Source organism: Pholcus phalangioides, unplaced genomic scaffold (assembly GCF_987345545.1).
Source record: "Pholcus phalangioides strain wild (caught in Gottingen) unplaced genomic scaffold, Ppha-v1.0 ptg000001l_1, whole genome shotgun sequence".
NCBI classification, from domain to species: Eukaryota; Metazoa; Arthropoda; class Arachnida; order Araneae; family Pholcidae; genus Pholcus; species Pholcus phalangioides.
The window spans coordinates 19,216,157-19,360,335 of record NW_028301594.1 but is presented as its reverse complement, the minus strand read 5'-3'; the positions used below and the strand labels follow the sequence as shown (position 1 = coordinate 19,360,335).

The 144,179-nt window shown below is 36.4% G+C and overlaps 1 protein-coding gene across 2 annotated transcripts; it reads left to right on the top strand.

The window, feature by feature from the left end:
- The first annotated feature begins 74,307 nt into the window (after window positions 1–74,307).
- twz (BTB/POZ domain-containing protein twz) lies at window positions 74,308–140,222 on the top strand. 2 transcript variants are annotated; one of them, XM_089232006.1, is made up of 4 exons: window positions 74,323–74,701; window positions 92,239–92,400; window positions 124,958–125,113; window positions 136,065–140,222. In XM_089232006.1, the coding sequence occupies exons 2-4, from the start codon at window positions 92,339–92,341 to the stop codon at window positions 136,807–136,809; spliced, it is 963 nt and encodes a 320-aa protein (XP_089088132.1). In that variant the 5' UTR covers window positions 74,323–74,701; window positions 92,239–92,338; the 3' UTR covers window positions 136,810–140,222. The 2 variants fall into 2 exon arrangements, with proteins under 2 accessions (XP_089088131.1, XP_089088132.1); XM_089232005.1 differs by lacking the exon at window positions 92,239–92,400 and having other exon boundaries at window positions 74,308–74,701.
- The last annotated feature ends 3,957 nt before the right edge of the window (window positions 140,223–144,179 follow it).

The following is a 144,179-nucleotide window of genomic DNA, read 5'->3' as shown; positions in this document are numbered from 1 at the left end:
ACGCATTTGAATAAACATATTCATTAATGTTGTGGAGCTACCGGTTCCGAACGCCCATAGCATCCATCAAATTGGGGGAAAATCTAACATTGTTTAACCAGTAAAGAGAAATGAATGAATTTTCTGGGCGTTAGTATTCTGGTCACTTTAGTTTTTCTTTAGTTTTATTCTCTCCCCTTCCTTTTTATTATTATTTCTATTCTATTTAACCGTAACGCTGATTATAAGAAATTGACGTCGTGGGATGTTCGAACGGCTGATGGTCGAAAGATAGAAGCAGTAACAATCCTTTATGTACATTTACCCTTGAAAATGTTAACCGAAGTATCGGTGACTCTGTTTGTCGCCACACGTTTTCAATCCGACTTCTGGTATACGGGTCTTGATAATGAATAATAAGATCATGTCATGTCTCCGGCATTTTGTCTTTATTCATCGACTAAACCCGAAAGAGGTGAATCATGTCATGCTATAAAAACTTGTAATCCCTAACGCTGACTGGTACCGAGATGAATTTGTCACGCGTACCACGTTGGATTGGCTCATAAAAAAAGCTCTAAAATTTTTGCCCGCTACTGGTATCATACGTGAGGTAGGAAAGTGTACTTAAGGTTGATTTATCAACCACGTAATAGGTACTGGAATGGATATTTTTCCTGCAGGGTAAGGCTACTTTCTCATCATATCATGTTCGCTGAAGTTAGGCGTCTCAACCGTTTCCACAGCGAAGGCCAAATTTGACATTTTAATGAAGCCCTTCGGGCCATCAAACAAAACAACACGCGCGTTACAACGAATTTCAATGGTCCTCAAGTGTCCCGCGGGGCTCATGCGTTGAAGACCCCTGGCTTAAAGTGGTGGTTGGAACTGACCGTGACCGACTTTTAGAGGTCACTGAAATGAATGTTATTTTAGGTACATTTTGGACTTGAGTTATATTGAGTTATTGCAATGACAGCTGGAAAGCGCAATAACCTGTATTTCACCTAAAAGATCTCTGAGTTTTTATTCAGGCCCATCAATTGTAAATACAGTAATTAACTCAAAGATGATCATAATCATATACATTAATTTTCAAATGACTAAATCTTGTCAGGTGTGAAACCAAAGGTACAAAATACGGTACATTGAAGAGAAAATTATGAAACAAAAGTTAATATCCGTTTCGTGTAGTTTAATGTAGTGTTTATCAACGTGGAGGTCGTATGGCCACTCTTAATACCCACTAGTAATAACCACTATAGTAAGAGCTGTGGCGTCTCCATGCGGTCGTGGCATACTGGGAGCACGACGCTCTAAATCCCGTCCGACTAGTGGGTGCGATAGTAATAGTAAAAACTTCAAAGAACGATGCAAAAAAAGAATTGATATTAAAACGTGATAATATACGATCAGTTAATTATTAATAAATTATGATCATTAATCAAAAGTGTCATGAACTAATATGTTCATGTTGGTTAATTGATTTATTAAAAATGGGCTTTTATACTGAGCTCTTTGTCCATCTCCATAGAAACTACATAAATCACATCGGTCTGGATCACGCTTGCCCGGTGATTGGGATATCGATCACATGCTATGCGATCCAAACTGCGCTAAGTGTTTCTATGAAATTCATACCATCAATATTCTACTTGGCACATTTTTCTTATGAATTAGAAGACCTATGTTAACACCTTGGCTTCGATTACTGTAATTATTCTTCCTGCCGAAAATTCCAACTTCAATTCAGTATCACGTCTTTAAGAGTCGGATATATACTGTTGTGCCATAGTAAAATATGTCATGCCCTTTTTTTTTTAAGAAGTATGCTTTCTTCCGATTTTCAGCAGGTGCAAAATAAAGGGGATAGGAAAATGGGTTCCATTGAAAAATCAGCTTCACAAAATATCTGGGCTTGTCATTGCTAAACTACACATATGCTTTTAAGAAGGTGAGAGATATCTCGTCAATATCGATGAGAGGGTTAACCTACTTAGCCAGAAATAGGTGCTTTGAAAAGCCTAAGAAGACTGACATTTCTCAAATTAGAATATTGAAGCATCATCATGATTCCAACATCTGATTTTCGATGGGTTCAAGCTAAGAATTCTAGTGGGCTCTTTATAATGAACAAATTAAAAAAGAAATTACACTGACTTTTCCCAGGTCCTGAGGCCAGAGCACTGTTATTATCACCCTCTTATAAGTCTAACGGTGTTTCATTTTTTTGCTTTCTCTTGGCTCTTCGGGATGTCTTGGCTCAGCGCGGAGTAATCACCCTGTTATAGATCACACCTGAAATTGATGATTAGTATATTAGTCGATTGCTATACGATTTAAACTGGGTTATGGTCTTTGTATGAAATTCATACCATCAATCGTCCTTTTACCACATATTTCCCTGTGAATTAGAAGATGTATGTTATTTATAACACCTTGGTTTCGATTACTGTAATAATTCTTCCAGTCAAAAGTTCCAACTTCAATCCGGTATCACATCTCTGAAAGACGCATGCATACTGCAGAAGAAGAGTAAGGTTTCGTATATTTTAGTCGGTGAATGGTGAAGAGAACACAGGGTCATCTTTTTCCACGACCTTCCCCCCCCCCCCCCGCCAAAGAATCATCATCAAAGAGTTCCTTTCATTAAAACTTTGCTCTCGATTCCCGCCCTTCAAGCAAAGTCAGTCTCTCGCTGTTTGTTAAAGAAAGCTATTTATACAAAAAGAGTTGCTGCTGCAATGAATCTCCATCTCATGCACACACAGGCAGAGACTCCAGTGAATACGTTGTTCAATACTCACATACTGTCGGGCGTGAGAGGATTTTTGACGTATTCCTTCACCACGCCCGGGGAACATCACACGCAGACAAGACATTGGCGTTTCTCTTCAGAGAAGACCCTTGAGAGAGAGCAAACTTTTATTTTACTTTATTTTTTTCCATTTAATATTATTATTAAGAACACAAAAGGAGCAGCAGCGGCAGCAGTGGCTTTCTTGCATTAATTCGTGAATCAGTGCTTCATGAATAATGAATGATCGCCGAAGACGGTTCATATTGCGAAAGGGAACATAGAATAAAAGAAAACTACTATTTGGTAGAAATGAGTTCACTTATGAGTTCATAAGAAAAAAAATTATTCAAGAAAATTCTCATTCAATTGGATCTATTCTTCTTGTTTTCTTCAACTTCAAGGAATAAACGCGTTGTTGTTTACCGAAATCACGCTTGAACCTAGGCCCCCATAGGCTTAGGCCGTTTCTCACATACACGTTGAATTTAAAAAAAAAATTAGAAAGGGGAATAAAAAAATATCCCATGAGAAAATTCACACTGAAGAATGGAGGGTGTGGAAACTAGATTCAAAAATTATCTCCGAAGAAGAAGAGAGAGAGAGAGAGAGAAAAAGATATAATTTTGCATTGAGATAGTGGAAGAAGAAGAGGAGAAGTATAATAAAGTAGACTGGTTCTCTTGAACACAACAACAATAACAATAGTAATAAAGCACCGATGAGATGTGTTCTTCGTATACCTTAATCGAATTTTATGGCCAAAAAAATCAAGGAAAGTAAAATATTAAGGCCCCGAAGGGATGAAAAAATCATGTTTTCTCTTGTAATTAAAAAAAAATATTCCGAAGAGAGTTCAAGTTCAACTGAGAGAATCACATCCGGAACTGATTCCTTATGAGTGATACTGAAGAAATTGAAACAGAAAAATGAAAACCAAATTTGTGATGAGATCCCCTCAAGTACCAACATGTGGTAGATATGTAGTAATTGCAAAACTATCGACGCGGAACATAGATGTTGATCACGCGCGTTTCATAAGAATTTCATTAATTTGTATGATACATCAGGTTATTAGTGGTCAGTGAGTTGATTCCGGAATTAAGGTTCGTGGACCGACCACCACGAAGTCAATGATTTGTGTGTATGCACACGTTATACGCCAGTGTTGTTGTTTTTATTATTTTTTTTTTTTTGAGGGACGCACTTTCTAATTACGTCTTTCTTTCTCAGCAGATTTCGAAACGTTATTAATGAGGAAAAAACTCGAAGTTTCGAAAACGCAAAAAAAAAAGAAAGAAAAAACCAAATAGATTCCGAGGGATGTAACTATTACTGCCAAAGCTCGAAGATGGCCAGTTCGCGAACTGGCCGGTTCAGTTGGCCGAGCCAACGTTCGAAATTCGGGCATTCGAATTTCGAATTCGAATTCGAAATTCTATGTATAGCGATTCCTTTGATTAAGGGTCATCACCACGTTGGCGTATTTTTTTTTTTTTTTTTTGTAATTATGGCCATTTATAATTAACCATAGCTAACCATAATTATTATGCTTAGCTATGGCAACCCTAACGATCAAAGTAATCTGAATATCGATATCTTAATGATCCGTATGTAGGGATATATATATAGAGAGAGACCTACATATATATATATATAAGGGCCTAGCAAAGCCCAGCGAAAACCAAAATTTCGGACATTGGCCTTGTCAACTGGGCCGGCTAGTTTGCGAACTGGCCAACTTCGGGTTTTGGTAGTAACATACCTACATTCAAATCTCGATAAATCGAAAGTCTAGCGGCAAACAAATTTATCGATAAGGGGCCGTTCAAGTATTACGTAAGCAAATTTTTTAGCCATTTTTGACCCCCCCCCCCTCCCCCCTTGTTAGCAAATTAGCAAAAGTCAGCAAAACTCATGCGGGAATTTGCGTGTACATGCAGTGACACCTGACGTGAAGGTTTTTTTTGTTTCTCTGTAATGCTTGTTATGTGTAGTGCTGCCATCTGCCACCAGTTTTTCTAACTATGAGTGAAGTGTTATGATTGAATGATTTATCGTTGTAGGACTGTTGCTCTCTGTGGCGAGACTTTTTAACGGGGAGATCGGCTCGCATTTGCGCCTTGAAGTTGGGAACCACAGAAAACCAACTTCAGCCGACCACCACTGTGGGATTCGAACCCGGATCCTCGCATCGCGAGTCCGTCACTATAACCACTCGACCACCACAGCGGCTAAAGGGGATGATTACCAGTTTGTTTTCTTCCCGATGGAAGAAGTTTCCATTCTTTACCGCAAAAAAAGCCACTATAATCTCAACTCATTGTTAGATATCAAAAAGGTCCAAGACCTGAATTTTTTATTTCAATTTTTTGTAATTTGTAATAATAGTTTTTAACTTTTTACAAAAACTTACAATTTCTTAAATTATTATTTTTAATATTAATTTCTTCACTCACCGTATCGTCTCCAGATACAAGCCTTTAATATGAAGAACATTTTTTTATATCCTCAGAACTTTCGGAAATATGTCTGGTTCAGTCAAGAAGTCAATTTAAGAGATTAAATTGTCACGTTAAAAAACAAATCACTCGTATTTTTTTTTTATCATGGTGTTAATATAAAGGGCTTTCGAAACACAAAAGTTTAAACAAGTCCCGCAAGTTCATGGTAAATACTAACGAAATGAGTTTTGAACGTTTACACGATACATTTTTGGTATAACCTGAAATTATAAAATTCCATTCTCGGCTATGCATGTTTCGAAACATAAGGTTAGTGTGCCGAATCGAAATTATACGGAGAAGAAGAAAGACCGAATGTTGGGCTGTATGCCCACGCTTTGGTTAATGGGTTCGATTAAAACATTTTGTGATAGAAACGAAAACTGGCTTTTAACCAGCCGAAACCATGCAGTTAAAATGATACCTTAAAGATTTTTTTTCAATCATAATATCTACAGTCGAACTTGGTTAGTTCGAAGTCCAAAGTCATTGGGGAAAAGTTCGAATTATCTAATTAATCTATCCTGGATCTGTAAACTGACTACAAATTGCAACTTCATAATCAACGTTCTCATAGGATAGTAATTATCAGTTATTAAAATTTTATCACCAGTTACGAAACAGTTTTCCAAATTTTAATAATTTATAATTATAACAACTGATCTTAGCTCTGCTGCATTATTCTACTGTTCTGAAATCAGCATCACGACAGAATTTCTTGACCACGTTCAAAGCCTGATTTACGGAAACGGTTCATGATCACCCGTTACGAAACAGTTTTCCAAAATTTTGCTTATCATTGTTATGCTGCTATCAAGGAAATATACTTTCATTAACGTTTACAAAATTTTTTCTTCCCGATACTTTCCATACTTTGAATGACGATAAAAAGATTCAGATTTTGAATGGCACACCTTGACCCATAGGTTGAACAACATAATCGGTACCATGTGGTACACATTCCTGATGCACTCCAGATGAATAATGTTAAAATGAGCATTAAATCATCAAAGAAGGAGTGGAGAAAAAAAGAATATTATCAAACTTTTCTTTGTTTTTGAAAATTTGTTGTTTAACAACTTGCTCAAATAAAACAAAGTTTGATTTCCAAACTAAATTTGCTCACACAAAAAAATCATGATTTTTTTTCTCCTACAACTCGGAATTATCCAAAACATTCAAAAAAATTTCGAATTAATAAAAAACACTTAACATTAAATTAGATAGAAAACTCAAGGAAGTTCGTAAAAGTTCCAATTATCCAAAATTCGGATTAACAAAGTTCTACTGTACATGTGTTTTCCACGTACTCATTGATTGTGTAAAGTTCTAAAAGAAAAGTAAGTAGCTATAATGTAAAGTAGTTATGATTTTAATCTAAATATAACCTGAAAGACGTGCCTTTACCTATTACTAAAAGCATCCATAAGCATCCGATAATGAAGCGGCGATAGATCAATGCACCCATACATAAGTTCAACCTGAAAAAGAAAAAAAAATTAATAAAACTTAGGTTTACACCTCCTTACTCAGAAAAGTGCAAATTCCTTTAATAAGGTCCGATTATCTATAATTTACTTTAATAAACCAGAGCAAGGAGATTATAAGAACTTCTCCCCCCCCCCCCCCATATTTAATCACTTGCTTTTCATCAATTTTTTTTCGGGGGGCCGTCAGCAAAGTTAAATTTGTGTTTTCTTCTTGTTCAATCCTTGAGCTTAATATTCAATACCATTCGTCAAAACTTCATATTACTTGGAGGAAAAAAAATGCCGTCTAAGCTTTTCAATGTTTTCGCCATAGTGGAACTCTTAAAATAATAGCTGTGCTCTATCAAATCATTTTGAAACAGTATTCATATTCTATGACTAGGGAATCCTTGAAACAATATTAAGGCAAACCCCTTGGACGTTCTTGAAAAAATGTCAGAAAGGGTCAGTGAGATTGTATGAGTTAACTCATTCTCTTTACATTGCTACATACTGAATATTACTTTGTAAAGGGGCCCATGGCCATTATTTTATTGGCACAAAGGGTGCGGGGAACAGAAAAGGTCAAGAACCCCTGTTTTAAGGGATCCTCGAAGCGCTGTACAGGTTCTGAAGATTTCGTGAAATCATAAACATGTTTTAGGGAGCTTTTGAAACTATATCAATGTTGTATGCAGGGTCGCAACCAGGGTCGGCTTTTATGCAATGTTAAAAAAGTAGTTAAAAGATAAATTCAGCACAATCTGGTCAGGTACCTGGATCACCAGAGTCACTTATTCATCCCCTAGTTGAGACCACATTCTACGGAGGCTTTGAAATTGCATTTTATGGAACCCTTAAAGTTTCATCCCATAACATGTTCTAAGAATAATCGGGAATCCATGGTCTGGGGACCTATCGGGAAAATATTAATTTGCTTAGAATCACTTGGAAAAATTAAGTTCTTAGCGAATCCCATGGTAAATGTATCTGGGAATTACCTAGAAAATATCCAAGGTTCGGGAGTTGCCTGGAAAATATAAGGACCTAGAAAGTATTACAAGGTCTGGGAATCACGTTTAAAGTTTCCATGGTTCAAAAAATCAACTGGAAAATGTCATTGGTGCAAAATCACCTGAAAAATGTCAATTGGGGGGGGGGGATCACCTAGGAAATATATCCATGATCCAGGAATCTCCTGAAAAATATAAATTTCAAGGGATTCTTGAAACAATACACCATGTCTTTTACAACATTTTTTACGGAACAACTATGTATTTGCACAGCTAATCATTACTACCTCTATCGCGGAGCCCCTAACGACGTGTAGTGAAATTTCAATCCAGAAATGCTGATCAAATGACGCAGTATAAAATCTCTCATTATCAAATATTCACCTTGGGAAAATGGTCAAATGGGTGCTCATATTGATCTCCCAATCAGTTACCGGCATTCATATGAAATTTGTAGCGTCCATAGAGTTCAGTCCGATGTATAATGATAGACAGCCCCCGAAACTCATCAATTATCTTTTACACTTGCAAGAAGACAACCTATCCTGTTACGATAACCCTTGTTGAGTAACAACTACAACAGGGGCGTTGCTACAGACGGACATACTATGGGCCAATTTTCGCTCGATCCTGTGTCTTATGCCAGTCCCCCCCCCCTCCACCTTTATTTTATTTTTTCATAGAGATAGAAAGACGTGCAACAACATCACATACCAATTATCCGAACCATCTTTTGTATGATAAAATAAGGGGTTGATGTTTCATTTCATTAGAAGAGAGGATCTTCCTTCCCAATGTTCAGTAAATTGAGTGGGATGGTCCTGACGTATTTGAATTTTAAATGTCCTCTGACTCTACAATTTACGGAAAGTTTTCCAACCGAGCCAAATTACACCTCCTCTATTTTTTCCCCCTTAGACGACGTTAACGCTCTTCTAAAATAAAAACACAAAAGATTTTTTTCCCCCCTATGATAATGTGCAAGGAAAAAAATTGCTTACGAGATTATATCATAAGTATGATCTGATTATTCGTAAATTGAGACGCACAAAAAAAAAGCTTTTTCCAAAACCGCCCATTAATTCAGTAAAAAGTTTATGCAAGTACAGAATGGAGCTTTCACACGTGAATTGATATTGTTAAAAAAAATTAACATTGTAATAGTGAGATTTTAACGCTTGTTTCGCTTCGACGATCAATTTTTGCGTACAGGAGCAGACAAAGAGAGAGGTGTTACTAATATTCTGATGATTACAGTGCTAGGACCTGGAACTTGTGGGTTCTTTGCAATTTTTCTACTCCGTAAATAGTTGGTATTTCTTTAATCTTGCTTGATAGGATAACACTGTTCAACAGTGAAAATTTTACAGAGGTGAAAATATCCGTCCTTTATAAATAGACCAACTGTATCCGCCGGGTCATGAAGTGCACATTGTGTGATTTGATGTACGATACAGGAGGTACATATCGGTTGAAATGTTGGATCTGCCTCATTGGTGCTTGGAACACTTTCCAACACATTAAGTTCACTTCGATCATTTCCATATCACTGTCTGTCGGAATGTTAGCGGAGGGGAACGGGGACGCAATCCTTCTTCATGAGACCACTGGGCGAATGACAGATGGTATCACAGAGTATTCGATCTTTTTCTTCCTCTTTGCATTAACTCTTTCCTTCAAGCACGGTTTCATGCACGAATAGCAATCGGTGCTATGTGGTTTATGCCAAACGGCGGGCAAACCAAAACGCATGGAAACTTTTTCTCCTAAGCATCCAAGTATTCAGGGTGGATGAACAAGCCATACAACAAACGTGGGGAGCCAATGATTTATTCTGGTCTCCGACGTGACACCCAAAGTACAGTACATATGCCTTTCTAACTGCGGAAGTCAGGGATGGTAACCACGTCCAGCAAAATTTCCCCTTTTTCACTAAATTTATCCCACACATTCCGAAAAATTCACTGCCATCTACCGGGAGAAAAGCATAGTTAAGTATTTTACAATAGAAATGTATTGCACTGCATTAATTTTTTTTTTTTTGATGCAAGATTCTTCTGAAAAAATTCTTTTGTTTGATAAATTCTCAAAATTTCCCACAAATGCAAAGAAATTTCCCACTTGTACAAATTTTGACCAATTTTTCCCATGAATGTGGGAAATTTCACCAGTTACCATCACTGGCGGAAGTCAATGGCCGCTTCTTGAACCACAAGATAATTTTAAGGGTGATTTTCGCGTTCAGCGACCCACACAAAATTTATAGAAGGTGACTACTTTCATTTCGATAAAAAACAAAAAGTGAAAAATTGTTAAACAGTGTAATTGGTTGCGTTTTGTGATGCTTTAAGATTACGTTTAATTGCCAAACAGTTACGAAATGGTACCTCAGAGGTGGTTCTAGCTCACCTGCCGCCCCTAAAAACAACCCTGGGGGGAGGCTGAAAGGGCTTTATCCTAAAAAAACCAACCGCACTGAGCTGTAGGTTTCGTTCATGGAGTAATACTAGCACATATATAGTATAATAGTAGATATCTTTATGGTTTCGTTCTAGCTCAGCCAATCTAGGGATGAACCTGAATTTTTTTACTCGTCCGAAGCAGCACAAAATTTTTTTAACCGACAAAATGTTCATGACCACACGCCCCCTGCTTTTAAAGAAACTGTCCCAGAACCTTGTTCCCCCCCCCCCCGAATTATTTCACTGTCCTTAATTATGCCAGATTTCACATTGAGATTAATTCCACGCATAACAGCTCTTATTGATGTGCCATCATATTTTCTTTCTTTTTGGGATTTAATTTTTTAATTTATCTAAATTTTTTAATGCAGATGAACCTTATTAACACAAAAATACCTGCTCCAATGTACCTAGGGCAAAAACCTATAGGGTAGTGCGAGGGGTTTCTGGCGCTCCAGGACCTGGACAAAGGAGAACCGAAATTCTTTCTTTGCCTTTATTTAATCGCTCCCAAAAAATTACTGTTTGGGGGAACCAAAATGCACACTCGCCCCCGTTTGAACCCTTACTACGTGTGATAGTCTATTCTTGTTTCTGATATTACGGCCTCATGCCCTGTCTGTCTCCTCAAGTTTTGTCAACATTTTCAACATTTTCGTTTTCAAGGTATGGCTCAAAAAAGAGTGACAGCACGGATGGCGTATGAATTTAAAATTCTAGATGCGCTACTAATCTAAACAGAATTTTGTCTGAGTGTAAGAGAGTGGAGAGACAAGCCAAGCACGTCATGTTTTTGTATAAGGGCGAAAGTTAGATTAATATTGAGAATCAGATTTAACTCTTTGAGACAGTTCTGAATATAGTTCTCATTAAATTTTTTATATATTTTTTATCAGTGATGATTATAGGACTGCGTGACCTAAGTGGCCCCACTTGGAGCCAAATCAGGGGGTGGGGAAAGGAAATAATAACTGTAGAAAAGTTTATAAAAAAATGTTTCGTCTGTGAAATTTAAAATATGAATGTAATGGATGGAGCGATTGGGAGAGGAAAACTAATTTTTAAGGCATTTCATCTAGCTTGAAACTCAGTCGTGATCGTGAGTTTTCAGGTCATTCAACCCAGGGCCGTAACTAGAGAGGAGGGTAACTGCCCCGGGTGGCAAAATTTAGGGGACAAAAAACACCGTTACAAAATTAAAATTAAACCGTTATAATTAAAAGGTGGAGAGGCAAAATAATGATTGCTCCGGGCATGAAAAACCTAGTTACAGCACTGATTCAACCGGTCAGACTTATACGCGGGAGGGGCGCCAAAATGGCTACGTACGAGTTAAAATTTGGTCTTGAGCCGCGCCATCCTTTTTCAATAAGTAGCTTTTGGCGTAAGGCAAACTTAAGGAAGAGAAAAATGGGTTCTAATTAAAAATTTAAAAAAATTGAGGATGTCAAAAAAATTGAAAAGAAAAAGCATAATAAATGCAGAATGTACCATAAATTCGTAAATACTTAAAAATTTATTTAAAAAAATTGAAGGAATTAGTATATTTGAATGTGTGCGGTTCGCAAAAAAGTTATTTTCACAAAAAGGGATATTTCTTTGGTAAAGAAAAGGAAAATTAGTTCAAATTTTTGTCAATGCAGGGTGCTGGATGAGAGCAAATCACAGAATTAGTTTGTAGAACCCTTCTTCACTTCCTTCTGTGTCCGAAACGTTCATAAAGCTTCAGCCGTCACTAAATGTCTGACGTAAAACTTCACCAATAGCTCTTTATCCACCAACGTCATCACAATAAAACCTTTTGTGAGCGACAGTAACAGGAAAATTCAGAAATTGTCTGTGATTTTCTTTCGTGCAGTGTTTTCTATCGACAAAAATTTGAACTGAAATTTTTTTTGTAATAAAAAAAACTCCCTCCATGAGAGAGAGAGAGAGAGAGAGAGAGAATACATTTTCCATAAACTACATTCAAATACACCCCCCAATTCCTTTAATTTTTATGAATTTCAAACTACAGTGAAAGCTCGCTACAACGATAAGTTCTTCTATTAAGGTTTTTTTTTTAAATTTTTGTTAAATCTACACCTTGATGTTAAACTGCTGCCTCTCGTTATAACGACAATCCCTCGATAAGAGAACAATCTGAAAAAGTTATTTATCGTTTTATCGGCAGAAAATCTTTTGCAACGAGAATTGTATATCATACATTTCCACTAGTGAAAGTTAAAAGATAAGATGTCGAAATGTCTGTATAATTCATGATTTTTTAAGAATCGAAAAATTTTCAATTTTTATTATCATTTCGATTTTTCTAAATAATCAGTCTCAACATATTGTCGTTTTTTTCGATCTCGCAGCCCCGGTAAGAAGCACTGCTGTACAACGATATATTTTCTTGGTCTTCAGAGTACTGTTACAGGTTTCACTGTATTTTCGAATTTATGGGACAACCTGTATGATAATAGGGAAAATATTGTGATTTATTGCATTTTTATTACGATATATTTATGATATTATGTGAAAAAAAATTTTAAGCCCCCATTTTGATCTTACATGCATGATTTACAGGCTTGGATTTATATTTATTCGGTAGAAGTTATAAACTGGTAAGTGTTCCAGTTTTGCATAATTACCCGGTTTTCTTACATAATCGCCAACAGTTTTAGTAAATTTTTTAAATTTCACTGCAGTTATCACTTTTGCAGGTTATAATGCATAATTCCCTAATGAAGTTGATGAATTCAGAAGAAATCATACGTGGAAGTAAATAATACATTGTGTGTGCCTGGAATCAACATTTAACGTTCTATCGTCGAACATGCGGTTTGAGCCCCGTTAACATTTTTGCATGCTCTGAGCATTTCGTACAATAGATTTGTCCAACCCAACAAGAAGCACTCGATGACCATTCGATCCTCAAATGTTAGCTTAGTATGATCAGTGCTGCGTTCGTTTCAATGCTGGGGGCTGTTTCGGGTCCGGTGACTCCCCTCCCTCCCCCCCCCCCCCACCACCAAGTATACAATCAATACCATATCTCACTTATTACGAAGTTGTTATAAAGGGCACGGAACTCTCGCCATCTTTCTTATTACGCCTTCATTACAGAGCGAGAAGAAATATATATAAATGTGTATTATGGAAAGAAAAAAAGAACATCTTATGGCTCGGAACGGGAGAGGGGCAGGGCTCCACGATTTAGACCTCAACCCCTTCAGGCCCAAGTATTACACACATATAAGGATTTTTCTTCTACCCAAAAGAATATGAAATCGTGCTTCGGCCCGCTTATGGGTCGTGCTTTAGATACCATCGGTCCAGTAGATGAGGGTCCGTCCACCTTCCAGAAATAATAATAATATACACTAATATATATATATATATATATATATATAAAAGAACGAACTTTATGGATCAACGCCCTTGTTGTATATGTACTTGGTCATTTCTTTTTTATTCTATGATGTCTTGGAAATAGGATGTTGTGGTATATTCGGTCAAAAAAACTGATATTGTACCATCAACTTCATAATACATGCATGCAGAGTAAGATCTACCGATTATAATAGAAATAAGAAGAAACAAATGAAAAAAAAAAAATTACAACGAGAACATCATTAAAGTTTAATCGCAAAAAAAAATCTACTCTCTAGAGCTAATTTGATTCTAACTGCTGATGGAAGAAGAGGTATCCTGTCATGTATTTTTTTCCCATTTATGCGAGTAATATATAATATACCATCGCCGCCAGCGAAAGGAATTGCTAGATCTGAGTATAGTAAGCCTTCTTTCAAAAACACGTTTCATTTTTTACAAGTACCACCAGAGATAACCCTCGAGAAATATTTTTTTGTACTGAGAAAAAAAAGAGTAAAAAAAAAAGTTATTTATTATCCTTATATGGATTGTCGAAGTGGTCTATTGATCTCAATCACGATCATTCTGTTATCAGATGGGTGGTGATAAATTGTGGATTTAAAATTTGACTGGATTCTGCATTATTCAGGGCCCGATTTCTGTATAAGCAACATGGGCATTTTACTAAAGCCCCATGTTTTAAGGGGGCCCGAAATTTATGATAGTATATACTTTACTCAAATTTTTACAAATTTTATTTGGGAAAATTTTGGAAGACCAAAAGATTTTCCTAAATCACATCCTGCCCATCACATCCAAGGGGCTCATTATTAGCAAACAATATTAAATATCAATCAGTAATAGACTTTACTCAGCGCACACACACACCCAGGGCCGTAACTAGGCAGGTGCAACAGGTGTACCCACACAGGACCGACTTGGAAGGAGGGCCCAGAATGGGCCTAAATGGGCCTGAAGAGGCCTAAATGGGCCTGAAGAGGCCTAAATTCAATTGCACAGGACAGAGGAATTGCTAGCTACGGCCCTGCCCACACACACATGTCAAGAAAATGGGATCTTTATTTAACTTCGTTCATGTCATAGGCTGGTCTCATGAAGTGCATATTTTGAAATTGAAAAATATGTGCTAAAAAATGTGAAACTCATGTGTGTGTGTGTGTCTTTTAAATATAAATATCTCCACAAATAATTCACACCTCACCCATACCTCTCTATTGCAACACTAACTCCGAGACAAAAGTATTTTTCAATGTGTGACAGTCTTTTGTTCGATTCTTCGATTCCCCATCTTTTTGACCCTAAAATGAATTACAAAAAGATGACAATTTGTTAATGCAATAAGTTTGCATATTTGACCAACCTCAAATCTTCATGAAGATTCGGCATATTTGCAATTGCAAAAAATTATGCATCTGATTTTCCAAACAGTTTTTTAGACGAACTGCAACAATTTTCATCCTTGGTGCAGGCTGGTGACATAATGCCAAAAATGTTAAATAACGCTGGGGTTTAGGAGACACGTTTCCAAATATTAAGACAGCATTGAATCATCATTGACAACATAACCAGTATAAAACTGTTCTAGAGAGAGATCATTCTTCCTATTAAAAAGAATAAAATCATCAGTTCGCTGAGGTCTTTTACAAGAAAAACTGTCATCTCTTTAGCTCTATTGTGTATTGAAGTTGAGATAACTCAGAAAATTTGGATTTTGATGGCATTTTCAATGATTTTGTTCATATGAGAGTGCGAAAAAAGCATTTATAGTAAGCTATTTCAAGGAGAATTTTACATTGCATTTCTCATTTAAAATCAGTGCATATCCTTTCTTTGATGTGTTTACAAATAACTTACTGTTTATTTGCTGACATAAAAAACTTTTTCGACCACTGTCGATGCCCCAACCCAATACCTCTTTTGCCCAGGAACCCATCAAGTAAAAGTCGGGCCCTGGAGCTATTGGAAGTTAAACTTTGAAGTAAAGATTCAAAATTGACTTTTTAGGGCTGAGGATTTCGAAAAATAATGTATGAATTTAAATTGTTCAGAATAAACTGATAATTTAGAAACAAAATCTGTAATTTAATTTTGTTTCCCTTTAAAACTTTTATTTATTCACTAGCTACAATACCCGGCGCTGCCCGGGTATTCTTCAATGAGGCTTTTTGGATCATGCGATATCTCCCTCTTTCTTTGAGGGACATGCAAACCGTGTCTAAGTTAACCAATATGGCGACGTCCTGCGCGACTCATGAAAGAAACAAATCTAAATTTAAAGAAACGTAGAAATGAATAGTCCCCACCCCCTTTTTTTAATGGGTGTTAGGTATTTCGATTCCCTCCCCCTGAACTTCAAGTTATCAATTTCTGCCTGTTTCAGCTTCCAAAAATGCTTAATTAAAGCTGTGGAATTTTTTCGATGCACTTTACGGGGCACATAACTAATTTTAAAAACATCCTAAACTATATGAATTTATGCAAATAAATATCAAAAGACAATATGGAGACATTAATTTTCATGCTTGAGAAGATGTAAATAAAAAGTTGAAATCAATGTTATTGCATGGATATCAAACTCAAAAGTAGATCCGGCAAATTATTCATATTTTTAATTTTCTGGGCTCCGTATCTCCAAGCGAATTCAATATTTCAAAAATCGAGAATTCAATTTAATTTTTAAAATTATTGATGTGGCAGGGAACCCCCCCCCCCACTAAATTTCCGTATTTATGCAGTTAAATCGGCAATTTTAATAGTGATCTCTATGAGGATCACCCTTTTCCTGACCCTCAAAGCGATGATGGTGATGATTATGACGTCTATTCAAAAAGCCTCATTACTGAGAGTATTGAAAATGTGGCAAACCATTATAAAGGCATAAACTATTATACATAACTGGCAGCATTAAAGAAGTGACAAACCATTGTAAAGACATAAACACGTCTGAAACTCATCGCTAGGGAACCACGGTAACCAAAGTAAACGTTCGGAAAGTGATTGTTGAGGCCCAAAAACCATTGTTGCCGGACAGTTTTTTGCCCATTTGGGGCATTTGCCCTGGTCTGACGAAATTTTAAAGTAGCCTATCGTTCAAGTCGGGTTCCATTTGGTTTATATGCGAAATTTGGCGACGATCGATCTAAAATTGTAGATTTGTATAGAGAACATACACACACACACACAGACAGACAGACAGAAAATCAATTTTATATATATAGATAGATTGCTATTCACACTAATCCGTTTATACTTGGATGGCCAACAGACGGCACGAAAATCTATTAAAAGTGACTGCCATGAAAGTTTTCACAAACGGTGAAAGATATTTGAAGACAGGGAAATTTTCATACTCCGTTGTATCGGCTTATAAGAAAGAATTTCCGGGTGGAAATGAAAACACAGCCCAACTTGGTTAATTCGAAGTCTAAAGTCACTGGAAAAAAGTTTGAATTATCCAAAATTCGATTTATCCAATTAATCTGTCCTTGATCCATAAAATGACTACAAATCGCAACTTACATCAACATTTACATATGATCAGGGCCGGCACCAGGAATGAGGTGACGAGGCGGTAACCTTTTTTACTTTCAAACCGAGCACAACTCAGGTCTATCACCATCTATGGACGATTCACTACCTATTGGGTTGTGCCGGAAGTGTAACTGTATGACTGTGTGTGTACGTAGCAGTCTGAGTGCGTATATAGTGTTGTGTTTGATTTTTCAGTGCTGCCAAGAGGCACTGCCAAGGCGGCAGTGTACATGGAAGCATTCTCAGACCCTATACGGCCATATTTTGTAAATTTATTTACCATTTGCTGCTTTTCTTAGGCACTTTTGCCCATAACCAATGAACGGATAAAAATAAAATTTTATAAACAAAAATATGCCTTTTAGAAAATATTGAAAACAATTACACAGTACAGTATTATATTAAATGTGAGGAAAAACATCAATAAAGTAGAACCCCTTCCGGCACCTATCAAATAAAATTGTTACAATTCTTCCATTGAAATTAGCGACTGAATTTTGATTAATGTGCCGAATGAAAAAAAATGTAACATGATATTAAGTAATATTTATAAGCAATAGTATTATTTAAATCGTCAAGTTTGATATGAAATTGTAACAGTTGTTATTTGTATGTAGTAAATTAACATTAGTAAAATTCGCAATTCTATAATCACGATTTTAACAACTAGATAATAAAGAGAGCAATTCTTGGATTTTCAATAAATAAATCTTGTCTTTGGATTCAGAATAAATATTAATTAATAAATTTTCATGTTTTCTCTTAAAAATGCGCGAAAACACATTTGTAATTACTTGATTGAATACTTTTTTTTCAAATTATTTTCAGTAAATTTTATGTAGAATTTTAATGCGTTACATGATATACTATATGCACTAAATTGCTCATTTAATCCTTTAGAAGGGCAGACATTTTTCCAAAACCCATGGTAAAAATTCTAAATAGGTGCTACCAACATATATGGGATAACCCTCCCACTTCAAATAAGAGTTATTAAATTGATGTGATGTATTACTCTAATTTATGAGAGGCGTTTTTACGTTGGAAATTCTTTCACGATACCTTGAATCATCAACGTTACACTTCAAGGGGGTCGTGGCCAACACTTTGAGAACCACTATATCAAAGTAATAGAGGTGAATAAAGAAAATTATTTTCAGAAAGTCGTATCTTAAGGGCGGCAAAATTTCTAGGACCCCTGCATAGGACAATAATTATCAATTACTAAAATTTTATCATCCGTTACGAAACTTTTTCCGAAATTTTAATAATTTGTAATTACAATAATAAATCTTAGCTGCTACATTATTCAACTGTTCTGGAGAGAATCAGCATCACTGAAGAATTTCTTGACCATACTCACAGTCTGATTTAATGAAACGGTTCATGATCATCGTTATGAAACCGTTTCCAGAATTTTGCTAATCGTTGTTATGCTATGAAGGAAATATATATAATTTCATCAATATATTACGATCTAAACCTACTTTATACGTATACTCTTAATGACGAAAAAAAGATTCAAATTATGAATGGTACACCTTGATCTATAGGTTGAAAGACATAATAGAAATAGGTATTAACTGGTTCACAGTCTCGACGCACTCCAGCTGAACAATGTTAAAATGGACATTAAATTTAAAAAAAAGGAAGAGAGAAGAATAAAACAGAATTTTCAAACTTTTGTTTGTCTTTAAATATTTGTTTTTTTTAAAAAAAAACTTGATCGAGAAAAGCAAAGTCTGGCTTTTTCTATAATTTTCTCATACAAAAATCATGATTATTTTTCCCAACCTCGAATTATGCAAAAAAAAGGGAGGGGGGGGGGGGAGTTCGAATTACACAAGAAATTTTAAAATTAAATTAGATAGGAAAAACTCAAGGGGAGTTCGTATAGGCATACGAGAATTTTCTCGAGGGGGGTTTTCAGATTTTTTTCCTTCTGAGGGGGGGGGGGTTACTTTTTTTTCCTGCAAAATAACTCTATAATCTTGGCTCGCCCCCCCCCCCCATGCGTACGCCAATGGGAGTTTGAAAAAGTTAGAATTGTCAAAAACTCGAATTAACTAAGTTCTACGGTACATCTATGATGTCAATCCGGCTATAGCAAAATGTTTCACAACGAGTGTTCAAAAATAATAACAAATTTAAAACTGAAATGGAATACAAAAAACTATATTAACTCATTGACGCCGGTTGGTAAGAAAATTTGCCATTCGAAATTTTAATTTTTTTTCTTTGCTAATAAATGGTGGGAGTGGTAGCACACACTGTTTTTTTCTTTCGAAAAATCAAAGTCGTCTTTAATGGGTAAATAAAAACTACATTCTAAAAAATTTAAATTTTTAACTCTGAAAATTTAAAATTTCACAATATAAAAATTTAAGAGTAGTGTAAAATATGAAAAAAGAAGAAATAAGGAACAAAAAGAGGGACAGTGACGCCTCGTAAAATAACAATTGAAAATATAAAACTCAAAATTTATGTATGTTTTCCCTATCAATCGAAAACATTTTTATTCCGAATTTTTTTTATACCTAAAGAAATACCAGTTACTTTTGATGAAAATTCGCCCAGACATTCGGTGGTAGGAATTTGTGATTTTTGCTACTTTTTACAAGGCTAAAGCAACCAATTCTCGAACATTTTCAAAACTTGAGTGAGAAAATACCGTATCTGTAAAGAAATTTACAGGTATCTCATTGAATTTTTTTAGAATGTAACAGCATAAATTTCTTCTGGCATAATAAGGGGAGCCACGAATTATACTAATTGACATTTATTGGTTAAAAAGACCGTATGAAAATTTTCATTTACTTATTTTCCCTCAATTATCAGTCTATGGAGGTGCCACTTTCAGTGCTGAATTCCCATTTTTTTTCACGTATTACTTAAATTAAAATTAACCGTAAAATTCTCTCTTTTGTTGAACCATTTTCAAATAACTTTGAATAATATAAATTAAATTCGTAGTTGGACCAAGCTTAAATAAACTCACATATTTGCATGAATCAAAAGTCCTGTAAGTGCTAATGCGGCCTTTATCTCATCAACCGCTCGTTGTAGGGGTATAATTCCAATTTCAAAATGCTCAAAAGGCGTTGAAAGTTTTAAGAACGAAAATAGTGTAACTGAAAATGAAAAATCAAAATTTTCTCATACGGTTCCCATATCCTCTAACTTCCCGTTAGAAAGTTGTTGCCCTGTATCTCCTGAGGCCATCAGAAAAAAATCCATGTTTTCAAGTGCAATATTCACCAAAATATTTGAATTCAAAAATCTGAGAATAGTAATGAGAGAACAGCAAAAACTAACGGACAACGTTCCTTTCTATTGATGCTGCCCTTTTCCAACTTCCCTCCGATTTTTGAATTCGGAATATCTCAGCGAATATTGCACTTAGAAACTTGGAATTCTTTTTGTTGGCCTCAGGAGAGAGACAGGGCACCAACTTTCTAATTGGAAATTAGAGAACATAGGGACCGTATACAAACTTGGATTTTTTTTTTTTTTTGTTACACACTGTATTTTCACTCTCAAAACTGGAACAGGGTAATTTTTGAAAGCCTTTTGAGCAGTTTTTAAATCGGAATCATAAATCTACGACTGGCGGTTGATGAGATGAAGGCCGCATTAGCAGTTACAGGGCACCTTGTATTAACAACTAAATATAACTTATACTTACTGTATTAACAAATAAAGTAGTACTGATCTTGAAATTAAATTAACTAAATATTGATACCTTAAAATTTATTTTAACAAAATAACCTGTGAATTAAACAATCTTAATTAATAATTTTAAAATTTCAATACCGGCACAGTAAACATTTCTCTCGATATAAACGGAGATATCTCCCCCCTGATAAAATTAATTTCATAAGGAGAAATGAGTAATAATGATGTTATCATTGTTATCAAATATCATGGCATTTCACATACGAACCATTAGATCTCCATCGTCAGTTTCTCCTTATAGTTCACGAAGGGATTTTAATTAAAATTTTAATAACAGGATGTAATTTCGACTGACTTCATCTGTAATCGAAAGCCGATCTTCAATCAATCAACGTGATCTCGTACCGATACTCATGACAACGATAACAATGGAGATGTCCGGGGAACGACGTATAAGATCATTATTTCAAAACTGATTACCGTATCTCATTGGTTCAACATTATTCACTAACATTATACTGTATATTATGTAGATGATATTGATCAAATAATTTTTTCATCAAATTTCGACAGTTATAAAACGTAAGGTACACTGAGGTAAGTGGAGCAGCTTTTTTTTTTATAGTGCAAATTTAACCTAGCAAATCTACGTTGGAGAAGTCAACGAAACTTCTTGAAAAATTGGCAGCAGATTTTTGTTTTGAATCCTGATTTTTATTTTTTTTCACATGGCTAATGTTTTAAATTTATTTTCTTCAGTGTCCACTGGCCTCCTTGGGGGGTGGGGACAAGTGGAACCCACGGCTGATTGCGCTTTAAAATCATTCATAACATGATTCGTAAATGAAAAAAGTGTTAACAAATTGGAAAAATTAATTTCAATCACAAAATCCCAAATATTTCATTATTCTGGTATGCTTAGCTAATTAACAACCTTAGTGTGTAGGAAATTCACAATGTTAATTTGTTAATTAACAACTTCGGCATGTATATATATATATATATAACTCAAAATATATAATAATATCCTCTCCATTGGCGTACGCTGGGATGGGTATTTGGGGGATTCTAACTCTTTAGCCAGACTATAGTGTTATTTTGTAGGAAAAAACGTAACCCCCCCTCCCCCTTCCAGAATAAATAAAATTATAACCTCCCCCCCCCCCGAGAAAAAATCTTACATACGCCTATGCCCCTCTCCGTAAATATTAACCGACATCATATGAGGGAAATGTAAGAATTTTCCCACACATACTATTAAACCTGAGAGTTGAAGGAAATGAAAAAACTTCACTTCTAATCATACTTTTGGTCTTGAATGTTGGGCCATTAACAGGTAGACGTAGTACCGATTCTTCTTCCAAATTTTGCTTCTCGACGAGTCGTAACTTGAGTGAGTAGCCCAACAAACATTTTTACTTAAAAATTCACTGACTTTTTATTTGTGTGGGTGACAAGAACCCAACCAACCTTTGCTTCCAGGAGGGTTTTAACACTACATCTATGAAAAAAGATCCGTTTTCCACTACTTCTGATGCTCATCTTTTAGATCCGTAGAAGAAGATTGTTTTCTAAAAGGAGCTTTACATTTTTCTTCGGTTTCATACCACAGTTGATAAAGTCAATGCAAGTAGGTACGTGGTTAACGTATAATTTATTGGATTCACTTGTCCCAACACTGGGAAAACGGGGAGAGGGAGTTATAACCTTCTTAATTCCTACTCTCCCCTAAAGAAACATCATATTTATATTTAAATCAAGAAAGAACTTGACACCGAAATATCTATATTAGATCAATCCGAACTTTCAGAAATAGTCAAAAAGCAAAAGGGGCAGCAGGTAGCAACATGATCACAAACCTATCTCCTCCATGTGAAAGCTCTTTGTATCTTTATATGAGCAGCTAGCACACCAAGCACATTTTTACTGAAAAATAGAGTAATAAGAGAGATAAAATAGAGTAAGTACAAAAATAGAGAAAAATTCCGCAAGAGACCATTCTCAGAAGCTTACTGAATTTTAGAAATCATTATGGGTTCCACTTACCTCATTATACATTATATTGGTACGCGAGGCGTTAAGTGTGTGTATATATATATATATACACACACACTGCCCGGGTTTTCTTCAATTACTGGGAGGATTGAAAAAGTGACAAACCATTATAAAGGAATGAACTATTATACCTAGGCTGATACTACTACTTACTACTTCACCGCACACCAACTCCGGTTATATATCGCCGTACAGCAATTTCCAACCTGTGGAGTTGGGTGGGAAATGAAGGCTCCATCCTTCGGTGGTCGCCCTAGGTTCGGTAGGTAAAGAACTTACTTCTGATGTTCTATGCCCGGATTCGAACCCATGCCTAGGCTGATACTGGCAGCATTAAAGAAGTGACAAACCATTGTAAAGACATATGCATGTCCGAAACGCACTACTAAGAAACCAGATAACCAAAGCCACTCAGAAAGTGGTTGTTGAGGCCGAGAAACCATTGTTGCCCGACAGTTGATCATTTATTTTGGGCATTTGCCCAACCCTGACGTATTTTTAAGGTAGGCTATAAATATCCGGCGATGCCCGGGTTTTCTTCAATTACTGGGTGTATTGAAAAACTGACAGACTATTATAAAGGAATGAGCTATTATACAGAATACTTTCAGCATCAAAAAAGTGACAAACAATTGTAGAGCCACGTACATGTCTGAAAGGTATTGTTAGGGAACCACGTCAATCAAAATTAATATTCCAAAAATTATTGTTGAGGCCCAGGAATCATTGTTGCCCGACAGTTTTTTTTTCTTTTTCCCCATTTCGGGCATTTTCCCATATCTGATAAACTTTCAAAGTAGCCTATTGTTCAAATCGGATCCGATTAGGTATTTATGCAAAATTTGGCGTTGATAGATCTAAAATTGTAGATTTGTATACTGTACACACAGATACACACAAATCAAAGCAATTATATATATAGATATCCATGTATATGTATTTATAGATGTGTTTAGAAAAAAAACTGACATTTTTTCTAGAAAACGATGACAAACAAAACTCTTTTATTTCTTAAAATTTCATACGGGGAATATACGCCACTGTGGACACACGATGGCATTTATTTTTTTAAAAATAAAACTAGAAAAATTTTCATCTGCGGATTATACGAAGGAAAATACGGAAATAATTATTACGTAATTTTGACAGACTCGTGCTTTTATGCATAAGTGTCTCTTAAGCTTTATTTCGACATTTGTCTTCTTTTCAGTCATGCTTCCTTCCAGTGTCAAGACCCCACATCCAAGAGCGGGGCCTTACATTCTTATTACACTAATATTTCTGAGTAAATTTATTTTTATATAAAGCCTCCACCCGAGCTGTGTTAGTCTAACTTTTACCTCATGGTCTCATTGATTGAACGAACTTGAGTTTTCACCCGTGGACCCCTTTGATTATCCTAGAGCTCCCGGGGTGACTTACGACCGTAGGTTTGGAGCCACTGATGTGCGCTTATTCAGTAATAAAACATTAAATCTTTCTATTGAGATGATTTCTGAGAAATTTCATTTTCGTGATGCTCAAAACACGAGTTCGTATCGAAATATAAAAATAGATAAATAAATATTTCTCTCGCTATATAGCAACAGACAATTTCTGATTATCAATTCATTCATCACCGGTGACCACCCGCGCTATAACAAGACCTGCATTAATTCTGTTTGTTATCTTTTTTCCTTCGTAAAAACCGAATCTCGGACATGATTTAGTGGAATCATCTCAATAAAAATCAAAGTTCAAAGAAGATCACAAAGATCATATATGAAAAGAATAATATCATAGCGTTATATTATATATAAAGGGATGTTATCAGTCTCTTTCATTGTAGTTACGAGTATGTATGCACACACACACACATATGTGTATTTGTCCGGAGGGAGGGCCCCACTCGTGCAACAGGGCGGTGCCGAGGCCGAGAGCCGATATGGTCGTGAGCCGAAACCGGAAATATTCCTAACCAGTTGGATCTCGAATGGTCATCTAATTTATGACCCTTTTCTTGTTTTCTCTCTCTCTCTCTGATCAAAGAAACAGAACAACATGCGCCGAATGCACAGACTTGTTTTCTGGATGGCTATTAATATTATTATTGTTATTTGAAAAGCATTTTCCTTATTGATTTCAACTGCTGTTTTATATATACATGAGGATGAAGATACTTTTGTTTATCTGTTTTGAAGGGGATATGATTGATTCTATCAAAGTATTTTCCAAGGAGATATCTTATACGGACGACGTAATCTTTTGTTATTCCCCCCCCCCCCACTCTAAAAAACGAGATTTTTCGTGATCTTTCGAGACATTTGAAAAAAGAAAACACAGTATATGAAGTGTTGGTGGCAGGGCCAGAACTTGGGGGGGGGGGGCATGCGTTTCTGGTGCCCCTAACGCCGGGCTAGAAGGGGGCGCAAATTTATTCTTTCGCCCCTCTTTTGACATCACAAGTGGGTGCCAAAATGCATGCTTGTCCCGGCTGACCAAGCATGCAGTTGCAGCCCTGTTTTGTGGTTGTGGAATAGAAATATTTAAAACAAATTATGAAGTATAATTCAATCCACTACTAGTGGTAATCTTTAAAGGAAAAAAAATGGATATTTTTATTCTTTTACAATAAGGTGTCAAGGCTCATTCTGAGAAATATGAGATTCGTTTATCTGTCGGAAGGTGTGTGTGTGTATATGAGGAGTCACAAAAAAATTTCACGTAATTTAACATCAAAATGTTTTTCCCAGAAGTAGTAAATATCACTCAATAATATTATTATTACTTCGTATAGTGATTCCTAACTTTTAGTGTTTCAGGTTATATTTTACATCCATATTTTTATAAGCATTCATTTCTTTTTTTTCCCACTTCGTTGGGCATTTGCCTGTTGTGGCCCTTGGATTTATATTTGTATAATTAAGCGTTCATATTTTAAATCCCATAAAATAAATATAAATATGTGAGTGCTCTTGTGCCAAAGAAATCCACACAGCGCAGAATCTAGAATCCTGCGAACTACGCGACCGCAGAAGACGCCAACTGAAAGTGGTGATATTTCAGGGCACCAACTAAATGGGGGGGGGGCAATTTTTTAGGGTGGCGGAGAGGGATGATTTTTAATCAAAAAACTTTGTTTTCGCTCACACTTGAAAAATGTCTAAAACCGGCCCTGATCCCACAACGGTGCATTTGAAATTGACTTTTGAGCAGCTGTTCCAACTTGTTAATCATAAAAGACTGGAGCACTAGAGCTGTGTTTTCTGTACAAAAATTAAAAAAAATCCTCAGATATTAGGTTCGAGTTTAAAACGAGATGGCAAAGAGAAAGAGAGGAAGAACCTCCTTGTACTTATCTTCAGACTGTACAAGTTTGGATTAAAGTTCCAATGGATGTATGAATTTCACCATCCAACCATTCGTTCAACTCAATCCAAAATTTTTGAAAAAAAAATGGACCGAATGAATCAGCGGTTATTATAACTCCCATAATAATTTATGCATTTTTTCCGTTTACAACTACAAATACATATGCAAATCTCTATTGAAAGATATTCAATCCCAAAAATATTTAAAACAAGGAAAGTTTTCAGTTGATTGTTTTTTTTTCTCGTTGGTCACTAACTCAAATGGTCTCTCTCACGTTGGAATATTTTCTTCTTTTTTTTCTCAAGCCTTAAATCCCATTACTCCTTCCTCCAAACACCTCGAGGATATCCCAATGAACAACTTGAGTGCATCCCGAGGGCTAACGTAGATATTATGGGACGAGCCGAAGAATTTTACCTCTCTTAAAGTAAATGTCATGTGCATGTAAGTAGGTATGTATGTGTGTGTGTGTAATTAAGCCCAAACTTTTCTGCTGCCATCTTGTCCTGCCTTCAGGGGCAAATAAACATACGATAGAAGAAGTACAACCCGAAAAAAAGTAAAAACAAATAATAAGAAAAGTATAAGTAAAAAAAAAAGAATGATGAGGAAGTTTTCGTATGTTTTCGAGCTCATGGCACTCAGTTTTTGGACCCCGAAGGCTCAAAATTTTCTACTGTTTCTCTCTGTCTCTCTGTTCTTTGTGTTTTTTTGCTACGTTTTACTTCTTTTTTACTATTTGTTTCATCTAATAGTACCTAAGTCTGTATAGTATGGGTGACTGGAAAATTTTCCTTCGGTCAGAAATTTTTTTTCTATCTCATGGTATTGATTGAGTACACAAGACATTGGTGGAAAACAGGCATCGATCGCGGGGGATGGAAGGCAAAAATAAAGTAAAAAAAAAACTAAAGAAAGGTATGTGAAGAGCAGAAAGTTGATTAGCTCATCCAGTCAGTAATTCCAACTCATCAGATGTCTGTATCTACCACCCTTGTACCTCCATCTACTCTTCAAACTCTACTATCCTTTCATTCCCTCTGACCAGTCAGTACATGGACTCTATTGACTCCTCTTTTTCTTTTACCAATATTTTATAAGGACTTTTCTTGCTGTTTTATTTTTATTTTTTTGCTTGTACTGGAACCAAATAGAGCATGAAGTCATCAGTAAAAGTTTTATATGTATGGTGAAAATAGAGTGAAAAAAAAAATCTTACGAGATGAATTCAGCCTCTGGCTTCAGTTGTTCATTTGTCAAGAAACTCCGCACGTGGGAAGAGTTTAGCCACTGAGATTCAATCTAGAACTGCAATTACAACAGCTCTTTTTGTTGTGGATATATCTATACCGTGAGTATTCAAGGTATGGATAAGTAACAAAAGAAATTCCGATACGCCATAATCACGCAGAAAATTGAAAAAATGCATAGTCAAATCATAAATACCGTTATGAAATTCCAAAAGATACATTGAGCCTTCTGATTTGCAGTTGCAAAGAGAATACCGTCCAAGATTACCGTGGGTAAATGTATTTCTCTCTCGGGATCCTACACTAAAAATGAATGCGGAAATTTCCTGGGATTCCTGAAAAAAAAAACGAGTTAGAACGAAATGATGAATCTGCTCTATTCAAGACTTCCACAAGGGTGGGGCTGACAGGGCTCCAGTCATGGGGCTCAAGACAATTAGACCTTTCTAGCTACAACTGGTTAAATTTACCTAACACTTATCCATTACATCAGGTTTCGAAAGAGTCTACAATATAAAATATCGGTGTTTGGTTCAGGAGAAGTTCAACCTTTTGAATGCAATATAGGCCTATACATCACTAAAATCTGCGTTCGTCGAAATAATTTTACTAGGTTTTGGTGACAATTAGATTTTTCACTTCATCAATCTCTCAGATCTTGAAGCTCTGTATTAAATACAGATATCCTCTGTAAATCAGAGGTCTTCAACCTTTTTCTAGTCGTGAGCACCTGTACCCATCATCGAAAGAAGACCACCTTTTTTTATTTTTTTTTTTATTTGGGTCCTTCAGAAACAACTCCTCGTATTCCACAGAGTATGCCACGAGGCTTACAAAGTAACAACAAACAAATATATACGATTCAAGAATCTCTTAAAATTACAATACAGCGTAATACAAAAAGAAAAGATATATCAGATCAGCATGTACATTAGCAACATACGAATGCAATTCGAAAGCGCAATATAGCACCAGTGGATGCCACCATAGTATCAATGCAAATGTTAAAAAAAATATTATACAATACATACATGAATAGAAAAATATACGATTACACAAATATATACATTAAAATAGTAAGAAAAGATTAAATTCAAGAATAAAATAGAAATTAAAATGAAAATTTGATTAATTATTCAAGAATCAAAAACAGCACTTGCCAAGAAAATGAGACTGTACAAATGTACACACTGTATATACAAGTAATAAAATAGAAACCAATTATTTTTTCGCAAAGATATTTTGTACATATATTTTTAGAATGCGAAGTATTTTCTTTGATCTGACTAAATCAGACAATACAGGCGGGCCCAAAAAATAGACAGTTTCTTAAGTTCTCTTCTGAAATGAACCCTTTCCTTGGTCAGATTTTTGCATGACAGAAGAAGATACGTGGGATCTTCTTCATCGGTTCCACGTGTACACTGTTTCATTCTTGCGAGATAACTTCGAAAGTTCCCATGCCCAGTAATAAATTGAGTCAAAGAGCACTCTTACGGCAAGTTTTGCAAATGAATGAATGAAAAGGCAACGTTTTCAACCCTTGAATGCAATTCCGCCAAAGTGTTTAATTGGAACGTTGATCCAGGGCTCGCGAGCTCTCGAAATTGGACACGAGCATCGAGCACTCAGGGTACTCCCGGAAGCAGCACCGTGGTGCTTGCGAGTAACGGGTTAAAGATGCCTGCTGTAAATAGATGCTATGTCACCTTACAGGAATTTTTATTCAAAATCAAATTGTCACCAAAATCTGAATCCACTAATTCCGAATTTTCGTCGAATATCTACTTCGACAAACGCTGATTTCAGTGATGTATTGCAAATGAAAGGCTCAATTTCTCTAGAACTAGAACACCTATATGGTTTATTGTAGGCTGTTTTGGAAGCTGGTACAATGGACAAGATTTCGGTAAATCTTACCGATTGTAGTAAAACAAGGGTGTTTGTGGAATTGGCGATTAAAAATTTTGGTGACTATTCGATTTTAAACTTTACTAATCTTGCAGTGTTTGTAGCTCGGCATTATATTCAGATATTCTGATAGAAATGATGATCCCTTATAGGACTTTTCCTGCTCTTTACATATACGTGCTCGGTTTGCTTGTAGGTCTTTCAGGAACTTTACAAATCGGGGGTTAGACAAAATGGACTTCAAAACTTCATTTTCATTATTTTAAACTTCCCGCATTTTTTCCTCAAATAAATTATAATTCATAATTATCCACCATAACTCGAAAACTGTTCGAGATAGAACAAGGTTGATAGAGTGTTTCGTATTCCACTTGGGCTCGTCTATCACCCCCCACTTTCTTTCGTTTGGCAGAGCATGTCACGTTCACCCTTGTATACCACAAAAAATATTTTATAAATCATTCTCCGGTAGAAACAGTGTTCACGATAAGATTAGATATATTTATTTTCAGATTTTCATCCATATCATGATTGGATAAAAATTGCATCAAAATTTTATCAATTCGTTTCGCTTGATGCTACCAAAGTATCGATTCGTACCAATCGCAATGGCACAAAATGACAAATTGCATAAGATATGAATATCATATATCATGAGTCTATATCATCAGTAAGAATTCCATCGCATTCCCATGATCCCAAACTTGACCATAACATGATGGTAAAAAGCCATTGTACTTACATGACCAATGAAGCGAAAAACAAGATTTTTTTCTTCATATTTCTCAGTTGATTTCATACAAGAATTTCATTTTTCTTCCGACCATAGATCAAGGTTGAGGAAAAAACCATAACGTCGTCATCTACTTGATGCCCTCCCACAACAGGATCCATGAAACAATGGTTACGTAAGAAGACGGAGGAGCCATGACATTACAGAAATTTGCACCATAAAGAAAAGAGAGAGATGAAATTCTTTATGATGTATCCCAGAGTGACATTTCTCTTTTGTGGAGACATTCTGAAGTATGTATTTAAAAAAAAAATGAGGTACCTACATATAAATGGACGTTCAGTCTTCATAAATCACGGTTCCGAACATGAAACGTCATCGTTGCTTACTGAATTGAAGAATTTCATCTCAAAAATTCGCGAGGGTCGTCTATTCTTTTCTTTGACGTTTCTATGGTGGAGAAATCTTTCTTTTCGGTTCGTTCCTTCCGAGCTGACACAAGAGCGATGTCCTGATAAGATATGAAATAATACAAAATAAAGTTTTATTATTTTTAATACGAAAAAAATAACAAACGGTGATGATCTTGACATTCGGGTTTGGAACAATGAGGATAAACAATAGTCATTATCCATATTTCCATCGTATCTTTCCGTATCATCTCTGAATACTATGAGTGTAAGTATTCGCTTCTTTGTTCGGAAGCTTTCTCAAATATTTGTATCGGTGAGGAGTTCGTATCCCGTGTGAAACAATGCGTTGAGCAATCGCTTGAAACTGTAGCAGGGAAAAATATTATCCATTCAGATAAATCTTTCAAAAAAAGATGTCTGATCTTCTCCATCAGTGAATCAATATCATCGGATGCCGATCAATATCTGACAATAATTGTCAGTTTGTAAGTTTTTGAGAAATTGAAAAAACTGCATGTGTGAGTGGTACATTAATTTTTTAAACCTTACGCTTTTTCAAGGTCCCATACTTGCCTCTAGGGACTGGTTTTTGCTATTTTTCTTAGCATTCACGTGTAGAGCAAAGTTTAAGATACTTTTAAAGTATAAAAAGTAATTTTTATCATTTTTGATCTTTATTCCCTTTTTAAAATAGACGATCCCATCAGGACCAGAATGTCATAAAGAAGTAAATATTTTGAGTTTCATTCAATGAGAATGTCCCAATAACGATTCGAATATAATTTTCTTTGCTCACATGCAGTCGACACTCGTTTCTTGGAGATTCCAAGCGAATATATAAAAGGGAAAGACAAAGTCTAACACGAGAAAAAAATTGATGACGTATGGCAGCACACTAAATTTTAACAAACATTGCACAGAAACAAAGTTCACGCCAGGTTCACTACACGTACATGCATATTTCAGCAGTTCCGCAATATGATCGAGGTGCATGTTTGGTTTAATAGTAGCAGTAGTAGTCGACACTCTTTATAATGACCATGCGTGAATGCGGTTGTTCCATTAAAACGACCGGTACGATGAGTCCCATTCCTATCACCCCGTGAGTGTAAATCCGTTTTTTAACCATCCCGTGCGATTTTCATCCAGCATAACGATCTACAAAGACCATTCCATCCAATACAGCGTAGAAACTCGGTCCTACCCATCCTCTTTTTATGCAAAGCAAAATCAACAAAATCCGTTTTCAATAGTGTGACTTTTTATTGTTCTGCATATAAGAGCGCGAATGTAATTAATTAACGACATTTCTCTTTTTTTTAACCTATGGCATTTCTATTGCCAACTGCTTACATTATAACAGAATGAATAATATAATTTTTAATTCTGTCCAAACATGAGATTCTCTTAAGTAACGGCTCCGTAAAGTCAATTTTTCTGAAATGACTGAAAAATACTTCATTTTGACATAAATCAAATGCTAAAAACTTCGCATTAATCCGTTACACAAGCGTGTTTGTCTTTCAATATGTATACAAGGAAAATAAAAATTTTTAATGTGATTTCCGCAAATTACAGATTTTGAGCTTGTCCATGAAATTAAAAAAAAAAAATTCCATAGAAACTCATGAAATTTTGTAGGCATATTTATACAATACGTGTTAGTAAAATAAACTCCAAACGTGAATGTTTGACCATTAGTTAAAATTTTATGAATTTTCAAAGTTTGAAAAAAAAAAGGTAAATTTCAAGAATATGAATTTTTTAAAAAATAATTCTTTTATCAACTGCTAAATTGGATGTTCATTTTACTAACACATGTTGGATAAACATTCCTACAAAATTTCAGAATTTTTGGTGCTGTAGTTTTTTTTGTAATCTTGTGGATGAGCTGCAAAACCTTCAGGGCTGACAGGAATGACGTAGCTGCAAAAACTTTCATTTTCTTGGCCAAAAATTCCCTCAAATTTGCCACCCTGGGCGGTGCTAGCCCGCTAACCCTTTCCCCGTAAATACGCCTATGCATGTGGCGCCATTGGGGCCCTGGGATATTCTAAGGGGCCACGGGTGAAAATCACAAGAATATTTTTTTTTAAATTTATAATACTACGCGATCCTCACACGTATTACCAAGAAATCCGTAAGATCTGATAAATTCTATGCCCGAGAACCGGGATTCAAATCACCTGCGTTGTCAGTCTAGCTCCCTAACCATTCGACTGCCAGGCGGAAAAGTGTAACTTCAGAATGAATAAAAGTAAGTAAAGTTATATAAATGAAAAAAAAAAAAACAAGTAATATAAAATTTCCAGTTCAGAAATAATAAACGAGAAATAATTTAGGAATTCAATAATTCTTAAATTAAATTCAAATAATTCTTTATTTAAATTTGACATTACATTTATTTCTCAGAAACAATTTCAGAATGAAATTTTCTTCAGTTCAAAAATGAGAAACAATAGAAATTCGAAAATAAGAAAGGACTACTGAACAAAAATTCAGAACTACTGAAAGAAGTAATCTCGGAATCGCTGAATAGTCAGAATTTTTGAAAGAAATTATTTCAGAATTGATGAAATTTTTCGATAATTTTTGGACCCTTTTTTGACTTCTTGGCTCTCTCGTTAAAATGGGCATACTCCCCGAACCCCCGAACCTTATATAATACGATTTCTGGTTCATTTCCAGAGTCAAAACAACCATGAAATGTAGATGTTTTAAATAAATTTAAAGCTATCAAAAAGGCCAAAACAATACGGCTTCGAACCCCCACTAAAGAAAGTGTCCATCCAGCTTCGAATAATCGCAAGAACGATGAGATAAGTATGTTCGTAATGATTAAAAATATTTCGAGGAAAATCAGTTATTAAAGATTTTAACTGTGACTATACTGAGTATTAATTTAACTATTAACAATTTTTTAATCACTCTTGGTATACTATACTATTAATTAGCAGGAATCTTTTCTATATAAATAACTAATAATGTCCCAAAATCGTGAAACTGGTAATGAACTTCAATCTCTTTCCCTCTCGCTGATGTCAGTGTTTACCCAAAATAGACACGAATTGGTTCGTGTATCAACTTTGATATGAACTTGAAAAGGGAAAAAAAAATCAATTAAAATAAAACAAACAAATAAAATACAGAGAATCCCCCAGGTTAAATTGAAAGTTTTCCTTTAAAGTGACGGGTCACTAAAAACTCAACCTGTCAGTTCGAAAATCTTTAGGGGAAAAAAACTTCATAGCAATCGCATTGACACTGATGACTCTGAAAAAAAGAAAATTAGGAAAAAAAAAATTGACTTGACCATTAATTAGAATTTCCGGGACATTCGTAAATCGAAAATAACTAATTAATTCTGTCTTTATTTAATTTTTTATTTTTTCCTTCAACATTCACGTCATCTTATCTCATTACATTCCGAAGGCAGTTGATAAAAATTTTATTTTCATTTTTTTTCCCCCGTTCCTTAATTTTAAGGCTTAACTCTTGGGAATTTCCTCTTTTCCAATTTCACGATGGTGACCATCGATTAGAATTTCGACCATTAATTAGAAATTCGTTAAAATTTTTCTTGTGGAGCTGACATTACTTTTAAACAACCATTCGGATGGAATATTTAGACAAAATTTATGAACGTGAAACAAAATAGCCGCGTGAAAGAATTGATTTTGGAATTTTTTAATTGGTTTTGAGATTCATTGAAATTTCCATTTTTCTTCTCACTAGGAAAATATCTTATAAAAAAAACTTATATATCATCCATTAAATTATAAAAAATATCAATTGTTGCGCACCAATAAATATTTGGTTCATGTTTATCAAGAACTACTGAACTTTTGGAAAAATAAATAAAAATTAAGTAATTCAAAGTTTTTAAAATTTGAACTTTCTGATGAATAAATTATTTCTACAGTTCTGGTTTTTTAAATACTGCATTTTTGAATGATTTATTAACCCTCGCTTTTCCACGTTGGTCTTAATTTGACTCCACGGCAATATTTTTAAGAGTTGAAATGAGTAAATATTTTTAATTCAAATTTGTCGAACAAGATAATTTGGCATTCTTTTGTTCTGAATGTTATTACACTGCTTTTCATAATTTTGAAAATTCTACCACGTATTTCTTCTTCTTCTTTTTTCTAATTTCCAAAGAACGCGAACAAGGAATTTGCGTAAAAGTGATGAATATTATACTGTGAGATAATTTCTTACGTTTATCAGCAGCATTTTGATGAAAAAAATTTCCCATAAAGCAGCATATGGATTCATAAAGTTTTTCAAAAATGATCACAAATCAATTCTCATAGGTTTTTTGTGTTGTGGCGTATTTTTATAATTGATTTGAATGTAGTCCTAATCAATCATAAATATTCAAAATATTTTTTTTATATTTCTAATTGATGTAGATTATTTTTTCAGCATATTTATAATGAGTATTTAGACGAAAACTCATAATATATTGGAGTCATTATGATCTTATCGTGGGGATTTATGAAAGTTTCCTTATCTTATGAATGCGAGAATTTAAATGATCATCAAATTTAGTTTTGTTATCAGCGTCATTATAGACGCCAACTGAAAAATCAAATGAAAAGTCATTTAACACGGAATGGCTAGTCGGACTGAAAACCTAGAGTTCCTAGGATCGATTCCGGAATTCAGAATAAATTCATTTATGTCTTGTGACCATATTAAATTCCATTTTGGTTAGTCGTTAACTTCCTTTTCTCCTTAATTCTCGTAACTAGCAACGAGTTGTCACTTGACATTAGCTTAGTTGAGAGAGAATTAAACTTGAAAATCTATATGTAAAAATCACGGATTCCAGCAGTTTTTTCCACGTATTGAGACATTTTTTGCATTCGATTTTGTCGAAATTCCTTTTCTTTCCCAAAAATTTATTTTCCTTGAAATTTCCGTAATTTCTTTTGAAAAGGGAGATTAATTCGTCATTGGGAATCATCTGGCTCCCATAATAATAAATTTTTCTCATTATTAATTTCATATATGTATATATTTTTTTAAGAATAAGACATGTGTAACATGACTTGCCATTTATCATAACTCTGAAATCGCCAAAATCGCAAGCTTCCGCCAAGAAGTATGTCGTCTCTGTCTATCTCTTTTCGGAACTTATATGCATCTCTCGTGCTTTAAAAGCCCTCCGGGGCCACAGGAGGCTCAGGCATTCCTTCGGCTTGCATCTCATTACAAACTACAGAGGGGCTCCTGTTTTGATTAGAATCCTCTCCATCTTTCACCATCTCTATCTCTTCTTTTCTGGAGAGTAAGAGAGAGAGAGTGAGAGATATCTTTCTTATACATGGCAGCTTTTGCATTTCGTTTCTCAGAGAGAGAGAGAGAGTTTCACAAAGTTTGTTGTTATTCTACGACTAGGAATAGAAGACTCGCATACACACGAGCTGAGCATATACCAAACCACACACGAACATGGCTTCCTATTCATACATATACATATAACACACACATTTATTATTTTTTTTCACTATTTTCACTTATTTTTTCTGATGCTGTTCCATCTACATCTCTCTCTCTACAAAAAATGAAGAAACAAGCCAAGAAATTTTAAGTAACTGATATCTTTTATTATTATTATTTTTTTTTTTTAGTATAGATCTCTTGGTTATATATAAAACAAACTTCAGACGGTAAATTTGAAATTCCAGAATTTTTTATTTTGAAAGGTAAGAGAATACGCAGAGTAATGCAAGAAATATCTGAATTATTAAAGTGTTTTTAGAAGGATATTTTTAAATATTACATATCTATGGGAATCGATGAAAATTCATGTAATGTACCTGAGGGTAATATAGTCTCATGCATCGGCGATTTTTACTGATACCTGTTTGGGAAATTCTAAATAAATAAATAAACAGATGATGGTGAAAAATATCTTGGAATGTTGTAAAAAGACTTCAAAAATTATCTTCGGTTTCTATTGAAAAATATGATGAAGTATTTCATATATCGGTGTGTCCACATTTTGGTCATATTTGAAAGTCTTATGGCCAATATGACTCATTAAGTGGTCTTATTTTTTCTCTATTATACTTTCCCTCCTGCATTTGATTTTTGGGGGTTTTTTTAACAACCGCAGCATTTCATTTTTGGGGCTTTGGGGTTTCTGCGGGTTATTTCAATTAGTATTTATAAGCCATATTTGTTATGGGTATCTTTTACTCAGCCACCTCGTTGGTCATTTTCCCTTATATTTATATTTGTATTTTTTTGTAATTTATTTATGAGTTCCCTTAGCTTACTTGACTGCAAATCAACATGTTTGTTTTTACTAGAACTCTATAACTAATTCTAAAAACTTGGTAAAATCACATACAGTAAAATGTTTAATCCTTCGAGTGGTTTTTTAAATTTTCCTGATCCGTATTATAACTGCCACACTCGAAATCACTGAACCTTCTAGAAATTGTCAACCTATTTTCAAGAGGAAAATTTTTTTTTTTCTATTGCGTGAGCAGATAAATGGAAATGCCTGGAGTGCGTGACTACCTTGTCGTACCACGTCAAAGTACGAACTGAAGATCACTCCCAAAGTTGGAAGAAAGTAAAATAATCCCATCAACTGCAACAAAATACACGATATTATGACTTTTTTTGAAACAACACTACGACCTCCTCATCAGAAGGTAGAGGGACTCGCTTGAGGATTCCGAAGACCATCCCTACGACACCGAACCACGTCAGGTGAAATATTATACACGAATGCAGCAAAGAAAGGAAGTTGAAAATATGGCAGGCACCCACGGGGGACAGTGATATGTGCTGTGACTTTTCGCTCGCTTATGTACGTATGTTGATATACTGTGATATAACCCTCTCCTCTGGTGAATACTAGCTGGATTCTGATTCTACTGAGTCTGACAAGTTTTTCTTTCTTTTCTTTCTTTCTTCCCCCAACCTCGTTTTGTTTTATGAATATGTTGTAACGTGTGCAATATTATAATATATCTGTTTTGTAGCAATGGAAAGTGTATGCAAAATGTACAGGTAATATATGCATACAATGTACACAAATTGGAATATGGGATTTGTAGTATGCATTAGTATCAACATGTCAATATTTGAGAGTTTGTGTTGAGGTATGACAGGCTGGACTGAGTTGCGCTAGTATTTTTCAGCCAGTGAATGTAATATTGAAAAGTTGTAGAACACCGTATTGTTATTATTATTATTTATTAATTTTTATTTTATTATTTTATTTATTTTTATTTTATTATTTTATTTATTTTTATTTTATTATTTTATTTATTTTTATTTTATTATTTTATTTATTTTTATTTTATTATTTTATTTATTTTTATTTTATTATTTTATTTATTTTTATTTTATTATTTTATTTATTTTTATTTTATTATTTTATTTATTTTTATTTTATTCAAGAATGTCAACCTCAGGTGTTATATATAAACTATCTGCTCTTCTGTTATCAAACTTTGAAGAAAAGCTGACTCCGCCCACTGGCTGTTGATTGACAGGGCGGGAGGAAAACGCGTTATCAGGGGAATAAAACGTACACCGGTAGAGTGTAAGGTTTTGAGAGCGTTTCAAGAACCCGAGATACCTCGGGATTGCCGCTTTGGGAGACAACCAAATAAGAGTAAATACGTTTTCTTCAATATCCAATGACTTCAACTGAAGTTTATTTTTTTAGAGCCGCTGAAACTTGGTGGAATGTTTGCGTTTAATATATCCAATTTTTCCTTTTTTTTTTCAGGATCGATGTAGAAAGTTCAAAATTATGACGTTACTTATTTCTTCTGCGTTAATCGGCACAAATTCCAAAAACAGCATTCACAATATCTGAACTAATTCTGTTTCTAGATTTTCTATTAATCAGATTTAGCTGACTTGAAATTCTGATCATCTGCGTAGGACCAAACTAAAAAAGATCATGTCATTACAAACTGTGCACTTGAAGAAACTTAGAAACTTTGCTTTCCTAACTGTCAGTTTCATTTCGTTTCTCATATAACTCTCTATAGCTCGATCCCATAAAAATGTATTGAAAAATAATTTTTTGATGAAAACGGATGTACCTTATCTAAAGTGGACCAATATCATTAGCAGAGAAGCAGTCCCTCTTCCACTTTCGTTTTCGACAGTAAGAACCTATGATATTTAAATAATTATCTTATTATTTACCCAAAAACTACCTATAAGAACTTTTAGTACTTCATATGTGTATTATATATCACCAATTTGTAACTTGGATTGTTTCTCTAGTCAATGGGGAGATCGGCATAATTCTCCGTCTAATTGCACTTCTGTAATTAAGTACATAACAACGATTTTTTTCTCTCTCTCTCTTGGGAGACAGCCAAATAAGTCCATAATGTTCACGCTGCATACAATAGCAACACTACATACAGCTCCTCATAATACGAAACTCCGGAATCCGTTCGAAATAAGGTACTACACGAAATTTGTCACATCAAGCACCTTATTTCTGATGGTGTATAAACGATAAGATTTCTAAAGTTGGAATATTCACGCACACTCAATCTAACTCGATCTAGGATCGATCATTTAACTCAATCAGAGTTAGAGTTGTCCCTATCTTTCGTTAGAAATTTCACCATTTGTGGTTTTTGGAGATCGAAGGATCTTGATTGAGGAATGGGCTTTACGTCCGTTGATTGCATTAGATCCAAAGGGAAAAGAGATCCGATTGTAGAAAGAGATAGAGATAAGAGTAAGTGAGAGAGAGAGAGAGAGGGGTCCATGAGGAGGAAGGAATGGAAAATCTTCCGTTTTGTTCATTAAGAAGCACAGAAATATGCTCCCGTTGTGGCTTTTCCTTTTATATCGTTACCTGTAAGTTTTCATTGGTTCATTATCAAAGAGAAAATTTTTCAAAGAAGACGAACAAGAAAGCCAATGTTATTATTATTATTACTTTTACGGATGTCGAATTTGTTCTTGAAAAATGCAAAGTGTGTATATGAATGTATCCTTTAAGAAATTTGATTTTTTTTTTGGAGGGGGGATATATGATGCATTAACGAACCCAAACTCAAATCATCTACTTCAATACGGACAATTCTTACCAAGGTGGTGGGTAAGAAAGTAAAGAGTGAGGTTGAAAATAAAATTATATATTAAATGAAAATATACCCTAAAGACATTCAAATTCGGGAAAACTTGCGGTTTTTTTCCTCCTACTTTATCCGTGACGTATCAATGTTTTTTTTTATAGGAAGTGAAACAATAATTACGGCTTTCGATACCATGGCAATGAGAAATTACTTGAAACTTCTATTTTTTATTTTTATTTTTTTCTTATTTTTTTCCCTCTGTTTTTGATTTTCCGTTAAAAGGATTTATTTCTCAATGTATATATAAATATAAATTCTCTTCTTAGAGTTTTATTTAAAGATATCCAGAAAATTATGAGAAATGATATCGAGACGATTCGTATACTATGGAAAAAATTAGCTTTTTTGGATTAGGGTATGTTTTTTGTTTCCAATAGTGGAGTTAATCTTTGGATTTGTTAATTACCTGGTCGGTAGTTATTATTGGGTATATCTAGTGTTAAGCGAAATTGTCTCTGGTGTGTTTGAATTGTGGAAGTCGTGTTGCAAAAAAATATTGCAAATAGTATAAATTTAGCTTCATGCATTACTAGCTGTAATACTCGGCGCTGCCCGGGTTTTCTTCAATTGCTGGGAGGATTGAAAAAAGTGACAGACCATTATGAAGGAATGGCCTATAATACTGGCAGCATTAAAGAAGTGACAAAGCATTGTAAAGGCATGTGCATTGTGCATGTCTGAAACGCATTGTTAGGAAACCATGACAACCGAAGTAAGCATTTCGAAAGTGACTGTAGGGGCCAAAACCATTGTTGCCAGACGGTTTTTTTTGCCCATTTCGGGCATTTGCCCTGCTGTAACGAGCTTTTAAAGTAGCCTACGGTTCAATGGTTTTTTTCCCAAATTTTTTTGGGTGATCGGTCTAAAATTGTAGATTTTTATTAAAGTCAAACAAATACAAACAAACAATACATACTTTCACATTTATAAATAAGATAATTGACGTTGTCCGAGAATGATCCTCTTATACTTGCAGGTTGAAAATGATTGTTGGTCACCTTTAACCGTGAAAAAGAAAGCACTTTCTTGCCGAAACGTGTTGTTTAATAAGGCACCTTCTACCACTAAATGCAGCCACACCCATTGACCGCCGCTAGAGTGGCGCAGCGGTAAGATGCTCGTCTTCCACTATGAAGGTTATAGGAAAGGTCCATGGGTTCGAATCCGGGCAAAGAACATCGGAAGTAAGTTCTTTACCTACCGCGCCTGGGGTGACCACCGGTAGATGAAACCTTCATTTCCCACCCAACTCCACTGTTTTGAAATTGCCGTTTGGCGATATATGACGGGGAGTGGTCATATATCGCCACATATAAGTAGACATTGAGCGCCATATAAAACATAAGGTATCCATGCACTAACAGCAAGGATCTCTTTATAATCGTTTCGCGTTTCCTGACAGCAAATAATGTTTAGATACATTCCAATAATAAAAATGCTTTAAAGAATATTTTTACAAAGAAAGAATTCAAGGAGAAGCGTGCTAGATTGCCTTACCGTTAACAAGGGCGTACGAAGAGGTAAGGGCATAGAGGAATCTTGCACCTCTTCGGAGGCGATCAAAAATTAAAGATATTTTCGCAAAAAGAGATTGAAAACATTTTTTGCAAAAATATATATATATATTGAATGAAATAACTTCATATGTGAATAAGTTTCTTTTAATTTAAAATGCTTTTTCAGGATTAGTAACTCGAAATTTATCTGGAAGAGATACCCTGAGCTCTCTCCCAAAATCTTCAATCCACCAGTTTGCGGGGCCCGGGATCATTGCTCCAAGTCTCACGAAAAGCCCTCCCTCCCCCCACTCAAATTATTGATGACTTTATAAATTCTGAATTTATTTATTCCATATTAATTTTTAGTGTTGATTAATTTTTGTTTAGATTTCGTACATATTTTTTGCGTAATATTTTCGAGAAAATATTAGGAAAGAACAACAAAAACAATTTGACAGCGCTTCTTTACCAACTTTTCTCCGATTTTTGAATTCAGATAATTGGGTTTTGGGTGTTGTTATCTTGTCAGGAGAGACAGAGTAACAACTTTCTAATTGTGTTACGGGCACAGGGTCTCCATATAATTTTTTTTTTATTCCAATAACTATACAATCCCTTGCAACATAAATGATGTACTTGAAACTCCTGACTTTGCACATTTATATTCCGCAAGAATGACTTTAATATCTGTCACCGTTTTCTTGCTATCCCATTTTGAAAACCATCAGTCGATCGATTGTGAGACAATAAGTGCAACGTAAATGTGTCCGCAGTATTTCACCAAAAACACAGACGAAGCAAATCAAATAACGCATTGAATTTATCGACAAGAACATAAAATATCCACCTCATGTACAAACTATAAAAAGACAGATAAAAATTTATTAGAATTCACACTCTCGAAAGTTCAGCACAGTCATATCAAAATGGTCATAAAATATTTGAATCAGTTATGAGACGGGCATGCATTCATAAAAAGCATGTTTTATATGGAAATTGCAGTTCAAAGATCAATATTATTTCTGATCGTGAAAATATAGATTTCCTTTTTTTTTAATTCAATAACCATGAATGTTCTCAACATAACATTGGTGATTAATAATAGCTTCGAAATTTGTTCATAGAAGTTTAAAAAAGTAATGAAAATAAAGAGGGGATGACAGTGATAAAAAATCGAATTGGAATTCGATGGTAAATATAATATCGGTGTATTTGGTGAATGGAGATCTGTCAGTAAAAAGAAGTAAAACTTTCGAATTGAATTATACTTACGTAGAGGAAAAAGTGTAAGTTCAATTTCGATTTCTATATCTCTCGAAGGAAATTCAATGTCTTGTTGGGAAGCTACAAGTAGCTCGTATGTATATATATAGCTAAAAAGGATATATACTGTATTTGATAAAAAATAAATAAACATTTTCAAAACTGTAAAATCTTTGCAACCCCCCAGAGACGCCAAAAACACCAAAAATCTCTTTGGTATCTTCAGTGGAGGAATTTTTTCAAGATCAGCGAGTGACGTCATAAAATACACTATATATAAAAAGTTATTGGATGCTTTTTATTTTGTTTTCCATACCGCAATTGAATCGCTTTATGCGAAAAGGGAACACAAGTCCATTTTCCACAAAATTAACTTTTTCAATACAGTAGACTCTTGACTATCCCGCCTCTGTACTATTCTCTGCTTAGTTTAAAAACAATAATGCATTAAGGAATTACGAAATTGCCTTTTCCCATTTGTGTAGTAATTTATCAATGAACAGTAAAATAAGTTTAAATAATTTTTTTAAGAACATATTTATTTAAATATATATATATATTTTAAAAATATGATTTATAATTTATTTAAAAAAATATAAAAATTTTGATTTTTTTTAATTTTGTTACCCAATGTATTTTCACTCTCGGAACTGGTACAGGGTAATTTTTGAATCATACCTCTACGACTGAGGGTTTACGAGATGAAGGACGAATAGGCACTTACAGGATACCCTGTATATTTTAAATGATAGAAAATATTGTTTAATACATGCTATTATCCCTCAATACAAAAAGAATGCTTTGATTAAAAAATTTTGCATTGATCGAACATTGTTGCTTGCGTGAGATTTTCCAAAGACACTTGATGCGAATAAATGTCTTTCAAAAGCTCATTTATTTTCCGGATATTACGCTGAGGTGAGCTCGGAAAAAAAAGTCATCATGTCTCCACCGGGACTCGAACCCAGGCCCTCTTGCATACCGGGAAAGCATGCTACCATCTACACCACTGGAGACACACGAATCTGCCTTCCTAATTTCACGCACTGTGTCGTGAGGCGCTGAAGTAGAGGCATTAGTAGCCTCTCTTAACTTCAGGAAATGGCCCCCGGGTGGGACGGTTTAGAGAGATATAGATGGCTTTTTTCTCAGCCAGAGATATCAAGGAAACAGTTATTTTCCGGATATTACGCTGAGGTGAGCTCGGAAAGAAAAGTCATCACGTCTCCGCCGGGACGCGAACCCTGGCCCTCTTGCATACCGGGCAAGCATGCTGCCATCAGAGGGCCTGGGTTCGCGTCCCGGCGGAGACGTGATGACTTTTCTTTCCGAGCTCACCTCAGCGTAATATCCGGAAAATAACTGTTTCCTTGATATCTCTGGCTGAGAAAAAAGCCATCTATATCTCTCTAACAGCTCATTTGTTCAAAATTCCCCATTGAAGCATGTGATACTCCCTGTCTTCAATCTCTACAAATTGCCGCTGACCACAAAGTGGGGAAATAAAAACATCTTTAAAATGGTAACGTCAATGTTGTTTTTTGACGGTTGGCAGCTTTTCAAGATAATGATAACACTAAAAAAAAAATCCCCACGAGATCGACTTGAACTTATTATTATATTACTCGTATTTCATTTTATCCCCTTCAATAATAATACTTGGCTTTTTCTCCGAAAGAATAAAGCCACAAGTTCAAATGGGATATTTGGCATTATTTTATTTCGTTTTAAAAGCGGTCATTTCACAAATACATTGGCAAAAAAAAAGAATAATAAAAGGATGTTCTCTATTCTTTTGTCGGCAAAATCTTTGAATCTATTTGATATTTTTCTTTGATCGCGGGTGAGAAGAGAGAGGTCAATGATAGATCAGATCCCATACTGGCCTAGACTGGATTTTCATCTTTAAAAATTTCCTACGATAAAAGATTATTCATACATAAGTACTGGTCTGACGTATATTCTTCAATAAGAAATATGGGTGCGTTAAACTTACAAGCAAAATAAAAAAACTGAAATTTGCATATAATCAAGATCGGTTTTCGATCATTCAGTGATTATGATCACGATTTTCATGTCGTGATTAACAATGGATCATATGAAAATGAGTGATTAGATAGACATTACCACATAATACGCGTTATAAATCAGGTTGATTCTTCGGGAATATTGTTCTTGAGCAGAAACAAAAAACGGGTACCATTTCGTGTGAAATTCACAGACTGTGGGCTGGGAGAAATAATCATTCTATAATACGAATCAATATTCAGGTCTCTTATTATAAAATACTCCCTTATTGGCGGATAAATCTAACAGGGTATTGCGGTGACATGAATTTTCTGAGTTGCACGTTTTACGTCAAGGGAGGTCTTTACGAAGAATCATCATCACCCGAACTGAGTCGTGTAATTATAAAAAATCCGGTATAAGATACGTGTATCTCGCGCAATGTTCATGTGGCCTCCTATATATAGGGGTCCTAGAATATTCATAACATGTGGAGAGCTGAGCAAAAGATTCAGTTATGAAGAAATGAAAACTATATGAAGAACAGTGACCCCTATGCCTACGCAGGATCGAATTGTGGGGGGCACAATGATTTTGTTTCAGAGAGATTATGCGTTAATAACCTTCGTAGAAAGGTATATTCGTTCGAAATTTTGATTTTTTGAACAAAGATATTTACAAATATTTTTTTATTCTTGGGGGGGGGGGGGGACATGATTCTCGTGTGCAAGGAAGAGTGACCTAAAGAGCGGAGGACTTTGTCTGCGAGTGGCCAAAGAAGTGACCAAGAAACTGTGCAAGCATGGGAGTAACCAAAAGAGTAGCAGTTTTCACAACCGTTATTGACTCGCAGAGCCCTTTTTAGGCTATAAATTTCTATGGTGGAGCCCCGTAGGATTTTTTTTTTAAATCAAATTTACTGACATATTTTATTGTCCTAGAGCTGCCGTGGAGCCCCTGAGAAGTGCGCACGGAGCCCCAATAGCTTTGCGGAGCACCGGTTGAGAACCGCTGTTTACGCCATCTGCCCGTCAATATTCCTTTGTCCAAACAAAGCTTGGGGAATCTCAATGCATGTAGCATCGCACGTATTAAAACCATTTAACATGAATTCGAAGATTTGAAAATTTCCTCTTGTAGTAAGTACGTGCAAGTATTTTTCCTCATGTTCCCAATTAACCCCTTTTAAATAACGAAAAAAGGTCTTGTTTTATCTCAATATAGGATCAGAATTCCTTCCTCTCATTTTTATTTAATGTTTTGTGAAGTTGCCAACCCTTGGAAATTTCTACTAATTTAACTTTTAATTACTACTAAGCTTTACCTGTCATCAAAAATACAAATTTGATGAAAGCAATGCATCTTTAAAAAGAAAATTATACCCTAGAGGTATCCATTATTAAAATGTTTAATACAATAACTGTAATTTTTTAACCTGTTCTTATTCTGAAAACAGTCTGAAGAGGAAAAATATCCTAAAATGCTAAAAAAAATGCTCCAAAACATGGAAAAAAGACTTAAAAGCGCAAAAGTGCGGAAAAATGCAAATTTCATCAACATCAGGGCTTTGATTTTTATACTTCACTCAGAGAAAAAAACCGATAGCAGATAACAGCAGCACACATATCAAGCATTACACAGAAACAAACTTCACGTACGCGCACTTTCCTGGCATGTATCAATTAGTTAGAAATTGCGCAAAGGAATGTGGAGAGATGCATTACGTGGTTTAGTAGTAGTAGCTAAAAGCTAGTAAATGCTCTCGACCCTATGACAACATCAGTGTCTCAGTGCAAAATGCCGGGCAATGGTGCAATTAAAGGGTAGATAGTGCAAAACACCGATGATATTATACACCCTCGAAACAACAAAAACTGGTAAGGAATTTAATATATATTGAAGTTGATTTTGAGCAAAATATAAAAAATACCGTTTTAGCGGCAGGAACGTCATTTCAACTTTTTCCGGGGGGGGGGGGGCAAGGAACATGTACTCAATGTATGTATGTATATATATATATATACAGTATATATACCATTTTTAGTGTATTTTCAATAGCCAGAGGGGGAAACGCCCCCCCCCCCAAATGACGGCCCTGTTTAGCGGTTTCGAAACTCGAAAAATGTCGTAGAGAGATTTATTGCAGTAAAGGATATCGTTTTATCCACGGGACTTAAACATTAGACTATAAGCAATTCCAAATACCGAAAAAAAAATCATTGTAGAGGAATTTATCGTTCCATCGAGTATCGTTATAGCGAGGTTCCACTATTATAGATCCTGCAATGAAATGTGAAAAAAAAACCATTAGAAAATGGCAATACTTTTTTCTGGCAATTTCAAAAATACAATGAACTAAAGCCAAAAAATGCATTCCTACTCCCCCCCACAAAAAAAAAAAAGTTTACATTTGAAAGCAGATATTCCTATAAAATATGAGCAATGTGTGTCAGAATCGATTCGAAATGAAGAAAAATAGATAAAATCTACAGCGATTAGGTAATTAATGTACAATACAGTGCATATAGAATTCAACTCGAGGTAATGAAGGTGTAGTTTCTTCTGATGAGCGCTAATCAAATACGTAAGAGAGAGATTCAAGAAATCCTCGCACGGTATTTATATTAATAATAATAAAGTATCTCCAACCCCAAGTTCGAGTTCAGAATGATAGGTTGAACTCGTGAGTACCTCAGGCAAAATATTTGCAAGAAAAAGACAGCATTATGAGTATACAAATAGAAGAAAACAAAAATGAAAAGTAAGGTTGTTGGGTGGTACGGCATAAATATTATTATTTGCACTGTGCCTTGATAAAGAATAAAAGAGTTGTGAACAGAAGGTGTGACGGTCACATGTGTATGAAATGGAGGTGTCAGAAAAAAAAACCAGACATTTTTTGTGCGTGTGCATGAGAAAAGCAATACTATGAGATGATCTTTTATGGAGAAAAAAAACTTATAACTATATATTTACTAACAAAATGCGATAAATGAAAAGTTTCAGCCTTTTCCGGGAGTTCAACAGGACCAGAACGCGTCATTTTTATCATCAATTAATCTGGAAAGGTAGCTGCTTATCATAAGATTCTCAGAAACGAAGGGATATTGGACCACTAACATTTACATGCTCTCTTTCGAGTGAACTGTTTCGGCTACACTCTCAGGTGAAGGCCTAAACGAATATCGAAACCAAAGGAGAGAGAGAGAAAGAGAGATACATCAGAATATCGAACTTAGGAAATAGAACGTGAATTGAAAAAAAAAAAGCGTTGTAACTCACGTATGAATCCATGCGAAACACGAAAACATAAAATTTTTGATCTCCCAACTAATCTATACCGGCGACTGTAAATCGTCAAAAGAAATATCAAAACGAAGAAAAAGTAAATTCTGGAAAAAATGTAATTTCGAAGAATAGGCGAAGGAGTGCGTATAAATTCAATACCGTAATCCGGGATCGAACCAAGAATCTTTAGATCTTCAGTGTCTTTCCCAACTGAGCTATTTGGGCGGAAGACTTACGTCAAAAAGGGCCATTCAAGTATTACGTCAGCAGATTTTTAGCCTTTTTTGACAACCCCCCCCCCTTGTCCGCAAAATTTTATCAGCTATGCCTCCCTCCCTCTTACGCACATTGGGATCAGAGACATACGAAGGGGGAGATACGAGCCCCCTATACTCCCCCCCCCCAAACAATCAAAAATAAAGAAAATATTTAAAAAAAAATTAGAATATCGGGAGAAAATAGCTTTATACATGTTGTTGTAATCAAATTCTGTTAATTGGAATGCTATTTGATAACCAAGAAAAAAATTTTCTTTAAGGAATTCATTGTGAAAAACCAAGGAAACCTTTAGATCTTCAGTCTAACGCTCTCCCAACTGAGCTGTTTCAACGAAACATGGAGAACAAGTAAATTCTGGAGAAAATATGGTCAATGTGAAAAGTGACACTTCTCACATTTAAATCTATGCCGAAACCCGAGACCTTACATCTTTAACTAACGCACTCCCAATTGAGCTGTTTCGACGAAAGATTTGCGTCAAAAGAAATATCTAAAACGAAGGGAAGGTAAATTCTGGAGAGAATATTGCCACAATCTGAAAAGGGGTACTTCTCACGTATAAATCAATGCCCGAACCCGGGACATCTTGAGATTTTCAGTTTGATGCTCTCCCAACTGAGTTATTTCGGCGGTAGTTTGTGACTGACTCGACGAATAGGATTATAATCACATATATTTACTCTGTACTTTTTAATTGTAAATAAATTATAAGATCTCGTTCAATACATTGGAAAATTAATAACTTCCGGTAAAATTTGTGCACAATCTTATTATAAAATTGCTTCTAGAAAAATGATAACAATATAAAAATCTCTTCAAAATCTTTATCAATTCTCATAATGTAGTCAAGTTTTTTATAAGAACCAAAAGCAATATCATTAATGCGTTTTGAAAAAGTAAAACCCGAAGAATATAGGATACCAAGATAAGTTGCTGAGTCAGCCCTTGACAAAGCATTATAATTTATATGGTATGAATGAGTTACAGGTAAAACTTTGCAAGTATAAGTGATCACAAAACGTTTATCGATATTCAGATACAAATTATTTTGATCACACCATGCAGACAAAAGATTTATATCGTGTTGTAGTCTATTGCACGATTCAGCATGATCAATATAATTCTGAAAATCCGTAAAGCTATAGATATCAAATCATTTTTCTATTTGCGTTTAAATGGTGGAATTTAAATTATTTACGTAAATTAGTACTGAAAGTTTATTATTTTTGAAAAAACAATTGTTTTTAACTTCACAATGTTAAAAAATAACTATGTTCAACGAAACGTGACCTTTAAAATTTGTTGATAAACACGGAAAAAAATGTCAAAATAGGCATTCACGGCAGGAAAAATTCGAAAAAGCATTTAATTAAAAAAAGTTTGAAAATAGGCACAAAATAACATTTATGGCATATTGCTTGAACTACAGGGCTCGTATTATTGCAATGCGCGCGTAGGGCATCACGTATAGAAACCACTCTTAGGAACAGAAGAAAAAAAAACGAAGAATGAATTGGAACATGAAGTATGGACAAGGTTTTGTTCCAACCTCAGATGCACGGAACTGTTTTTAATGATAATATCCAGAAGTTTCTAAATATCCACAAAAATAAAATCCATGCTTGCAGTAAGTTTCTTTTGAAGCTCAAATTGATGAACCTCGTACCAGTGTCGGTTCTCTCGAAACCCTTTGATACCAAGTCAAAATTGCAAATCTTTGATCCTGAATAGAAGAAACTGATTCTCATGCATCTTGATAGTTGTAAAAAGATATTGTATATGTGAGACTGTGAAGATGAATCGCGCTCGAAGCCAGGCTCACAAAAACAGGAAAATTTCTGTAGGAAATAGTGAAGTATGTGAATTCTAAATATGCTCACGGGTACATTATAATATACGAAAGTTTGTTCAGAAGTCTCTTTGTTGCTGTGCGGAACCTATTACCATGATAGTAAAAGCACTCGATGCAAATCTAAAAGCTGCGCATTGTTACGCCGTGTTTACCCTGCATTAAAACGGAGATTTCCGGCCTCTTTCGCGCGGTGCAGAAAACTGATTTAAATTTCAAAGTAGGAAGAACGGATAGGAGTTTGTATTTACTCGGTTTGTATTTAGTTTCGTACAGTATATGAATCATCATATTCCTACGGGATCTATAGAAGAACTCTAGAGAGAGAGAGAGAGGTAGAGAGTTTCACTTGTGCCTGTGTGCATGAATTCGTGATGATATCTTCACGCTTATATTTGCAACCGCGCTACGGTTCGAATAAATTAACTCCTTTTCGAAAGCGAATGGATACATTTGCTTAATTGCTACAACGCGAGATTCGCACAAATCGACGTGAATCCATTACGCGACATATGAATAAACAACGAGAGTGAATTTTAGGGGAAAAAAATTGAAATTCCTCCCTTGTTTACCAAAGGCAAACGCGGTTCACGAGTAAAACTCGATGGGCTTTTTGGTAATTATCATCTGCACTTCGTACAGCACCACCACCATTTCACGTGCTTAGTTTCCATCAAAGAATAAACACAACATTAATATTCCTGATATGGAATATCTCAAATTTCTTTCGAGTTATCCTCGTTTATATGTCGCTCAGTTGTATGACTTTCACATTTATATGATGTTTGGCTGCAGTCACGACTGGTTTTTAACCTCTTCCCACCTGAACCAAAACTGACTATTAACATTTTTATCTATTTTTTGATTGATTTTTGTTCATTGCATGTCAGAATGTCCTTTAAAAAAATTAATTAATTAATTAATTTGGGTTGATGTCTTTACTGGGACCATTTAAATTAGGTATACGGTATGTGTACCTCAGGTCTTCACTTGAAAGAAGAATTATTAAAAACCATTCGAAACCGCTAAAAATGAGGTACACATAAGTGTATCGAAGAGGCTATACGGTTACTCCAAAAATGGTTTATGGGTAACCAAAAAAGCACTGTTTTTCCCCAACTTTCTTCCGTCTTTCAAATTCTAATATCTCAGTGAATATCGCACTTGGAAACGTGATTGGAAAAGTTTTTTTGTTGGCATCAGGAGAGACAGGACAAAAATTTTCTACTTGGGTTTTTGGGCTCAGATGGTCCCTATCATGTCTCCCTCCACCCACAAGGGTGGGGGGCTGACAGGGCTGCAGCCCCCGGGCCCGAGAGGATTCTCATAATTTTTGTTTCTTCCTTCTATAAATTCATCACAAAGGAAGCCCGTGAAAGTCTGCTCTGGGGGGGGGGGCGCAAATGGTTGCAGCCTAGGGGGGTCCCCCCTGCTCCAAGATGTAGGGGCCATGGTCCGTATAAAAAGTTATTTTTTAATTTTAATAAATATACAAAGATCAATGCAATATCTGAGTTCTACACGCGTTATTTTGATACTTTTTCCTAATTGGAAGTGCCTCTAGGATCAATGGTTCACCAATAAAATATTATATACACCCCCCCCCCCCTTACCTATTCACAGTGTGTATTTTGAATGTTAAAAATTACTTCATTTATTAAAATAATTCAAGCAAAACTTCAATTATTCGATATTTTCACTTCGATTCGAGTGGACATTCAAGTGTTTATTGCTTGTTTCTGAGAATATGCAAACGCGGCGAGCCCCTAAGAAACGGATTTTAATAGTTTGAAAGACAGCCGTATACAAATACAAATACAAATATAAACAATGTTCTTTAATAATTTTTTCTCCCGAAGTTCTCCTCATTATCCTCAAAGGGTGTAGTCCATTGAAATCGTCTACAAAGTCCAATGTTGGAGGGTGCAGGTTCACCATATACGGTATCAGACATTTATACGGTAAACATACACACAATATTAGTTCTTCACGGTCATTTCCAGCAGAATTTGTTTGCGTTGTGGTGCTTTGCTGTGTCAAATCAGCTGTTCGTAATGTCAAGAAACGGCGCTTTCTCTAAGTCAGTGTTTCCCAAACTCTTTTGATATCGCGAATCCACTGTAGTGAAGGACAATGCTCAGCGGAGCCCTTGTAGTAAAGACCAATGCTTCGCGGACCCCTTCTAGTAGAGATCAGTGCTTCGACAACCCCTGTAGCATCAAAAAAAAAAAAAAAGAAGGTCACTTTAAACACCACCATTCCATAAAATGCAAAATGTATTGCTTTCACCCCCCCCCCCCCAATAATTTCCACAAAATAAAAATTGAATAAATTACAATTTCTCACAGTGAAAAATGTGTCATTCATTGCGATGGTAGTAAATGAAATTGATCCCGAGCCTCACGAAGCACCGCAGGCATGGAAACACTGCTCTAAATGACAGACTAGAAATTTTTAGAAGAATTTGACAAGAATTTTAAATGAATGACGAAATTTGATCTCCTAAAACAGTTGAACACCCCTGTGTCAACATTGAAAAGATTATAAAGCAGAGAAATAAAATCAAAGACCAAGCAGCTGATTGCAGATCATTTTCTGCCAAAACGAGTGCAAGATGGGAAATTTTCCTAAGTAGAATTAATGTAATGTAATGTAATTTTCCTAAGCTAATTAATGTTTTTTTCTAATTTTATTTTACTGAGCGATTTGAAATACGATTTTAAAATTGAAAACTTCGTTTTTTCCCCTTGAAAAATTATAACTGAAATAATTTTTTTACAAAATTTGGAGATGCCATTAAACACATTGGATTTTATAATATTTGCATGCCTGTTGAGGGGGGAGAGGAGTGACTATTTTTAAAAATAAGTCTCAGTTGCGCGACTTACGCATTTGAACGCGTTTTGACCCGGCCTCTTGAATGTTGTATATTAACGAGGTTCTACTGTAAATTCACGCGGTTCCGATTTAACCTAAAAATTTCAAACCACAAACTGAAAGTGCATCTGCTATGGCTATGTAGGTATACATATTCCCAGGCATAAAACTCTTCAACTTATATGTAGGTTCTTCAGCAGGTTGGCGCCTGAAGGCATGGTGAGAAACTTTCTGGAAGAGGAGGGGAAAGGTTGTTATACGCCATGTGTGTGTACTGTACCCACCACTCTAGCCATGAATGTGCTCCAGCTGGTGCTTTTGCCTATATCAAAACCACAAGCTTGAAGTCACGTATCGGGTGTTCTCGCATAGCCTCGGGTCTACTTAGTGTGGTTCGGATCCGGGGCGGAAACGGCAGCCAGAAAAGAGTAGAAGAAGCCACCGCCATCACCACAACAGTTTTCCTGCTGCTGCTACTTTTCCCTCGGAGGTGAAAGAGCAACCAAGATTTTGATTAGCGCCTGCCTTGAGGACATTTTTCCCGGGTTGAAAACGCGGAAAGGATATATATATGTACATACACACGCGCGCGAGTATAGGTACAGTATATACTCACCATACAGACACCGAACCCCTCCTTAATGCCCTTCCCTCGTTGCAACATGAGAGAGAGGAGACATGATGATTTGAGGAAACTTGCCTCGGCAAAGCCTCAAGCAACAATAGCGTCTTGGGATCCAATATCTCAATTTCAAAATTTATTTTCTGAAAGGTTCTAAGGGAGGATAGGAGAAGGGGTCGTCGTAGATTCTGGGGTAAGGGGAGGGGTTGTCCTCCAGATTCAAGAGAGTTAATATCAGCAGCTGCTGTTGCGTTCGTCGTCGTCGGCTTCGTTCCGATTCCGGAACAGGAAACTAAACTTTTATCAAATTAGATTGATGATTGAAACAAACTCTATCTCTCTCTATCTCAATGTTTATCGTTACATAACCAAACATTGCCGACGTTATTTCGGATACGCATTATATCCCTATGACCATTCGGTTCTAGAGACCGTGATTTCCGACTCCATAACTTATCTCATTAGTTTCTAAGTTTCCAATATCCGCGTAAATCCCGTATGTACTTCATAAACTTGATGAGATACATGCTCGTCAATAGCTACTAAAAAGCAGACCAGGTAAATATTCATTCATGCAATGACCATTTTCAGGAGAATTTAACTAACTGTGTTGTGGAAATTCCAAAGTTGACCATTCGTTATTGCACGTCTCAGTGGCCAAATATGCATATGGCAAAGAATGGGAGGATTTAAGAGGTCCCCCCCCCCCCCAGAGTAGAAGGGGAGGAAATAAGAATGTTCTCTTTATTTGGATTGAAATTTATAGGTTTGACTCAAATGTGTTCTCATCAGCTTGTTTGCATTTTATAAGAGTGTAGCCCACCCCGAAACATTTTTGTTATAGTCGATGCGACCTGAAACAGTGTTTATTTTCATAATGTGACCCGATTTTAACACTTCTGGTTAAAAGCATAGGTTCGAATAAATAACTATAATGTAGCTCTGTGTGTGTGTGACACACACACAATAATTATTACTAATATTAACTCTGGTGTATGCTTAAACCAACACCAGCATGATGTAAATTTCTTCAGACAATAAATTCATAAATAATATAGATCTCCGAACCCCTGGGCTAAAGTTCAGTGAGTTTCCTTCGTGTGTGGTTGTCTCAACATCATGGGACTCTCCAGGCAAAGTTATGTTCTGCGGCCACATACTTAGCTGGAAGCAAAAACTTATAATATTTGCATTATATTTAATTATCTATTGTAATTTAAAAATAGTTTTGTATTATAAAACAAAGTTAACAGTGCAACAACCATGAAAATGTTTTGAATAATTATAACAAAAAAAGAAAATCAACTAAAATTAGTTTTCCTACGAAGGAACCAGGAATATTTTCCCACTGGGCCCTGCTTTTGATAATGGGGAGTTTGGTTATCGAGCTATTCATCTGCATCATTACGATGCGCAAGATATCCTTACTGTTCTAACTTACTGCTGTGTTGATAACACCATCACCACAAGATTCAAAGCAAGAAAGCAATAGTTTGAAATGTCATTATGAAACCGTTCTGCTAACCAAACATTGAAAAATAATTTGATTTCGTTCATCATTGATTACGAAAATTAAAGCACATTTATTTTTAAAAAATCAGGAGCATCACAGAAAACCCGGACATATGGTCACCCGAAATTGGAGGGTTCCTATTAAAGAATCTGTCAAAACGGAGTCGCCCTTCACAAAGTTTTCGTACCACTGTTGTGCGCTGTTTTGTTATTTTCAATATTTTCTAGAAAAGGCGTGTTGTTTTTCTGTCGAAATCATATTTTTACCAGATTATTGGTTTTAGACCAAAAGTAACAAAGAAAGGCACCATTATCAAATAAACAGTTATTTTCTGGATTTTATGCCGAGATGAACTTGGAAAGAAAAGTCATACTTGCCCCGAATGCAAGAGGGCCTGGGTTTGTGTCCCGGCGGAGACCAGGTGACTTTTTTTCCGAGTTCATCTCGGCATAAAATCAGAAAAATATCTGTTTCCTTGATATATTGGGCTGAGAAAAACCGTCTATCTCGTTTTTTGAAGGCACCGTTTTTCATATTGAATCAAGTTTAAAAATACAGTAAAATCTCCCAACAACAGCCTCTAACGGGAACATGAAAATGTGGTCGTTATTGAGAGAGGGTAGTTTTATTTATGAAAAAAAACTAACTAAAATTTTTTCGATCTACGTATACATCGCACGTGAAATGACAATCCATTCCGTAATTGATTACGATAGTTACATAATTGATTATTTGAAAATGTGAATATATTTTGATAATACAAATTCGATAATGTAATTACAATAATTGATTAGTCGATCTACAGCACTATTACGACATCCTAAATTTCAGGCTTGCAGTGCTCAGGTAGAACACAACAAGCAAGAAAAACTGGCATGGACCAAGACGGTGTACCAGCAACTCCAAATATTTCTTTGTTCACATTGGACATTTAACTAGACCACAGTCTCCCAAACTTTTTATTCCATCGCCCCCTCATCAAAATTTTTTTCCTCTCATCGCCCCCCAACTCAAGTAAACCCATAGGATCTTATGTTAAATCAGTAGGTTCTATCGCCCCCTTGGACCATTCCATCTCCCACCAGGGGGCGATATTTCCCACTTTTTTGGGTAAACACTGAACTAGACCTTTTCTCCAGGGCGTTCCAATCCGATAGCTGAAGACATACATTCTTGTCAGTAATGTAACCCCGTCCAGAGCAAAAAAAATTTCCCTTTTGACTAAATTTTTCCCACGATTTTTTTTACAATTTTTCCTGAAAAATGCACTGCCATCTACCGGGTAAAATGCGTAGTTAAGTATTTTACAGGTGAAATAAAAGACAATATTGCCTCAATATGGAAAAAAAAAAGAGGAAAAGGGCACATATACATTTTTTCATGCAGGAATAAGTTTTTTCTCTTTTTCCCGTGAGCATCTGGATTGGGTGCTCATCATGCACTCCCCCCATCCTGAAGCCAGTCTCCCTCTCTCAACACTGAGATCTTTAGTGGGGCTTTTATAGTGAATTTAACGTAAAAAAGAGAGATTTGTCCCGGGCCACCGTGCTGGAGCCCTGGCAGTCCTACCCTTGGGAGGTGGGGGGTCATGGTGCTCACTTAAACCATTGAGGATAAAAGTTGAATTTCTTACTCAGGAGATATTCACCGACAACTCAGTTGAACACCCTATGATTCAATGATTAGCATCATGATCTTCAGCTAAAAAAAAGAAGCAGCGTTTTTCTCACCTTTTCGTAACCCAAGGACCAGTAGAATGCCTGTCTGAAATAATTTGACAGACCATTTGTGTCCCATATTACGGAACATTCCTTTAATTTTGGTTGTTCCGATTTTTCTATTGAATGTGTAATATTTACTATTATTAGAATACACAGCGTTTTCCCGTAATATATAAATTATACTGTATTATGATAATTATGCAGTAATTTTGTTTATGTTTTTTGTAAATGCTAAATTTTTTTCTTTAATTTTTTAGCAATTGTGATAACAGTTGGTGATTTTGCTTACTTCTGGCAACGTTTTTCATGGCAATTGGCGACCTTCTTTATTTAACCCTACTTAAGATTCCAATTTAACGCATTTTTCTGAATGAAATATTGTCAGTTGATTCATTTGAATATTTGTTTTTCAATGAAATGAAATTTTTTTTTCTGCTGCGATTTGTAGCATCCTTTCACCCCCCCCCCCCCACCTTCAGCAATTTCGGCAGTAATTAGCAAATTTCGTTTAAGGAATTATATGTTCAACACGTACACGCATATCCCAACATGCACCAATTCGTCAGAATTTCCGCAAAGGAATCTACACGAAGTGGGATTTATTAGTAGTAGTGCCCTAGGCTGAGATCTTTGGTGGGCTCCCAGATCAGATTCTTCACGCCCCCCTTCCCCTCCCCCGTGATTCACGCTATAAATTCGTTATTTATTTATTTTTTGTAAATTCGTGTGTGATTTAGGACAATAAATATGTACTGTATATTAAGAGGTAGCGCCTAAGCCATCTTTAATTTACCCTAGGGGCATGGTGCCGTTGAAACGACAGGGGAAATACTTTTTTTGGATAAGTATCGAGAAATTTGTTTGAGTTTCGTAGAACAGCCTCATTATCATCAAGGGTTCCACGAGAAACTGCGTTAGAAAGCCTGCCCTAGAATATTCCATCGACCCCCAAGAGGCAATATTACCCACTTTGGGAAACACAGGTGTAGGCCCACCATAGACATGTGGCCTCCGGGTCATGCTCAGATGGCTCTATACTCTGTAGCAGTGTTTCTCGAAGTGTGCGTGTCGTGGCTCCTAGGGGCGTCACAGTGAGCTGGACATACTGATTTGTGTGCCTACTTATGTGATTCTTTTATGTGGGAAAATATCTATCAAACTGTCCTTGGGAGCCGTAGATGAGTCATGAATCAGGCAAGAGAGCAGCGGGTTACAAAACCTTAACAACCACTGCTCTGTAGTGGCAGCGTAGTATAGGCAGCGTTTCTGAATTCTGAAAAGTAGTCACATTACTTTTTAAAACAATTTCACATAAAAGCTTTATTTCTTTTCATCTGAATTTATATTATAGCTCTCTGAGTCTCCCTTATCAACTTTTCCGAGTCCACTTCCACTTGATTTCCACCCATGACCCCCCTGCCTTCCCTCAAAATACCCCCAGAGCAACAACAGACCATATCGCTCCTGGTTGAGAACCACTGCTCTAAAAAATGGCTGCAAAACATTTAGGTTTTCAAGTTCGTAACGACATCTATCAAGATAACCGAAAAAGTATTTGAACAACGAGTCCTAAACTAAAGGCAACTAAAACACCCTGAAAAAAAAAAAATCATCAAACCAAACTCATCATTTCTTAGGAAAATAATCAAGAAACAAAAACGAATATCATACCCTCCATAACACTGAGAAATTCGATTCATTATTATATTCCATCATATACGTACATGTATAATTTAGTTTCTCCCTGGGAAAATTCGGATTTTTCTAATCATGATCAAATAATAGGAAAAAAAATCATGGCGGCACAACCAACGCACGTCATAATATTTGCTGTATGGAATTCATATTTCAATCAGTGTTTATTAAAGAAGAAATAAGTATTTCTCCATTTCATCATCATCGATGGAAAACCCAAAGAGGATAAAAAAATAATAAATTCCTACAAAGAAATCGGTAGATGGAGTTGTTGAGCATTTATTTACTCAAACTTAATTAGAAAAGAACTAGCTCGTTTCTTATTCAACAGGCTGTTGCAAATAAGATACACATGTATAAGAAGAAAGGAAGAGAGAGAAAGGGAAAAAAAAATGATGTCTAGAAAAGCTCATTTCGTAAGATTTCTCATCCCAAGAAAATATTAAGCCCCCTCGAATCATTTTAATTACTAGACACTCGCTAGTAATCATACAAGGAATGATGAGAAGGGAATGGAGCCACAGACAGAGTAGATGGGAAAAACCTCCGATTGGTCTCAAACTCAATAACTCACCAATATATATATATGTGGTGGGGGCCCGAGGCTCGTGCACGGGGCTCAAATGTCAGCGAGTGTGTGTGTGTGCGAGGGAGGCTCAAGAGTAACATACCTGCACAGGCATATGCGAGTTACGCGTATCTGGAGGCAGAAGAAGTGGCAACAGCAACCAGTAAGTTTCTGATTAGTACAGGTTTGTGGCCTGAAGGCGAGTGATTCAGCTCTGAGAGAGAGAGAGAGAGAGCACGAGCCACTACTACTGCTGCTACCTTCGATATCAAATCAGTAGAAACCTCTAAGTAATTTCTGAGGGGAGAGGAATACATACCGAGTTGAAGGTATTGTAAAAGATACGTAACGTTTTATATAGTACGCTGGGGGGAGTAGGAGAGAAAGAGAGAGAGAGAGTGAGTGAGTGATTGATCCTATTTGTGTGTGTGGAAATTGATATAATACTTGATATATTCTTCTAGATGCTGCACACGCGCATACCCGGTGTTCACGAAGAACGTGAATATTTAAACACAGTGATGGTAATTAGTCCGAGTGGTTCTTAATATCTCCTGGAGCATTTGCCTTTTCCAATGATTGGAAATTAAAACAGTTAATCTTTTCGGTTATCGTGTGTTGACCATGGCTTCGTTCATTGAAAAATTTTGATTTTTTTTTTCGAGTTTCATGTTTGATTTATTGTTCAAAAGTTAATTAATTGTAAGTGATTTCTCAATTGATAATGCTTGTCAGATCATAACGTCTTTTACTAATTAATTACTAACTTCTTACATTTTTTATATATTGTTTTAATAGTTTTTGGTTAGAAATAGAAATCTCCCCTGTCCTTGAGGTTTTTTTCGAATAATTTAAGAGAAAATGCTGTCGAACGAAAACAACGGTAAAATGCATTTGTGGACCAAATGTCAATACTTTTTTTTCCTCATAAAAATGGAAATACAGTTGGCCCCTCTTAATCGGATTATCGCAAATGCGGAATGCGAGAAATGTTACGCCGAGACCTGCCCTCAGGGCAATTTAAACGGCTTACATGAGGTTTTGCGGAGCATGGGGGGTTAATTATATTATATTAAATATTATACTTAATACGTGTTACTGTCAATATATATCAACCACGATATACAATGTTTTTATTGAATAAAAAAATTTTGAATTAATAGAAAATGCATTACATTAAGTTCAAAATAAAAAAAACATTTGTGTGAGATTATAAACTGGTCTCCAAGTATTCAAGTTCTGTTCAATACGTACATTTAATTATTTGATTTTAGTTCTCAGTTGAGCCAATAGAGGACGCTAACTTTCATTATGAAAAGTAAAAATCCTAGGTATTGTTATCATTTTAGTTATACAGGGTGTATGACAAATAGGGGGGGGGGGAGGTATGGCATTTTATTGGAGAACCGTTGATCCTAGAGGTATACTTCCAGTTAGGAAAAGTTTCCAAATAACGTGTAGTACTCAGATATATCATTCATTCTGCTAGGGGTTGTCTAGTTATTAAAGATTAACGCAAAAAATTCCACGTTTCTAAGTGTAATATTCACTGAGATATTCGAGTTCGAAAAAGGGAAGGAAGTTGGGGGGAAAAACAGCTCTAAATGCGGTAAAACCCTTTTAAACGCATTTAACGCTTTTTTCCCCCAACTTTCCTCTGCTTTTCGGATTCGAATATCTCAGTGAATATTGCACTCAGAAATGTCGAATTTTTTGTTGGCATCAGGAAAGACAAGGCAATAACTTTCTTATTGGGTTTTGGGAGCACACGGGGACCGTAAAATATTTATTTTTCTTTTTGATAGCTGTACAACCCCTTGCAACATGAATGACATATCTGAGTACTACACGTTATTTGAAAACTTTTTCGAATTGGTAGTATACCTCTAGGATCAACGGTTCGCCAGTAAAATGCCATACCCTCGTTTGCTATGCACCCTGTATAAAATTTTCATTTCATTTTTGATGTCTGATTTATTCGAGAAGCTTTATTAATATTGCTCCGTCATCGGATTTCAATATACAGACTATACTAACGTTGTAAAATGACAATTGAATTGTTCCCCGCATAATCGGATGCTCCACTTATTCGAATATCGTGTGCTGGAATCACTGATATCCACTTAAGCGAGGCCGACTGCAGAAGAGAAACACAACACACCAAGAAAGAATAATAAATTTAGAAACAAAATCTATCTAACAAGGCATCTGAACCTTTTTCGTTCCACGAGCCCTTTGTGGCCATTAGATGCACCCCATACGCCAATAAAATGATGATCCACCCCCTTCAAGGGCGTATTGGGGGGGGGGGGGGGACTTGGGGTCTGGTCCCCCCGAAATGTGAGAAAATGACCGAAAAAAGGGAAAGAGATCGCCAAATCTATTGTTCTATCATTCTGGTACCCCCCGAAATGAAAGTGGTTCCCCCGAACGAAACTTCTGGCTACGGGCCTGCACCCCTTTACATAATAAAATTCAGTGTATAATAATGTAAAGACAATAAGCTTTCCCCCCCCCCTAAATGCCTCTCCGAGTATAAGCGGGTCCCTGGTTAAAAGTCGTTGCGCTATGGGTGGCTCTATGCCAGCGGTTTTCAACCTTTTTTTTGACCCACGAAACCCTTTCCTAGTCGGTAATTTCTATGGCGGAGCCCCGTAGAACTATTTTTTATTTTTTCGTCAAAGTTAATGATTTACTTTTTATTGTTTAAAAGTATTTGTAATTTTTTTTTTTAAATTTACTGTTCTTTTGTTTTTTTTCCTCGAGCGGCCGCGGACCTCCTGAGGTGCGCACAGGGAGACCCAAGGGCTCTGTGGAGCACCAGTTGAGAACTTCTGCTCTTTATAAAAACAGTAAAGCCTCTTAATAAAGATGAAATACTCAATAGTTTGAGATTCTGCCGATGGGTGGCGTATTTTCTCTTCTTTTCCATCTGTTATCCAAAACAGCTCGTTTTCCCGTACAGGTAGAATATTTCAACCAACAATGCCTCAAATTAAACTACTAACTAAACTTATATCACAAGAACTCTTAACCCCTTTACAGTGGCCCCCGAAGTTCAGTTCGGGCAACAGAAGAATTTTACATTTGTGATTTGGTGATTATATTTTAAACACTATTTTACAAAAAAAGTCTCTTTTCCATGAAGCCCGAATTGAGTTTGTTCCGTTTGGTTGACATATGATGCACAACAACGACAACAAAGAAAAAAAACCCATTTTCGGTGCATTTTTCTGAAATACACTGTACATTACACTGTCAAGGGGTTAAAAGTCCTTAAAGACAAACTACTTGAACAAAACCAGCCTGGCCTAAGTCAAAAATGCTTGAACTATTGAAGGTTTTCTTTATGCATTAATACGGATACGCGCATATGCATATGATATATACTGTATATCTTATATATAAATGTGAAATTATATGTATGTATGTATTTTCGTTTGTTTGTCCTTTATTCAAGTCTACAATTGTAGACCAGTCGTCGCCAAATTTTGCACATATACCACACAGGACCGGAATTGAACCGTCTACTTTAAAAGTTCATCAGAGCTGGGCAAATGCCCGAAATGGGCGAAAAACCGTCGGGGTGGATGGATTTGATGGGCTGGGGAGGGTGTTGTTGCTACTTTTCCAACAGATACCCTTTACGTTAGAGGTTCCGTAAGTAATATTAACGATGGTAGTTCAAGTTCAAGTATTATGTACAATAATTTATTATGATGGTTTGTCACTTTTTCAATCCTCCCGGTAATTGAACAAAACCCCGACATTGCCGGGTATTTTTGCCAGTGTATATATATTTTTAATTTGTTCATTCATAAATTAAACTAATAAAAAAGCACCCAGGAAGCACTTGGGTTCGGCCCCTGGGCTCTGTTTTTGAGATAGATTCGTCCGTAGTGAGAGAAAGAGAACCGTCAGCTTTTTATTGTCAAGTTCCACCACATAAATTGGAACCTCCGGCCTCGTGGGAGCACCAAAACATAATTTTGTCAGTGTTTTTGAAACGGACGTGATTGGCTAATACCAGGTGCTTCAACGAGATCTCAGACATTCGCTAAGACAGATATGCCAATTTCCCAAAGGCATCCTGAATTGCTCTACTGGTGTCAGGTCTGCCTCACGGGCGTCGGAAATGTTTCGAACCTGTGGGTGCTCGTCTTGAGCGTTATATTGGAAATTACGATTTTCAATCAATTCTGGGGGTGCTCAGACCCGTGCCACAAATTACCGTGAGTGCTCGAGCACCCACAGCACCCCCGGCTCCGACGCCACTGGTCTGCCTATAGGCCTATAGTGACAGGCACTTAACTGGACCTTCACGACCAATCTGGATGTGACGTCATACATATTCTTCCGAAGTTTTCTTGATAAAGAAGGGTCACCGAATTGCAGTATTATGGACGCTTTCTGTGTGTGAGTCTCAACCCTGGAGAGTTTCCGCGATCTTTACGGAACGCTATGTATACTTTTGTTAGACCAAGTAACTTTATTAATCAGGTTAGGATTTCACGGGAATTTAAATACGTATTTCATCGTGATAATAATAAATTCCCTGCCGCCAATAAACAGATATAGTATGTGCAAGGAAGATAATCATTGTATTAAAGGCTCAGTGGATATTTTTCAACCGGGAAAAGTCAGTGTAAAAAATCCTAAAATGATGATGACCTCAAACCATTTCGAATAACAAGTGCTCTTTTAATTTTATATATTCGTTATTTTAAAGTAGAAAAAAAAGTTGCTAGAACCAAACTGTATCTTGTATGGGGTTGCGAAATGTAATAGCAGCAGCATACACACACTCACACACCATATGGCCGGAATGATGGAGGCATTGCTGAGCCCCGGGGCTTGACCCAAGCGCGACGTATGCATGGGCGCATTTCGAATCGATTTTCCTAGAAGCCCCGGGGCTTAAAACGAGAGAGAGCTCTTGCATATATATATATACTATCCTGCAAGTAAAAGGTGGGTGGATGATGGGGGAGAGAGAAAGAGAGAAATGGATAGGCGGCCTTGGCTTCAAAACACAGCCTCGGGCCACAAAGAGCACAGCCAATCGGCGTTGGCCCGGCCTGAAATAAAAGGTAAGGAAAAAAATGTTTTTTTCTCTCTCCTGCGTCGAGAGGCTGCGATATACCTTTAGGGCAAAAGTACGCACAAGGACCTAAAGAGGAAAGAAATACACCGGGAATAGTGGATAGATAAATCTAGCTCTCTCTCGCGCTTAAAACTTGGCGAATATCTGGGAACTGGGTCCAAAAATTTGGCGAGTTATGTATATAATACTGATTTCCTCCTGAATCTGTACAGCACCTTTGTGAGACCCACGTGCTTTTTTTAGTAAACCTGACAGATAAGTCCGAAGTCGTAGGATATGTTGGGCATTTCATTCTTCAATCGGTATTATTTTAATCGGGTGCACAGGGCAGGGCTCATATATCTTTCGACCCAAAGAGATAAAAAAGAAATAAACATTTTTCAGCCCTCTACAACAGAACCGCCTATATCAGAAGCCTCATGCAAAAAATTGTGTTCCGCACTCCGCGTGTAGGGTTGTCTCAAGGGGACCGCCTGTTGCATAGTTGGCTCATGTTAAGGAGACAAACATTTGAAAAAAGGTAATGAATTTTAATAGCAAGCAGAGTGCAAAACTCTAAATTAGTGTGGCTAGTACTAGTTGGTTCTTTAGAGTATCTCTTCTCCCGTGTGCAATTAAAAATTAAAGGTTGATCTCTCTTTCTTAGACCACTTTTTAGGCTACATACTTGTCATCTCCAGTTTCCACGACTGTACATGTAATGAATACCACCACCAGCATGTTGATGGAGAGAAAAACTTTGATTTATAGCTCAAGAAAAGTAATGCCACCTATTGTAACTTAACCTTTTCAGGACCACAAGGATTTATGGAGCAACACAAAGTTTTCTTTTTTGGCATTGAATTATTAGGTATCTATTTAGTATAAAATATCACAAATTTCAAAACAAAAGTGCAATTTTTTCAACTTTTTTTTGATAGGTGAAGCTAATGTATGATTTCCAGCAATGAAACGATGAAAAATATACACCAGATTACATATTTGATGTAAAATAATGAAAAAAACCACCTTCGATCATGTGTTTAATCAATATTTTTGATTGGGTCACATTGATCCTCAAAGGGTTAAATTCTGCTCGAAGTATCTGTGGATTTACTTATTTACTATATTTTCCAGATACCATATTTCAAAATGGTCATACTCAGGGCCGTTTAAACAGCATCAAAACTGCTAAAAGAGTTTGTTGAGTGATGCTCTTCTTGAGCTTACCAAGACTAACCAGGGCTTAAAAAATCTCCAAAAACTCATTTGCCCGGTCGGGTGTGTAACTTAAATTGACAGATGCTCGAATCAAATCTAATCAAAATTTTAAATGCCAGAAAAATATTACCACTGGATTTACTTACAGAAAATATCTCAAGTGATATTTTTTCTTAACCGAAAATTTGAAAGAAATTCGAAAATTTAAGAGGAATGTGGTCACCAATTAAAAATTAGTCAAACCGTTAATCATAATTTTCCGTGCTATTGGCATCAGAAAAGAAGCCACTAAATTACGATTCACCTCCCTATTGTTTCATAGCCGATTTAGCATTTCATAGCATTGCAGGGTCAGGCACGGACCTAGTAACGAGTGGCCAGATCATGCAACTAAGACACCGGGACAAATCCTGATAATAACCGGGACGTAACGAAAATTCACTCGTAAAAACTGAGACATCTTGAAAAAAAAAGTTCAGAAGACTTTATAGTTTCGAATTTTAAGGCAATGAATAAAATTACCTGTTGACACCAAAGCCTTGCGCGGTTTAGTTCAGTGTTCTTCAACATTTTTCTCATTGCAGACAGCTGAAATTTAGTGCAAATTTTCGGGAACCGCCATAAATGGGAAAAGTAATTTGTGAACTGACGAGAGAAAGAGAGAGAGAGAAAAAAAGTAGTAAGAGAAAAATTTCCTAACCTTTTCTGACAATATATTTCATATATGTACGTATTTTTTCATTAGAAATGCAAGAAATTGTCTCAAGCTATTGAGTAAAAGTGAAACCGTCTGTTATATGATTCTTAAGATATAAATAGTTGTTAGGTTTAAACAAATATTTAGCATAAAAATACACAATGTATGATATGAAATTATAATTTTTTTATTTTTTATGTTGCATACCGGTGTAAATTTTATGAGCCAAAATACCGGTTACTATATTTTTTTTGGTGTTTACAGAGTGATTTTACAGCAAATATTGAAACATTAACCGTTATTTGGGCGTATAAAAACCGCTCTGGCATGCAGCATAAAAAATTAAAAAGTTACAGTTTCACACCACATGTTGTTGTTCATTTTCATACTGCACATTGGTTTAAAACCAACAACCACATTTTATTTTAACAATTATAACATAGTTTTGCTTTTATTTGATAGATGACAGCAGAAATCTTGGAGCAGCACTTTTCTATTTCAAACCATATTTGTAAGAATTTTTCTTCTAAACAAAGACATTTAATTACATTACACTATTTGTGATTGGCGCTTACATCACGAAGAGGGGTGAAAAATCACACACAAATAATAAACAAATAAACATACAAAGGTATAAAATGAAATAAACAAGCAAGGAAAATGAAAGAAATTAAAATAAAATACATGGTGATACAAATAAAATGCATACAACTACAGTATTAAAAGAGGCGTATGTAAAACTACGTAAAAGAATGCAATAAAAAGTTAAAACCACAACGACATAACAGTAGCAGGCTCAGAAATGATAAAAATTACAGATCATGGTTTTTTAAGGAGGCCTTAAACTGATGGATTGTGGGCTTCGTTACAATTTCACCGGGTAATGAGTTCCATAGGGAGCTGTACGAATGGAAAAACTATGGTATCTTGTGTTATTTCGGCCGAATGCAATTCTGATAGTCAATTCGTTGGCTCTTGTTGTTGAGTTGATGTAAGTGAAGGAATCATGAATGTTAGTCCTCTCTGTATTTTGTAGAATATCGATACCGGAATGCTAGTAGAATGCGAATAACCCTACTATTAATGAGTTACAAACGGTGTCCTGGCTGTCAGGCCCTGGTCTAAGGAAAGGAAGAAAATGCTTCAGACCAGGGGTTCTCAAACTGTGCGCTGTGGCGCTCGTGCGCTTCCAACCTTTGTCAGGGGTGCCGCTGCGACAGAGGTTTTTTGAAAATATCTTTTGTTAAACAGCTCTGGGGGAGCCAGTGGAGCTCGCGGATAACCATTGAATAGGGAAAAGGGGCACTGCTGGTGGAAAAAGTTTTAGAACCCCCTGCCTTAGACAATGGCTTAACACACAGCCCGGAAATAGTTTGTAACTCTTGAACGCCGGCTATGAAGGCCTCAGACAATACTTTTAACCTTACGATTATTTCCTTGCGTCTGGTAAGGTTGGCCCTGATTTAGTACCGAGCTGGCGCCTCTGTACCGTAATGATATGTAAGATACATATTCTGTTCCGAATAAAAGCAATTTGATTTTATTGAATCTTTTATTAGCGGAGAAAAAAAACCGGAACAAACAGCTATTCCGATACCATTTTCGGGAGAGTGCATTTATTAGTCAAAACCGGGATTTCCCCTAGAAATCAGGACGTCTGACCAGTCTAGCCTAGGATGAATACCATTATTATTTCTATCGAAAGAGTTAAATTCACTGAAGAGTTAGAAAGAACCAAAAAATTTTAGAGGGAGAAAGTACCATGAAACAATTTTAGCCTGGAGACCCGCCAAAGCTTCCAGCCTATGAACTCAGATGCAGAAAATGAGAGTGTGGGGGGTGTCATCTCTAGGCTTTGGCAACGATTCCAAGATAACGGAAATGTCAGTAGACGTTACAGTACAGGTCGCCCCCGAGTTACAACGCCGAATGAAGACCGGTATTTGGCAGTAACTGCCAAAAGAAGCAGACGGAGCACAGCATCCGACCTGTCTCGTCAGCTATCTGCAGCCACGGGTACCACAGTTTCAAGGCAAACCGTGTACAGACGTTTGGGAGATATTGGTCTATATGCTCGCAGGCCTGCCGGATGTGTTCCGCTCACGGCAACTCACTGTCGGCTGCGATTAGCCTGGCCCAAATTTATCGGGACATCATTCTGGAACAACATGTACGTTTGTTTAGAGATGCCATGGGCGCAGAATTTGTGTTTATGGATGACAACGCCCGTCCTCACCGAGCAAACATCGTAAACGAATGCCTTGAATCTGAGGATATAACCCGTATGGAATGGCCGGCATTCTCACCTGACTTGAATCCGATAGAGCCTGTGTGGGACATGCTTGGCCGACGAGTTGCAGCCCGTCAAGCACCTTCTACATGTGTACCGGAACTTCGGAGAGCATTGCTTGCTGAGTGGAGTGATCTTCCCCAAGATCAGATCGATAATTTGATACTCAGCATGCCTAGGCGTTGTACGGACTGTATTTCATCGCATGGGAGACATACAATGTATTAACCATCATACCAACCATGTAATAGTAAGTTTTTGTAAAGGAGATATTTTTTACAATTGTTCCAGGGAGCAAAAATCGTAGTTTTTATGAATGGTATCATACATACACCATCGTTTTTGTTCTTTATCTTTTGTTTAATAAATGAGCTTTATGAATAAGTAACGTTTGTTTTGTTTCTGAACCTTTATTTGCCGGAGCTGGCATTATCCTTAATTTATGGACATGAGTGTATATCAAATACGTTGATCATACATTTGCATCGGGGTTTCGAAAGAAAGCGTTTCCGTGGAACACTTGTATCATCGTCGATGAAAACATTTTAAAAAAGAGGGGTTTAAATTTTTTTTTAACATGCCCGCGTCAAGCATGTAGTCAGAAAAAATGCATGCCCTGTAGAAATTTTAACATGCCCCGGGCATGTCGAGCAGTTCGAACCCCACCTTCGCCACAGTTTCGGTCGGCTGAAATTGGTCTTCTGTGGTTCCCAACTTCGAGTCGTGAATGCCAGCCGATCTTCCCGTTAAAAAAAAATCTCGCCACAGAGGAACAAACTACAACGGTACAATCATTCAATCATTACATTGCACTCACAGCTTGAAAATTTTATGGCAAATGACAGCACTATAACAAGCATGGTACAGAAACAAATTCACGTTAGGTTCATAAGCATATATACACGCACATTTTTCAACATGGCCCAGGTCTTCGAGATATGGCGGGCAATATGTCCAGCCTTGTTATCAACACAAACACAATCTTTTGTGGAAACCGGAAAGGACAAAAAGAAATTCGTCCGTTAATCAGGGGTTTCAAACGCATAATTCTATTATACAAAAGAAATTATTATTTAGACGTAAAATTTGGGTGACCGTTAACAGGGGTTTCACTGTATCTACTTTCGAAAATCATATAATATGAGATATCATCATCATAATCCTGAAGGCTTCTTGTTTATTTGAGATCCCTGGGTGGGTCCCGTAAATTAAGACGGTCTTGATCACCCCCATCAAATAAGAATTTTAATGAAATTACTTATACGATATAAAAACAAATCACCCGTAATTACTTATTTTCCAAAAATGGAGTGTGAAGTTCAATTTCTGTTCACGTGAAAGAGAGAACATAATGGATAGGCTCGCGTATGACGGAATGTCCACAACATCCGGATCATCTCACACCGAGTCAAAGGGTCATTGCAAGAAGTCACTTCACAATTCAAGCCCGTGTCGTTGTTCGGAGATGAAAAATCTCTTGTGTACCAGTAGCTGACATTTGGGAACTGGTAGTGGCATTTCTCTCTCTCTCAAGAAGCAATTTGATTCTCAAAGGGGACCACCAGGCAGAAACTGTTGACCCCCTACTATCCAATGTTCATATCTCTTTCTTCAGAACGTGCAGCAAATTCGTAACACTGTCATGTACGTAAGTATTATTGCGATTGATGCTTTTTTTTTTTTTTAAACTTATTTCTTCTTCAAGCATTTCGAGTTTCCGTGTGTCTTCTTTGTGTCCTCATTTTATTATTATTTAGATTCCGATGGTGCTGTTGGATTTCACAACAGTGCATCTCAAATGTTTATTTATTTCAAAAAATGGGTAATAACCAGTGATGATGTTTCCGATTCATCATGGCTTCGGGAAATTGAACGGTTTGTTATAGGTTAAATTTTAGTCTAATTTGAGTTATGCAAAGATTGATCACAATTTCAACGTGCACCCGAATTTTTAGAGTTCCCACTCAAATTCAGTGGGTGTACATTACCTACCTGGCCATGATTTGTATACTCTTTCTGGATCCGTTTAGTACAATGGTTCTTTACCGGGTCCTTGAGCTTGTGTGAAAAAAAAATTAACTTATGTTTTTACATTAGTACTTGCTAAATATTATACTTTGGTAAAGGGGGAAGGGGGTCTCCGGTTTTCATCTTATTGAACAGGAGGTCCCTACTCAACCACGTATTCATCTCGTTCATATTTTTCTGCGGAACTTCTAACGACTTGGTACATGTTGTGATGTTCGTTATAAAAACCGCGGGTTGGTTGAATTCAAATGCAGTGTAAAGCAAAAATGTTTTTCCGATTGGTTTAAGGAAAAGGTATCTCCAAGCTCTTGAAATAACTGGAAAGGGTATCCGGAAAAAACAATTGTTGAAGCAACTTGAAAATGTTTATGTTCTTTTTGCTCTTAAAGAAATTCAGATTTCTCCTTCGTACTGAAAACCATTCAATTTTCAAGTGATAGGAGGGATTCTACCATGGAATGAGAGTTAAATACGGGGCGATTACTTAATTCTCCTTGGCGCATTTTACTGGTGAACCGTTGATCCTAGAGGAATACTTCCAATTAGAAAAATCATCCAAACAATGCTTATATGATGCGTATCATTTATGTTGCAGGGGTTGTATAGTTATCAAAATAAATAAAAAATTAAATTTTCATACTTACACCTTGTCCTCAAAAACCCAATTAAAAAGTTGTTGCCCTGTATTTCCTATAAGGCCAACAAAAAAACTTCCATGTTTCTAAGCGCAATATTCACTAAGATATTTGATTTCAAAAACCTGAGGAAAGTTAAAAAAAACAGCAAGAGCTAATGGACAATTCTTTTTTTCCTTTATTCATGCTGCTCTTTTCAAACTTTCCTCTGATTTTTCAATTCAATAACACTTAGAAACGTGGAATTTTCTTTGGCATCAGGTGAGACAAGAGAAAAACTTTCAATTGGGTTTTTGAGGACAGGGTGTCAGTATAAAAAGTTTATTTCCGTATTTTAATAGCTATACAATCATTTTTGCAACATGATAGCGTATCTGAGTTCTACATGTTATTTGGATAATTTTTCTAATTGGAAGTATGCCTCTAGAAATAACTGTTAACCAATAAAATGCGGCAAGGGGAATTAACTAAACACCCCCCCCCCCTTTATATTAAAAATGTAATGATCTAGCACACTTATTCAGATTATTCAGAATTATTGCATTAATTCAATTCATTTATATTATACCAATTTTGTTATGGATAATACGATCAGTTTTGAGGGAAAATTATGAAATAATTTGCACGCATAATTTCATGTAAAATTAAATAGCTTTACCAGGGTCGGACTCGGGAGGTGTAGTGCACTGAGGCGTAAAACTAGATTAAAATATGTTGATCACCTATTCCATTGTTTTTAGCTTAAAATCTATAAATGAAAGTTCTGTCAATTCATTTTCATGCAAAAAAAGTCTTACGAAATGGTAAAAAACATGCAAACGGACTTTCCGTAGGAGAAAGGCTTTTTGGCCCTTAAGTCAATACTCTCATTAGCACTTTTATTCCCATGTCAGCCCCCTGATTGTTGAGTTCATTACAATATGTTCAAACCGAGCACAGCTCAGGTTTATCGCCATGGGCAATTTACTACCGAACGAGTTGTGCCGGAAGTGTGTATGCGTACCTAACAGTCCAAGTTCGTATCTAATGTTAGTACGAATTTTTAGAACTGTCATCTATTTTTCAAATTATGTGAAGTGTAATGATTGAATATTTGTACCGTTGCAAGTCTTTTCAACGGCACACAGGTAATACACACAATTCATGTCACAATTTTGTTTTCCACACCTTGCCGTAAAATGTCTAAGCCTGGTTTTTCACCTTGGCGTATCACCATTAACTAGAAAGACTAATGAAATTCATACATAAACGCAAGGGTTTTTGACAACTGGCTTTATGCCAGTATTAATTGTAACCCGTTTATGAATTGAGGAGAGTGACATAATAATCATGACAGAAAAATGTGAAGTACGTTGATTCAGAAAACCAAGAAAGAATAACAAAATGATATTTAAAATATAGTATTTAAGATTTCTCTAACTGGTAATTTGCGAATTCAATAAATTTTGTAATTATGTGTGTGTGCGCGTGCGTGCGCGCGCGCACGCGTACCCTCGCTCACTCGAGAGAGAGATTGCTTTTCAATTGTAAATTAAGAACTTGTCTTTCTACGATTTCATTGTGAATTTAAGTATTTAATTTTAAAATTTAAGTGATTTATTTTATTCCCCAAAATATTACTACCATATTTTCCTGCGTGTAATGCGCGGCAGGGTATAATCCGCAGATATGAACTTCTCCGGTTTTCTAAGGTATGAATGAGATCCAGTCTCCTATGCGGAGGGGCTTTTTTAAGCCCCTCCGCATAGAGCAGAGAGCAGGCAGTCCTACAACACGATACTCACAAAACATTAAAATTCAAGCTTTCACCATGTTTACTTCAAAATGTAGAAGACAGGTGGCTGCTCCAGTTAAACCAAGCGCGATTCTGACAAATACCTTAGAGTCACACATACACCCAGAACACGCACTCCAGCATGTACCAGTTCGTTAGCAATTCCGCAGAGCAATGTGTACAAGGTGCATGTACGGTTAATTTCACTACTCTGAGAAATATATATCACCGTATAGTCAGTCCACGGCGGCGTATAATTTGCATGTGAAAATTTCATTCATCAATAAGAAAACCTTTAAGAATGGAAGGTGTTGCTTGTCCCGTTTTTTTGTACAAAATTATTTGGATTTTTCTATTAACATCTACATGCCATCTATAAATCTTTCAAAAATAATTAATTGCATAAACATCTATTTCCATTACAATCTCTCAGAGAAAAAAATCGGCAGATATACAGGGTGGTTTCCTAATTCCCCCTTGCCGCATTTTACTGGAGGACCGTTGATCCTAGAGGCATACTTTCAACTAGAAAAATTAACCAAATAATGTGTATAGTACTCAGATACGTCATTCATGTTGCAAAAATGATTGCATTGTTATTAAAATATAAAAATTAACTTTTTATATAGTCCCCCGTGTAACCCAAAACCAAATTAGGAAGTTGTTGCCCGGCCTTTCCTGATACCAGCAAAAAAAGTTCATGTTTCTAATTTAACTGCTGCATATCCGCTGAGGTATTTGAATTCAAAAATCTGAGAAAAATAGGGAATGATCAGCATAAACCATGTATGTTTGCCCATGGCCGCTTTCCAGATCATTTGAATGACCCGCGGCATGTTTACAGATCACCTATGTAGCCCGCGAGAAGTTTTCAAACCAATGAAGTGTCCCGCAATCTTCAAAAGGATGAGCGACCTCGGCATTAATGAACAGAAAACGCTTCTTCCCCTCTTTATGTCATTCGAAATTTTCATCGATTTTTAAATTCAAATATCTTAGTGAATAATACACTATTATTCACTAAGAAACATGGTGTTTTATCGGGTGGGGGGGGGGGGTTGGCCTCAGGACCGACAGGACCACATTCTAATTAGGTTTTCAGTAAAGGGTGTCCGTATAAAAGAAAGTTAATTTTTATACTATTTTGATAACTGTACAATCCCTTGCAACATGAATGACGTATTTGAGTTCTACACGTTATTTTACGTGCGATAGCATTTTTCTAATTTTGGAAATATGTCTCTAGGATCAATGGTTCGGCAGTAAATTGCGGCAAGAGGAATTACGGAATTTACACCCTGCATAATACGTGTTGACAAATTCCGATGTATTTTACATGTGCTTCGTATTTCCGAACGGAAAATACGATAATTAATTCATTTGAAACATTTAAAACTTTGAAGTTTGCAACTTAATTACGGAGGAACGCGCCTTTCCATTGTGATGGTCATCTCTGATGACGGACTTGTATTGACCACTGACAAATCATTCGCAAGGGAGAAAATACTGTCGTGGAAAAGGGGAATTGGCGTCGCGCAAAATCGAAACAAATTCTTGGTATGACAGGGTTTTCTTCAAATAATAATAAAAAAAAGAGGAATATCTCGTAGAGAGAAGATTTTGGTAGGAGAGAAAATGGATGAGCTTGGCGATGACATTTGGCGCATTTCAAGTCCGCCCACCGGAGGGGAGAGTTGTTGGAGAGAGAAGAGCCGCGGGACACGATTAACCCTTATCTTACCAAAGACCACTCGCACTCCTGCCGCCGTTTTATAATACAGCAAAAAGAAGAAGAAGCCTAGCGGTAGGCAGTTGCTTTCACTGGCTGGCTCGCTCACTCGCGTGGTGGTGCGTTTCGTTCGTTCGTTGGTTCAAGTTTGATTGTGTTGTTGTTGCTGCTGCTGCTGGTGGTGGTTGGGTCTGTTGTTGATTGTCGCCGATTCATGGCCGCTGCTACGCGTGGCGCCTCGTCGGCAGATCCGCAACAGCCGCGATCCGCAACTCTCTTACCGCCTGCTGCTGCTGTCTCGCCGGCCACTCCTCGGCCGAGTCTCAGTCCGTCGTCCGCAACTAATTTGGATTCCGCAGTAGCGGCTGCGGCCTACGCTGGTCATTTCTCCATTACGAGGTATGATTTCAAATGTTCTCTCCCTTTATTAAAACTGTGTGTCACAAAACGTGCGATTATATTATTTTTTTTCCTCTTCGATCTGCGTGTCCTCTACTCTTGCGGGATGCCGGTTCGTAGATGATGGACGAACATCAGATTATTTATTTCCTCTCGTGCTTCACTTTGCTTAGCCCACACATACTACGGGCCAAATGTGACCCGCGCCTCAAACTTAATTTTGTAAAAATGAACCAAGCAGCACATAACCATATTTCAAGTGGCCCGCGGCACATTTCCAGACCACTTAAGTGATCCGCAACACATTTATATATCACTTAAGTGACCTGGGGCGATGTGTGATCCGTAACGCATTCCCAGACCACTTAAGCGACCCTCAGCACATTTGCAGATCACTTAAATGGCCCGCTGCACATTCTCAGATTACTTATATTGCCCGCAACACGTTTTGAAGTGGCCCGCACTCTTCAAAAGGTTGAGCACCTTGGCTTAGACAAATTCTTTGAACACTATTACCAATGGCAGGGACTGATTATAAGATTATGACTGGGGGGGCCAGCGGTGAGGACAAAGTAGTAATTTAGGAATGACTCCCTCCCTGAGACGAGTCCAAGATATTTGATTTATCTGTGAATAATTAAAATTTTCCATAATTAAATATGGAATTCGATTGTAATTATTAGATTAGTAATTCCTTCCAGAAATTATAACGAGTGCAGAATGTGTGAATTTTCCCCACAAGAAATGACTAGAAAATATAACTATTGTTCCTAGCATATTTTTCAGATTTTTGGGCCTAAAAAATTATGAGTCTGGGCCTCGGGCAAAGAAATTTTTTGAGGCTTCTCACCTAGCTACATATTTTTTCTCCTTCCAATTTACATGCTCACACTCGGAAATTGTGACCGAATCTCATTTTCACGAGGCCCCTTTGCAGTTGAGGCAACCGGGCTATATGCGTTAAGACAGCTCTGGCCCTGGGCAGCGCCTCAGTTGCACATTCGGAAATCAGGCCCTGGCCAACAGAAATAGCAATTAAAAGATTGAAATGCACATGTACGTTTCGACACACAAAGAGTGCCGTTGTTGAAGGAAGCAATCGATAATTAAGAATCGAGTATAACAGTGTTTTTAAATCCATAGTCCACAAAGATGGGACATGTGGTCCGCTGGCAAAATCAAAAATTCGATTCTATTTTAATGGTTAAATAGAACGAGGAAATGATTCGCTTGCATGCTATAAATAGCTTATTATTCGCATGAGTACACATAGAAAGTTTTTTGAAGTTAAGTATTCCGTCCAATTGTTCCAGATATTTTACTGATCCTTGCCTTCAGGAAGGTTCCGAAACGTTGAATATATCGCGACCTCGGTTGCCCCGTCAGTGTCAGTTGCCCTGACACTTCACCGGCAGCTGGATGGAGAGTGACAGTACGTACTTCTGATGAAGTCAGTCGCTAAAATCGGAATGGAATGAAAATTGGAATTCTTATATTTCTTTAACAGCGGTGGCCATTGTGTGTTGAAACGTAATGCTGTGTATTTCATGCATTAAAAGGGCCGCCATAACCCGGGTCAAGGGACCCGCAGTCAAAACCGTTTCTGAGGCATGATTTCATATAGGCTACACATTTTGAAGCCATATTCGGCATCCAAAAGTATACATAACTACCGATATGTGCTGAAAAAACACCATAATGAAGGAAATAATTTTATAATTATTGAAAAAATAATTATTTCATAATTGATGAAAATCTATAATTAATGAAAAAGTAGTTGCATAATTACTGAAACAAATAACTGCAGAGCTAGTGATGGAAATAATTTCAGAATTGTTAAGAGCAATTTTCTCAGAATTGTTAAAAAGTTTGTTAAATTCATGAAAAATATTAAGAATTTTTGAAAAAAATAATTTCATAATTTAAGAAAATTTAAAATTTATGAAAAAAAAACTATTTGAGAATTATCGGGCAGATTTCAGATTTAATAAAATAAATAATTAATTAATGAATTAATCAATTCATTAATTAATGGAAGGAATGAAAGGAAACCAATGAAAGGAATTTACTTGCAAATAAATAAAAATTCAAATTTAATAAAACATGTTTAATAATTTGTTGAACCCGGTTTAATAACCGAGAGTACCGCGGTATGACTTGGTGGCCCGCGGATTTCTTCGAAAGTTTTATTTGGCCCGCAAAGGCTGGAAGGTTGAGGACCCCTGATCTACAGGGGCCCTGGCACACCGGGATGTGCTCTTGGAATCCCGTTATTATTAATTGCAATCACTCGTATGTGACCGCCGATAAGCGATTTTAATTCGAACATTAGCGTGCTGCTATTAGACACATTACACGGTACACGCGTAAAGCGGTATCTTATAATAAATGCATCGCTCTGCACTTTTTACTTTTCATGAAAATTATTACTTTTCTGTGTCGACTTGATTCGGGCGACACGTGTTTAGTAAAACAATTAATGCGTGTCTTTCTATTGTTGCCATTGCTAGTTGATGCGAAGTACCGAGCACTGAGCTCTCGTCTTCTCGGTTTTGGTTTCTCTACTTAGGTGGAAGTATTGATCAGTCAATGGCTGAGTGAATCAAAATTTTAAGGTTTTTGAATTAAAAACTTCACTACGATTTTCTGTACTTATCTGTTATTCGTACTTGTAGACATATGAATAGAACTAAAAAAAAATCTGTTATTTTCTGTGCAGAAAAAAAATTAAAAACCCGTCAGGCAAGTGGTTTTAATCTACTTTGAAATAAGATTTATTTTAATCCACAATTTATACAACAATAAGAAAACTTGGATAGTTCAAATTTAAAATTCGAGACTTATCTTAAAATTGCTAAAACAAGCTATTTCGTGTAAAAATGAAATATTTAAAGCTATTATTTTTATTTTATTATTTTACGGAATAATTTCGTTACAGTTGAATGAAAATAATAATAATAATTCATACAAAATAAAACAATTAAAAACTACGTAAAAATGCATAAAGTAAATGGATAAAAATAGACAATATCAGTCACAAGTGTAAAAGTATAAAAAAATTGACATTACTTCATACGAATTTGAAAACACTAAAAACTCATAAAATGATGAAATAACGTATGAAAATTTATTACAGTGGATTCAGCTTATAACAGTCCAACTTAGAACTTTTTCCCGCTCAGTGCGATTTATTTTCGTGGTTCAAACTCCCATTAGCCCTTAGGGTTGATACTAATTGAGATTTGCCGTTTAAAGCGTTTTCCCGTTCACAACGTTTTTCATGACGGTTGTTTGCAAAACGTAATAAGCGGGGTTCACTGTATATAATAAAATCAGTTATGTACTATCGAGTACAAATGAAAAACAAGACCCTCATACTTTGGGTAACCATATTTCATCGAGAAAAATACAGAATGTCTCTAATTGTCTTCAAAACTGGCGACTTTCAATAAAGTTGTTATTTGTTGATAAAATTGAGAACTGTTTCAAATAGGAGTCAAAAAATGTATTTCACGAAAAAACGTTAAGACCTGGTGCCCGTTAGAACCATTCAATCGAAGAAAATATACGGAAAATGGGAATCTCGAAAAATACAGGCTCCATTGTCACCAGAAAATTACTATAAGTAACCAAAATCACCTATCATTGCTAAAATTGTTGAAAACCACCAATAATAGGTAAACGAGGGACTATTGGAAATCTCAGTTAACTGCAGTTGAAATGCAGTTTCCGGAGGGAAAAAACACTGACTATAACAAATATGTGAGATGAATTTTTACAATAGTTATAAGTTACAAAAATTATATACGTTTACAATTTTAAATACGGGACGATTGTATAAAATATTCAGTCCAGCCAAAAATATAGGAATGACTATGGCCCGTGAAATATGGAGCATATGGTGACAACTCAAAGCGATCCATCGAACTTTTTGTATTTACACATTATTACTGGTCCTTGGGTGCAAAAAGGTTGAGAAACGCTGGTTAAAAGCGCTTAGTAGAGAAGGCTTCCTTATAAGTTTTACTTTTCACCATAAATTTATACTACATTCTTCAGAGGACTCAGAAAATACCCATCGTAAATTTTCCGGTAACCATAGCGCGCAAATTTTTAATGTTCCTCTTGACCCTTCCATCTACAATATTTCAATTTCCTTAATCATGCTTGAAATCAGCGGAAGAGGAGTTAGAGAGAGAGAGAGAGAGATAAATTAGGCATGGAAGCATATTATTATTATTTAAGACGCCTACGAGAAAAATAAATGAACGGCGAAGAAATTAGCCCCGAAACGCATGCACACACGAGCTCATCATAACATATTGTAGAAACCGTGTGTGGAATAGAATCTTCTCTCCATTCTTCTTCTTCATTTAACTTTCATTAGTATTCCGTACGCGGTATTACCTACTTGAAGATAGACATACACACACGCACCAGTCACCATCCCAACAAGCAGTGCTCGGCACCACTCTCGTCTCATTTTCTATCCTCTCTATATATTATATGATATTACGTGTCTATAGCTTCTTATATTCAGCATAGCTTTTTGTTAAATCTTGGAGATTTATCACAGTAATTGGTTATAACCATAGACATAGAATTCCTATTCTTACTCTATGTCAGCGTTGAGAAACCTATGATCCGCGACGATGGCATAGGTGGTCCGCAGACAGACTTGATAAAATTACTTACCCGTTGTAACTGATATTAGAAATATTCATATGGGTTCAAATAAAATTATACTTTCGTACTTAGGTTCATCATACATCATCGAAGAATACAGGAAATAGCGATCCTAAGTACGGGATATCACAAAATTTTGCCAAAAATTTTAATTTATTGTTTCAAATGCGATTTGCTAATTACTGCTGAATTTGCTGAAGAGTATGGAAATAAAGGGCCGCTAAAAATTGCAGTAAACAAATTTATTTCACGAAAAATATTTAAATGATCTGATTGAGAACGGTAAACTGGGATTTTAAATAAGAATCCTTAAAATACGGGATTGTCAATACGGGACACAAATTGTCATCCAAAGCATTGTTAGAAATGGGCACAATCACCAACCGTAATTGAAATTCCAAAAAATTGTGGACAAAACGTGTAAGGTGAACAAGTATGTGAGATGGATATTTATAATTTTGCATAATTAATCATAATATAATGAAAACAGTGTGTGCGTGTGGGTCTCCAATTATTTCAGACATTTGCTGGTAATTGTTTTCAGAAAGGTTGGGAAACACTGCTTGCTCTCTATGGTTGTAACGGGTGAGGTTTTAATTTTCTGTCTTCGGCTGTGTTTGTCATTCTTCAGTAGGGGAAGCTGCTCGGGGTTCCAGCATAAGTAGGATGCCAAATCAGCGGAAAGGAAAAATAACTGCAGTACAGTATAGAAAAAATTTTTTTCTTCGGTAAAATTCGGACCCTGCTCTCATGATGGCGGCCCATGAGGAAATCAGGCGGACCTCTGTAGATCACCATCGGGCGGAAGTTTATGTTGAACCGAAATTTTGTCTTGAGTAGGTATGATAATATACATCGATTACCGTCGACGTCTTACCAAAAAAGCTGCGTGCTTACCAACAACACTTGTAATTCGTATTATGAAAACCTAAAATTTTCATACAAAAAGGCACTCTTGAATTATACTGTACCGGTGAACTTCGCCCGACCGTTTTAATTTCGACACGACACTGGTGAATGACCATGATGGTCAACTAACTGATTCATCATTCGCAAAAAATTACCTTTTGATAAATGATCTTCGATTACTTACTCTATGCATGACTCATAATTTCGGAAGCATTCTAATAGACGGAATTCACGAGCAATTAACTTGCATAGACTAGTGATTTTTCTGTTTGCTCTTATCCGAGGAGCCTTGATCGAATATCCAAGGAACCAAAGACGTTATAATTCTATTGTATGATACAGCTTGTCACTAGATTTACATTCTAATTCTAGTTTTGTTCACTTAGAGAGCTCTCGCTATTCACCTTTCGAAAGCCGCTATTATATACTAATCATTTCGACTAATAATCAAAATAATTGATTGGGCATTCAAGACAAAAAACAACGAAGCTGATCTATTAAAATACTTCCGATTATTCAGAGATGAAATAGATAAAAATTACATAGAGAAGTATTATATAATTTTTGTAATCTCAGTAGGACCACATCACACAGAAATACGTAATTTCGGTGCGTTACACAAAAATATTTCTAAGAACCGTGAGCAAACCTAAATAAAAATTATCACAACAATTACCGCTAATTATCACCGACTAGACAAATCACAAATCACTTAACCGTAAAAGCCAATAAAAAAATCCTTTGTATACAAAAATTTTTCTCAATAATTTCCACAAGACGTTTTCCTAATAATGGGAAATTAAGAGAAACAAAAAGAAAAAAAAAAACAATTATCATCATTCTCTCAGCAGAATAATTACATATTCAGCACCGACGATAATAACCAAATTTGATAAGAAAAAAAAATACGGTATTATACACATATCCGATTACCTTAATCAGCAGAATCATACCCCTTTATTTAATTAACACAAAAATTAATACAATAATTAATAATGGGAAGAATTATTGTTTTGTTTTTTTTAATCATCATTCTGAAGCTTCCATACGCTCCGGTTATCACACGCAAAAATTTTAAAATTTTATCGAGCGTTAAAATAAAAAGATTTTTTTTTTTCGTTTTTTAATTTATTCATCGGTTTGATAAAATATTTAAAAATTTTTTCAAGTCGAATAATTCTATCACATGTAAAATAGGGAGAGAGAGAGAGAGAGAAAACTCAAAAAGGCGAACAGCGACAAAAATTCCTTTTAATTCAATTATCCTTGATTAAAAATCTTTCGCATGAGAGAAAAAACAAAATAAAGTAAAAATTTCCATCGAAGTCGAGAAAACTTCCGTAATTTCTAATTAAAAAAAATTATTTTCATCTTTTTTTTTTATTTTATTTTCCCTCTACACGAGAAAGCTTCATTGAACACATATGTTTAAAACGTGGCTTCTTTATTCGATGAATTTTAGAGAAGAATCTCTAAGAGATAAAAGATCAAGAGAAGTAGAAAGAAGGAGATAGAAATTGATTGTTGTGGAGAAAGAGAGAGAACTAATAATAAGATAACAAAGAAAAAATTATTAATTCTATAGATGAAAATGGGATAAGGGGAGGAGAAAAATTGATAATGGTTCGAGTCCGTGAAGCGTACCATAATGAGACGAAAAGCCCTTTTTTTTTCCTATTCCTTCCATAAAGGCATGAATTTTAATTGTGAATATATTTAGATGGTCCAAGCGAGATTTTTAATTTGCTTTGCCTACCGAAGAAAAATGGGGATGCTGATGATGAATGTGGAGCCAATTTCCATAGATTGATCTTAATAATTTAAAAACTTTATCTCTCTCTCTTCTCTTTCATCAATTCAATTACCTGAATTAAAAAGGTTCTTATTTCTCCTTTAACAGTAATGCACTAACTGACAGAGAGAGAGAGAGAGAAAGAGATGCAATTTCCTAAATGAAGAGACTTCATCATTACCATGAGACTACACAGATTGAAAGATAAGATATGGGTATTGGTTTCCGGAGCGAACCAAATTTTGGCTTTGGCGGTAGAAGAGAGAGAGCATTTTTCCTTCGATTTCATTATGATATCTCAACACCTTTTGCCCTCTTCAATTCCTCTCTCTACCTGAGCTTTAATCATTAATTTATCGGGGGCTTCGCAATCGATTCTGTTCCAGTAAAGACAGGGAAAAAATGTATTCGGATATAGGCATGTTCGTTATGGGTTCCAATTAGTGTAATTGAAAAGTTACGCATTTTTTTAATTATTTTTTATTGGGTAGGTAGTTATGTGGTAGTGTTTTTTTTTTGGTAGATTAGGAGATATGTTTTGATCATGATGTGGAAATTGTTCTTTGGGTTTGAATTAAATAGATGTCAGGGGGAAAAATTGATATTATAGAAAGTGGTGTTTATAGGAAATGGTTCCTTTCAAGTATTATGGGTCATGAAAATATTGTCTAATTTTGTGATTTCCGAACGCTGAACCGTGGAGTGGCTTGAAAATTCCAAGTTGCAATGTCAGCACGTGTACTGAAAAATTAGAATTAATCCCCTAAAATTGTCTATGTGTGCACGTTTGATTGATAAATTGGGAGTCTGAGGGTAAGACAAGGCATTATTCAATGTTTGAAACTAATCAGTAAATATTTTAGTATATATAACAAAGCATGAATTTGAATAAAAATTTAGGGAGTGACTATGGCGTATCGCTAATATCTTTGGTTAACTCTGCATTTGACTAAAAGGTCCTCGAATAATTGCAAATTCAAAAACGCTATCGTAACCGAAAGAAATGTGTATAATATTTACGTCAACTTTTCTCCACCTTCCGTAGGAAATTCTTACACTCAATTGGGGGTACTCTGTAATATTACTAAATCCAGGGCTTGGCAAATCCCCAAAAAAGGCACCAGAAAAAATTTTTAGGAGCCAAATATGTATATATTTTTTTTCAGAAAAAACAGAACTAAAAGTAATGTTTCTTTCAACCTTTCAGGACAAACACCCTCAGCATTCCCCTGTCTAGCATCACCCTTCCGTATTGACTATAAATTAGATATGAATTATAATGTAGAAATGAAAAAATGGAAAAAGAAAAAAAAAACTTTGAACACGATTTTCTCAGATTTCAGTTTTAGACCTCATCCGTAAGATTTAAAAAAAATTTACTGCCTCAAAAATTCTGAAATTTTGCAGAAATGTTTATTCGACATGTGTTAGTAAAATGGGAACTTAAATATTTGACCATTCATTAGAATTTTATAATTTTTTAAAGCTTGAAAAATATGTAAATTTCAAAAATTTGAATATTCAACATTTTTTTTTTTCAAAAAATACTTCGCATCAGTCAATTACTAAATCCGAGATTCATTTTACCAACACATGTAGAATGAACATTTCTACAAAATTTCAGAATTTTGGTTCAGTATTATTTTTTTTAATCTTACGGATGAGCTCAAAAACTGCAATCTGAGAAAATCGCATTCAAAATGTTTCTTCTTGTACATATACGTTTACACTATAATTCATTCTTTTCAGTTCTTTTATTACGAAAAAACAAATTAACCGATTGACATAAAATTTTTAGTATTTTATTTGCAATTGAATGAAGTTTTCTTTGAAGTGATGTTTGAAAATTCGACTTCAGGGGTCGTGACACCCCTTAACACCAATTAAATAGGATGCAGAAAAATATTAAGAGTACTTACTTCCTATTCAAAATTTTTCAGTTTTAAGAAATACGTGCCGAATAGTTATCAAAAAGCAAAAATAATAATAATAATAATTCCAAAGAAACATATATTTTAAGATGACACCAGCAAATGTGTTAAGCTAGACTTATGCATAACTGCCTGTCCTCCACAGAAAATACTAAATCAAAAAATTACGCTAATAACTCATGAATATAAATATAATCGGAGTCAGTATCGACGACTACCCGGTATAATTTATGGGCCAACCGTTGATTTTACGGGAAGATTAACTGTGGAAAAACTGAATAATATAAAAAGAGGACATGAACTTTAACACTATTAAAAGAAACCCTTCTCTTTATTTTCACGTAATGCAAATAACGTTTTACACGCATTAAAAAGTCGGTCTCTTCCAAGGCTGTACGTATCAGTATAATGGTGTTTACCGGTCCCAGAACCGACTTTACTCATCTCAAATGTGTTTTTTTTTTTTATTTGTTCCATAATGAGAAAATAAGTTTTTTTTGCACAGACACAGAGAGAGAGATTAATTTGTTTATTTATTTATTCATGTATTTATTTAGTTCCCTTTGTTACGCCGTAACGGTTTGAGGGCTAGTAATTATAAAAGTTCTTTCAAAGTCCAATCATCTTTTTTGCCAGGGAAAACATTCGTGATCCGAAATAAAAGAAGAGCGCTCATTATTAGCTTCCCGCCCTCTATTAATATTTGGTTCTTCCTTCAAAACACGCTTCTTTATTTTTATTTTATTTTAAATTACGTTTGGATTCGTTCTGGGGTTCGTAGGAACACCCAGGGCCGCCGCATTTCATAATCATCCGAAGCTCCCTCGAGGCGAAATAAATCAGCTCGAGCAGAATGCGTTGTATGTGGACGTTTTTCTTTCTCATATTTTCTATGAGTGGTAATCTCACCTAACACGTTTCTTCAAAAGAGAACTTTTTTTTTTTTCTCTTGTAAAGCAAATAAAAGTGTTGACGGCTATAGGAAATGTTTTTTGTTTGTTTTTTTCTCTTCACTCAATTTGTACATCTATGTGTAAGAATCTGGTGGAACCCGCTCATCGTGAATTATTTTCCTGCCACTTGATTTCATATATTTGTAAATTGAATCATGGATCATTCTACCGAGAGACGCATTTTCTATATATTTTTGCGGCTTTAATATTGGGGGTTTGAAATTTAAGGCTGTGACCCAACCGTCGGGGCGGACAAAACCTCAGGGGCACAAATGTGATTTTTTTTACGAGTTCTGTTCAAAAATGCTCAAATTTAGCATCAAAAACTGCTTTATCAACTGTAGCAAACTGTGGCCGATGCCAAGGTGCCTGTTAGCACAAGGTTGGAGACCACAGATTTATTGACTTGTGAATTTAAAAACTCATTTTTTCTATTCAAATCTCTAAGAAGAATGTTTTGAGAAAGAACGAACTTTCCCGAAGCATATTTATATCGCGACATACGTATAGTAAATTGCAATAATGAAGACACTTTAATAAGTGAAAAATTCTGCGTGTTGAGCTCTTTCCAATTCGTTGTGAAACCCCAACACTCGCAATTCAGTCGATTCGGTAATCAAATTGTAGTTTCAAATCCCAAGCGCTTATTTCGAGGACTTCTTGGTCTATGAGAAAAGGATGAGTACAGAGTTAGCAATATAACTGTCTTTAAGGATATGGCACAGCTTAAGATACTATTGATGTGAATTTGATCTAGGTTGAATACCATATCAAAAGAGCAGCCATGCATATTAATGGGCAAAAAAAGTGGAAATCCCGTTCTCTCTCTCTAGTTCTTCCAGGCGGAATCCTGTAATAAGTATCCATCAACGATCTAAAACTAGACTTATTAATTTTTATACCACTTGGCCAGGCCCGTCATTTAGGGGGGGGGGGGGCACGGGAAAATACTCTAAAAATGGTACATTGAGTACATGTGCTTTGCCCCCCCCCCCCCCCCCCCCGGAAGAAGTTGAAATGACGGCCCTGCACTTGGCCAACCGAATTTCACAAACCTGAAATCTCTCTTTCGAAACGTTTTTGCAACTCAACCTCTCAGAATATTTTTTTCAACCACTCCCTAAATAAGAAAACCCCTTGAGCCACCCGCGAGAGATGCAGTTCCATTTCGTTTAAGTCACCAGAAAAAAAACATTTCCAGAGCACTTAATGCATGGTGTCCCAAACATTTTATTCCATCGCTCCCCCTTCAGAAATGTTTTCCTCTCTCATCGCCCCGGAATCAGGCGAACCCGTAGGATCCTTTGTTATACTCGTAGCTTCTATTCCCCCCCCCCGGACCATTCCATCACCGACTTCGGGAAACGCTAACTTAAAGTGACCAGCGGCATATTTACAGATCACTCGAGTAACCCACGACGCAGTTCCAGATCACTAACGCGGCGCGCTGCACATTTACAGATGACAAAAATGATCCGCAGCGTACTTATAGATAATTCAAGTGACCCGCGCCGCTTTTCCAAATCACTCAAGTGGTCAACGACACATTTTCAAACCAATGAATCGGCCCGCAGTCTCGTGAAGGGTGAGCACCTTTGTCGTAATTTCATACATCAGACCAGCGGCACATATATCGATAATAATACCCCAAAGCTATGACCACTTGAATTGGAGGCTTGTTCGCTGACCATTCCGTCATTACAAATTCGAATTTCACTAACACTGATTCGGTGGAGCGATTTCACAATCCATACAAAGCGGACAATCCTTCATCGTACGGACAACTTCCTTACTGTCTCCCCTCCACCAGACTCCAGAGAATGAGAAAGAAGAATAAAAAACGTGTGAAGAGAGCGAAATTCAATTACACTAATTCGGCCATTATTCAGTCAGAAGTTTTATCACCTCTCCGAGAGCTCGCCATTATTATTTCCATCGCGTCATTATTATACCATGTATATATTTTTGTTGTGCCAGACCAGAGCATATTTTCCGTGACTTATGAGCGTGAATGACGAGATTCATGCATATGCTATTTGGCAGGTGAGAACGATGTGTAATGATGGTTGTGATCATGATGGTGAAAGTTGCCCCCTTCCAAACCGATCGTTCTCTCTTCCTTATACACAGTACGTATTATTCAATTTTCCACAATGTCGTGGGAACTAGTCTTGTGAGAAAACTAGCGCAGTGATAGCATGATCATAAAATAGAATAAGACCTGACTCGCATATTATAATCCCATAACCCTTATTTTTTTTCCCGCAGGGGCGTCCACAGAAAACAACAGCCCATTAGGTTTTACTCACCGCTAGTAATAGGCTATGACCAAATCGAATTACGACACGGTGTTTCCAAGAGAAAATGACGTTATAAACGGCATCTTATTTCGATGTTTTTTGGTGTGATTTTTCTCCATTTGCACGTTGTTGAGGTGCGTGGATTCCATATACACCTACGCACATTTTTTCTTTTCACATTCTAAGCCGGTTGTATTTGGATATAAAACAATGCCAGACCGTTTTATATTTGCCCATATTATATTGCCGTTTTATATTTTCCAACAGTTCAAACTGAAAATTCCTATAACCAGATCGTATACAGCTAATTACCATTTTTTATTTTTTATTTTTTGTGGTTTATATATCTGTCTACAGATTGATTAATTATTCGCAGTTATTAGCACTAAGTCATCATCAGAACAAGGGAGTGTCCTTCCCTATTGTATAACAAGTGTTGTTGTAGCCTCCACCCTTTCGAAAGCCTATTTCTCGGACGTTGTACGTAGAAAGAAAGAAAACATTTACAGCGAAAGGGTTCAGCCCTGAAATAAATCACTTTTCTCAGAACCCCCCTGCGTAATACTATTAAAGATTAAAAAAAAATGCCGTGTAATTTAATTGCGTCTCTTTGTTAAGTAATAGAGGAAGCAGTGATTTGTGTGTGTGGACCAATATTCCCCCCCCCCACTCTCTGTAATAGCCTCATAGCCGCTACACAGAAGCCCTATATATCGTAGCAAATTCAGTGAAAAAACACCTCGTTAATCCGAAGCATAACGCTTTGCGGAGTGCGAAATATTATTACGAGGGAATTTTATGTTCTATGAGTTATATTTTACGTTGTTTTTAATTCATCAGATTTTCATGAATACATATATGTATAAATTACTTATTTAATCAAAAATATTCCAAAAACTATTTTTCTCTCGTTGACCAAGACGTCTTGTGAAACCCTTGGCTCTTTCCAGAGTGGCAAAAGCTGAGTCTAATTTTAAAATTATAATAATCATATTTTGATTTCGGAAATTGTCCCATTCTATATTTATTGAGATTTTTTTCCCTGCACACACACAATGGCACTTTCCGATTCAGTCCGATTTACTTTAAAAAAGGGGGGATGATTTAACCATTTAGAAATCGTTAACTACACGCTTAGTTCATCAGGAAAGAAGCACTGTAACTATACTAATATATGTTGCATATACCAGTTCGCGATAATTCGAATATTCGTTTAAGTTTTCGTGCGGCTCTAGAAACTTCAATATGACTTTTTTATTATTTATAGTGTTAAAATTTTTCCTTTTCTCTCTCGAAGTTTTTGGGTATTATATGACTGGTTTTTTTGTTATTTATATTCTTATTCAATAATCAAATTTGATATTTCTGCAAATAAAAATAACTAATCTATAACTCTACTAATCAAGATTCGAGTGCATTTTCTGTCGAACCAGAGTTGAGAGAGAGAGGGATCTCACATATATGAAATGATCCCGACTTTTGTTTAAAATCTTACGGTGTTATGAAAAAATAGGGTTTTAAATTTCTTTTATTTCATTTTGGCCCGCTGTTATGAGTAACCCTAAATTAAATACAGTGAAATCTCACTACAACGGTAATCGATATATTGGTAACAGCGATATTTTTTCAACTCTTGTTGGGAAATGCCTATAGTATAATGTTAAATTCTTCCCTCCTCGATATAACGGTAATCCCTCTACAACGATATTTTTCTTGGTCCGCAAAATATCGTATATCGAGACATCACCGTATATACATCGGAGGTCTTCAAACTTTTCTAGGCTCGAGCACTGTCTGCACCCATCATCAAAAGAAGAGCACCCCTTACGACAAGTTTGACCATACGTGTGAATGAAATATCAGGATGATTTTATTTTATCTTCGAATGTAATTTGTACAAGGTATTCAATTTAGACGTTGATCAAGTGCTCGAGAGCATTACAACGGACACGAGCATCGAACACTCTAGGCATTCCAGGGAGCAACGTCGTGCTCGCGATGCAACAGGTTGAAGATGCCTGCTGTACACATTGGGGTGCGCGGGGAGGGGGGGGGGTTCTAACCTCCCTGAAGCCGAGATTACAGTGTTATTTTACAGGAAAAAACGTAACCCCCCCCCCTTGTGAAAATTCTGCGTACGCCTATGGCTGTACATCATTAAGAATTGTCAAATCCTTCAAATACTTAGGGCTCTCAGAAGTGCTCAATATGGTGTCGGCTTGGGTAGACGCTTGCACGAATCATAAATAAATACCTTTAGTACCTATCTCCAAAAATACTATTCAAGTCTACTTGATCTAGTTCATACATGGTTGGGAATTATCATGGATTTATGAATTATCCAAAAGAATTTTTTAAATTCTGATAGAAAAATTATTGTACAGTGAAACAGTGAAACCTGTCTAAGACGAAAACCTGTCTTAAACGGAATCAAAATATGGTCTGTTCAATGATTAGTGTTTTTATTTGCACCTTTATAAAACGAAAATCTGTCTATAACGGAATTTTATTTCAGTCTGTTGACGTTCCGTTTCGTACAGGTTTCACTGTATTTGAAATAAGAATAACATTCAGTTATAGTTTTAGAAGTTCTAAACGAACTTCTGTAACTGTGTTAGCGACGGGAAAAAGGAAGTTACTGCTACAGTGCAATTCACTTTATCTAGCGAGGTATAATAAAACGCTTGGAATCAAACTAGCAAAAAATAATAATTTGCAAATGCAACATTTAAAAGATGTAAAAATCTATAGTTAAACGCACACGTTTGAATTTTACTATAATTTCAGTTTTAGAAAACTATTTAATCTAGACAACGTATTAAAAGAAGTAAGAATAGTCAGTAAAATCTCGAGGAAAGACGCTTAAACTGAAAAATAATGGCACCAAATACAGTGAAACCTGGCTTCAACGATACTCGACAATTAAAATTTTTTTCAAATTTTCTTTGGAAATGTCTATACTCTAATGTTAAACTGCCTCTCGATACAACGATATGATATTTTTCTGTAACAGCTCCGTAGAGTATCGTTTTATCAAGGTTTCATGGTATATAGCAGTGGGTTTTCAAACTTTAGTCAATCGCTCCCAAACCCAATTCATGATTCATCTGCGGCTCCCCAGAATAGTTGAGTATATATTTTCAGTTATAAAATAACCACTTCAAAGCATAAATAGGCACACAAATCAATATCTTTTAGGTTCGCCCACGATGCCTCTGACAAAGGTTGGTGATGCCCCTAGGAGCTGGGATGTAAAATTTGAGAAACACAGGTACGTGGAGATTCAAGAAATAAAGAAAAATACCAAGCCAGAAATTTACAAAATCCGGGACATGAATTTTCTACTTCACGTTCTACCAATATCACATCCACACAAGCATCTATAAAATTCATTCATGGGCTATATATCTTTGAAATATGATGCTCGGACCATATAATTAGACAGTAACTTTTCAATAACGATTTGATTAATGTTTTTATGACACATGAAGCTTTTCAAAATTCATCGCAAAACCCTCTAGAGAGAGAGAGAGAGAGATGTGGGACATCGTTAAAGCGATTGAAATAATGTAAATCATACACCGTAATATCGTGATTACAATTACCGACTCGACGCCCCCCCCCCCTTTTTTTTTCACTGAACTAAATGAACCATTTGAACATTTGTCGAACGCACTTCAAAGTAGTAATAATTCATATATATACGTATATTTTCTTCTCCTCCCGTCTTCTCTTCTTGTCTTTTAAACCGTGAAATGAAATATAGAAATGTGTTAACAGAGTTATTAACGTCTATCGTCAGTTGCCTAATCACTTTGCCATATTTCATATAATGCCCGTGTTGCGTTTTTGTTGCTGTTCTTCTTCTTTAAATGCCTGATTAATGGGGTGGCAGCCCACGATCTTTAACGCCTCTCAATCTCGTCCGTTGTAAATGTGTATCGATGTTTTTTTTTTACCCGTTACAGAAAATATATATCTATAACATAACGTATAGTATTTTTCCATTCCTTATGCACGGTCTTTTACGGTAGGGAGGAACAGAGAATGGTTTCTGATTAATGATGAATCCATAATTTATGGTCGAATCCTTTTCTTGTTCGCCTTTTTTGCACGCGACTTCTAGATCATTGGCGCTGTAAATAGACCCTATACATAATATGTAGTATCTTGGAAATGGATAATGATTATCAGATTTGATAACCACGGCACACTTTATCAAAGATTCCCTCGTGTAATAACCGTGTATTATAAATAAAAGTTTCTGCATCAAGTGTGGTTTATGGCTTAGAATTGGTTTCTTATGATATTTATATTGATTTGTTACCGTTCGTAAAGGTGATCACGAGTATGTGGATTTTTAGCATATTTCAATCTGTCATGTTTTTCGTGGTACAAAAATATGTAATTTTGATGTTAAAATTTATTACCTGCTTTTTTTTTTTATGGAGAATATATATTTTGGTATTTATTCATATTCGGCACGTGATGCTTGGTCAAAGGTTAAGGTCTAGTTTCCATCATTGATTCGGAATGGGTGTATGCTTAAGAATCATAGCCGCCCTTTTAGGGGTGTGTGTGTGTGTGTATGTGGCAGGTGCGGTTGCACCAGGCCCAGTAGTTAAGGAAGGGCTCCGTTTTCGCGGTAATAGAAATGAAGGAAATATCAATTAATATTTAATGTAGTTATTTTTCTATACGTAATAAAACCATGTGGGAATTTTTATGAAAATCCGGAAAATATGAGGAAGTAATGAAAACTATTCGTACCGCATAAAGTCTGGCGTATCTTGTAAAAGTGGCTCTTACTGAGAATGCCAAGAGGGGCTCAATTTCGAATCATGATCTGTCAATGACCCTGAAAATTTAATTTATATTTATTTCTTTTTTTTTTTAAAAATTCATACTAAAAATTAATATGCTATTTCGGAAGAAAATGGTGACACCAATGTATTTTATTCCAAAGTTCCAAGCTGTAACACTGAAGCCATGTAATTCACCACTACGCTGTACTTGGCTTGGATTTTTTGGCGTGTGAGGAACTCGGTCCATATCGTCGTAGTGAAATGGATACCCTGAACGGTAGTCCCGAGCAGTGCGTTGGCAAGAACTTGAAAAGACCATATAGGTAACATAAATTTTTTTTTTCTGTTGTTATATCTGTCTTACGACTAGAGAATTTCCTGTCTTTATCATTGCCTCCACATGCATGGACCGAGCAGGATAAGACTTTAAGCGGTGCTAGCCCGTTACACATTTCGTTGCCAAGTATTTGTTTGAACAATAGTGGGAGACCTCTAATAAAGTGCGAAGGTGCCCACGGGAGAAATGTAAAATACTATATATTTGGCAGAAAAAATGTTAAATATCTGAGAAAAGTCAGGGAAATATGGAAATATTTGATAAAATTCAGAGAAAAATTCTTGAAGGGAACAAATCTAGAAATCGAAAGACATTTCAAAGATCAAGATTTTGTGAATTATACAGGGTGGATCAGAAATCCTGACCGTTTTTTTAAAAAAACTTCTAAAGAAGCTGTTGAAGATAGCGACAAACAGCTTAAAGAATTCGAAAAAAACGTTTCGAAATCTTTTTTAATCTTATCCATTTTAGTTCCATCTTGATTTCCCTTCTTTGTAACACTCACGTTGCAAATAACATGGCAAGAAATGCTATATAGCCCTGACATCCTACATGTCACTAAAAGTGCGCGTGTAGAAATTTTGCAGTAAGTAAAAGATTGCAACAGAAATGTATTGATTTTCCAGTAAATGTATTATATTAAAAAAATAATAATAAATATAAAAAATTCGAGGCGCGAATGCGAACTGATCTCCCCGTTAAAAAGACTCGCCACAGAGCGCAACGATAAAATGTGAAATCATTGCACTTCACTCATACAAGATTCCTCGAAAGACTGGTTATTTGTGGAGATTATGATCACACAAGGAAGAAAATTCATCGCTGCCCCCACGGGGACTTAAACCCCGGTCTCTCGTTTGCCGGACTAGAGCTCTACCAACTAAGCTATGGAAACAGATAGAATATTTCAACCTTGGCGCGTATATATATGTTGAAAGGCTCCATCTTGTATTAACAAGTGGAGAGGACAATTTTATATACTTCACTCATAGTTAGAAAAATTGATGGCAGATGGCAGCATTACACAGAAACAAACTTCACGTTGGGTTCTCAACACGCACAGTCCAGCATGTACCAATTCGTTAGAAATTCCGCAGGAGAATGTGACGAAGTGCATGTGCGGTTAAGTAGTAGTAAATAAAAGAAAGTGAAGCCTTTTGTTTCAAACGCTTTAAGCCATCTACTTTTGATGTTTTTCTTTTAATTTATTTATTTTTTCAAATCGGGTCAGGATTTCCGGACAACCATGTGTTTCTTTCTTCGAAGGCAAGGGGCTTTCTCACAAGAAAGTTACCCCATAAGTAATCCCCAGAAAGAAAGTCAGAAAAATCCTCATAATTGTAGTAGATGCTATGGCAAGTGGAATGAATTTAATCAACAACTAAAAATTTTCAACAGAATGTATTGATTTTGCAATATATTTATTGCATGGAAAAAAAACAATATATATATATATATCAAAGACCGAGCCTCGTAATCCCAGGATAGAGTTAATCTACATCACTTGTAGGAACGCACCATACTTATGATGACAATTTTTAAACCGATTCCGTATTCAAAAATCTCAAATTTCACCTATCGGTGCCAATCTGACCCAGACATTTGACATAATAGCTCCGAATTCACTATTTATATTGTCATATAAAAGTAGTGGGTGGAATGAAATTTCACATGAATCCGAAAATAGCAGTTCCGTGTCCCATTCATTCATTATTTATACCGAGAATTGTGATTCTTGCTCATGATTACTTCCATAATATAAGAAATAAATAACGTTGTTTAAAGACAGACGTTTATTCTAGAAAATACAAAATTCTTTTCCTATTATTCTTTTGATGACCTAGTCACTTTAATTCTGGTCGAAAAAAATAGAAATAAACTTCTCTTTAATTTAGTGAAGGGAGCGTAGGCGGTTACACCCAAAGGTAAGCGATTACGCCATTGTCCATTATACGCGATATCATAATTACGGCTCTTCTACAAAAGGATGTGCTTTTATATCCACACACACATATATTTGAAGGGAGAACCCCTCTCTTACTATCAAGTAAATTGCCCCTTATGAGGATTTACCCTAAAGGGAAATAGTTTCAAATATTTGCCCTTTCTTTCCATTCTTCTCAGTAGTTAGTATTTGTATTTAGTGTGTGTGGCGGTCATTTTTTCTTAGATTTTAATGGTTGGTCATTGGGCAGTGGTCGCATACAATTTTGCCCACGATTATCCTTAAAAAAATAATGGCCCTCTTTTAAAAGGGGTAAAAAAATTGTCATTTGAGTACCTGTTTTGTTTTTTGGAATGATGAGTTTGAATTAAATGGACGTATTGGTCTAAATTATATAGCCTTATCCTGAGTAGTTCATAGGACTATCATTTACGATTCTGCTTGTTTAAACGGGGGTTTTCCGTTTTCAAGAGCACGGTTCTTCAAGAAAAAAGAAATAATAATAAATAAAATGAAAATCTATTAAGTCTATTCATTGATGGGTCAGTCTAAATCTATCGACTTTAATGGCTTCTTTTTGATTGGTGTTGGACGATCACTGAAAAAGATCATTGGATCGTAAAATTAGAAATTTTCCAGGGAATTCCAGCGGTTCAGATAATACAGTGGTTCAGGACGGCTGCCAGAAATTTCTTTCGGAGGGAGACAACTGATGTTTTGGGGCGAGATTAAAGTTACAGAACAGCGGTTGTAAGTTGCAACAAACCGCGCGGCCATCAACAGGTTTGTTTCTGTCCCGCCTTTCTGGAATGTGATTGAACTTATCAGTTATGTGTGACTTACATAACCAAGTTTAGAAATTATATTTCAAGTGTTAAGTGTATAATTATAAATTTGAATTAGGTTTCAAAAAATCTCTATCTCTCTCTCTCTCTGAATTACTTTTTTTTCCCAAATCTATGTTACCTTTCATATAATAAGACCTACGTATGCATAGAGTATCAATCTATAATCTAGGTGACTCATACATATCTAGTTCAATGCTTCTCAACCGGGTGCCATAACGACTTCTCTCCTGAGATACACATATGTGTATCTTCATTTTTGACGATTTTAAATTGTTTTTTATTAGGCTAGGAATCGAGTAAAATTTTTAACTGGTTAATCAAAAAAGTCTAATTGGTTAATCGAATTTTAATCGAATATTTTCATTTATAGCAAACACATTGGTAGCTGTATAATGTTAATTGATGCTATCAAAATATATGTTCATTACACACACACACCTATTTGCTAGATATAAACAAATACTGTATATAGGAATAGATTAAGAAATAGAGGCTACAAGCTCGAAGCAATCGAATATGCCGAGCATGTTTGCCAAATCCTGGAATTTTTTCCTCTTGGATCTTGTCGCTATTTTAAAAGAGGGTGTTTTACGTTAGTTACTGATTTTGAAACTCTACTTTTGATCATGCTGTTGCTTATTTTCCTGTAAACTCCTCCCAAATGTTACTTGTGAGGGTATTAACTGATGCTTCCAAGAATACTTTAAACTACTGATCATACTGAAGACAATAAATTTTGGTCTTGTCTTTTAAAACTCCCATCAAATCCAATTTTAAAATTAAATCACCAGCTTCCGTTGAATCTCGAAATTTATTTCCCCCATTCCAAAAAGTTTTATTCAAATATTTTCAAATATGGTCCCTTATCCTAAATGTTATACCTAGGAAACATCTAATCGGTTTCGCTAAATAAATCAAGTTAAATTACTAACTTTTTACGAAAATTTTAATCGAACTTCAATCGGATTTGATATAGAGTCGATTAACCCGACTAAAATTTTTTACTGCGATTAACAATTGATCGATTAACCTACCAGATTAGTCGATTAATCGGACCAGCTCTATTTTTAATGATTCTTTTATGAAGTTAAGACCCGAGGTCCTAGTAAAGATATCGACAAAATTAAGTAATTACTTAGATAATTTTAAAAAAAAAAATTATTTCTAAAGGACATTTTGACTTACAATGAAAACAAATCAATTTATTATTATTTTTTAAATAGCCAGTTTTGGCTCAGGTTAAAAGAGGATACGGTTCCCTTCCAGTCCTGGAATATTCTCAAGCGCCACGAGTTAAAAAATGCGGTCTATAACGGACAATGGACGAAAAACAGTTTAGAAACACTGATCTAGTTGACTGATCCTTTGCTATAAAAAAGTTTGCGAACCCCTGCTATTATGTCGTATGGCAAAATATAGGTGGCGTTCAATGTAGCATCCAAGATTGTCCTTATGTCCGATTTCATAGACTCGATAAAGATTGAAGTCTCCACGTTAAAGAAGCTCAATCGTTTAAAATAGCTTTGAGGCAGCTTTTCCTCCATGGGTCTTCATGGGGATGGCTGACAAGACTCCCGCCTGAAGGACCGGAATGGGCATGTAACCTCAACCAACCAACCCCTCCCTGGTCTATTGCATCATCCCGAGAGAGTGATATTGTCCACTTTGGAAAACACTACTGCAGAGGAACTTGCAAAAAAAAAAAAACCCCAAGATCTGCTGTGCAGCTTGACCTCTACTTCGGTGATACAATGAAGCAAGTTCGTTCTACCCAAACACACCGTGATTTTGATGCACACACCAGTGGAAAATGAACATGTCAACCACCCTCCATGCTCATTGTCGAATACAAAACGATATCTGAATCGCGTAGGTTTAATGTCCGGTATCACGGTAATAAATCAAATAATTCTCATTTTATCTCATGGTATCATCTTACCATAAGGTTACTCCTTCGAATGAATCTTTAGAAAACGGAACTACATACATTTATTATTATTATCACTGCTACAACAGCGACTCGTTACATCATACATAGTCCGTCTTGACCTCTACTTTTCCGGCCAAAAATCCCTCAAGCCTTGATAGTTCCGATGTCAGTTTAGACTCGGAAACATCTACAGCGAGCCGTAAAGTCGTCGTGTTGGCAAGACAGAGAAAAAAGCCATTAGTTTATGCATTCAAATGTTTCGAGATAAATAAAATAGAAAAGAAAGGCACAAGAATTATTAGATGACCGCACCCTTCCTCGGAATCATCATCATATCCTTGTAGAAGATGGAGCTTCAGCGTGAAATTTGCTGGCTCGCGACTCTTTTCTTGAAGATGGTCTTTTCTTTCGGGCCACTCACACTTTTCAACGCCCGCTAAAAGAAAAGGACCACCGGAGTGGGATTTTTTTGCTCTCTCTCTCTTGGCAGCTGAACGAAACACTCGAGAACAAAAAGAATTTTCTTTTATTCTTATTTTTCCTGCTGGCTGCCACAGCTGAAGATGGAGAAGAAAAGGAAGGCGAAAAAAAAAACCTCACTCAAATAAAATGTTTGACCCTTACCAAACTCCTATTCCGCCCCGAGGGGGTCAGTCAGCCATTCTAACCAATGGCAAAAGAAAACAGTCACGAAAATTCGTGGGCACGAATTTCCGCCACTGCCGGCCCTTGTATTATATCGACGGGAGAGGGAAAAACAATGCAACACACAGGTTGGCATTGCTGCTGCGGGCCAAGTATTGCTCGAGACCAAAAAATTTCGATCCTCCGGGGCTATTGTTGCTCCAGGTTAGGGGCAAATGTTCAATCAGTTTCTCGTATGTTATAGCCCGCAGCGAATTCGAACACATTCTCATTACTGCCGTGTATGTTAATCTATTTTTCTTTTCTCTTGTCCCGTCATTATCATTATTCGCCTTAATGCGTTGAATAAATGCCATTTCATTTTCAGGCACGTTTTGAAGGGCATGCATCTTGTTTTTTGTTTTCGTTTTTCTACTTCCCAAAAGCATTTCAAACGATAATAATCATTATGGCAAAACAACACAGACACATGCTTTTCTTCTATCCCAACAGAGAATTAAGGAGATTGCGAGATTATATGGAGGATCTACGAGAGATGTGCAATAAACACACAAAAAATGGAATGTATTGTAATCGAATTTCTTCAGCTCCACGGGTCCTGGGTCAAAATTCTTGCACCTTCCATTATTGCATAAATCACCTTGGTATATCATGCTGATCTCTATGAAATCTTTACCTTTCGGTTGCATTGATTTTTTTAAAAATCGTTTTGCCTTTTCGGGTTTCGGGTAAGCAGTGATACCTCGAGTGACAAGCAAAAAAGAAAAAGACCAATAAAAATGCTACAACTCGAAAGCAAAGATTCGACTTGCGAACTAAGACGAGGATTCGGGGCCCGAAAACAAAATTGGGGGGGAGAAAGAAAAGGTTGATATTCAAAAAAGCATACATACTACACAGAAATGCTAGAAAAATACTAAAACCTTCCTTAGTAAATGATGGAAATGCTGTAATTTCACAATTTTCCGGATTTTAATGAAAGCTCAGAATTAGCAAGAGGAAATAATTTCAGAATTTTAATGAAAGTCCAGAATTAGTGAGAGGGGAATAATTTCAAAATTAGTGAAAGTAGGGGGATTCTAATGACAGTTCAGAATTAGTTAGAGGAAATATTTTCAGATTTATAAAGAAAGTTCAGAATTTATTAGACGAAATTATTTCAGAAGTATGAATGTTCAGAGTTTGCGAGAAGAAATCATTTCAGAATGATAATGGAGTTTCAGAATTAATGAGCGAACAAGTTCAGAATTGTAAGAAAAGTTCAGAATTAGCGAGAAGAAATAATTTCTTGATTGTGATGAAGTAGTTTCAGAATATTGAAGTGCGCGGAAATAAATTCTAATAAAACTTCGAGTTAGTTGAGTGGAAATAATTTCAGAATCATAATGATATTTCAGAACTATATACACATATGCAGAATGAGGGAAAATAATTTTAGAGTTTTAAGGAAAATTTATAATTATTGAGAGAAAATACTTTCACACATAATTAGTAAGAAAAAATAATTTCATAATTAGTGAAAAGAAATAATTTGAGAATTAATGAGAATTTTAAATAATTTAGGGCCTCCTCCCCTTCCCTGTTAAATCGGTGATTGGATAAACTCACTTCCAGATTCTATCACATACAAGACAAAAATTATTCTTTGATTACTTATATAAGGACTATTACGATTACGGACTGATTATCTGTGGATGATGCTATATGATCACAATTTTTACTCCAGATTATTTATTGTATATATGTATATCATTGTTATTTTCACATAAATTAATAAATTTCCGGATACACTCATCCCCAGGGAAAGTTTCGATATCTCTCTGTGATGGGAAGCGGGGTGTGTCCGGTCCTTCAATGTTCAATGTTAAATCGGTGAACTTAGATCGGACCCCACTGACCCACCCGTTAAGATGCCTCTGATGGACAAATAAGTTTAAGAAACGGTAATAGAGGTCGAATATGAAGACAAAAAAACCATTTTCTTAGATATTTTCATTTTTAGCTGGAAAATCGTTTAATATTTTTCTCGCCTAATAATGAGAAGAATTTTAACTGCTTCCCATTGCATTTAAAAAAAAAAAGCACAGGGGAATAACGTAGAGTATTTTTTTGACAAATGGCCCTGGGGGGACGGAACATCGACAGAGGAATCAAGTTTTTGTTTTGTTAATGGAATTATCGGATCTTTATCCTGTTTTCTTTTCGGCTATTTCCAGTCGCCATCTGCCAAATTCAGCAAAAAAAAAAATCAAAGCTCTTTTCTTGGTCCAACTAACGTTTTCCGGATTTCGTGGATTTCTGCAGGAAGAAGAGGCAGCAAAAATAGCTCGTGGGTCTATATCCTAAAGCAGGATCTGTATTGTGTGTATGGCCGCCTTATATCAATGTATGATGGTAGAAGTAAGGAGGCAGGCACACCACGAATACATATACACGTTTGTGCAATGCACAGCCGGGATCTCGACTCGAGGTTTGCCATGAATCGCCGCTGGCAAAAACGGGCAACCGACAGCCGCCAAACGTCGCCATTCTTGTTTTCTCTTATAGATAGATGTCTTGATAAATTTCTCGTGGATATTCTCGTAAGGTTGTGTGAATTACTTGGAGGGCTCAAATATACCACAGACATGACATTATATATCTAAGAGTACAATTTTCAACCTACAGAAAATTTAGTATCAGTCTATTTCTCTTTATGGCTATCAGAGCCGTTTGACAGAGATTCGACGCGGGTCCTGTCATGTGTCCAAAGCCGAAGAGTTTGCGGACAATCCAGCGCCTGCAGTTAAAATTTTTCATTTCGAATTTTCTCCTAAACAGATCTTAAACATCAAATCTTATCAATTTAAATTATTTCACGTGGAAAATATGACTCCTTATTTAGGAATACAGCATAAACATAAGTATTAATAAGCATAGGCTTGCAACAGCACTTGACATATTCCCGGCGCAAACTAGCCATGGCGACTAAAATTCGGTTTTGGTGCCCAAAATATTTTATATGTGATTGCTGAATATTGGAGTCCAAGGATGACATAAAATTTACTGAATTTATTACATAACGTTTCTTATGTAATACTCCACCCGTCATGTTCGTCACTTGTGCTACCAAACATATATTCTCCCTGCCCTCTCCTATGCCTGTGAAGCCTGGGAGTCCCATACCCAAACCAACATAGACACAAATTAGATTCTATCCAAAATAAGTCCACTCGTTTCATTTTTAACTGTTGGTCTTCATCTGTCTCCATAACGGAACTCAAGCGCCAACTCAATATCCAACCAATCTCCTCTCTTCGACTTAACTTTTCTTTACAAAATCCTCCATGGGTTTTTTTTAATATTGACACCTCCAATATTCTAATCAAACCTTTACATTTCTCTGTCAGACTCAATCATTCCCAAAAATTACAGCCCATCTTTGCCTCTTCAGATTGTCACAAATTTAGCTTTTTCCCAAGAACTATTCCCAAGAACTATAACTCGACTGGAACAACCTACCATCAAATTTTTGTAGATTGCACCACGATTTCCGAATTCTCTCTTACCATCAATCGTCACTTTCGCTATATATAAATTCCGCATCCTCTTGTATAGGCCTCGGCCAATCAATATTGAATAAATAAATAAATACGTTATCCATTCCCGGAAAAGTCAAAAAACATTAATTAGGACTGTTCTTCTGGAGCAAAAACCATGGTTGACTGGGAATTTGACTGGCACCCAAATACTTTTTTTTTTCGATTTTTCAAGGCCCTGGCCTTTTTACAAGACTCCGAATTTCGAATCATGTATACATACACTGAATAATCCCACATCTTTTTTACGTAGTCATTTTTCTCTTCCAAATGTTTGTTTTGCCCAAGAACCCACCTCTCCCCAGAGTCAAACGTGGGGAACCCTGTGTAAGGGCGTTAATTAATAAAGCAGGTTTACGGAAACTTCACAATTCTTGCCGAGGTCATGTGTGAACGGGGACCCAAGAAATATGTGCGATCGATTCCCTGGTCTCTCTAGGTCGGACTGCTATGAGCCCCCACTCTGTATACGCAGGTATTGCAAACACGGGTATCTTTCACTTTTTACGCGGTTTCGTTTAAAGCGATTTCACTATAACGCGATTTTTAAAAGTTGATTTTAGTAATTCCAACCTGCAAAATTCGGCTTGGAGTAAATTCAACTTTAATCCGGAAAATGAACTTACAAATTGAAGATGTAACATAATTAATTACTTCTACGACGAAATACGTTGGATTTGATGATGCGGTTGACACAAATGTGAGAGAAATTCTCAGATACAACGTACCAGATTTCGCTGATGAACATTTGGTAAGACATTGACAATGCCATGAGAAATTTAATCGAAAACAGCGGTCCCAGTAAAACTATAATTTTCATATTTGCGAGAAATATGTGGAATTTTCTGTGGCTCTGCTACTAAAGTTTTTTATAAGGACACGAAAATTTTTCTTGACAGTTGAATCTGGAATGTTTCATTAAAAAGAGTTGATAGCCTCTCATACCAGGCTCTTCAGGAAAGAAAACATCCACACTCACTAAAATCAATTAGAAGTAGTGAAGACACACACACGCACACACAGAAGTATTCACATTTAATTCATTCGTATTGCCTAAATTCACGGGATTTATTCATCAGTTGAATAATTAATCCATTAAAGAAAGGGAATCCTTTGCTGTTTGGGTTCAATTTTTTCAATTCTTCTGAAGAAAACCAACCCCTCCCCCTATCTTTCCCCATGTTAAATTCAACTCACTTTACGTGATTTCGTCTTTCGCGACTATTTTGCAGAACCAATTAATAACCGCTTAAAGCGAGGGACGCTTGTATTGTATATCCCCCATGCAGATATCTTAGAATACCACGAAAATTATTTCCTTCAAAGAATCCGTGATCTTTCTTTAGGGAAGTGTTTGAGAACTAGAAATGTCGTGGCCGCAGCAAAAATGAAAATAAATTCCGCGGATTTATATAAAATTTATAAGGAAAACTTTCTTAATGTGCTTCAATAAATTTCAGCGATAAATAGCCAGGAGCTGATCACGAAAAGTATATATATAAGAATGTGTTCTTTTAAGAATATTCTCGTCTTTCTTCAAGGTAAGCCGAGGAGAGAAAAGAGAAAGCCCCGTGGGGCTTCTTTTTTTTTCCACCTTCGGGATAAGAAAAAAAAAGCTAAAAACGACGCCCAAAAAACGACGAGACACGGCTTTTTTTTGCCCCACGGGTGGTGGTGGCACTCGCCTTCTTACTTACTTACCTTACATGGTACCTTTTTTATTATTATTATTGTCTGTCTCAAAAAGAGTGAGTGAGAGAGAGAGAAAATCCCCCTTAAGGGCAACCAATGCTTGAGGGTCGCATTCCAGATTCCCTGGGCTCGCTGAAAGTTTTTCAGGGCCACACCTGGGTCCTCCAGGTAAGAAGAAAAAAAAAAAGAGAAAAAGACTGGCAACTAGCCCTTAAGCTAAAAAAGACAAGGGAGGTTGGTGGCGGATAATAAGAAGAGATCGCGGGGAGAAATGGACAGCCTCGGGGAGTTCCTGCTGAAGAAAACGCCTTTTTCTTCGACATGTCCCCATGAAATAACTCCTAAAAGCCTTGAGAGTTCCTTAGGAGGACCTAAGAAAAATGCATGGAGTCGTTTTTTTTTTTTTTTCGGCCAATAAATTTTTTTTGGGGTTTTATGAATGTATTACTAGAAATAGGTAACGACGAGCGGAATTGAGGTCCAAATAGGAAACTATTTCTTCAATTACTGTAAATGCAACCACTTCCGAAAGTGATTCATTGCCTATTTCCATGCAATAACGGTTTTTACACAATGGACCACATTTCGTTCATTTGTTGTATATTTCAACATTCTCCATAGGAGATGTGACGTGGGGGTGTTTCCGGTTCGTGAATGTCAATGTATATTTCAACAAGTCCGTATAGAGGGAGAGCGGGGCTACAACTAGGGGGAAGCAGGTGGGTCTCGTGCCCCGGGAGCTGGACCAGAGGAGGCGCAAATTTTATTCTCAAACCTTTCAAACATTACAGGGGGGGGGGGGGTGCCAAAATGCGCAGTTGTTCCGGGTGACCAAGCGTCTAGTTGCGACCCTGAGGAAGAGGACCGGGGAGGATGGGCGAAATGTTAGAAAATAGCTGATTTTTATGAAATAGCATTCATGAATCTACCTTTCTTCTATCGATTCGGTGCTCACCCGAAATATATTGGTCCTCCTCCAAAAGAAATTTCTGAATACTGTATCTGACTACCTGTGTAAAAATAACGTAGATCCTAATCATACTGTCTCAGACAGTAGATTACATTATATTAGATACAAAATTCAGAGTGCTTGCTGTCATTGGCAGTCAAGAGATTTTGTTCTTGTTGAATTAATTTATAGTAAAAAAATTACAAATAAGGTCGATCTCCGAATCTCAGGGCTAGAGGTCAGTTAGCTTTCATCTTGTGGAGGTTCTATATTGAGCCGTAGAGGGTCCCCACAAAGTGGTGTTCTGGAGCCTCGTACGTAGCTCAACGAAACAGCTTACATATTTACGTAATTATTCTCGAAAATCATGGTGCCAGATCTCATCATGTAGGTCTCATCCTTTCTACCACTTTGTTTCACCTAAAAGCTTCACATCCAACTTTAACGGCTCTGTGTGCGCCCCCCCCCCCCACCTGTCATGGCTTCCCTTCCACATTGATTTTCAACCTTGGCCCCATTAGAATATCCCAGGACTTCAAAGGGGTCACATGGCCTCGATCGAACCAGTGATCTGGTAAACTCGTAATAAGAAAAGGAATGAAATTAGTAGTTCCTCCCTCCCCCAAAGGAATGGGGAGGGTGGTTCTCGGCTAGTCTCCCTAACAGTAGTTCTCAAAGTGAGCGTCGCGGCCCTTAGGAGCGTCGTAAACCTTTGCCAAGGGCGTCGCGATGTTGATGTGTGCCTGTTCGATGCTTTGAAAAGGTTCGTTGTTAGACTATTCAATGGAGCCGCGGTTGACAAAATTTTGAGATAACCACTGCTCTATAAACAGATATAAAGTATAAAGCTCTATAAAACAGATTCTTGGGAACCACCTGGTCGCCCTCAAGGCCACAGGTTCGCCTGTTTCATCATAGTCCGCGGGTACCACAAAATAAAATGATTGGGTAGTTATAAACTTTTTTATTGCTATTCTTTTTTATTAATGGTGTATATTCATGAGGTTTTTATTGGATGCATTCGATCGCATGACTTATTCAAAATTCGAGATAAAAATCGGATACTGGATGGTCTGGTTTTTTACTGAGCAATCGAAATGATTCAAGACGCTGGTTTTTCACCTTTATTTTGGATTTTTATCAAGGGTGGATGATTCATATGTTTTTCAGAATCAGACGCGTCTCCCACTTATTTTTTTACGTTATTATTATTACCACTATTATGTCTCGATATTGTTATTTTTCAATACCAGTTCAATGGCATCCGAAATAAAGATATTCTATATTTTTCACCGATACCTTCTTACAACACCTTAGAAATCTAAGATACGGTAGGCTTTTGAGTATGAATTATCAATTAACAATGTCTGCTGAACACGTTTGGGAATTTTTCAATTTTTTTTTCACTAACTTGAAATTAACTTCACTAACTTCACTAACGATGAAAACAAATGGTGTTTTTGATGGAACGAGAGATGTTTTTCGAAAATTCTCGGCATTGAAAAACGCCTAGGAATATAATATTCATGATTTTATCATTCATTGTGGTCACAAAAGAAACTAACAACAGACGGCAGCATTGGCAGAACACAAAACACACGCACAATTCCGACAACATAAATATGTATCAATTCGTTAGAAGTTCTCCATAGAAGAATGTTTGCGAAGTAAATGTACGATTAAGAGTAGCCGTATTCCGTAACATTTATATTTTTACTGGCTTTTTAACCAGTTTTGTTTGCAAATTTCATTCACCAATGAAACCTTAAAGCAGTTCCCAACCTTTTTGATATCGTGGGCCCCCACTGTATTGAAGGTCAATGCTCTGCAGATCCCTTGTAGTAGCGATCAATGCTTCGCGGACCCTCTGTAGCGTCAGAAGATCAATTTCGACACCACCTTCCTATAAAATGCAAAAAAAAGTTGTACAAAAATTGTATACATATATAAATTGCATAGAATATGTCATAAAACTTCTCATCGAATAAGAAATTCTCGTATGAATCTCAATAATATGCTGCAGTTTCACAGAAAAATATGTCATTCATTGCGGATGGTAGTAAATGAAAATGATCCCCGCGGACCCCTTACAAAGTACTCACGGTCCTCCAGGTGGTCCACGTATCAGAGGTTGGGAAACACTGCCTTAAAGAATGAAAAATGGTTCGTTGGAGACGTTATTATTAACTTTCAAACTCTCAGAAGAAAATCTGCAGGTAATACGCACCAAGAAATTCCGTTTTTATTTTTTATTTTTTAAAGCTTACAATCCGTGAATTATACGCAGAAAGTTACGTTATAAAGTTACTTTCACACACACACACAGCAATATATATTTTCTCACAAAATTGTTAAAATGTATTTTCTTTCTTTACCCATTCTATAAAATTCATTATTCTTGAAAACACGTTTTTGTGTGGGTGCTTTTTTTTCACATGAAATCAAAATTAATGATGAAATCAATTTTTTTCACTTCAAAACAAACTTTAAAGAAAACAACATATAACCCTAACAACTAAACCCTTGGCAGACAACGTTTTACGTTTATAATGCATGTATATATATATAATACTTGTATGTCACAAGATTTATCACATATAAATACAGAATAATGAGCGGATATTATTTTTCGTGGGATTTAGTGTAAAATTGTCGCTGAAATGGGTAGAAAAAACAAAAATTTCGCAGAGTAAACGTCATGCTAACTAAACAGAAAGAGAAATCGTTCAGATCATTCCGTATGATTTAAAAATCAGTAAATCACTTTCTCTTTCTCTTATACGTATTTGCTTATCTCCATACCCAGAGATAAAGTCTCTGCGAATTTCATGTTTACCCAATTATCTAAATTGATCCCAAATTTTAGAGAAAATAGTGATCACAAAATTCTCAAAATAAAAAAAATTTAAATTATTCCCCCTCTCTTCTTATATTTAAATTTTTACGAATCGCTTCCCACGTTGATCAAAGATTAAAATTTGCATTTTGTGGAAATTTTCCTGAGAGGAATTTTACTTTATTTTTTTTCCTTATTCCCCCCAACCCCCGAAGTATCAAACATCATGAGGAAACGCATCACTCACTATTAACCGATGATACCAGAAGCTATTTAATATTTCATTTGAGTAATTGGGTGATCGTAGTAGAGTAGTGTTATAATAAAAGTCCTTTTGGAAGTCTTGGAGGGGAAAAGCTTTTCATGTGTCAACAGATCTCTCTCCTCTTGATTTCTGTACACGGTTTTGAAATTTTGATGAGATTTTCACGAATATAAATATTAGCGGGTTTTAAAATTTTCCTAAGGTTTTAGATAAAAGGGCTGATATATACAGAGAGAGAGAGAGAGAAGAGAAGTTTATACAGAGGAATCACTTGAGCAATGTCAACAGGAGGTAGTAAGATGAAGGCATGGGCTATATTTATATGATACTGATGCGATGATATCGCCATACATAACCATTCCCCTTCATCATATTTTCGGATATTGATATGGGGTAGGGGTAAAGGAACAAACACGCAGATAGATAAAGAGAGAGGGCAATATAAATAAATGGTGTGTTGACGTTGTGCACTTTTCTGTTCAAATATGTATACTGTGTAAGATGTTTCCCCCGTATGTCTTCTCACTGGAATGTTTTGAAAAGATTATACGCATCCTGGAATGTGAATTTTATGAAAACACATTATTTGTATACGTTGTATTTAGCGTCTATTTGATAAGGCGCTTTCTTGAAAGCAAATAATATAAGTGAACTATCTCTACTGTTTCGAACGATTCCGATAGTATGTCTCTTTGATGTGTTTTATGATTTATTCATTAATATTCTCGTTGCAACCTTTCGAAAGTTCTGTTGTGATTTTTTTGGGCAATTTCTGATTTTTATGAAAAAAAATATTCTTATACTGAGATTTATATTTTGAATTTTATATATTTTTTCAAGGATATTCTCAAATTTTCTGAACATTCTGAATTTTGTAGGTTCTTTTTTTCTCAGGAATATTCTCAAATTTTTATTACTTTTCTGTTTTTTGAATTTTCGGATTCTGTTTTTGTCTCAAAAGTTTTCATCATTTTTTAAGGATATTCTGAAGTTTTTATTTCTTAATGATATTATCAAGTTTTCAAGAATATTATGTTCTCAAATTTTTAAGGATATTGTGAAATTTTCAATGTTTTAATGTTATTGTGAAGTTCACATCATTTTTAAGAATAATCGTATATTTTCATTTCTTTTTTTTTAGAATACTATGAAGTTGAAATTTTTATCTTCTAAATTTTTTCTTCTTTTAGAAATTCGGTTGTATTCATTTCGTAAGGAAATTGTGAAATTTTCGTCATAATTTTTCTCATTATAGCCTTGAGTTCCCCCCCCCCTCCTTTCTTGGATACTGTGAAATTTTTGCTATTTTTTCAGGATAATCTGAAATTCATTATTTTTAGATATACGGAATACGGAAGTCAATTTTGGACGTTTTATCACGACAAACGTTGGAATGTTTCGATATTTTTATTTTGTGAGGATAATTGCCATAAAAATTTAGGATATGAATATTCTAAAAATTAGTCCATTCTGCGTGTTTGAAAATTTTTTATTTATTTTGTATTCTGGAATTTTTGATTTATACTCAGTATTCTGATATTTTCATTTCATTCTGTATTCTAAAATTTTTTATTTATACTCAGTATTCTGATATTTTCATTTCATTCTGTATTCTAAAATTTCTTTTAGAATACAGAATTTCTCTTACTTCCCGAAAGTCATAATGTACTTGTTTGAAGATTACTTTAAATTCCCCGAAATGTGTTTCAAATTCCCCGAAATGCTTTCTCCCAATTATCCAGATTTTTTTAATCCACTTTCGAGAAGCACTTTCGCGAATCATTTTTATCTCTCAAAGTTAGAACATTTCTCCGAAATTTCAATATTTTATTGATCATCATCATTATCATTATTTTTGAATATGATAAAATTTTTCAAGTAGTAAACCGTTAAATTACAAATCCAAAACTAAATTTTCTCTAGATTCCATTTCCAAGTCTTTACTTTGCTCACTTGTTAATTTTATTTATTTAAATTACCCATCTAATTTCTTATAAAATTTGTAACTTATTTCCTACATCTTAAAACTCAACTCAAAATAATGTCTTGACATCACTTCAAAAATTATAAAACCTAAAAAAAAACATAATTAAAATTTGAACATTTGACACAAAATTCTTCAAAATATATTTAAATTATACTTTCTTTAATTAAAAACTACAATAATCAGACTCATAATTTTTGATTGAATATGCAAATTTGTCTATTATTTTTTTACATTAGAATTTCTGTTTATAAAAAACATTAATTAATTTGAATATTAATTGTAACATCAGATTTTTTTACTTAGAATTTTCGTTGTAAGTAACATTTTATGTATTTCAAGTTTCATAATAAAGATAAATCAAATCGGGCATTTGAATATTGGATAGTAAATATTGGAATTTTTTGGTCAATAGATACCCATTTTTCTAGTAGCTATTGGTGTTTTTTGTCCGCAAAATGCAGAGAAATATGTAAATGAAAGAAATGATCCGTGGAAATAAAATAAAAATTTCTTGCAAAAATTCGATGGATCGGGGAAATTATAATTTTTTTTTCCTTTGGTATTGACGAGACTAAATATAAGAATTATCACGAAAATTGCAGTCTGATCGAGAGGCATTTTTCAAATATACTGATTCTCCGAGAGATTTTTACCTTGATGGCGACTCAAACTACACATTTAGGGAAAGAGGAAAATCGAACAAACATCCATATAAATCATATTTATTCCCACACAAATCACAATATTATTCCCGTTCTACCAATAAGATTGATCGTATATATATGCACACATATTTTTTCTCTTTTGCATCGATTTCTCGAGTTGTTTACCAAAATTATGCAAATTGATTTCTTGTTATTTTTTTTGTTTTTTTTCTTATTTAAAATAAGATCTCGAAATTTCTTCGCATATCATTTAAAAATTCAAAAAAAAAATTACCCGAATTTTTCAATTTAATCGATGATATGGAATGCATTTGAAATTTTTTGATTATTAAAATGTGATTTAAAAATAAGTATTTTTCCGAGCAAATGATTCTAAAACTGGGACTTGGCAATATGTTGGAGTGCCGTATGATATTTTGAGAGAAAGTATGCAATCAAATCTGAAGTGGTGATTTGGGCAATGATTTTCAACCCTATAAGCGAGAGGATGTAGCGAAAATCAGTGAAATCTCTTAAAGATAGGGCTCTATTTCATTTCACAGTAAAACTATCCTTCAGAAAAGAGATAGGCCGAAAAGATAGATAGATAGATAGAAAGAGATAGATAGATAGAAGTGAAATAACATTCAAAAATTCGGACTATACCTTTCTTTATAGAGGATGAGAATTTTGGGAAAAGACGAAAATTTGCCAAATAAAAGACGTTGGTACTGAGCTGGGGCTTTTGAGAGGGCGTTTTTTTCGACGGCTCTATGTGGTTCCCTTGGCCACCTGCCATGGCTCCCTTTCCCCCCTTTTCAGCCGATTATGCAGTAAAACACTGCATAAAAACATCATAAAGTGTACCTGTGTTTGTATGTACGGTATGTAATCCGTGTAGAGTAGAACCTCTCGATAACGGACACTCATAGGACTGGATGTTTTTCTCGCTAACGGAGGAGTTCGTTAGTGGATAGTAAATTACATTAACGCCCGTCGGCATGATTCAAAAAATCCCCGTTAACTGGACGTGTCCACTAACGTTGAGTGTCCGTTACTACGGGAGGTTCCACTGCAATGCATGCTGTATTTAATTAATTTAATCGCCAACTGAAAGCCTAGTCCTAACAGTTAGCGCAATGTTTTACAACCTGGAGCCATATGCCCCCTGCTGTCCTTGGACATTTTACGAAGAACCACGGCTGAAAAGGGGGAAAGGGGGCCAAGGGAACCACATAGAGCCGTGGAAAAAAATTCAGATGTGAGGTAAGAAATATTCTAAGTGAAATATTTTGGGACAAAGTTGTGCTGCTTTCAGTATCGAGAACTTCCCATAGAACCAGAATCTAATTGCTTGCCTGGGAACATCATGTTCATAGGGAAAGGGGGGGGGGGCTCCTAAGATGAGATCTGAATCTATGATTTCACAGACTGAGTATATAAATATGTAAGCTATTTTCCGCTGAGGACGCCCCCTCCCCCCTCCATTCCAGAACATAATTTTGCTTGAGGACTCGTGATGTTGAGATAGTCCTACATAGAGCCCCCCACAGAAAGAAGCTAATGGAGCTTTAGCTCAAGGGGTACAGAGATCAACCATAATTGTAACATTTTTATTCACTCAAAAAATCAGTTAAATAAATACAAAGGATCGCGCTCCTGGACGAGGGTTGGGGTCCTGAAAAAAATCGGGAGCTTCACGAGAAGAAAATATGGTCGAAACAGGCCATTGGCGAAAACAGGGGGTTGAGAATTTTTTTTTTTTAGAGTGGACTTATAAGCATCATTGGCTCCAATCTCATTATATCCATCGTATATACAAGCTACCCGTGTTAATACAAAATTACCAAGTTAACGATTCTATTAACATTTATTCACACAAATGTACATAAACGTTGAGTTGTTGAATGACCACTCTTGCACGAAAAAAAAAACTCGTTTATTGTGGTCACCTTAACTACACTCGGCACCAACTCGGTAATATAATGGAAGCATATTTAACGTGATAACAAGTAGAAAAACCTGATAATAAATAATAATCGATGAAATAATAAGCTTGAATCTCTAACTCTGTAAATTATTATCGGCACAATTCGACAATTTGGATACCACTGCATATCATGATACGGATCTGGAAGTAATCTTTTTTCTCCCTTCCTTTTGGCTTTTCATTCATTGTGTGGTATCATATAAAAAATGATAATAATAATGAAAAAAAAGCAATTATGTGCTGTTTGTGGTTGGCTTGGCTAATCGATCAAAACCGGGGAAAAAATTAGAAGACCAAAATAGAATGCAAGGAGATATAATAATCTCTTTTTTTTCGCTGCCTTTCTCTCTTCTCAGTAAGTGTGCTTCTGATGCTGACGAAAATAAAAATAATAATGCTGGGGGTCCATTAAAGACAATCCATTAGCAAATCGAGCTACTGACACATCATCGTGGTCGCCACGTGCTTCTTTTTTGCAACTAAACAAAAGACTTCTACCACGAGAACATCTTCTTCTTCTGTAACTTGTATAAGGATCAGATTAACGAGGGATCAGATAGAAATTAAAATGGGGAAAATTGTTCTTATCGATAAAATACAATTTTTTATTACAACAGCGATCCTCGACCGGTGCTCCATGCCGAGTCTTGGGCCTCCGTGTGCATTTTCCAGGGACTGCCCGGCCGCTCGAGGAAAATAAATTAAATCAATAAATTTGATTTAAAAAATTAAGCCAATGGGGCTCAGTCACAAAAATTTTAGTAAAGAGCGTATTAATTATTATAATATACTTATTACTACAATTAAGTTAATTATAGTGATAGAGTAAAAAGAGCGAGGCAGTAAAGGTTGAGAACCGCTGCTATTTTGGTTGCTGACATGCATGTGCAATTTTTTGGTAACTCTTTGGCCGCTCGCTGACTTAGTCCTTCGCTCTTTATATCACTTTCATGCTCACACATTTTACAGATCACTCTTTTGATCAGTCACATGCTTGCGCACTTTATTGGTCACTCTTTGTTCAGTCACATACTCGCACACTTTCTTGGGGGTCACTCTTTTCGCCGCTCACCCACCGAGTCGTTCGTTCTTCAAGTTACTCCCATGCTTACACGGTCTCTAGATCACTATTTTGCTCACTCACCGCTCTCTGGGTCACTCTTTTAATCATCCACATGCTCACACACTGTTTTCGTCATTCACATGCTTGCAAACTCTCTAGGTCAGGGGTTCTCATCCCGTGCTCCGTGTTCTTCTCCAAGGGGCTCGCGGCAGCTCCAGGATAACATAAACAGTTGATCTAATAAACAAATTTAAAAAAAGAGGCCTACGGGGCTTTATAAACTGTAGAGTAAAAAAGGCTCCGCGAGTAAAAAAAGAAAAAAAAGTTGAGAACCGCTGTATTGTGGCATAAGAATAATTTATTTTTGGATCAGCGCTGTACCGTGCACTAACGGGACCCAGATGCAGACATGTAGATGTTTGGAGCCCATTGAACCTTGGAAACAATCTATTGGACTGCAAAGAACTAAAACAACATTTCCATACTCCTATTGAGAGATGCCGCCGCAAGTACAGTATCAAATCATAAAAATATTAATACTGCAGTTTACCAACGTTGCAGGCAGTGCTTTTGCGCGTAAATGTTATTAAAACTTTTCTTTTTATGTAATTTATTTGTACTATTTTTTCAACTTGTCATAAATTTATTTTATAATTCTAATATTGGACCGTGGATACCCACCCCAGTAAAGAGCCGTACATCCCTGGGGGTCCAAGCACTCCCCCCCCCCCCCCGCCATTTGGTTGATGCAGACCTTGTGATCCTGGGTCGGTATTTCCTATCTTATCCTATATTCATTAGTTCTACCTTTAAAAGGACAGTATCAATTGAGAGTTTTGAGGGTTTTAATCCTGTTCTACCATAAAAGCAACTTTTTATGCGTAAAAAAACATATTTTCATGTTGTAAATTACAAAGCCCATGTAATAAATACCCAATTACATGGCTTTCAGAATAATACTCGCGTTGAATACTACTCATATACATAACGCGAACCAAAGCTAACAACATAAGGTATATTCGTGTATAAATAAATGTCATTACATCCATATTTGTCACGATTCATGTAACAGAAAAGAGAGGAAAAAAAGAGTTATTCTACAAATTTACATGCGCAGTACTACATGAAGTAATAAATGTTCTGTTAGGAAGTGGAAACTCCAAACACTCAATTAATCAACGATACCTGTCCGCGTCCTTTTTGGAGCCCTCACAGGACGACCGGGGCCTCCATCCACACACATACACACACAAAAAACCGATTTATCGACTTTATTTTTCATTTTATATATACTATAACGTCCGGGTAGATATATAATAGAGAAAGGGAGGGAAAAAAGAGTTGTTGAGAACATATCTATCATGTGTGTAAGATATAAAAGTCCGATACACTACATGGAATCGCATCAAGGGAGAAGTTTTGTAGTAGTCATTTATCTGTTATATTTATGTTTGGAACCTAAAGAGGTGCGGTTTCAATGGACAATTCATCATGGTGGGAATAAAAGAGAAGAATACATAGCAAATGAAGATCTTCACGGAATCTTTCTCTCTCTCTCTCTCTCTCTCTCTCTCTCTCTCTCTCTCTCTCTCTCTCTCTCTCGGCTGTGGTTTTTTGTTACGTTAAGTCCAATGAGGATATATGCTCGTAAGCAGTTCAGTTTAGCGATACCTGTCTAGTAGCAGGCAGCATTGATTAAGGCCGGACTTGCAGAACCGGCATGTCGGATCCTTGGCCTCTCTCTGATACACGGTATCAACTTTCACAGGTGCGGAAAGGGAGCCTTACCGCAACTTGAAACGGGACCAAGATAATAAATACATTGGCTACGATTTTCATTTTGACTTTAACTACTTAACGAAGCCCAAGTTTGAAATTTTTTAAACGTCATATTAAAGAATATGTGTCTTACGCGTACACATATACAAACAGGCTTTAACAAATCGAAGAAAAAATTAGGTGCCAACCAAAGTTCTTAGAGACGAAGCAAGATTTTTTTTTTTTTTGCTGAAGAAAAAGTCCTATGGCCCATCCCTATGTTAAAAGACACACTGCCAGAAAATAAAAAAATAAAAATAAAAATTGTCAATGAAATGTCACTGTTATCAGAAAAATATTGTCATATTCTTTTAGGCACCTATACCGATTTTCTAGTAGCAGTGGCAACTTAGCGCACGGGATTTGTTAAACCCTGTGCAAGGATCGTGTTGAAGGTCTGCCTACTTTCTGCTCAGATACTATTTTGATAGTTCTCTTTCTATAGACCACATCCCAGATGCGTTCAGCGATAGAAATATCTTCATGCTCGTGAAATGTTTATCCACACACTCGACACCATTGTCTTGCTGTAGTTCTCCATAAAGGCTCAGAAATCGGTGAGTATAATCTAGCAGTAGGTCTCCCCTTGTATCATTCACCAGTGAGGTGACGATGGTAGATGTACCGAGGGGAATCAATCCACTTCATTAAAAACTATTCACCTCATCGGCTACATTAATCTCTAATCCAACTACTCGTGAGTGTGGCAACGAAATAAAATTCAATTGTCACCGAGACAGAACAATCCTCTTGAATTCAGAGGCATAGGCAGGGAGGGCCACGGGTGTAAAATTTTGAAATAAAATGCCTTCATATTCTATCTTAATAAATTTCTGTTAATTTAAAATGCTTTATGAAGATCAGTAACTTTAAATTCTCAGTAGGACATTCCTTGTGCTCCCCAAAACCTAAAGAGGTGTGTTCCTTGCAACAATGCCGCCCTTACCAGACGCGTACCCAGTGCGAAAATAATATAGCGGGGGCCCCCCCCTAACCCCGATATTTTCCTTCTTTGGGAGATAGGAACTGAAAATTCAGAAAATTGAAATCTTAAAAATTCAGAAAAGGTGCAGGAAATAATTCTAGTACCCATGGAAAATTTGGAATACATGAAAGAAATAATTCCAGAATCGATAAAAATTCAAAATAAACGAAAGAAATAGTTTCAGAATTGATGGAAATTCAGAATTCCGGAATTTATTGAAGTTCAGAATTCCAGAATTGATGGAAATTCAGAATAAATTAAATAAATAGTTTCAGAATTGATAAGAATGCAGATGTCCAGAATTGATAAGAATTCAGATTTCCAGAATTGATGGAAATTAAAAATAAATTAAATAAATAGTTTCAGAATCCCAGAATTGATAAAAATTCAGAATTTATTTTAAAATAAAACAGTTCCAGACATGGTGGAAATTCAGAATTTATGAAAGAAATAATTACAGAATCATTTCTTTGTAGATAAAAATGCAGATTTTTCCAGAATTGATGAAAGAAATTATTGTTACCGTAAATGCGCCCTCCCATTCCCCCCAAAAAAAAAAACCGAGAAGTCCGGTGCGACCGAAACTGTCGCACACCCCTTACCAGACGTTTGTCCGGTGTGAAAATAACAGCTTTGCCTTGCAAAGGTAAATCCTGCGTACGCCCCTGCTTGAATTGTCATATTGATCAATCAATGGCTGTATGAAAAACATCAATTACGTGCGAGACATATTATAGTCTGACCTCGATCTATATCTGCCTGTCACACCTCCCCCCCCCCCCCCCCCTCGAACAAGAAAACAGACCTAGAATTTGGAATTTTTCTGTCGAGATCAGGTCCCGTTCAACCGAATTATGCGATTTCGAGATCATAACTCGTTATCAGCCTTTTTCCTTCACCCGCTAATTTTTTTTTTTTTTTTCGAAGACCCATGAAATATATACATGTATATATATATATTCTGATAAATGCCAGCAATTGTTGCAAAATACAATGCGAGGTCTCCTCCCAGTCACACACACACACCCTTTTACCGCTGAGAAAACTGCTTGTAATTAAATCTGAAAATGATTGGTAGGATGATGATGATCACCATCATCGGACTTATCACTCATCCACTTCAAGGTAGTATGAATGATAAGAGGAAAAGCTCGTTCTAAATGGGCCGGAAACAAAGCGATCCGATCCAGATTTATGCAATGCAGCGCTACTTCCTAAATACGTATCAAGGTCTGGGGAGAAACAGCGAGTTTCCGGCCACTTGACTCGTTGCTCGTACGGCTTTTGGTGGCCCCCTTTTCGGGGGAATTCGTTTTCCATGTGGTTAGATCCGAATAATTATTATTAGTTCGAGTAGAAAAGTTCTAAATTTTTACTCAGTCATGTGTTTTCCTGCCTCTTGGAATCAGATTGACCCTAAAATTGGTCTGCGAGAGTTTCTTCGAATATTGTGCGTTCCGGATTTAATTATGATTAATGTGTAGGGTAATTAATTGAAAATCTACAAATCCGTTTCATTAGTGTTTGTAATGGATTCAAAGAGACGATGGATATATTTCTTGACTGCGGGTAGATTTTATGGATACATTTCTTGGATGATTGGGAATCAGGCATCAACGAAAATAAAAGAAACCCCATGCTTAACGTTTTCTTTCTATAAATGAATAAGTAGTTTTTGGCCTCCGTTTTGGATGTTTCAAAAAATTATTCCGTAAAAATTCTTAAATTCTCCAAGAAAAAAAATTATTTTATTTAATTACATCGCATCTGGTTCACAGAATTGTATTTAGTACACCAGTACCTCCCAGAGATAGAAGGCCTCCGCACGCTGATCGTGACTTCACGCAAGTTTTCTTTTCCGCATCGCTGTGCGGAAAAGAAACGATCGGGCTCAGAGTTGGCGATTTTTACTGACGTTACAGATTAACTTGGCAACCCGTGCGAAGGCCTTCTATCTCTAGGAGGTGCTCATTACACCCAATGTCCAAAAATATAATCCAAATTAATGCAAGTGTTCTTTTACCCAGAACTTAACAAATCCCAGGTACCAAGTCATCGTGGTTGATGGTTCAATTCCTTCTGTCTCTCTGCAGTATAATGGTCAGTGTGCTTGCAAGAGGTCCTGGGTTCGATTCCCGGTGGAGAGAAACGACACTTTTGAGCGCTGAGTAGGGTGGTGGTAAGATCCTTGTCTACCACTGTGAATATTGCCGTCATGGTCCCAGATTCAAACCCGAGGAAGAATACAGATATTTTTTCCCAAGCGACCACCGATAGATGGCTCCTTCATTTTCAACCCAACTCACTAATGGCGGTAAATTGCAATATGGCGATATGGCAGAGTTTAAGTAGGTCACCATGGTGGCTAAAAAATTGGTATTGGTGCCTGAAATTTTCTTTGTGTAGTTACTAAATTGCAGACTGAGAGCAGCACAAAATGTTTGGAATTTACAGCAGAATATCTGCTGACATTAAAGAGGGTCACTGTACCCTGAAAAGAGGCATTATTTTCGACTTTTTCTTCAAAAAAAATTTAAATTTTTTTTCTCGCGCCTAGATTTTTTGCGATTTGTCCAGCCCTTCTTTTATTCTTTAAGTTTGTATAGCAGCAAACCACTAAACCCTCCTTCAAAATGCCATATCTTTTTTAATGAAGTAGGCTTTTTTTTCCGATTTTCAGCAGGTGCAAAGGACGTATAGGGAAAAAAGTGTTTCAAATTGGGAGAAATCAACTTACAAAATATCTGGGCTTGTCAATGCTTAAATAAGAGGTCTTTAAGGAGGCGAGATGTCATGTCAATGCCGCTCAAAAGTGTTAACGCTTCTATGTCTTTAGAATTTAGGTGTCTTCAAGTGCTCACTAGAGCCCCCAGGAATGCTTGATGCTTGTGACAGATTTTGTACTCGTGATTGATATCCCAATTGAATATGTTCATTTAAGGATTGTCATTATGCTGATTTTTTTGAGTTTGAATAAATGTAGCAATTGTCACATAAGCTCTCCTCTTCTGATGACAGTCTAAGACTGCTCCCCCCCCCCTCCCCAAAAAAAAACAAAAAACTATAAGACCCTTGCCCTAATCCATAAGCGCAGAAGTTTTCGGAACCGTATAAGAACATCATTTTGATATTTTGAAAAGTTTCCCCATGTATATTTTAAAATAGCGGTTCTCAACCGGTGCACCGTGGAGCCCTTGGGGCTCCTTGTGTACTCTCCAGGGGCTCCGTGGAAGCTCGAGGAAAATTTAAAAAATCAATTATAAATATTTTTAAATAGTAAAAATAAATCACTAACTTTGATTAATAATTGAAAAATTGGCCTACGGGGCTCCGCGAGTCAAAAAGTTTGAGAACCGCTGTTTTAAAAGAATCTTTCCACAAAGATTGAAGAAATAAAAATTCTCTTGTCGAGTTTAACAAATTGTATGCCGGAACTCTATTGTTCAACTTTGTTAAAAAAAAATACTTTAAAAAGTGATAACATGAATGAAATATGAAAGAGAAGAACTATTTTGGAAATTTTGTTAATAAATTAAAATTTTTAATTGATTAATCGTTATTTATACAAAAAATTGACACGCTTTTAAGACAAGTAAAATTTTAGTTGATCGACCGGTCGACTCGTTTTGGCTCTTCAATGGAGAGCCGTCATCAGGACCTCGTGGTCAGAATCACGCAAATGAGTCGTTGAAGGGGAATGTTGAAATGATGTTTTTTTCTGTGACTTCTGACCACCCTGACGCTTCGGCCAGTCGACCAATTAAAATTTTATTTGTCTTAAAAGCGTGTCAAGTTTTTGTATAAATTAAAACCAGGCAAAGTTCTAATTTTTGTGATAGTAATCATTATTTATTTAAATTTGTAGAATATTTTTATTGAGTTTGTAACGCTTACAGCAGTCAGTTCAAAATTTGGGTACAACAATCGAAATGAAAATTTTACTGCTTAATTATAAATAAAAAACATCCCAGAAAAGAAACAATGGTAAATAATGTGTTAAAATTGAATCATGTGTGAAAAAATATAAGGAAAAAAATTTTTGGCTGTGATATGGAAATAAAATTTTCAACAGAATAACAATAAGAGGAAACATAAAAATTTGAATTCTTATACGGCGTTTAATCAAAAAGATGTCGAATAATAAATTTTTCACCTATCTCCATAGTACCAAACAAAAACAATTCCCAACATATAAATAAAAAATTTGTCGATATAATTAGTGACTAAAAATCTTATTTTTTGCCACTTGTAACGAGCTAAATTAAACAAGTCTCAAATATTTGTCCCGAAAAATTACAAATATGAAGAATTTCATTCACCGATATCTCGGCAAACTTCAATCGCGGTATAAATTTCTATCGGTAATAAATTTTAAATGTTTGCGTTTCTTTCTTCAATTATTACCATCTTATAAAAGAGCCATTATAACTGCTGAATTTCCTTATCTTTGTTGACATTTTTTCCACGTATTTTTTTAAATTTTATTATCAACAGCAGAACTCTTTTATTGCTTTCCAAACACTCCATTCAGGTATCTAATGGGATCTCTAGTACATGATAGATCCCATTTTCAAACTTCTATCTTGAATTACTTCCGTCGATTTCGACCTAAAAAAACGCTTATATATGTTGACAACATTCATCTCAAGTTTATTATGTAGGAACAAAAAGGAACAAACAAACAAACATCGAGGAAATATAGCGTCAATTCTAAAAAAGTGTCAAAAGAAAACTTTCTCGTCAATTTCGATTCTTTTGATCGGAAAAAAAAAACAGAAATACATAATGTCTTGTCATATTTCTTTCCCTGTTCTCTCACGTATTATCATGTTGTTGTTTTTTTGAACCCTGAAAGAGGTTTTCTTTTGTTCACCTGATGATGGTGAACCCACGAACTTTCACAGAATTTCTCTACTTACTCGCTCACTCTCTCTCTCTCTCTCTATATGTATAATAAAAAATAAATAACCGGAGAAAGTATGTCAGTGGGCTAAACCATTCTTGCACATCATTGGTCTACACATTCATGCATACGCATTATGATGGTATGCGATTGAATGAGAAGAGAAAAAAAAAAAGAAAACGTATATATAAGAAGTGTATAATATAAGCAGGAACAACCAGTTTTCTTAGCTCAAGGCATCATCGTCATCGTGAGGGGGGAACTGGACTTACCTGGTTTATCATAGCATCTGCTTTCTTCTTTACTTATTCGAAATTTCTTCTTATTAAAATTTCTTACTCCAACACGTACATTATACTTGAACGAAGAAGAAAAAAAATTGATGATGAATCCTCGCACGCCTTCTCCATCAGACTCTCTTTTTGAGCAAACATGTTTATCGCTATTCGTATGATATATACGCTAATGTGATTCGATAAGTAATATAAAAATATTTTTTTTAATTCGCCCATTTCGTGGTGTGAAAAAAAAAAATGTATTTTTGTGGTGATTTCAAAAGGGATATTTGTTGGTAATATACACTGGGTTTTGGGTTTTTAGGAATTTTACGGCTTCTATGTGAAAAACAATTTTGCGCTCCCGCAAGTTAAAGCACTGAAGCTTATATAAAAGGCATTACCGAATAATTTGGCAAATTCGTGACGGGGCCGGCCACTTCGCGAATTGACCAGTTTCGTTAAATGTTAAACCGGCCAACGTCCGAAATTCGAACTATGACAGGTGGTCTCTCTTGTTTCGCGAAGTGGCCGGTGATCTCTGGCAAAAGTCCGTTAACAAAAGGACATGGTTCGGGATCATCGCGAAAAGTTGGCGTATTTTTTCGTGACAATTATGTCCGCATTAGTTATAGCAACCTATCAAACCGCAGTCACGTTGCGGTAATCATTTTTTTCACAAAAAATTATGTTTATATACTGTGTAATGATTTTTATAGTTTTTTCTCTCAAAATTTCACTTTTGTTTCTTTCGTCACATGGAGCTAATCCAATACAGCTGCTATATATAAAATATATCCCACGTTGACAATTTAAAAAAATGGATTTGGCTCCTACAGGGCCGTTCTTACTTCAGCACATCGAGCTTTGGCCAGGGACCTCCAGTCACTTCGCGAAATGGCTGGCCAAAGATCGAATCATTTCTGCAATTCGGAATTTGACCAAAACTCTTGACCAATTCACGAAGTAGCCACCCGTCACGAATTGGCCCCTCTTCGGACTTTTGTAACAACATATATATAGGCTATGTATTTTTTTTTTCCAATTGAAACTTACCAAGAAATCCATGTAGTAAAAAGTTTTTTAATGCAGGGCCTTAACTAGGTTTTTTGCCACCCGGGGCATACATGATTTAGCCGCTCGAAGTAAACAACATTATTTTGCCGCCGCCACAACTTCAAAATTCGATAACTTTATAACGGTGTTCTTTGTTCCCACTAAAATTACCGCCCCCTAAATTTTTTCGCTCTGAACAGTTGCCCCTCTAGTTCCGGCCCTATTTAAAGTACTAAGTAGCTGAGGAGTCCAGTCAACATAATAAGAGTAAATTTTATTGATTAAGGGTCATAAATTTTTTTTTTCAATTTTTATATCATCTCTAATTATTATTTTACGGGATTTGACACTATGACAGTGGCATTCCCTATTTTTCGCCGATCATCTTTCATATTTTACTTGAATTTTTTCTTTAAAACACCCCCGCATGTGTTGCATGTTATATTAATTATTAAAACTAAAATTTGAAACCTCTGACATTGTTATAGTCTTTTATTCAATTTAAAACGCTCGTTGCACCAAATATTATATTGAAAAATTTCAATAATTTTGAATAATATTTACAGTACTTCTCCAAAATAATAACATAACATAACATAATTTATTTCTCCCCAGTCAATTACGATAATACTATACAAATTAGAGTTCACAATTAAATTACATATTTTGCAATATTTGAAAGAAAATGCAAAGAGAAAGAAAAAAGTTTGAATGAACACGGTAGAACAGTTAATTCGTAATGTGACGAAGAAAGCTGGGACAGGGAAGAGAGCAGTAGCTAAAAGCTAGTAAAATGCTCTCGACCCTATGACATCTTTGCTTTTGCGATACACATGAATCTTCTTATTTCTTTTGACCTGGAAGAAAGATAAGAACGAAGTATATCGGCCCAATAGGTGTAAATATATTTATTAATTAAATTAGAGTGAATTGTAGCAACCAAAAGCTGATATAAGAGAATTTTTTTTTCACTCTAATTCAACGGCAAATTTTTAATAATGTAGAAGGGAGAAGAAAAAGCTAGACAAAAATAAAAATTAAAATAAATAGAATCTACACTTGATGTTAACTATCCACATAACCAAATCGAATTATTTTTAACACTTAAATTTACCTAATTTACCTGTTTAAAAAATTTAATTTTTTAAATTCCAACAAAAAATTCAAAGTAGTTAAAATTTTTGACATAGTTGTCGAGGGTGATTCTTACACATGATTTCCAAGCATGACCTCTATTATATAGAGGATTTTTGAGACCATAAATGTCGATAAACCTTCTTCCTACAGGAGGCCCGGCCTGTCTCCAGGATGTCGAGACCCGGTTACTCAAATAACTTTTTTTTATCTGGGTGAAAAATGATGTTTAAAAACTTTCCCATCGTGAAATAAAACGCGTTAAGAAACCAGAAAAAGAATATCGAAATAAATATTTTATAAAAGAGAACAAACGTAATAACCGGAAACGTATTGAACGAGTTCCGAACTGCCGTTTTTATAGATATATATTTGTACAGATATGTATCACAGTTCCGTTTTTATATCAATGATTTCTTTCCCGTTGTGTTTTTATTTATTTCCTCTCGATACGATGATGTCTTATACAACATGAATAATACATGGCGGTCGGTTTTTCCCCCCGATTGTAAAGGAGAAGAAAGAGAGATGGAGAAACCGCGTCTTTTTACTTTCTTTCAAGACATGTTTTCTCTCCTCAGCTGTTTCTTCTTCTTCTTGATAGACCACAGACGGACGCTGTCCTTGACCCATCTATTACATGTATGTTGGGTTGCTTGAGCATTATAGAAGGTAGGACAGAGAGAGAGAGAGAGAGAGAGAGAGCACCGGCATGACGTGTTTACCTAGACAAGTGATCCTTTCTCAATGGTATATCCTCCCACTATTGTTATTACTACTGGGCTATAATGCGTACTCATGATTTCGATTCCCAATTGGTTTCATGATGATGATAAATACGTTTGTTACGGTATTTTTTAACCACTGAATCCTTTAAGTTTCTTCTAATTTCCATGTTCTGGAGAACCTTTGTCCCAAAATCGTTATTTCTGGAAGATATGTACAGTCTAGGAAGCATTGGGAAATACTTTATGGGTTCTGGAAAATATCCATGGTTCAGAAATGAATAGGAATCACCTGGTCTAGGAAATATCCGTGGTCTAGAGATGAATAGGAACCACTAGGTCTAGGAAATATCCGCGGTCCAGAAATGAATAGGAGTCACCAGGTCTTGGACATATCCTTGGTCTAGAAGTAAATACGAATCAACAGGTCTAGAAATTACTAGTAATCACTAGATCTAGGAAATATCTATAGGGATCTAGTTACCGGAATAACATTTTTATTTGGGTGAAAAATATAATGTTAAAACTATAAATTGTGTAAACTTTCCTAGAATCACGTAAGAATCTAGAAATAATTTTGAAATAAATATTTTATGAGACCAAACGTAATAGTTCGGAACTGTTCTGAATCATTAGAAAACACTGTATTAGTTCCGGAAAATATTCATGGTCTATAAATGACTAAGAATCATTAGCTGTAGGAAATATCCATGGTCTAGGAATCATTAAGAAACACTATAGTAGTTCTGAGAAATACCCATGGTCACGTGACAAATGCTCATGGTCTAGGAATCACGTGACAAATGTCCATTGGTCTAGGAATCACGTGACAAATGTCCATTGGTCTAGGAATCATGTGACAAATGTCCACTGGTCTAGGAATCACGTGAAAAATGTCCATGGTGTAGGAATCACGGGAAAAATATATGTGTTCGTTCTAAGACAGTGAAAAATGTCCCTGGCCTTGAGAAAAAAATCCTTGAAATATAACATTTATGTTCTCTTAGAATAATTCTTTCGATTTTTCTGTATTAATATTCTCTACAACGTTACCTTAATCATTTACGCTACTATTTGAAAGTATTTCTCGCGAAACTCTCTCGCGATGGCTCAGGTTCCGCGGAATCCCGGTTGGGAAACGCTGATCTCTGATGACCCTCAAAGTAACCATTTCCGCCATGGGTATTTGAAAATGTAATAGTTAACACACCGGAGTACTTTTTATTGTAGTGTCTGTCTATGTAGTATATTTAAATCATTTGCTTTTAATTGTAGGGCATTAATGGATCAGAAACTTTTGATGACAGAGGCCAACTACAACCACAAGATCTCTGGTATACCTTGTGTTGCGGCCGCTTCGAGGTACACGGCACCCGTTCATATCGATGTCGGAGGTTCGATTTACACGTCATCCTTAGAAACTTTAACAAAGTAAGTTTTCGGACTGAAATATTGTCAGAATTATGACATATTTGAAAGTCTATATCCAATATAATAATTGAAAGTGCAAAATCAAGGCAAAAATATACCGTTCAAGTATTGCATCATAATTACAGTTTGTGTGAGACAAAAGGAAAAAAAAGAATAAAAATTAATTACAATGATTAATTTTAGGCTAATCCCCATTGAAATAGGGCGAGTCACCTCGCATCGAGTGGTAAACCGATTCGTCAGGGCTCTGATCAAATCCCAGCAAGAGGCATTTAAATCATTCATGGTTTGGAGAGAATCGACTTTCAACAGTAGGTTTCAATATAGCTCTTTATAAGATGATAGATTGAGGGCCCAGAGATGCTTTTTTCAGCGTATAAATTACTAAAAAATCAACATAGATGTGGGTCGTAAGGACCCGCTTCAAGACGTACGTAAAGTGCCGTGGGCTCCAGTCCAACAAGCTTTATTATGCATAAAATTACTTTCATGTTATAGAACTATTAAATATCGCAAATTTTAATGTAACAGGTCTTGAAATGAATGATAAAATTATAATTTTAAAATTCTGTTTTTGGTGACAGTGACATTAAAGGCATAAAAATAGTATTTCTTCATGAAAGCTGGCTGAGAAATTATTCGGATTCAGATACCGATATGCAAAATCCCGACGCCGCAACTCTTAATGGTCTGAAATGCACTGCGTTCCAGAAAGTTAAGCACGGGATGGAAATACGCAAATAGTCATGCCCTGTTCAGGGCTTAACTAATCCCACATGCCATTTCACCATGGCGGCTATGAAATCACTTTTGGCGCCTAAAATTTAGGAAAAGACACACTCTGTCGTGAAATGTATCATTTAACATTGAAAAAATATAAAGTAACGGAAAATAGTCGAAAAAAAATTATTGAGGACAATTTTTCCGGAGATTCTAAAATCATTCTTAGCTCCTGAGAAATTTGGCAGGTGCCTAATTTTTTTTTTTTTTTTTTTTGATTTGTCAAGCCCTGATTATGTCATCAGTTAAATTCATCGGATGAAACGTGAATGGAAAAGGGATGGTTTTCGAGCTGTTGATTATTGGAAATTGGGTTCGTACTCAGTCCCAATGTATAATGTAATACCGGCAGTGATTCTCTCAAAATATCCGTCATGGCCTGACCGAGATTTTCATCACCAAACTCACCAAACTTCCCGAAAGGGTACCCCCTTGTAGAAGGTATTTACAGATGCCCACCCAGTGGTTGGGTTTAATCACTATGCCCACCTTGTAAGTTGTTGTCACCCTGTGAGCACCTCGGATATATGAACACTAAGGCAAGGGAACCTCACAATAATTAATTACCATGCGCTTGTAACAGCAACGAACGTGCGGTAAAATTGAATTCTTCCCTCCAGTTAGGTCATCTTCAGTCATATTAAGTGAAAAATGAAAAAGTCTAATCCTCACAATAAATTACCTGTCTACGACAATGATTAATCGGAAAGTAAATCGATGAAAAATGGAAATGAAAATACAATTGCGATTGTTGGAGGGAAAAAATTAGGTAAAATTTTTCCGACATAAATGGCTACCGAAATTGCGTAAATTCTCACAGACAACGAGCAATTCTCTTCATATTACGACACAGGGTTTGACCGACGAACGAAATTAAAAGTCTAGCGGTTACTAATGATTCTCAACCGTGTCAACCTGCCCCAAAAAACAAAATCAAATTAGGATTAAACATTAAAATCGATTGCGTGAACAAAATTCTGAACTCTCAAGGAAGAAGATTCTTAAAAGATTCTCTCTCTCGATTCCATCACCATAATCACCATCAAGCGGATCGGGAGATGGAACACAAAGATAAAACTGATAACTTATGGTAAGCAGGCGAGTAGATGGATGGATCGTGTGTATGTATACTCTCTCGCTGGCACAGCTTAAACCATTTCAATGAGTGAAAAATTCCCATTTTTCGAGATCGAACCGATAAAAGCGCCATTTCATTAGCCATAATCTTTTCCTTCTTAAGAAAATACCGAAACCATTAGCCAAAAGCCGAAACGACTATTACTTATTCACAAGAGGTTGTTCGGCAACGGCATGTATGCGAAATCAAACGTCTCATCGTAAACATTGGAAAACATGTTTTAAGATGTGAATTATGTTCCTTTCTTTTCTTATTTATTTTTTAATCATTATGTAAATTCCATAGAATTTTTAATTGTGTTCTTGACCCTCGTAGTGACACCTCCTTCTTCTACGCTCTCTCTCTCTCTCTCTCTCTCTCTCTCTGTTCTTAGTGAATTTGTAGCTTTGTATGTTATTAAACGTCCACGAACCTCGAGATAAGAGAAAATAGCCTTTTGATTAAGTAAGCCTCTCTTCTAAGCAGGAATCGGGAACATACATCTCTACTTTGTTAGCAGGGATATCATTTATATTCTAGGACGGAATCGTCAATCAAGTCTTGAGCTTATCCGTTTCATTTTTCTCGTAAACGAAATGATACATAGCAACGGATTATCCCCCGATTAATTTTTTTTTCCCCCGCCAAAGATTCTTATCGTAATTTGCATGAATTAAGTCGTTCAGAAGAAGCGTATGTTCCACAGCTGCGGTTGTGTTTTCTTTTATCTTACCTAAAAAAACATTTTGTGGCAACACAGGGCAGTTATATGCCTTCTTGAGGTGCATCTTGAATATTTTTACATATAATATTTTTTAAGGATGATCAATGAATGTGGTACAGCTCAACTTGAGGTGAGTATTTATGAAGTCTATGGAAATGATGTTTTTCACGTTAAAGGATGTTTTTCCGAGTCGTGAATACCATGATACAAATACAAATACAAATACAACGCCACAACAGGCAAATTGCCCAACGAGGTGGCTGACTTAAGAACATCATGGATCCCCGAGCCCCTACCTACTACTGCTACATCACACATGCACCCCCCCCCCCTCCCGCCGCGGAACCCCCCCAACGAATCGGTACATGCGGGAATGTGCGCGTACGTGTAGTGCAACCTGACGTAGAGTTTGTTTCTGTGTAATGCTTGTTATGTGTAGTGCTGTCATCTGCCCCCAGTTTTACTAACTATGAGTGAAGTGTTATGGTTGAATGATTTACCGTTGTAGGACTGTTGCTCTCTGTGGCGAGACTTTTTAACGGGGAGATCGGCTCGCATTTGCGCCTTGAAGTTGGGAACCACAGAAAACCAACTTCAGCCGACCACCACTGTGGGGTTCGAACCCGGATCCTCGCATCACGAGTCCGGCACTATAACCACTCGACCACCACAGCGGCCCCCATATCTGGCAGCAAAGCTAGGCTGAGATCTTTGGCGCGTCCCAGCCTAGATTTTTTTTGCTGGGCCCTTGTATAGTTACTTCATAATGTAAAAAAAATTAAGAATTGTCTCGGGCCCATCGGGCTGGAAGCCCTGTCACCCCCCACCCTTGTAGGGACCGTGGGGAGTACTCTTTATACTCCCAACATCAGAAGAAGAGCACCACTCTGATATGCTTAAACTGAAGGCCAGCTTATCATGTGACTTCTTGAACGGGATGTTTTGATTGAATGAATTATCAAGATCTTATATGACCATAAAATCAGGCTTATTCATCCAGCATTATTTAGAGCTTCAGTGAGCAACGCGGTGCTCGCGAGAGACGAGTTAAAGAACCCGTAATTGATTCACTGAAGACAATTAAGTTTGATGATTTCTCATGGTACGATAACGTTACATAAAGTAAGTCCTCCGAAAGAATGGTGTCCGCCATAATGGTACGGGGCCAGAGAAATAGCCTAGGCAGTGAAACCTCTGGATAATGGACACCATGGGACCGAATATTTTGTCCGCTACTTGGAATGCCCATTCTTAGATATTAGAATATATTGAAGCCAGTATTTAGCAATTCGAATAGAGGTGTCTGGTAATGGGAGGAATTTAATAACAATGATAATATTGGTCCAAGAAAAATTTACATATATTTTTTAATGATAAGCAATAACTATCTGAAGAAAATCAAACTGAATGCAACCAAGAAAAAAACAGATCTACTAGCGCCTAACTTTGATTTGAGGGAGGCACAAACATAAAGGGAGGTCAAAGATGTTTGATAAGTTAATGAATAAATATGGTTTAAATTCAGCACCGCCAAATTATGAGAGACTGAGGAAATGCTTCACTTGCCCTTGCGGGATTTAACGTGAAAAACCCACTCCCTTGAATTCTATATAACTTTACGACAGTATTTTTTTTTTTGGTCGATGGCGTTTTTTCCTTTGTGTATAATGTAAATACCAAATAACCAGCAGCTGGTCATCAACAAGAGCAAAATAAGTATCCACCCCAAGCATTCGTCATCGAGCATCTGAACGCATTTGCTGATGATCTCAAAGTGACCTCAAACTCTTTCGAGGTGTGCCAAATGAGAGGAAAAAAAACAACCTCGAACCTTATTACGTACATCCATATATATATTTTTTAAAGTTTTCTCTCTCTCTCGTTCTTCCTTATTCATTTTTATTTTTTCGGCTGACCACCTGTTGGCGAGTTGAGCATATCAGTCAGGGCCAGACCCCCAAGCGTTGATAGATTACGTATGTCGCATAAAGTTTTCGACCTCTGGCCCTCGAACCCACAACAAAATTGAATAAGGATTGACCGCTCGGTAACCCCCCTTCAGCACTTCAAAGAACTGAAAAAGGTCAAGTAACCTAGAAATATTTTCCCTCTTCATTTCAGTTCATATTTCATTTAACTTCCTAAAGTGGTTTTTTTTAAGGTCGATTCTGCCAGTGGGGTATTGGAAATATGCTTCTCATATATGTATGTATGCATTCAATCTCCATTCCGAGTTGTTGAAACCTAATTGCTTCTTAGGGCCCCTAAACAGGACTCTCCTGAATATGCAATCGATGATCATTAATCTCTCCGTGAATGTTTAGTCGGTTATTCTGTTTTTGTTTTAGTGATTTTGCAGGTTTTGAACGCGTATTAGTGACCGCAGTCATTTTAGAATTTCATTAGAAACACGCATTGTATTTGATTCTCGAATTCAAACGCGTTACAGTATTCACTGAGTTTGCACAATTAACGTGAATTTTTTTTCCTTGTTTGAAACATATACGATGATATGTCATTTATTTACAACAAAACCCCTCAAACAGAGCCGCTCAAAACATTGGCCCCCCCGCGAGAGAGGCGGGCCAGAAAAAGTTGAGGTGACAGAGAGGTGACCCATCAAAGATATTTTACCACGTTTACAGCATCAAAACTTCCAACACTGAAAGGGAACAAAGATGACCATGCCGCATAACTGCTAATCATTGGGAACTGAGGGTGCCGTGATTGAAATACGAGGAATGGAATCAAATATTATGGAAGAGTGAGGCATCAAGTGTGTGTGAACAGGGACGAATCAAATTTTATTGAAAAATGACGCATTAATTATTTCGATATTCTTTTTCTGGTTTCTTAACGCGTTTTATTTCACGATGGGAAAGTTTTTAAACATTATTTTTCACGCAAATAAAAAAAGTTATTTGAGTAACCGGGTCTCGACATCCTGGAGACGGGCCGGGCCGCGCCTCCTGTAGGAAGAATGTTTATCGACATTTATAGTCTAAAAAATCCTCTATATAATAGAGGTCATGCTTGGAAATCATGTGTAAGAATCACCCTCGACAACTATGTCCATAATTTTAACTAACTTGAAATTTTATTTTTCGGAAAAATGCGTTATATTCACATGTTTTATCCAACTTAAAAACAAAAAGAAATTGGTAAAAAAAGAATTTTCAAATTTTTTCTATCTAAAAAAATTTAGTTCCGAAACGGTTAATTTATCCCACGGGTCATGCAGAGATCACGGTGTAGTAGTCTACTATTCATATAATGCAGACATCTTCAACCCGTTGCTCACGAGCACCATGGTGCTCTCTGAAGCATCCAGAGTACTCGATGCTCGTGTCCGATTTTGTGCTAGCGAGTACTTGGTAAACGTGTCCCAATTTAACACCTTGTAGAAATGGTATTAAAGGATTGAAATCATCTTAATTTTTATGCAATTGCATGTTAAATTTGTCGACTAGAAAAAGGTTGAAGATCTCGGATGTAATTATGATGAAGAATGTTATCGCATTTACGACCAGGTTTTTTTATGACTGTCCCGTCTTTTTAACAAAGCTTATTTTAATTCATGACTTTTGTGATGAACATTATTATTTTATTATTTATATTTTGTTTTTCCAGTATTACTGCATTTCATGCCTTCTGGGGTTATTGTAAATAAATAAATAAATAAACTTATTTATTAATATTATCATGGTAATTATTGTCATAAATATAAAGGGGCCGTTCAAGTATTACGTAAGCAAATTTTTAGTCATTTTTGATTCCCCTCCCCCTTGTCAGCAAAATTTCGTCATCAGCTCTGCCCCTCTGAATCTTTTCGCATATTGGTGGGATCAGAGACGTAGGACTGGTGCCGCCCCCCCCCCCCCCCGACGATCAGAAATCTATTTTTTAATGCAAAAAATATTTTTTAATTGAAATTTCCGAAGAAAATACCTTTATATGTTATTACAATCAATTTCTGTTTATTTCAATGTTATTTGAAGGCTATGAACTCAAAATTTATTTTTAATTAATTCATTGCGACCCACCCTCTAAGCCATATAATAATAATCGCATAATCTAAGTCATATAATAATAATAATCGCATAATCTAAGCCATATAATAATAATAATAATCGCATAATCTAAGCCATATAATCGCATAAAGGCCCTTGGCACGCGGACCAAATATGGTCCTGGGGGTTATCTGATGCGACCTGCCCTCCTCAAACCTAATTTTGTAAAAATGAACTAAGCGGCACATTTACAGATCAATTAAGTGGCCCGTGGTACAATTCCAGAGCATTTAATCGGTCCGTGACACATTTACAGATCCCTTGAGTGACATGTGACGTAGTTTTAAATCACTTGAGTGGGCCCCCCGCGGCACATTCTCAGATTATTTAAGTTATCCGCGGCACATTCTCAGATTATTTAAGTGATCCACGGCATATAATTACGGATCACTTGAGTGATGCGTGGCACAGTTCCAGATCACTTAAGCGGCCCGGACACATTTCTAGATCACTAAAGTGGCTCTGTAGGGCACTTATCAATAGGGGGAATCTTCAAGTGCCCGCAAACTCTATCGAAAGGTTTTCTCGTTTTTGGCGCACCGAGTAAGATACCATTTTACGAATATTTCATATTTTCATAAAGGATGGTTGATGACGTAAGCATTATCCAAACCCCCCTCCCCCCCCTTGTCATCAAAAGTCAGCAAATCGGGGCCCCCCTCCCCATCGATGCTGACGTAATACTTGAACGGCCCCAAAAATCAATCTCACATATTTGCCGTGTTCACTTTTGTCCCGTGAAATACATTTAAAATCATTGCAAACTTTACTGCTTTTCTCGCCGAGAGTTATTTATAAGGAATAAATTGTAATATTTCGCGACAATTGGCTACATACATTTTTTAGCGAGAATGTGTGATGTCCCGTGTTTATGATCCCAATTTCTCGTTTTTGGTTTTTCCTAATCAAATATGCCCCCATATAATCATAATGAAATAACATCATACACACTATTTTATTGCATCAAATTATTTTTCCCGTGTTTAAAAGGTCTTGAAATCATCAACCTCTGTGAAATCACAATATTTCACTAGATCTTCGATGTCGTTATTACTGAGTTTGACTGTAATATATTACAAAGAATAAAATGAAGATTTAGTAACGCTAATAAATAAAGATGTAGTTCCTTCGCACACGACATGGAAATAAACACACATAACAAGTGTATTAAGTTAAATTTAACATTCCTTTCCTCGACTGGTAACATAATAATAATAATAATAGTTTCATACAAATCACTCTTCTAGTCTTCCAATTTTTCCCTCATTCAATTTACAGTTACAGTATGTGTGTATTTTCGATACATCCTTTCCACTCCTTTTGTCTTCTTGACCTCTCGGGGGGGCATGTATGTGAGTGTAAATGAAGTTGATGACCTCACGGGTGAGGTGGTCTATAAAATATACATGAATAAATAAAGGTGTTCAAGTCAAGCTTTTTTACCATAAAGGAGAGGAAGATAGAGGTCCCCCGCTTGGGTAATAATAACTTCTCTTATATGGTAGAGAAAGTGGAACTTTCAGGTCGAGTTCACAAAAAAAAAATACGAATGTTTTTCTAATTTTTTTTTCTTTTCGGTGTCGACGACGACGGACGACGCAATATTGGATTCGAACCTGTCGTCTTTGGACAGAGGTTGAAGGTGACTCGGGGGTGAAGAAAAGGAAAGGGCGTTTCACACTATTTTTAGGTGGTATATTTTAGACAAGGCTTGACTCCTCGAAGATATAAACCTGTCGAGCGATTTGATAAATGGATGCCCCAGTCGCTGTTCAGATTATTGTACCTACCCTTAAAAAAATAGAATTTTTTTGTTGTTCTTTTCTTACCTGTTCGACCTCTCTTATGTGGCTTCTCTCTTCTCTCTCTCTCTTGCCCTGTGTCTGTCTATAAACGGGTGTTTCTATTGCACGAATGATTTCTTGGAAAATCTAGCGGATCTAATCGCTCTACACAATCTCTTTTTAAACAGCCTTTTAAGGAGAATAGATTTGTAATAGAGGGCGGTAGAGATGGATTGGGAAGAAAAATCAGAACTATTTCCACCTCACACAATGCAATTTTATTTTTATTTTTTTATACATATTTTAAATACGTAGTTGAATAAAACTCGTTGCGGTGAGTAGATATCTGCTCTTTCTCTTACTCACAATGGGACATTAGCAACGTATTCACCAAAAATGCAAAATACCTGGCCGTGAAGTTCCTGCTTGTTTTTGAAATGTCCTTGACCGTTTTCGAAACGGTCTTGAGAGACTTGAATGAAGAGTCCTTTTCCTTCCCCCCCCCCCATATCTATTAAAGGCGTGATCTTCGTCGTTATCAAAGGACATAATCTATAATGATGTCTTTGACAGTCAATAATACCAAGACTCCGTCCTCAGGTGGCATCATCGGTTGTTTTGGAGTTTGAATTGAATTGTTTAAGGTGAGTCACCCGACAAGGTGATGGTAACCAGGCATGGCCTATCGAAGAAGAATCTTTTATTGTGGTGTGTGCGCGTAGATCTTTGTAGAGTCTTTTCACAAGATGTTTTGATCGCACAAATTTACGGGCGCCAATGACTCACCAAATTGGCAAGATCAGAATGAGATCGAGACATCTAAGTAATTGGCTTCCAACAGCAGGGTTTCTCAACCTGGGCCATGTCATAAGCGGATACAGGCTTCTCAAACGTCGGGGGGGGGGGGGCAGATCACTAAGGGTATGAAAAAGTGAAAGAGGTATAGTGAATGCTCACCTCTGCCAGTCCGCCTATGCCAATAACACATTTTTTTACTGAATGGGGGGGGGGGGCAATCGCCCCTTTCACCCTACCCCGTTCCACCAATTGGCCATTTTACTCCCTCGCGATCCTGGGATATTCTGTGGATCCTACGGTAGGAAATTAGGGGAAAGGAAAGCCGTGAGTTAGGGGAAGGGGCATGGAGAGTTGTGAAAAAAAAAATATTCAAATATGATGTACAGTTTTTAAGAGAAATATGGTGGGAAAAGGTGCATGCCTTCAGGGACCTACATGTCGAGATCTTCTATTACTTTTCACGAGTAAGTTTGTAAATATATAAGCTATTACTTCCAACTAAGTATAGGGGCCCTAGGAACCTACTTTGTCCAGGGGCTTATGTTATTGATACTGCCTCACAGAAAATCTTCATAAGAGAGGGGAGCTCACTGAACACTGGCTCAAGGGTCCGGAGATTGACCCTGTTCATAGAATTTTTGTTCACTATAAATTTACTCGAAAATTTGATTCAAAAGTATAGAGGATCCCGTTCCTGGATGAGGGTTGAAGCGCCTTGGATAAGACAGAGAATGGCCACGGAAAGAAAATATGGTCCATGGACAAAAAAAAAGTAAAAAACACTGAGTAAAATTACCTGCTATTACCGCTATCATAACAAAATCGTGCAAGCAAAACTTCACCGATGTGGTACCTTGGATGGCCATCATCATGATGTATGGCCAACCATGGTACAATGTTTTTGGTTTTTCCCTTCGTAAGTACAGTAATTTTCTCATTTCAAATCAATCGATGTTTGTGATGTTTTTCTACAAACAGAATTTTTCTACATTTAGAAAATCGCGGTATAGACTCGAATAGGACTGTTCGCACTAAATACAGACACCTGGTAACCCTCAGAAAACATTTTAGCAAAATGGTTGCTCAAAAACGACAAAGAGATAAAATTCGGAAAATGTCAATTCTCTTTCTTCTTCAACTATATTCGGATTGTCTTACTAAAAAAGAAATAAGGGAAAGGGTCAAGGGTCGAACACACAATGTTGCCACGAAATACGGTTCTAATTCCAATAAAAGTTCTAATTCTATTCCCAAGGGTGCCGCGAATGAAATACTGTAGCAGAGGTTTTTCTCAGTCCATTTCATTAGAAATTCAAACTAGTGTGCCACATAGTGTAGCCGTATTTTGCAATAATGTAGCGGGAGTCATAATTATTGACAATAGGACACGCAAACACACCACGAGTGAACATTTTTTCCCAACATGGTGAGCCAAATAGAAAGGCTGGTGGTCCAAAACCACCAGTTGACGTTTAAAAAAATTGTTTGGTTCCTCTTTTATCATCCATCATTTATTACATCTTGAAAGCATTCTCGTGATAACTAAAGTACATATTAAACGTGGCATGTGTGATATGTAGTATCAAATCTTCGCCGATAAAAGCTAAATTTGATAGACAACAATGTTTTTTTGTTGTTGCTAAAATTGTGTTTTTTTTTTCTTTTCTTGCTTAACCAGACATCCTGAGTCCAGACTGGCGAGGATGTTCAACGGCAGTATTCCTATCGTCCTGGACAGTCTGAAACAGCATTACTTCATAGACAGAGACGGCAAAATGTTCCGCCACATTCTGAACTTTATGCGTACGAATACGCTGTCTCTGCCCGACGATTTCAATGAGCTGGACTTGTTGTATGAGGAAGCCCGCTTCTACGACATACCCGCTATGGTGCGACAGATCGAAATCCTCAAGAGGGAGAAGAGTCGCGGCAACAATAGCAATAACAGTAACAATAACAACAGTAGCAGCCGGAAGATGGAAGCGTTCTGCCTGACATCGTCGTCGTCCTCTTCCTCCCAGTCAAAAAATGGCAAATGCTTCGAACAAAACAATTGCGACAGAAGCTGCAGCAGTCCTTCCTGCAACGACGACCTGAGACCGGGCGAGTTCCAGTGTCTGGCGCTGAACGTCAGTCCGGACCTCGGAGAGCGGATAGTGATCAGTGGTGAGAGGGCACTGGTCGAAGAGGTTTTCCCAGAGATCGGCCAGCCGCTCATGGATGCCAGGAGCAGCGTGGCCTGGAACCAGGACTCCAAACACGTCATACGTTTCCCGCTCAACGGATACTGCAAACTCAATTCGCTACAGACTATCGTCCGTCTACTCAACAGTGGATTCAGGATCTTGGCTTCGAGCGGTGGTGGCGTCGAAGGACAGCAATTCAGCGAATATCTTTTCGTCAGGAAATTCGTCCCATTGTGAATTTCCTAATACTGAAGAACCAGTCACGTGATAGCTGCTTCCTTACTCTTTTATCGTTTTTCTCCAAGCTATTCGAAAGTGACACACTCTTGTTTGTTCCATCGGAATGAAATTATACAAGATGGATACTATCGACCGCCTAATAATTACACACGTGTTTCCTTATGAATACTAATATCGAAAGGGGTTTTTCGTTTTAGTATTCGACGAATATTTCGGAAGTTATAACGTTCAAAGTTTTGTGACGTGTCAATTTTTTAATGGTAAGTAACAAAAACACATTTGTTTTTCCCTACACCGATTTGCAGCTTAAAATGAACTAAAATATTCAATCCCGTTAGAACCAATTTCTGCCTTCTTTCACGATTGACACTTCTCTCTTCATGTAGAGTGATGTTATAACCTTGTTTTAGCGTGTTATCTTCACCCACTACATTGACAAATTGATCAGAATTGAAAATTGTTTGCCAAATGAGATCTATTTGAAAAACTGTTTGGCCAAAATTAACACTTTTTTGACACATTGTAGTTATGTTCTCTCCTTCACTGCTAATTCAAATTTTTTGAGGGAAAGTGCAAGAGAAAAACGGATTTGCACATCTTTCTTGATTTCTCTGAGGATTAATGGCATCGTCACAGCTTCAAAAATGCCAGTTTTGGTGGCGTTCAGTGAATTAGGCAGTTTTAAAGCGACGTAATCAATTTTTGGAACTAAACTCCGGAATTATTGGCCAAATCAAAAACTGGAAAAAACTTTTCCATATTAGTTTTTTCACAAAGAATAACGTAATTATTGGCCGGTCGATAGTATCCGCCGTGTATAAGAAACAAACATTATCCAGTTCCATCCAAAACCGAACCCGGAAAAATGAACTCCTTCCTAAAACCATCGTGGTGTCATCGAGGACATTCAGCATGCCGAGGCCCTCGTATGTTTTTCTGAAATTCAAGGGTTCGTTCATGAATTTATGAAGCAAAATAACACAAACCTCGCCAATTTTTTGACGACGACGACGACGTCCAAATGTTCGATGTTATATACATAAAAAATAAATATATATATAATTATTAGTCATCATCACACACACGAAAACGAATTCTCCCACCATGTTGATGATTATTTCTGTTCTTTTTTTTTATGGAAACTTCTGATCTCAGAACACGAATGAAGATAATTTAGTGCCAAAATGAATCTGTAACTAAGCACTTAATTGAGATATTACAACAAAGCGTCACAATTCTCGTCGGGAACGGCTACCGATACAATGCGTACAAAGATAGTACGCAATCGATAGAGATGACCAGTGGTGTAACTATGAAAGACCTGCTGTTCTCTCTCTATTGGTATCGGGATACTAACGGTAATAAAGGGGTTTTGCTTGTGTGTTATACTCTTATATAATGCAAGGCTGGACAAATCACACAAAAAAAAAAATCTAGGCGCCAGAAAAAGGTTTTAGGCTCCAAAAAAATTTAACCGAAGAAAAGGGTCCAAAATAATGCTTCTTTTGATTTTTTCAGGGCATAGTGACCCTTTTTCGCGCTAACAGATGTGCTGCTATAAATTCCAAACATTTTGTGCTGCTCTCAGCTTGCAATGTGGTTACTACACAAAAAAAAAAATTATGCGCCAATACCAATTGTTTATTCGCCATGGAAACCTGGGATTTGTCCAGCCCTGATGATATAATGTACTTATTTATTAGGATATGACCAAATGGAAAAATGACGAGAGTCTCACGGATGACTGCCTTGGCCTGAAGGTAGGCCTATAGATCACATTGTTCCGCAAGCTGGTGGTGGTCTGTCTTTCGCCAAGAAAGCCTTGAACTGAGAAAGAAATAAATCCTTCACAATGCCCTTCAAATCAGCTCTATCTGCACTTCCTAGAATCCCAGAAAAGTCTCTTTTTTTGCTCTTGGAGAGACTCCCCCTTTACACCCTATTTTCTTCTTGTGCCTCATTTGATTCATCCCCTCCCCTCCCCCGATACCCTCATCCAAAAGCGGGACCTTTGCAAAGTGATGTTCATGGACCCCCTACTACGCTGGAAGTAACAGCTTGCATACTCACTCTCGCAAATCCTAGTACCATATCTTAACATAGCCCCCTCCCCCTCATAGACATGTGGGAGGGGACCCTTGTTAAACGCCTTGATGGGCCGATGTGTTGATGTAGCCCTGGTTCTATAAGCAATTTTGCTAGATTCTGAAAGAGTGTAATCCCATTTCTCCCACCATATTTCACTTAAAAAAGCTTTATTTCGTTTCATCCAATTTTTTTTTACCGTTTTATGCTCCCTTAACCACCCACCATGGCTCTTCTTCCTTGGGGTTTATAAATACTGTCTTAGGACAGCCTCCTGCCCACTCTTGGTTTTACAAGTGAGTGTGTGATGCTCAGAGGGATATTGTACGATAGAATTCAACGCTGTGCCATTCCAGTCTCTTCGCTACCCTCTTCATTATGTGCACAGTCGTGGGTGTTCATCAGGGACTTCTATCTCCGAACGCTTAACTTTTTGCGGTCCTATGTCGAGTCAACCTCGACATGGGATCGCATCTGCCAACAACGGTACTTCATTGTTACAACGGCCCCTTACGATAATATGAAGCCCCCCTCCCACTCCTGAATTCGGCTTCTCAGAAAAACTCGTAAGCTACACAACAATCGTAAAGAGACAAACATACAGGAGCCTTCCTCATTGGGTGGAAGGCGCTATAAAGACGGACTGTACCGCCATGCTGATGTAATTTGCACGTAACATCACTCACATTTCTAAATGCAAAACACTACGTTCGTCTTGCGCAATGCACACTGTTTATTTTTCCTCCCGCTCTCGTCAAATTCTCATTTGATCACGCTAAAGTAATTGCCTTTATATATTTGTTACGCCTCTGTGACAGAAATTTGTATGACAGATGAAATTTCATCTATGATACACATGTATAATTTATTTGTCTAATTTTATATCTGTTTTCAAGCAAAATTATTCTAACGCACCTTTATGTAATTCTGTTTCAACTTATTGAAATGCTTGCACTTCTGTATTTCTCTACAATTCGAAATGTAAGAATTGCGTGCTTTTTCAGAAGTAAAATTCAGGAGCAATTTCGAATCTGTTTTTCCTTATGGAGGGCTTTTATCAAGGGAGAACAACACTATACTATGTACCGTTTGGTTCTCACTTTGTATAATCTAATTTCGTGTGTTTGTTGTGCGTGTATAATGTGTGTGTATGTAAATACAAGAAATCTTTTTCCTATATTATGATTGAATGGCATTTTAAGTGGTTTTGGTAATGTTGTGTAAAAAAATTCTATAATCGTTGCATCTTCTGAAGTATTTTTGTTCCCCAAAACCCATATGTTTGTACTTTATTGCTGAATAAAAGAAATGGATTTACATTCGAATTTTGTGTTTGTCTTTTTGTTCAGACAAATATATAGACGTCTGTAATGATTAAGGTTTTTCCTTTATTCTAGTATGGGGGTTCTAAACCAGAGGGTCCGTGTAGTTGGATGAGAAAACGATGAACTCATTACGGAATACAGATGACTGGATACAAAGCGAAGATAATTTCGGGGAGGAAAAAAATTCGTATTCCTCTGCGGGGAGTCGAACCAACAACCTTTCATTGTCCGGGGGAAGGATCCACCATTAAGCTACAGAAGACAGACATATTTGTTAACCGTGAAACAATATGTTCCTTGGGCTGAACCGGGACTGCTCAATAGACAACCTCCTAACGTAACAACAACTCGTAACGACATTAGCTCCCAGATGACGACATAAACGAAACGATAAACCAAAGTCATCCATTTTTTCCAGTCATCTGTACTTCGTATAACTAGCAGAGAGGTTCAAGGTTTTGTTTATGAACTCATTGTCTTTTAAATGCTATATAATTAATATTATTTTATGAAGGAGGTCCGTGACTTCCATTTTATGGGCACAGGAGGTCAGTGGCTGTCATTTTATAAGCACAAAGGGTCCGTGGAACGTGTAAAGTCTAGAGCCCTGTGTCAGAAATATTTCGACATTCTTTTTTGGAAGAGCGGATCCCGTCAAGAATAATTCGTATAATTCAAACTGTGCAACATTTTTCAAGTCGTGATACTGTCTATGTTCATGGTGTTACCAGACGCGAGATTTGATGCGAAAACTTATCCAGGGCCCTTCGTAAGATTAATCATTTCCGCTAATCTTAATATTATTTTTGGAGAGATTCTCACAAACATTTTCATATTTGAAATGCCGCCATCTTAATTTACTATTACAGAAAAACACCCAATATTTTTCGTTTCTATAATTGGAACTGCGGGGCCCTGAGCAGCCAAACCAGTCACTCACCCCCTTGAGGGTGAACAGAAGAGCACCGTTAGGTATCTCTGATTCCAACCAGCATAGTGCAAATCTCTAATGTTAGAGAATGAATGAGGATAATATTAGAGAATGAATTAGCATTATGAATGGGGAGTTTAATTGGCATGTCTACTTGTAAAGTCGAACACAACCCTTGTACATCCTTGAGAGCGGCAGGTTGAACATGCGTGGTTGAGTACGTGGTGTTATGGTAGTCGAATTCCGTCTCAACAGCATAATCGGCCACCGGGTAAAGTCTATGGGGGGGGAGTCCCTACGGGCTGGGACTACCAGTCTATCGAGAGAGATTTGAATACTTGCTTTTGAAATCAGTGTTGGATATTGATATATACCCTATGGGTTTGTGAAGTTTGGGGGGGAGGGGTGATAAGGACAAAAAAATTCTAAAAGGGTGGGAGATACATCAAACAAGTTTGAGAAACTCTTTCCTAAACCATGCCCTCTAGACCGCAACTAGATAATTGGTCAGCCGGGGCAAGCTCGCATTTTGTCATCTCCGAATAAAGTTTGAAAAGTGGTTTTCAAGATGAATTCGGAACCCCCCCCCCCCCCCTCCCGGTCTATGGCGCTAGCTCCGACTGCTCTACCCTGGTTGCGGCCTTGCGTACTCTCAAGATAAAGCGGATAGAGCTGTAACTTAATCAGTGAACTTCTTTGACTTACGGAGTTCGCCTTAAGGAATTCCAGTTTCGAGAACTTGCCCATGGCCTCCATAATTTGGGGCAACCAAATATTGATCACATGAGAAGAAAAACACATTTAGCACTCTAGCAAGTTGATAACATATATTCGCTCAGAAACAATACATCTTTGCACTTGGTTGCACCCCCTCCCCAATGTTCACTTTACCTGGGACCCCTTAATAACCGAAGCATACCGTTTGTGAATTACTGCAAGGCCTCGTACTAGTCAATTTACCTAGAAAGACATACATTCGCTTCAACGAATATTTTCAATTTCACATAAAACTTTCCTTAAAACTCAATTAACCATTATTACCAATAATAACTTGTAGCTAATTACGAATGCATTTGCATTTCTCTAATGCAAAATTTCCTTTCAAAAAAAAAAATTCAAAAAATAACCGGTTCTTTTTAAGAGAAAAGCCGGGAAAAAAAGCACGATTTTCTTTATTTTTTAAGCAAACCGTCTTCAACAATCACCATTGTAACTCTTTACCATGATTTAGTTATTTTCTCTTTAAAAAAAACTATTAACCAATCACTTGATTATTTTTAGCACTAAAAGAAAAAAAGATGGATTCGCTAATAATAATAATGAGAGCTAAAGCAACAAATCGCCATGTCGGAAGATGCGCTCTTTGCTATGTAAACGCAATGAAACAATGGTAGATGATAGGAAGCGAAAAAAAAAAGAAGCTTTTACAAGCAATAACGTGCTTTGAAAGCCAAAAAAAACCATCTTTTTTTTTTTTTCATTTATTTATTATTATCCACCACATATTAAAATGTCACTCTTCTCATGACACGTTACAGACAGAAAGTGGCGCCGATAGAACTAACATTCATCTCATTCTTCCTACTTGATGCCACTACCGAACAACCACTAAAAGGTCAATACGGTGCTAGAGACGTGACCAGAAAACAATTGCCTTCAATCGTCGTCCACCCTCTTTGCAATCTCCTACTCTTGCTGAGTTGTATATACAGAAGAACTGATTTTTTTCCCCCCCTTGCCTCATTATTATTATTTCTTGTATATTTTGTGGTAAAAGAAATGAACCTTTTGATAAAAAAAAGGAAGGTAAATATACACACGAAGAGAGTATAAGAACAAACAATAACTTCTTAAATAAGTTCCGTTTCTTAAGGGTGGATAACACTGATAGATTCCTTCAGTTGTTATGCGGAAGGTGTTATTCTGTTTTATGAATGTACATCGAAGGCTCGTTTACACATTATAATAATGAAATAACAATGTCGAGACATGATATTCTCGAGTTTCATGGACAGTTTTGTGTTAAAGACATAACTGACAAATTTCGCGATAGCTCTTCTGTTCTACATGAGACGCATGGATCCTCTTGACCGCACATGCTCAACCCATTACCCGCGGGCCAAATGTTTCCCCCGGAGTCATCTGATGTGGACCGCAACCTCAAACCTAATTTTGTAAAAAAGAACTAAGCGTCACGTTTTCTGCTCACCTACGCGGCCCGCGGTGCAATTCCACTCACTTGATTGGCTGGCGGCACATTTACAAATCACTCAAGTTGCCCGCATCACATTTCCAGATCACTCGAATGGCCCACAACATGTTTATAGATCACTGCGGCACAGTTCCAGGGAGCACTGAAGTGGCTCGCAAGATCGTTTCAGACTACTTTAGTGACCCGAAGTATATTTACAAATCACCTTGGCTTAGTTCCACAGCGATTAAGCGGACTATGGTACATTTACAGTTTATTAAACTGACCCGCTACACATTTTCATATGACGCAAGTGAACCGCAGTGCATTCTCAGATCACTTGAGTGGCCCGTGGCATATTTACAGAGCATTTATGTGACCCACAGTACATTTGCAGATCACCGCGGCACAGTTCCAGAGCACTTAAGCGACCCGAAGCACATTTACAGATCATTTAAGTGGCCCGTACTGTCCAAAAGGTTGAGCACCCTTGCTCTTGACCGTAAATATTCTTCGCATCTACTAAGCAGTTCGAAAATATACACTCGCGCGAAAATATATAAATTTATATAAGGGCAATAAAAGGTAAAATTGTCTAATGAGATGCTGAAAAGAAGAAAAAAAAATGACCCTAAAATTATGGATGTGAAATCTATCTAAAAATGTAGCAACACTCGAAATAAACGCATATTTCACGAAAAGCTAAAAAATCTGTGGAAAAATATATAAATATTGCACTTTTTTTTCCCCATAAAAATTATGGTTGGCTTCATCTATCTAAGTGGATAGCTTTTCGCTATTTGAGATTCAACAGACATGTGTGATGTTTGTATTC

Excerpts from the sequence above, each read along its gene's own strand:
- twz (XM_089232005.1), top strand. The coding sequence starts at position 74,517 with ATGGCCGCTGCTACGCGTGGCGCCTCGTCGGCAGATCCGCAACAGCCG. Across the intron at positions 74,702-124,957 it reads GGTCATTTCTCCATTACGAG|GGCATTAATGGATCAGAAAC; the intron begins GTATGATTTCAA and ends TTTTAATTGTAG. Across the intron at positions 125,114-136,064 it reads TCCTTAGAAACTTTAACAAA|ACATCCTGAGTCCAGACTGG; the intron begins GTAAGTTTTCGG and ends TTGCTTAACCAG.